The sequence below is a fragment of the Opisthocomus hoazin genome, chromosome 1, assembly GCF_030867145.1.
Source record: "Opisthocomus hoazin isolate bOpiHoa1 chromosome 1, bOpiHoa1.hap1, whole genome shotgun sequence".
NCBI classification, from domain to species: Eukaryota; Metazoa; Chordata; class Aves; order Opisthocomiformes; family Opisthocomidae; genus Opisthocomus; species Opisthocomus hoazin.
Genome location: NC_134414.1, coordinates 116270807 through 116414985, shown reverse-complemented (window position 1 = coordinate 116414985; position 144179 = coordinate 116270807). Strand labels below are relative to the sequence as shown.

At 42.9% G+C, this 144179-nt stretch overlaps 1 protein-coding gene across 6 annotated transcripts; it reads right to left on the bottom strand.

The window, feature by feature from the left end:
• Positions 1–59550: 59550 nt before the first annotated feature.
• Positions 59551–139724, bottom strand: NRIP1 (nuclear receptor interacting protein 1). 6 transcript variants are annotated; one of them, XM_075433744.1, is made up of 4 exons: positions 139646–139724; positions 132336–132420; positions 84716–84764; positions 59551–68567 (listed from the first exon to the last, which is right to left on the bottom strand). In XM_075433744.1, exon 4 carries the CDS (start codon positions 68197–68199, stop codon positions 64702–64704), a length of 3498 nt encoding a protein of 1165 aa, XP_075289859.1. In that variant the 5' UTR covers positions 68200–68567; positions 84716–84764; positions 132336–132420; positions 139646–139724; the 3' UTR covers positions 59551–64701. The 6 variants fall into 6 exon arrangements, with proteins under 6 accessions (XP_075289859.1, XP_075289867.1, XP_075289848.1 ...); XM_075433752.1 differs by lacking the exon at positions 139646–139724 and adding an exon at positions 139414–139485; XM_075433733.1 differs by lacking the exon at positions 139646–139724 and adding an exon at positions 139214–139317.
• Positions 139725–144179: the final 4455 nt, after the last annotated feature.

The following is a 144179-nucleotide window of genomic DNA, read 5'->3' as shown; positions in this document are numbered from 1 at the left end:
CATCACTCCTAGTTGTACTAAGGGGTCAGTACTAAGGCAGAGCTGGGGAAAGGCAGGGACTTCTTGAGCTGAGGCTATGTTTGTGAAGCTACACCTTAAACATCAACAGATCAATGTCGGTCAAAAAAACCTGGTCAAGAAAGGACTTCAGCTAACAGGTGTCAGCTCAGATTTAAAAGGCAACTAAAATAGGGCCCAATCTAAAACTTGAACCTTGCAGATGTTGGCAGCAGGCCCTTGGACTCCATACATGGAAGCAGGGCACATTCAAGCAAGAAACATTCCTAAAAATGCACAGGGACTTTGGCACCCTGCCCTATACCTTTTCAGGGAATGCTCCCCAGTCCTACTTGTGCTGCTCAGAAGAGTAGGAATTAGTCCTTATTTCTTTTCCCCTCAGTGAACTCGACTGGAATACATCTCTGAGATGTGGGAAACCCCTGTTCAAATCTTGTCTCTGACTGGAGTGGGGACTGTAACCTCGATGATCTCTCTGAAGATGACATCACCACTGACCTTCACTTATTTTTAGACAGATTGTTGTCAATCTCACTTGTCCTTTCGGTACAGAATACTCAAATATTTCCAGAGCCAAGGACAGAGTTTGGTTTACACAGTCACCGGGCAGCTCTGAATACCAGTCCCTGCCCAGTGTTTGCCTCAGACAGGAAAGTCCCTCTTGAAGTCAAGCCTAACATGGCATAGACTGTTAGCTAACTGTTTCTGTAGCTTGAAGCACATGTTTTGCTGCCAACCACAAACGCCTACTCCATGAAAATTCCCTGGCTTGGGAGTACTGTTGAAGAATCTTCTAATCTTTACTTTGATTTCGTACTTGGCTGAAGATTAATCATTACCCAATGATTAGATTGAGATAGGTAGCAATCCAAAATTTAGACAGATTTCTGTATCATACCCTTACCAATCAAAACAGGATAGCAAGCCAGATCTGGAACAGACCGGAGTCACACATTAGATTTGAATAAATCTGTACTTTGGTGAGATACTTAAACAGCTTGTCTTACCGTTATCATTACTCATGAATAAAAGCCTGCATAAAAGTGATGTAAATAAGCAGAACCTACTCTTATTTCTGTAGAGGGATAAAAAATTATCAGTTGGTGTCAATAGCAGTGCAAGAATACCCGACTCAGTTCAGAGTTACCTGCTCTCACATCTAGGCATGTACAGTTGCTCTTGCATTTGCTGTGTCTCCAGCGAACATCAGCAAGAAGGAATGGGCAGGGGTCTGACTTCAGTTCATGCTGTCTGACTAATATATTTGAACCAGGACAAAGTACAATATAATTGGCTGAAGATACAGGTAAGAAGCACCACAGAAACAAGAGAGGGAATTAAAAAAAAAAAAAGCCTAGAGTCATACCTTAGAGTCAGCTCCCAGAAATCACTACTCTACAAGGCTGCTCCTATGGGAGGATGATGCAATTTGGGGTTCAGGACAAAGGTATTACGTTAGGTTGTTGTCCCTTCTGTAGCATAGGAGAGCCTTTCAGGCCACCTGCTTCAGTTTTCTTCTAGTTATCCTGGTAACTCCCAAACTTTCAGCTGAACTTGAACTGAACAGGCTGCCCAGGGAAGTGGTGGAGTCACCATACCAGGAGGTGTTCAAAAAATGTGTAGATCATAGAATCATAGAATCATAGAAAGTTTTGGGTCGGAAGAGACCCCTAGAGGTCATCTAGTCCAACCTCCCCACAGCAAGCAGGGACACCACTAACTAGATCAGGTTGCTCAGAGCCCTGTCCAACCTGGTCTTGAATGTATCCAGGGATGGGGCCTCCACTACCTCTCTGGGCAACCCGTTCCATGTTTCACCACCCTCATTGTAAAGAATTTCTTCCTTATATCCAGCCTAAACCTACCCTGTTTTAGTTTAAAACCATTACCCCTCGTCCTGTCACTGCTGCCTCTACTAAAAAGATTGTCCCCATCTTTCCTATAGGCTCCCTTTAAGTACTGAAAGGCTGCAATCAGGTCTCCCCGCAGCCTTCTCTTCTCCAGGCTGAACAAGCCCAACTCTCTCAGCCTGTCCTCATAGGAGAGGTGCTCCAGCCCTCGGATCATATTTGTAGCCCTCCTTTGGACCCGCTCCAACAGGTCCATGCCCTTCTTGTGCTGAGGGCTCCAGAGCTGAACGCAGATATGGCACTTCAGGACACGGTTTAGCAGGCATGGTGGTGTTGGGTTGACGGTTGGACTTGATGATCTTAGAGGTCTTTTCCAACCTTAATGATTCTACAAGTCTATGAATTAGTCCTCCAGCTCTAGCGTGAAGATCTCTGTCTCCTCACACCCTTTCAAGTCACTGAAGTACAAACTCCGGTGTCTCCCATTCCTCCCTAACAAAGCACATCGTGTGTATCCCTCATTTGTAATGTCTGTCCCAGCTCTTCCTTTCTAGCAGCTATCAATACTTATGAAGTCTATATATTTTGGTCTTCTGCTAATTCTAAAGTAAGTACAAAACAGCAGTTCAGAGGAAATTTCTACCTACTCCTCTTTATAGCTTCTTTGCCCTGGGAAGCGGATACAAAAGGATCATCCTGATTTGTCTTCCCAGTGCTCTGTCCTAAATGTCTGGTTTCTCTCCTACTGTCTCCGCCAAAGCTGTTTCTTAAGTCCTTCTTTATTTTGCTGTCCTTCTCTGGAGAGTCTTTGAAGGTCTCTCATACTCATTATTGCTTCTGACTCTTTCTCCTTTTCTCTTTGGAAAGAGATAGTACAATTCTCCTTCTGGAACTATGTTTCACCCATGACAGACTTCCCCTTGGAGCCATGCCATGTCAGTTCTTCCACTTGCTGAGCATTAGAGCCATACAACTCAATTCCCCATGACTGCTAGCCATCTTTTCAGTGCTTTCTTTTAAAGAGGCCACAACGTGGACTCTCTGCCACAGACCCTAGAGGCTCTAAAGAAAATCCCATGAAGAGACATGACTGGCAACTTAGGCAGGGTCTACTCATTTAAATTAGTCACCTAGACTCAGTTAAAATTAACAGAGCAGAGAAAAGCGATTCAGCAGCAATTCATCTCTTCCAGAAATAGATACTTAAATATGATTAAGTGATTTGCACCCTGAAAGCTCTTATTTACCACTCAAAAAAGGCACTGTACAGTGACTAGCTTAGATTAATTCCTCAATACTACAGGCATCTAAACAGGTACGAAAAGAATGGCATCCAAAGTAACCCTAAGAGAAGAGCAGCTCTACCCCTGTTGTCAGCATCTTCTCTTTTAGATGACTGATGAACTTATTTCATATTATTTCTTCTTTCAGCTTTGCATATACTTGCAGACATGACAGAAACATCTGAAACGTCTTAATTTTTCAGGGAGAACAGGGACACATTTTTCATAATTGTTTTTGGCCTTCTTTTCAACTAGCTCTGTACACTACTGTATATGCAACACTGGTTGAGTACTTGTAAACACATTCACTGCTTTATTTTATGTCTTTATAACAATCTTTATTCACCAGCAGATGTTATGTCATGTGAGTATACTAGATATCCATCTGTCCCACGTACGTTTCTAAAACACAGGAGTCAAAGGCTGAGTGCTCCCACCAGTGTGAGTATACAAGGTCATTGCTAAGAAGTGCAATTGTTATTTTTTAAGCAAACACATTTAGACATAAAAGCCAATTACAAGGCACTTATGTAAAAATGCCTATATTAAGTCTAGATGCTTTGCAAATACAAGATTTTTACAGTGCAGATATAACTCAGCTCCCAAAGTCAGTGGGAGTTTCACCAAACACATCTTGAATGATCAGAAGCCTGAAAAAGCCTTGAGAGAGTATAGGAAGAACGGGGATTATTTAGTCTAAAGAATTGAAGACCAAGAGGTGACATGATAACAGCTTTCAAACATGTAAAAGGTTGCTACAAAAAACCCGAAGGAAATAAACTGCTCTTCTTGTCCTTTGTGGAGAGGACAAAAAAATAATGGGCTTAAATAGTACCAAGGAAATTTCAGTTTAACACTAGGAAAAGCTTTTCTAGGTGTAAAGACAGATTACCTGGGCTGGCCATAGAGTCCTCATGCTGGTAGTTTCTAAGAACAGGTTTGACAAACATCTGTCAGGACAGTTTAGGTAGGACTAATTCAGTGTCAGGACAGGGGCAATGACCCTTCAAGATCCTTTCCAGCTCTGTTTTCTATCGATTTATAACTCAGAGCTGCTGTCCCTGAGAACATACAAAATTCTCAGATATTATTATGAGATCCCCTTCTATAAAATCTATGTGATGCTCCATCTGCATCTTTTTGCTCTCCAAACATCCATCGTCATTTCCGTAGCAAATTTCCCTGAAACTGAAGGCAAATATATAGCACAAAACTGACTATTTACACTTATATGAATATCCGTTTGTAGCGTTCTTTTGTTCTGTAGACATCTCTGGTTTTATAATGGTGAATTTGAAGGGTAAGATAAAAACTCTTTATGCCAGGCACAGCAAAGCGCTCTGAATTTAGAGTGAAAATATTCTACTGTGTCTTTTCTTAAGAAATGGATCACGTGCAACTCAGTGACAGAAATACTGTTTCTTAACCTAATTTTATAATGCAATCAGACTGACCTCTCCTACACACAGTAACTCAAAAAAAAGAAGAGCCTCCAACAGACTAAACAGAAGCTACCCTAGTTTTTAATCAATAGTCCTATTCCCACTGGCTATGTATTTCAGTTCAGAACATAGTAATTAAATATAGCAATGAGCTGCATTTCTTTATGAATGAAACATCTTGCTCTCATATATATATTCAAAAAATACACTATGAAGTATTTGATGATAAAATCCAATCATGATGATTTTAAAAAAAATAGAAACGTAAGAAGTCTTCAATTGTGAAGGAGAAAATCTCTAATTCTGCCAATGAAATACTTTTCATTTTTGTTCTTTTTGGCAGTTTCAGAATACTGGAAAGATATTTAATAGTAGCATTGTTCACACAAAATGTTACATATCATAAAAATATTAAATGCCACTTAAAATGAAATGTCATATTCAACCAAATGATCCCACTGATTTCCTATAGATCTATGCACAAGATCAATGTGAATGGGGTTTCAGTCCTACACAGGTTTTTTGAACTTCTTTTCCTTTTAAATAAGTAGGTTTAAAATAATTCGTAAGAATGTTCAAGTCCAAACAGTAATAATGGGAAGTTCACATACAGCCTAGCATTTTGCCCATAGGCAGTTTATGAAATTGTAATTAGTCCTACTATTGCTTAGCAATCACACACACAGAAGTACTAAAAGATTTAGGAAACATAATGGCATTTCTAATAAAGCTTCACTGTTTTGTGTTAATAGATGAAATTATGATTTCTTCTTAGAAGTAGGAGAAAAAAAATCCTTGTAATTTTGCTATTTAAAAAAGGCTAAAAAGCCATAGAAAGGTGCTATGAGGACAGGAATGTCCTCATTCTAATCCTTAGTGATTAGTAGCATATCTACAGTGATTCTGCTTTGCATAAGAATATCCTTTTGCCCTTGACTTTATCGCAGGCTAAAGTTAATGGGCCAAATGCATCCGTTGACTAAAATGGTCTTACTCCAAGGATAAGTTTGGCTTACCATACAGAAACACGGTTGAGAGCAGCCCAGAGAAATGCAATCATAAGAAATAAACCTACATCCTGGCACCACCTCCTAAGAATGTTGCTTGCCTTAGATACATATTCAAGGTCAAATGTACAAATTAGAAGGAACAAATGTTGTTTTCAAATTATTACTTCTTGGTTTAGTAAGCAATATATTGATTTACTTAATTTTTCAGCTCTAAGGCTCTTAGAGACAAGTATTTCTTACTAAGGGATCAATTCTTTAAGTATTACATGCACAGAAACATTGTATAGATTCACATGCACAGATACATTGCAGAAAGGAAATTAAATGGATAGCTTTTCCCCAAATTAGACACATTGTGGTCTGGCTTCTGCCACACCTAGTATCACTTTAATAACAGTGCCAATTATATAGCAGCTTTTGCCAGATGTCTGTCCCATGAGATAATTTATTTAGCCAAATCTGCCTTTGTGCCCACAGGTATCTCTACTGAAAAATCTTCAGTAGACGGTCACAATGGAAAGCTCAAAACACAGAAAGTGATGCCAGTACCAGCTGCTTGTACTTCAGAAAAGAGAAGGAAAGTGTATAGAATTTTGGTTTTCCCACTCTAGTCATAACAAAGAAACCAATGGATATTAGACTGCTTGTTCAAGAATAATGCAGCATTTAAGTGGATATCTAACTTAGCACACAGAAGCCTCCGTTGGTTACTTGTGAGTCAGCTGAAGATTTTGTATGAAAGATGGGAAGTTCAGAAGGAAGTGTTTTCTTTTTTAAAAGAAAGAGAAGAAGATTCTGAATTGTAAAGTCTTTGACACGGTCCCCCACAACATCCTTCTCTCTAAATTGGAGAGCCATGGATTTGATGGGTGGACCATTCGGTGGATAAGGAATTGTTTAGATGGTCGCAGCCAAAGGGTAGTGGTCAATGGCTCAATGTCCAGATGGAGACCAGTGATGAGTGGAGTCCCTCAGGGGTCCGTACTAGGACCGGTGCTGTTCAATATATTTATCAATGCCATGGACAGCGACATCGAGTGTACCCTCAGCAAGTTTGCAGATGACACCAAGCTGAGTGGTACGCTTGATACACCAGAAGGACAGGATGCCATCCAGAGGGACCTGCACAAGCTGGAGAGGTGGGGCTGTGTGAAATTCATGAGGTTCAACAACGCCAAGTGAAAAGTCCTACACCTGGGTCGGGGTAATCCCTGGTATCAATATAGGCTGGGGGATGAAAGGATCGAGAGCAGCCCTGCTGAGAGGGACCTGGGGGTACGGACAGACGAAAGGCTGGACATGAGCCGGCAATGTGCGCTGGCAGCCCAGAGGGCCAACCGTGTCCTGGGCTGCATCAGGAGAAGCGTGGCTAGCAGGTCGAGAGAGGTGATTCTGCCCCTCTACTCTGCTCTGGTGAGACTTCACCTGCAGTACTGCGTTCAGCTCTGGAGCCCTCAGCACAAGAAGGGCATGGACCTGTTGGAGCGGGTCCAAAGGAGGGCTACAAATATGATCCGAGGGCTGGAGCACCTCTCCTATGAGGACAGGCTGAGAGAGTTGGGCTTGTTCAGCCTGGAGAAGAGAAGGCTGCGGGGAGACCTGATTGCAGCCTTTCAGTACTTAAAGGGAGCCTATAGGAAAGATGGGGACAATCTTTTTAGTAGAGGCAGCAGTGACAGGACGAGGGGTAATGGTTTTAAACTAAAACAGGGTAGGTTTAGGCTGGATATAAGGAAGAAATTCTTTACAATGAGGGTGATGAAACACTGGAACGGGTTGCCCAGAGAGGTAGTGGAAGCCCCATCCCTGGAAACATTCAAGACCAGGTTGGACAGGGCTCTGAGCAACCTGATCTAGTTAGTGGTGTCCCTGCTTGCTGTGGGGGGGTTGGACTAGATGACCTCTAGGGGTCCCTTCCGACCCAAAACTTTCTATGATTCTATGATTCTAAGAATGCATTACAGGTAAAAGCACGACGAAGGACAATCCTTTGCTCAAAATGCAAGGCCTTGAGGGTTCAGTTGTAACACAGAAATATGCTATGTATCTCAGAGGGCAAATGGATATAGGGTATCACCTTGTGGAAGTATCAGCTTAGCTGAAGGTACAACCAGCAGACTTTTCTAGGCGTCTCTCAGATCTGGAAAATCAAACCACCGGAGTCTGTGCTGTGCCATAATAATGCAAATTACATCTACAGCTCTCTTTGCAAAAACAGGTTTATCTCAAACAACAGTAACATACCAAATCTCTTGGCAAAAGAACAAGTGACCTACCACAACATTATTTCTCTTGATAAATATATATATAGTTTATTAACTATATACAGTTTGCTTACTACAGAAAAAAAAATTTGTTAAACTACTAGCCAGTAATTCAGTTCTTGAGTGAGAGGAACAAGAAATAAAAGTCACACATAGCCCTTAGAGATGCTACACCGTGGTTGCATCTCTTAAACGTTTTGGCTCACAGTGCAACCTGCTCTCCTTGGAAAATAAGACTTATACAATCTTCAGATGCACCTAAGAGAGGCTGTCAGCAGGAGCAGGGCTTAATAAACGTACCTTGGTGAACCACACCAATGAGATATATTCCAGGGTGCTTACATACAGGTCCAATGCTTACATTTTAAAGCCAGAACACAGAAAGTAGAGAAAAAAAATATATGAGGGAAAGAAAAGATGCCTTCACTGAGAGACAATTTAATGTATTTTTCTTATCCAAAATATCAGGAGCTGATTTAATTGCAGTTAAAATCACTTTACTGAGGAGAAGGTACCTGTAGCTTCGGGGCTGGCAAATATAGCAAAGTCATAACAACAAAAACAAAAGTTGCGATGTGCAGCCTAACTAATTCCAGTTAGGAATAAAGTACATACTGTTAAAAGTGATAACAGTCAGCACTCTGTGCAGGGTGATGGTAGATTCTCCTTCTGATGCCCTTGGGAAAATACTGGTTGACCATATGGAAGTTATTCTTCATTTAATAGAAAATATTGGGCTTGCAGAGGAAAGCACTGTGTGGCTCAAGCCAGACAACAGCATTGGCGTGAATGTGCCTAGACTTGTTCAGCTACCTTAAAACCTAAAAAAACCTCAAAATCCCCAAGTATTATTAAAATATAAAAATTCGAACAATTAACTTTTCAGACAGAGAAAACTCTGAGCCACTGAGAAGGGTATTAGCAGGGTTTACTAAGTGCTCCCTCTTCTGCCTGTACTATCCTTGCAGGCAGGTCTGGCTTTCAGTCTTGGTTACAGTTACTCAGTGATTTTCTGAGTGGTGCAAACGCTGTGCAGCCCTGTTGCTTCATGGAAAAAAATCTATTCCTCTGAGGAGAGCTCAGTGGATGCTCCCTCTCCAGCCAACCTCCCTGGGACCCTCTGCCCTTAGCAGGTTCAGCTGCTCATACCACCAAGAGCAAGCATACTTTTTCCCCCAGGGTTTCAGTCCAGACAATTAAAGGAATATCATTCACCTTTTAACAAAGTGTATGTATGTACATACATATATATGTATACACTCTCACACACACATGTATATGTATGTTAGACTACTTGTACAGTTCATATACTACTATACATACATATATGTGTGTGTGTATGTATGTGTGTGTCTATGCATATCCACATGCAAGCACATACCCCCTTGATCATCAAGAGATAAACCAGATGAAACACATCACTCAGGTCAGACTAAATGGTCTAAGGGCTTCTTCTGGCTTCTGTTGTTGAACTCTGTTGTAAATTTCTTCCCTACCCCTCAAAACTTTGTGGAAATTGTTGCAGCTTAAGTGAGGAAAGAGAAGCTTTTCTGCTAATAAAAAGTTTTTAAAACCCCAATTTCCCCAGACATCTTTTCTTGAAAACAAGGGCTCCAATTATTATTGCATATTGTTACATGAGACTGCTGTGGCAGATCTGCCAGCATTTGAGCAGACAAATCTGAATAATTCCCATGTCATCAGACATTGCTTAAGGCATGAGCAGGCTTCACCATGCCTTCTTATCATCTATTTTAAATCCACAAATAAACACAGATAGTCCCTACTTCATAAGTACCAACCACAGGAGGAGGAGGTAGGTCATCTGAACACTGCTGCTTATGAAGTGAATTTAAAAAACCCCTCCTCTAGCGAACAGCAGTAGTATGCAGTCATTCCTCAGTGGAACAACCACTAAAGGAAAATGTTATGCACACTTAGCAGGGCTATTATCATAATAATATATCTAAATTTGTATACAACTATCCACTCTGGAACCCTGAACTATTTTTGTTCCCTTGTCTGGCCAGAGCATGCTGCCTCTTCTGCTTACTTCCCCATCGGAAGATGGCATTTCCACTGAACCATGAACCTGCTTTGGCATAACAAATGTTCCTGGATGTTTCTCAAAACGTGTCACAAAGTGAACATCCTTTGTCTACTCCAATTATATCAGCATTGTTCCCTTCTTCTAGCTGTCATTTGAATATCTTCTGTTTTCAGCCTTTCTTCTAAGCATGAAGGCCTTTCTTCCTGAACCATTACATTCGTGTCTGATCATAGAAAAGAGTCACCAGGCTGCATGATGAAGTATGGGGAGGTTGCCATTTTGTTGCCCTTTGTTATGTCTTTTACCCGGAGAGAGGATCTGATCCTGCATTACTAATGGATCAAAGGTTTTCCATTTACTTCAGTCAGAATTTTTAAGTCTAAAAATGAATACAGGCTGAGACCATAAAGCTGCCTATTCATTTTGAATCAGCTGTGCAGAGTTCGACATTCGAGATACTTGTTGGAAGAATATTTTCCTGTAGTACTAACAAGAGGGGACTTGGAATAATGCAAGATTTCTGTGTGACAACGGAGTCTTGTTTACACATCCATTTCAGCCTCATTTACACTGAATTAATTCTGTTGCCTCTGTTTCCAGAATTAATTGCGTAATTCAAAGGGCAGGCCTAACTGCCACAGTACTGATCAGGACGAAAGGCTGTGCAACTGCAATGCTATGACTATTTCATTTTGTCGAGGAGTCACCTATATTGCTGACACAGGGCTGAGGAGTACAGGAGATGGTCTGGGTATCACAGCAATCATTTTCCTGTATAGAGGATACGGAAGCTAATTGTATTTTTTCTTTTCTCCCCCTCTACGTGCATGCATTTGAACAACAGCTCTGAGACGACTCGAGAGTATTATTGTATTTTTCACCGTAATGGTTAGTTAGCACACACTACTTCAGCGTACTAACACCAGCCCCTGAAACTCCCTGCTGTGGGGATAACGGCAGTCCTCCTGGCAGAAGGGCTGCTGCAGCTTGCAGGCTCACAGAGCTCTGCAGATCTACGCGACCAAGGAGAGAGGAGCAGGAGTAACCCTTCCATACATTCTCATAATCCACATTCCTAACACGAGGAAGGCTGAACAGCACGCTGCGTGTTAGAGTCATCCCACACAGCTGGGTCCTGTGGCCTAGGAGGTGCTGTCTTCACTGTGTGGAAAGATCTTTTTCCCTGATCCTGAGATTCTAAAGTGAGACGAGACCACTGGTTTTGGGCAGGGCACAAGCGCCACACAGGAATGCCCAACCACCCTCATAGGCTGCAGGATGACCTGTGTACCCCTGTACACCACAGAGAAAGAGCTTTTCCTGCTCCAGCCATGGGGAACGTCTTAAAACCCAACATGTGGCAACGCACGCTTCCTGAGCATCTGCGTGGACCTCCCAGGGTCTCTCAGTACACACACCACAGGCACTTGCACCCCTCCTCTGCACCGCTGCTACCCTCAGGCTGCAGGCTCGTGCTCTCTGCTGCACCCCGACACAAGACAGACCTGCAGCAAAACAATGGGAAGGTTTACTTGACCTGGTTTGAAGCCAAAGTTCAGAGGTAGGTGTGCAAGGGTTGGAAACAAAAAGGAAAAACAAACTACAATCATGCTTGCAACACTTCCTACTCATTAAGGATATTCACCCAGAACATAATCCTCGGACTGCTGATCACTAATTTCCATATGCTTCCCCCATTCTCATCTCCTACTCTGGATTATTTCTTTCTGTGCCTTTTTTGACAGCTTTTCCTGGAGACTTGCACTTCAGAGACCCCCTCGCATTCTTTCCCTTCTTTCTTTATTTCAGATTAAGTGCCCTCCTGCAGGCTCACATGACTCATACGCATCCAGAAGAACCTTTGAGCTCAAAAGCATCCCGTATACCACTTACTAGGAACTGTATGTATTGTCCCTGTATTTTGTCAAACAATCCCAGACATAAGAACTAGAGTCTTAATGAGACATATCTCAAAGCAGGCGGCTCCCTACAGCTCTAATTTCCTGTTAGTTTTTGGAGATATCTAGAGAAACGGAGTAGGTAGTAGGTATTGCATAAGCTCAGTTCTGTCTGTTTGAAATAAAACTACCTGCTTTAGACAGCATGTATTTAATAATACTTCAAGCTTTAAATTGTTTCAATTGCTAATTTGTCTCATTTGCAGTTCCTGTATTCAGACAGCTTCCCCGTGCAGCTATGAGTTTATTTCCTTGTTTTTTAAAACATCTCAAGCATCTGTTGTATTTAATTAAAATAAAAGGCATAAGTTAACAGCTCCGCTGTGTGACATATTTCTCTAACATCCTACTTAAAAATGGAAAAGTAATGGCATACTCAATAAAAGACCTTTTATTACCCAGTTTTGGAGATTTGCATTGTATACTCTGTAAAACACTTGCTAAGGAAAGGAGGAGAAAATGAAATCTCCATAGTGTTAAAGGTATTTTTATTTATTACATAAAAGGCTTTCTAGAAAATGAGTTATTTCCTGAAGCTGCAGGCTTAAAAAAAGGCCCTTTTCACCAAAAGATTTAGATGTCAGTACAGCAAACCCTGCGTCGCATTTCCTGTGCTGCAAAGGTTATGATACAGCAGATAGAATCAACATAGAGTCAAACTGCAAATTAGATTACAGAGCTGAAAGTAATTAAGCAATAACGACAGAGGAACAGGGTATTTCCTGGGGCTTAATGACCTGCTGGGAGGAGCTGAGGTCTTTAATGTTACTTTCAGCTAAACATCAGGAAAAGAAGTGCTCCAGTATATTTTTCCCTGGCCCTTGCATGTACAAAGGGCAATGCCACTTTGTTGCTACTCCCAGAGAATTAATGTTCACAGCGCTACTCAATCAGATTTATTTATTTGCCACCCAACACAGTCTGGAGCACTGCAGGTCCCTGTCTATGGCAAAGTAATTGGAGACAAGACAACAGAAAGATGACTGTCTTGGCCAGCTTCTCTTGTATAGGCGCAGAGGGATTAAATCAGCTGTCCACTGAAAGCTTTCCTTGCTACACAACGTGGGTGACCCCAAAAAAGTCCCACCGTCCCTTCCCCAGGCACCTCATCTGACCTCTCAAACCCGAACTCTCCAGAAAACTTCTAATTCCTCCCATTTGTCCTCCCAGCTAGCTCCATCCCTCTCCCCCGTGCCATTCTCATACCCCCCCCCCTCCCCCTGCAAGTCGGCAGTTCCCTGCTCGGTGTCCCACCAGGGCAAGGCAGAGAGGGCTTCCCAGTCCCCCTTGCCTCTTGCCGCCTCTCCCGGCAGGCTCCCTGTGCTGCTTACCTGGGCTTGGCTCTCTCTTTGCACCTCCTCTGCGAGGTGCTCAGGTGAGCATATCCCCTCGATGCTAATCCATACCCAGTCTTCCCAGCTCAGGGGGGAAGCAGTGAGCCAAATGGACCCAATTCCTTTCTTGTGTTTGCAGCAGAACTGTATCTGTATTTTCAGCAGAGAATGGTACTACAGAGGAAGACAGAGAAAAGATATGATATTTATTATCTTGTCTGATTTTATTGTCATTGTCTTATGGTTATTTCTATAGAATGGCTAGAAAGCAGATAAAACGCATAATTTTTTTTTTCTTAAGTAAACAATGTCTATTCCAGCTCCTGTTAATGTCAGTGGAAAAAACCACCTAGCATGCAAACAAGAACAAGACTCCACCCAAATACTATTTTTTTTTATCCCTGATCAAAATAGAGTTATTCTGCAGACTTAATGAGCTACAGCCATCTCTTGTGCAACCATGCTGGAGTCAAGGGAGTCACACTGGGAATGGATTTGGCCCCTTCTGTGGAAAACAGAACTCAAAGGTCAGGGTGACCTGATTTGCAGCAAGAATGTAAATACAAGTGATAGAGTATTTTTTATTTTAATCACCGAGCTGCAGAATAGTAATCTAATTTCTAGACCTGGGGTTTTGTTCAGTGAGGCTCAGTAACATGAGCCCAAGATTTTCTGCATATTGTATAACAATGCAACAGTAAATCACACATCAAAACATGGTTCATAATCCCTTTTTACCAAATTATTATTATAAGATCAATATTAGTAAGTACTTTTTACACACCTGGATCTACAAAGTGATTCACAAACTGGTTGAGCAAACTGTAGAGCAGAAATCTCATTGCCTATTCCTAAAATGCAGCTACTTTTGTAAAGAAAACCAGCAGCTGTTAACACTACACAGCTGTACCAGACAAAAGCTTGGGGCATAAAATGAAGATGATGACTCTACTTATCCAAAATTGCAAGTGAAGTGTAAGTAGGTAGAAAGCATGGTAATAATCCAAACACAGAGAGTAATACACTGCCACTCTCTTGCCAGAAGCAGGAGATTGTACTTAGAAGGACATCAGCAATACCCAAAATCCCTGCAGATCTTCGCCCAGTAATGTCAAAGGCAGCCTTCTGCTCTGCGCTGCTGTAAAGGGAAGGTCACAGTATCCAACCTGCCAACTGCATCTGCTCTTTAGAGCACCTCAAACTTTTCCCAAGCAGACCTCCTAAATCTGGTCTCTTTAACCTGTGAGGTCTCACAATTCAGCGCTGCAGCAGATCACAAAAATTTTGCCTCTGACGAACAAAAAGTGTTTCCCATCTCCCTCTTAACCACAGCCTCTTCGTTCGTCGGTTAATGTGGATGCTTAATGGAGATGTGACTGATGGAGACACCTTTTCGTACTCCCCAAGCCCTCCTCCTTCCAAAGGAAAATGAATTGCTCAGCAACAGTGACAGCATAAAGATGGAATCTGCCATCTTTCTTCCTCATTAAACCAGTTATCTTAAAGTAATATAGCTAGAGATTGCATTAAATATTTGCATTTATGTTAGCATGTATGGACTCTAAATGACCAATAAACACACAGTGCTTCATCTCCCAGCCGAGACTTGCAGGCCCTACTTCTGATATCGCTGGTGTCACATGAGAAAAGAGGATTCTCCGGTAATTTCAACACTTTTAGATTAATTTTTTTGAACAAAAAATGCAAAAAGAAGTCTTTTTCAGCCTCAGATGTAATAGCAGCCTGCTGTATGATCGACTCCAGTTTGCATTCGGCACGTGCCATCTCCAGATGAAAATTACGTAACATGGTATTTTTCTTGGCTCTCTGCAGATCACAGTTGTCATGAAATGCTTTCAATAGGCTCACAAGAGGAGAAAATACAAAAGCCCAGTAATGTTTTCATCATCAGGGGTGCAAGCTGCCTAGGCGTTCCTGCAATGTACAGTATTCCTTTAAGCTCCCTTTTCTCCCCTCTCCAGCGGCCCCGAAGCCTCCGGAGAGACCCCATCCTCTCTCCGGCATCCCCGCAGTGGAGGGTACCCAGACATTAAGCAGCCTGTTAAAAAAAGTCTGCTTGCAATGACAGCAACAAGAAGAAAAGGAAAATTTGCCTAAGATCCACGCAATGGATGAAAATGTCCTTGGGTCTGTCAGGCTGCAATGAAGAAAATGCCCTGCAGCAAAAAAAGAGAGAAGGAGGGAGCAAGAATGCCGCACCAGCAGGTGAGAGCAAAGGCTGTTTGCTTCTTGTCTCCCAGGGACAGCAAGGAAAGAGATACATTTCTCTACGGGTTTTGTTCCCCCTTCCCTTGTTTATGCACCTCCAGCTGACCTGATTATGTCAATGCCTCCTGAAACTCGTTAAAACAGCTTCTCCCCACTGCAGTGACACTTCTTGATGAAAGCAACGTTGAGCTGACCCAGGGACCGGCGGCAGATTCCTGGAACTGGCTGCGGCTCCTGTGCCACCGTGAACTTTACAGATTGGGATTTGCTGCCCTAAAAGGAGAAACTGGCAGTATGCTTGAGGGGAGTGCGGTGCTGTGCCCTTCGCCACCGGGGAGAAAAGCCAGGCTCGGCGTGGTCCTAACAAATTTCTCACGCAGTGCTTTCTGCAGCCTTACTTTCTCCTTTCTTCCTTGCGGGGGGACTGTTTACACTAGGTATATCAATGTTAGAAATAAAACGTGAGTTTCTTATGACATTAAAATTAACCTTCTTCAGGGAGCAGGGTACTTGTAAACAAGAACATCTTGAGGCACAACACAAATGCATTCTGAAAACTGTAGTGCGTATCAGCTAATAAAGCAAGTATGTCAAATTTACGGCATTGACAAGCAACGATGAGAGGATATTTTTGCTTAGGTGGTAATCTGTTTTAAAAGGAGAGCAAATCTGCATTTCTTGGGGGGAAAGCTGAGGTACAGCCCGAATTCAAGCCAGATGATGACTCTTGGTGTTCTTTCACTGGGTCAGACTCCCAGCTCCACCTTTTGATTTTTGTTGGACTTTTGCTTGCTAAAATTTACTCAAACCGCAAGAAGTAAGGAAACTCACCAATCCTTTAATCTGCTTCTTGTCTGACTTCTTGGACAATATGTGATAGTGGACAAACATTAATTCATGACAAATGCAGACAATTTCTACAATATATTAAGGGTCCTTTATAAGGGGAGGTAAAGTGTAAATTCCTGAGCTACTAGCAATGATTTTTCAGGAGTGTGAAATCAGTATAATCTTTTCTGTACTACCTGTGATCACTAGCTTTATAGTATCTTCACCATGGTCACAGACAACTGTTCCTTTGCTTTGATCTGACTTCTGTGGCATGTCAAAAAATGAAGACTTAGGGATGAGAAACAAACATTCAAAATCCCATACATCCAAATAAATACAGTACCCAGTGGTTCTGATGGCCCTTTGGCCAGTAAAGTAGTATTTGAGGTTGAGGTTTTAGATCAACACAAGTTCTGGACTACTTCCAAAATATCATCCTGTACTCCTGATACCAAAAAAAACCCTTAAAAATATAAGCTATGTATTCATGTTATTTTTTACATATAATTTTTAGGTCTTTATTCTTATATTTCACACTAGGAATACCAAAGATATCCTATCTAACCTGTGCAATATTGTACAAGGCAAATGGAAAAGTTTTAAAGATAAATAATAGTAAAAGAGCATGTAATGTATCATGCATTAAAGAAAAAATACTCTCCTTTCTCGGTGGATAGACTGAAGTGTGTCAGAGGAAAAGTGCGTTATCTGATTAATTAGGCAATGCATTTATGCCTTAAACATCAGAAGTATTTTCTTTTATATTGATGAGACTGTGGAATAAAATAAAATTTTACAAAAACAAAAGTCTTCTCAGTTATGGTTCTGTCCTTTTCTATTTAATATCTTAATTTGAAGCCAGACCACTTCTTTTGCTATTTGTTTTCCTGCGTCACTAGCATCACTGATTTAAACTGGTATATTCTTCTAAAATAACAAGAAGTTACATGTTTTTGCCTCACAGCTCTTTGCCAAGGACCATAAGGAGCAATATATTTTATTATCAGGCTTTGGTTAGGCATCAGGCAGGAAAACACTTTGATCTTTTTTTCTGTGTGAGAAGTCTCACTGCTGAGAGTGAGAAGAATAAGCAACTAGTAAGCAATTTTGACATGAAGATGAGAAAGACTACTAGTTTGTCCCTCCTTTTGTATGTTTCTTATACTTATCCAGTGGAGAGTAATATGCTTTCCCTTCCTGGCAAGGGAGGAAGATTTCTCTTCAATAGCCATCTTAGCCAACAAGGTCTGAAATGTAATTGCTAACCTCATTGGGATGCTCTTCTGTTTAACTGCTGGAAATCCAACCACGGCACCAAAGAAGCAAACAGCAGAGAAGTCTACCACAGTGCTGGCTTATGAGAAGTTCAGCTTTACAGGATTAGCTTCAACTTAAGTTTAAACTTTCTGTTGATTTGTACGCAAGTACCTGCTCGGCCACTTCACAAACTTCAGGCACATCGCTCTTTACATCTGTAGCAATGGATCAGCCCCACAGAGTTATTTACACTGAAAAAAAACAAACCAAAACAAAACCTTTTTCCAACTCACCATAAAGAAAGAAGGCTTTGATGAACCTGCAGTCTGTTTTGCTAGTAAAACTGCTGCTCTGCCTACACCATTTTGTCTTGCCATCCTTCACTATCAAGTGTGAAATTTGACTGCAAGCAGTTTTCAGCAGAGACCATATCTTCTTCACCCTTGTGGACACTTAGATTTCTTCTCTGCAGAGTCATAAAGTAATAATAAAAAACAGACGCACACCTCTGTCAGTTAACCTGGCATAAGTAGAAGTCACTACAGACAAATCTTGGCATGTTATTTGACTTCTGTATAATCTAAGAGAGCAACAACTGAGAAACAAAAATGAGTCCAAGGTGAGAATTTTCAAGCTTGCTTTTGAGAAAAAAAATGAGGGCATGAACACACACCTTCAGAGAAGCCTGATTTCAGGCTGGCAAGGAATCACTTTCATAGAATCACTTGCTGGATCCCCAGAATGGCTCCTTTTTCTTGGCAGAGCTTTCTCCTTGCACTCCTCCTTGCAACCTCTCCTCCCGTCTGGCACTTTAAATCAGGGTCTTCTAAGGCCACATGATCCATTTGGTGTGAGGGGTGAAGCTGATGAAACTGCCCATCAGCAAGAAAGTGCTGCAGGGAAAGTCTTAATATGATCCAGTTCCACCTACAGGCATGGTGTTTGGCTCTTAACTCGTCGGTCAGATGCTCGCAGCCATGCTCAGACCAGCCAAGGGCCGCTGCAGGCAGGGCAGAACCGTGTGATGGGAGGATGGATGCGTTCACTGCCAGTTTTTACCACTGTTACTATTACCCTGACTAACAGTACATGTTTGGCCTTTCCCTTTAGCTGTAGTAAGTCGGGTGCTATCCCCCCTAAATGCCCAAGCAAGGACTGTAATTCAGTTATATCTCCTCTCTGTCTCTCACCCTGACCAGAATTTAAGCTGCAAGTATCCCTTTGCAAGGTGGAACAGGTTTTTAAAACCTCTTCCTTCCTTCCATGCAATGCATTTCAGCCTTGATCATTTGGCTTCGAAGGACTCAAGGGCAGAGTGTGTGGGATGTGACATTTACCTGGATTCCTCTTTTATCCTTCTTTCAGTGTGCAGGGCCAGGTGAGAATTTTGCTTTCCAATTTTTATAAACTCTATCCATCACACATCCACGTGGAAAGCAGGGAAAAGAAAAGCTACGTGCCTTCAGTATGAGAGAAGGGTAATGATATATGGGCTGGGTGCAGGACTGAGAACAAGGCTTTGACTTTCTAAACGATATCCTGACATGGTTTCATCCTGAAGTCCAGATAAACCATTTAACTTTTGCTCTCCATCTATATACAGAAGATAATAATTACTGGGTTTATATTTTATGTATTTCTATAATACCTGTATACTCCATCCAGGAAAAAATACAGTGCAGTTTTTTCCCAACAATATTTTCCTATGTCATATAGTTACTTCCTGAAGAGCCCTATATGAGTGCTAAGTGTCTCTATGACTAGGTTTTTCCTGCTTGCATCTCCATCTCCGCTAAAAGCTGAATGTATTCTCCATGCTCAGGAGGCAAGTCTGCAAAAACAGATGAGACACCTCTCTGTTCTGAGGGACAGCAAAGGTAGGTCAGCAGAGCTGAAGGTCTTGCCACAGAGAACAGCCGGTGTCGGTTCACCAATGCTGAAGCCCAAGCGAAAGCAGAAGTTCAGTGCTTCCACAGGCACAGTGGTGCTCAAGGACAGATGAGTTTGCAACGGCCTGATAGAGGAAGGCACCCCCAGTGTCTAAGCACGTGTCTAATTGCCTTCCTTAACCCATGCCTCGGGACAGGCTCTGGTACTTGCTTTCTCACATGAGTAGCTCTGCAGTACACAAACCCACGTGCATGTTGACACCTTCCATCCATCCACACGCTCACATGCATAGACACTCACGCTGACTTTACATATTCTGGCTCTGTGTATGAACTGTGAGAATGCAGGAGGGGCTGGTAGCGAGGTTTCCCAACGCTTGTTACAATAAACACCCTGCTATCAATTGCCTGTAACTTTGCCAACCTTCTTCTGTCTAGCTCCAGCTGAAACTTTCTGTGCCAACTACGTACCACACACTGAATGTTTTTTGGAAAACCTCTGCACTAAAACAGTTCAGACAGTTCAGTGACCTGGATTATGGACAAATGCACTGTTGTGTCTATGCTGAAAAAAAAATCTGGATAACCTGCTGGTAGAGATGCTCTTACTAATCCCATACTATGCAGCAGGAATTTAAGCTTCTCTGGAGGACTTGGCTCTTTATTCCAAGAGTGCTTTTTGCCATCCACATGAAAAATTGTGCACTTTGGCCTAGTTACCAGACTTTGAAGCCTCCTACCTTGCATCTGAAAATCTGGAAAATCTTCAGAGGTAAAAGTTGCAAAGGGCGCAGGGGAAACTCTGCCCAGCCTCCAGATTGCTCGGTGCCCCTGGTGCAGCAGGGGATGAAGAAGCTCAGCCCAAGCATGAGACTTTGCCATGGTTTTCGTGCTCCCCTCTGAGGCCAGGGCATAATGAAAGGATTCACCCTGCTCTGACGGTGGAGCAGAAGGAAGGTGGCTTTCATAAGCATATCCGTCCCTCTCTTTCATGGTGCCTTCAAGAGGAGGCAACATCCCCATCCAGGAGGAAGGCACCTGGCTGGCCAAGGCTTAACAAGACCCACTCCTCAGCTGCAAGCCTCACATACGAAAAATCATGTTTAAATCTACATTTGAGAAAAAAGAAATTTTATTAATTTTCTTATATGTAGCAACTCAAGTGTTCTTCCCTCTGCTATGGTTTTTGACTAATAGCAGTCTACTCATAATTTCACTTTTCCAGCATATAAACAGTAGCCTTAGTTCTTCTCTGAGTCAGGACTTCGTAGACACAGAGCAACACTTCTTTCAGATGCAGTACAGCGTTGTTAATTCAGACTCGCTGTGACAGTCCTACCCCAGGCAGGAAATACTGGACACCTCCATGGAGGCTTAACAGCAACCGCTTCCAGCCACTGGGCCCACGCGGTCGTTCAGCATCCCTCTGCTTACGGTTTTAGCCCCCACACATCCCAGCGTGGGTCGCTGTGAAAGCTACTGAGGGGCACAGATGATGGCCCCAGCTGGCAGTAGCAAAAGATTAATATTAAACAGCCTCTAATTATTCAGTTTACACACTGACCCTTATAGGTGCACCTGTGGAAGGAGGGCTATGGGGTGGCTCCTTCCTAGCCACTGGTTCCTACCGTGGGTTTCCCAGTGACGCCCACTCCTCCACCCCCTGCCACGGGCATAGTCCAGCCCACGCATGTTGTGTGCTCATCCTGTGCCTGCGTCACCAGGATGGACTGCAAGGACGCTTTCAGTGTGGTACGTGATCGAGCCATGGCAGCCGTGCGGTGCCACTCCTGCTACGTGTTTCAATGGCACCAGGTGCATCTGCAGAAGCGTTTCACTCCGGAACAGGTTGGAAGTGAAGCCCTTCATCACCTCCACTTCTTGCACTCTCTTCACACTGTTGGACAGTCACAGAGCACACAAAATACATTCCTCCAGCTTAAAAATAGACCAGAAAATGAAAAATCGTAGTAGTCATGATGTGCTCCTGCCACTACGGGTGTTCAGCTCATGGCATTAGACCAGAGCTAGTCTGAAATACACCCTCCACATGCATACAGTGTGAATATCAGGTCCTACCACACTAACTGTTTCGCTCTACAGATCTACTTGAATTGCATCACAGTACCTGGTAATATAGCCAACATCTTTAGGTTGTAGAAAAGCAGTGAAAACCAACAGAAAAACCAGGCTAATCTGGTGCTGTTCCAAGCAAAGGTACATTGTTGCCAAAACCTGTAAGACTTGTGTCTTCCACAGTCCTTTTCACCAGGACATAAGGGATGATCCCCTAAATAACTATTTGATTTGTGTATTTGCTTTAAAAGGTTGGGGTGTTTCTTTCAGTGTTCAGCCTGGCTTTAATCAAGAGGTTTGAGAAATCTTCCAAATTCAAAACTTTCAAGATGACTGCATCCATACTTACCAGAACATCTAGCCAGCCTCAAAATTTTTTGCTAATCTTCTAATAATCCTAATGCAGCAATTTCATGCTCTAGCACTTCTGCTTCCGAAAGACATTTTGCGTTTTGTTCTGATTGTATTTCTGCACCTAAAGAATACTGAACGAATTATTACAATTCCCATTGAAGACTGCTGAGTTCCTACTGGAGAAGACAAATGATTGCTATGGTTTGGAACACCATGATATGCAAGAAGCATTTAGGGAATCATAAGACATAAATGGACTTGTGTTCTTTTTCTTATGGTGAAAAAAGTCAAGAGAATACCAGCGATAGAGATTTTGCCCCAGAAACTTACAGCTTTTACTTATGGGCAATATTTTCATTGAACATTCTTTGTGTTTTTTTCAGCTAAGTTCTTTTATCTCCAACTACATGGATTCAAGATAATTCTATTTTACACCCCAATAACACTGATGCTAGGAGGTTTAAACGGAGCTTTTACTGCTTCCCACGTTGCTCCCCAGACTAGTTCATAGTAAATAGTATCCCTGAAAAATGACTGATCACAGATAATCATAGTCTTGCTGAGACAAGAAAAAAAGGTTGGGTTTTTTTTCGTTTAGGTTGTAGCCACGAGAAAGCATAATTTATCTGCTCAAATACAGAATTCACAATGTTACTTGTGTGATTATTTCCTAGTCAATAAATGCATAATGTCCCAGGTTGCTGAGTATCACTATGTTTAATGCTTGAGGAAGTAAAGCCCAGTTGAATAAAGAGATAAAATCTATCCAGTCTGTAAGGAAAACTTTGCTAAAAGGCAAGCCTAAAATATTGGTGTATGTCCCAAAGGTAAAACCCAACACAGTCTGAATTACAAACACTGCTGCAGTGTCTGACAGATTCATGGCTGTTTCTCCCTTTTCCTTGCCTACTGTACTTGCCAGTTCTTGGAAAATAGTTGTCCTGTCCCCCTTCAGTTTTAACTGCTACACAAATAGAAGTATGACATAAAGGACAAAGGATAATTTTGGCCTGCTGACATTTTTTGTGTCTGTGGGTATAAAGAAAGTTAATAAGAGAGTTTACTGTGTGTACCACTTGCACACTAAAAACGTTCCTCAAGAGGTTAAAAGTTCAAAGTTGAGTCAAAGTCTGCACTGCCTCCGCTCTTCCCTTTTAATTATCTGAGGTCAGGAAGTTAATAATACCAGAAATCCCCAGTAGAGACCTCTTGCTCAGTGTATGAACTTTAAACTTGTTCAGTTTTTTTCAAAGGGTAAAAAGTTCAGTGAAAACACAGTGGATTTTCCCTCTGGTCTCCACCAATTCAACCTCAAGGGTTAAAAGTTTAACTGTAAAAGAGGAACCTTTGTTCTCAGAGCTACATTTACAGAGTTCACTTATTAAAAGGTACAGATTTCAAACAGCAGCTAAAGTCCAAAGTGATTCTTTTCCACAGTGATGAAAATATCGCAATAAACTACAGTCCTTTGATCTCTTATCACTTCCCTCAGAAGTGACTGTCAAAACTTATTTTTTCTTTTAATTTTGAACTTTGGACGAGTAATGGAGCCACATGGGTCCCTAAGGCCACATATATCTGTTACACAGCAACATGATGCATTTGTGAATTTTTCCTACATTTTTCAGCCAGACTGTATTTTTTCTCTGCTTAAACATTTACGGCAGATGTTTCTCCACCAGGACTTTTTGCACAGTTTTTTTCACACAGGCTCAGATTCACCATTTCTGTCGATAGTGAACGTGCCAAGTAGAGGTGTTTTCCTATCTCCTTTCTCTAAAGCTGAAGATCCCCATGCTGACCTTTTAGCAACTATGCTGCTAGAAAAGATACAAAACAGTTAATCGAAAATATATCTGGTTTTATACAACACAGTACAAATTTGTGCTATGGGAGTTTGCTGAAGGGTACTCAATAGGCGCAAAGAGACTGATACTAATTGGTGTGGGTCAAAAGGTTTCCAAAAAAAGGAAAAGCCAATAAAAATGTTACTTTCAGTTTTAGTCTTAGTCTGGTGTCTAATGGTCAGGACAAGCTTTTATGAAACTGAAATAGGAAATGCCCTTGGCTTGGAAGATAATAAATTGCTATGCATGAATTTGGGATAACTGGAGTGTTGAAAAACAACAAATTCTAATTTGGGCTGTCCTTAGGGAATTTCTCATAATGTGAGTTTTCGATTGCTGTGGTGTGAGTGGTCTTTTTATTAAAGATCAGCTCGCTAAAATTCATCTATTCCCAGAACAGTTCAGTCCTGCTTCATTTATAAAGAGGATGAAGCTCAGCATTGCAGTCTTGCTGTATTCGCAAGCAAAAATCTCACAGTGTGCCTGAAAGTGTTGCTCTCACCGATACCTGTGACTGCTTTGATACAAACCTCAGCAAAATCAATACAAGCTCTCACTTCAGCATGCTTTAGATCTGACCATCCCACTCTCAGAACATAACTGAAGATTTTTTTTCCTTATCCTGCTCCACCTGACCCATGCTTTGGAGGATGATTCAGTTTTGAGAAATGAAGCTTTAAATCTAACTCAGCTCTTTATTTTCTTTCGCTTGAACGTAACTCATACTTTCAATTTCCAGGCCTTTCTCATGGAATAATGATCAGTACTGTGTCTATAAAATAAGATGTACTTCACTGTGGACTTGCAAATCTGCGCTGTTAGGAAGCTTGTCCTAAATTACCCTTTTGATTTTCAGTTCTCCTATAGACTTTCCATGACCCATTATTCCATTTAACCTAGCATTCAGCAAGTATTTCTACAAGGATCTCTCCTTTATCGTTTTGGTCACTTGTTCACGCTGTCAGATGAAGACTAGCGCAAAGATAATGTTTCCTTAAATATTCTGAGAAATATTTTCTCTGCTTTATGCGGTCAGCAATTGATTCTAACACATGAGCCATTTCAAGTTCAGTTCAGTAGGAAAGGTTTATGATTTCGGCAGAACTAGTTTACTAGGCCCAGAGGTCCCAAAGTTCAGCTAATGATGGTGACCTTATGAGCAGGTCTAGTTGGGCCAGCCCAGCCGTATTTACACCAGTCTCTCCGGAGAGGGTGCTTGGCACTAACTCTGCATGACCTTCTCAGCAAGATCCATTCAAACCCCAAACTCACAAATTAACAACAGATTCTGTAGGTTACAGGCCATCCAGATAGAGGAAAGAATGACTGAATTTGATTATGAAACCACTTACGAGACTTACAATAGGTAGCATAGCATAATTTTTTACTGGAAAAGGTCCCTTTCGGACATAATTGTCATTTTACTCCACTAATTATAATTATGCTTAATACCAAAAGAAAGGCAGACTGTTCAATACAGCTGACGCTGACAATATTTGTGCATAGCATGACTGTTTCGCAAATATAGCCTGAGTTCAAGTGATTCCAGCACTAAATTGAATATCTGGCAATCAGACCTCCATAAATTATCATTTTAAATGGAGCGTACTTTTTCAGCCTCTGTGAGACACGAACTATTTGAGTTCACTTTTGCTTCTCTGTCGGTCTCCACAGATGCCCTTTTGCCTTTAACTATAGCTGTTCCATGTCTCAGCTCCGCCTGTAGGCTAACTCAAAGAGGTTTTTGCTGTGTTTTAACCTTCAGGCTAAAAAATTGTTATTTTTCTTTATAGTAACATAAATTTAATGGGCAAAGTAGCTTACTCTCTTGAAGCTGAGTTGTTGGGGTTTTCTTTTTGATAGTGCAAATTTAACCACAGAGTTCAAAACCAGTACTTCAGAGAGTTCCTTTACTCAGCTCTGCTATCATCTCATCCCCTTCACACACACGCATCTACACAAAAGCACTTCTGAGTGTAAAATTCAGCCTCTGAACACCAGGATGGGAGAAGTGCTTTCTAAAACAGGAGCTCTGACCCACGAGCACCATCAAGTTGCACAGGGAAAAGAGGATTACGCTTCCCACCTGCCTTCCTGGCCGGCGAAAGAGTCAAGTGTTTCTGCTCTCCTGTTGTCTCATGCTACAGCCCTGTGTATTAATGTACTGCGCAGCGGTTTAAATTAAAACAAATCAGCCACGAGATGTGGTAGCTTATATGCAATCACACAATCAGATCTGTTGCCTCTGCATCGAGGGTGATGACCTCCCACTGAGGAATGGAGAAGGGTGCTAACCTTTGAAATTGCACCCAAATGAGTCACTGGCACTTGGGAGAAGAGCTCTGAATGGCACACTGTACTGGGGGACGGTGAGGGGCGGTTATTGGATGTTTTAATCATCTCTGAACTTTGTCACCACTCTACAGTTTCTTACATTTGCAATTCCTTCTTTTAATTCTCTGCTAAGTCATTCTGCACCACTTGTGCCCTTTTATTGTAAACCTAACTGACAAAGCTCTGTCCCTTGCCCTGCAGGAACGTACTGCCATGGTAGATAATAGGAAAAATCAAAGTAATTTGAATGTCTTTCCCACGGAGAAAGCTTTTCTGGAGGAGCTGCTCCTCATGACATATTCTGTATGAGAAGAGGAGAGAGCATAGATTCAACCACCATATGCTACAAAGAGCCACCCACAGATAGCACATAATCTGATGTTATAGCCCCTAAGTTTAGACGTAACGGGTCCCTATGAACAAAGGAATCTTTCCTCATAATGTTGTCCCTGCTCGTCTAAAATGGAAACAACCAAGAAAAATAGCTGGATGCCAGCTGCCTACAGTACATTTCACATGAAACTTGTAAAAAATCAGTCACAAGGTAGTGAATAGCAGACTTCTATATACAGCGCTCTAACAAACATTTTGGGTTTTTATTATTCTTTTATTGTAGAATTTTCGTGGCTATTATTTTACTAGACTGGACCCACTTCATAAAAGGATAATGTCTCTTGCGAGTGGATGATCAGATTATCGATTTGACAGGAGCAGACAAAGGTGATGTGAAAATGGAAAGAGCCTCCTCTGCATCCAGTCCCTTCTACAGGTGATTCATTTGCAATCTCTGCAGCCACAAACAACAGGTCTTATGGGAAGGGTAGGATTAAGTTAATGTTAATTTAATTATTTACTATTCAGAGGAGAGAAAATCTCTTCTTCCCTTATGAGTGCAAATTCTCTTCTCTGCTCAGAATCCAGTGTGCTGACCCTCATTAAGCCCGCGGTTATACTTGCCAAAATTATGTCCCATGCAACTAAGAGGAATGAAAGGTCATAAAATCAGAGTTTTCAAATAATCCCTCAAGAGCCAGAGGCCTGAAGTACTGAGCCTTTTGTCCTTTCAAGAGCAGTAACAAACAGAAATTCTTCAGGGTGTGAAAAATGTCTGAAGCAAGCTCTGCAAATGAAAACACATGGCATGTCCCTTTTACCCCATGCAGGGAGCACACATGTAGGGAACAACTTTGTCCGGTTTGGAATGTACTGGCCATTGAAACACAGTTTCCTCTAAAGACATAGCTGAGTTAAAAGAATAGATGTCAACTAAAGCAGAAGGAATAGCACAGAACAATACAAAAATGGCTACCTACTCTCATTGGAACCACTTGTGAGCTGAGTAGTCCTAGAACAATGAAGTCTTTCAAAAAAAAAAACCCACAAATTAACTTACACACACAGCTTTTGCAACCAACTTGTGTTTTAGCCTTCTTATTCCTTTTACAGACAAAGAACATTGAAGGTCATTACAGCAATGAGCTCCAGGCAGATTTCTCAAACAAGTTCACAGTGCCTTATGAAGACAATTTACTTCCCTAAGTTATTGGGTGAGAACTGGTACGAACATTGAAAAGATCTGGGCAGTACCCAGTGGAAAAAAAAAATCTGCTTTGAACTATCCAAAAATATGAGCAAGCCATGTAGAAATAATTAATCATATACAACTCATTACAATTAAAAGTGTATTCTTAAATAGCTTCTTGATTGAGAACAAATGCCTCATTAATCTGGAACATATCGACTTAGGAACACAAGAAGTGTCAGGCAGAGAACGATGACCGACATGACACGGGACTCCACATGCTGCATGCGCTCCATCTCAACGGCTCACAGAGAACAGTCAGTGCAAAGGTCAGTGGATGTGGTGAGTTGGAAAAAAAATCCAATGACATTTGATTTTTTTTTAAAGTCATATTATTTCTTTGTAGACCACTAAACATTCTAGGAGTTATAAACTGGTTGCGTTATCATCCCATTTGCTATTGTTTCCAGACACGCCTTCTACCCCAGTATTTGTCTGGGAACATTTCTACTGCTCTCATGTTTTTTAAAAAATTGTATTGTTTCAGTCGGATCTTACTCTATGTCCACATAACACTTTCTAGTTAAATGTGAGCTTGCTCTGTCCATGATACAAATGAATTAAGTGGGGGGTGCAACCACACTGGAACGACGCCAAACCTGATCCAATAAATCTTACATCTCAGCAGGGTTTACTGTCCTGGGCTTGGTACCACATTATTCAGTTGGCAAGTATGTTGTTTCACACAAGGCAAGCTTTCGGAAAGGTCCTTTCTGGATTGAAACACACGCTTCTAAAAGGCTTTGCCACTCAATTTTATAAATGTTCATTGCAGATTTTCAAAGGCCACAGTCTAACATAAAAATCTTTCACTGTTAAAACACTGTAGTTTAGACAGGAAATTTTCATTTCAACAATATTTTGCAATAAAATCTCTGGTGCAAATAACATAAGACTGTTTTTCATTAAACATTTAATTTTATCGGTAGATTTAACCCAGGGAGTCAGAACTGGCTATGATGGCAAAACCAATCTTTTCAGGTCTTAATGGCACTACCACCAGCAGGACTTGGCAGCAGAGCTGCATCAGTGGACCTCTTTCAGCTGTGAATTTGGCCTTAGACAATTAGGCCATTGGGTCTCAACACCAGTCTGAAATGAAGAGGGCTTGTGTAGCTGCTCTGCAGCTTTGAAAACTCAGCCACTACCACTTCTTTCCTGTAGTCTACATAACGAAGGCCCCAAAGTGTCCATTTTTGGCTTGCTCTGCCCCTATGTCTACATAGCCATTTTCCTTCCATGGCAAGATGTCACCTTTGACAAAAATGCTGATTCATCTCATGTTTCTAGTTTCTCAAAAGAATGGGATCTTTCTGTAAAAACCAAAAGCATGTATGGGGAAAATACAGATTTTGCGGCAAAGTTGGCTCCTGGTTCAGAAAAAACTCCACTGTACTGACATTCTCCCTCTGGCTGAACTGCAGCAATAGAGCACAGGAGTTCTCTAGTGAGCTGTTTAGGGGAGCTGGTGATGATCTGCCTCATGTCTTTCCTCTCCTTTATGTCCCAGACTGTATTTCCTATCATACAGAGTGAAGATCACGAGATTTGTTGGACCGGGATTAAACCTGCTACTATTTCAAAAAATCTTAAAATTTACTCCAATTCAATTTCTGTACAGTGTAAACTGTACACATACTTCTGCAATCATGTTTAAATTGCCTGAAAAGGAGGAGGTTTATAGGAAAAAAGAAAACAAAATTTTACAAGCATGAGGGAGTGTCTTGCCTGCACCAGCTGCCCAGTCGAGGATAATGCAATCCAGCATAATTTACCTTTCACACATAACCAACAGGACTTCAGAAACAAGTCTTAAAATCAAAATCTCACAGAAAGCTTGATTTAAATGAGAAACATTGAAGTAATGCTTTTTCAAACAATTCTGAACAATAAATGCATTAAAGGACGTTGCGGACTTCACAGAGCTACTCCGTGAACACAGAACAGCTACATTCATCAAATAAAGCACTAATTGCATCTAAGTCATTCTAACCTTTCTGCATATTGCAGCAGGAAGATTTTTCTTATCACTTTCATTTTTCAGTGACATAGTTAAAAATGTTTAGAAACATATTCTGAAAATAGTACTATAATTGGATCGTGCTGTTTATTTCACTGTAGCTCATCTAGTTGTCCCTTATGCTTTCCCAGCCTGGCAGCTCCCTTCGGGGAGAGGCTTAGCTCCCAGCCCTCGCTCACCATCGTAGAGGTTGCTGTGCTTTCACTGGTGATCTGAGAAATGGGAAAAATTTGTCAAGAATACTGTACTCTGAGAATGCCGGGTGTAAGCGAAAAGATTCTCAGAAAGAGTTGTGCAGTTCGATACTGTCAGGTGAAATATGGGACCACAACAGAGACTAGATAGCTATTACTTTATTGATCATGTACTCACACTCCAGTCGGTGCGAGGAGCCCCAGTAACCACACGGAGGGTTGCAGGGGAAAAGTGGATGACTGGGTCGAGCATCCAGTCGGGGCTCAACTCAGGGATGTCCCTGTCTCAACTTCTATATTTTTCTTTAGTAACAGCAGGTTACATACATCATGCCCACGCGGTGACACAGCAAACAACACGCCATTGCACTAAACAGAGGCTGGGGTCACCGTGACCTGATGATCGTCAGCAGTGGCAGGATGTTCGCTTTGTGAACCGGGATGAGATAGCGCATGCCGAGCTGTGTCCTTGACTCCTCGCCAATCTGCTGAGCCCTCCCCTCCCTTGCACTGGGTGCCACTGCAGAGGTTATTTTCAGAGGCAGGGTAGGAAAAGTGAGTGAAATCCCGTGACCTGTTCCATACACCTTTGTCTGCAACAATCCCCTCAGTGTGCTGGACCAAACTCTCTCGTATCCTTGCACTTCTCTCCTCGCAACCAACCTCCAAAAATTGTCTTTCATCTTACAGAACCGTACGATGCCCAGTGGATATGCCTGTTTTGGCTCCATCGGCTCACCAGCATGAACTGACCAATTATCTGGCACTGACTCCACTGAAATCTAGTAACATCTGTCAGTAATTTACATATGGAGGCGTATTATAAAAGAACACTTCATTTTCACACGTACAGCCTTTATAGGTTATATTAAGTGACAGTTCAAAATAAACCCTCAGATAATCTATTACTTCAATTAAATTTAACCCTTTAAATAAATTGCAGAAGATCAGAGGCAGAGGTGAGCAGGCTACTGAGGTAGAAGAAAGCCTACAGCGAGATAATATGCAAAGCAACGAGTAAGAAAAGCTTTCTCATGTACTACCCACGCGCGCTACCTGCACGGCTGTTGATTCAGGGTCTGGGGTTTTTTTCTTCTGCAACTTAGGTTTTAAGGAAACCATATCTGGCAGACTTCAGAAATGCTTTCTTCTCCGCACATAACGATCCACATCTGGTCATGCTGAACACGGTGCACAGCCCACACCTCTGCCAAGCCACGCGAGCTGCCCCTCCGGCAGCACGAACGTGTGCGCCCGCCTCACCAGAAAGGGTCGGGCTGGAGAATTTCTAGGAGAACAGTCTGGGCTTTTCAGCTGTAGTCAGAACCTTATCAGTTTCCTGACATGAATCTTAAGGGGCGACATTGATTTTTTTCGTATTGAACATCATCTTTTTGCCCTGAACTATCTTCTGTTGGTTGACACTGCTTAATAATTGGTCCAATCTTTATTAATGTCTTTGGTGTTCATCATGGTAATATTAATCATGAAGGCCTCATTTGGTATTAATCTAGACGTCATATACACATTCGTAGGAAGTCCATTGTAATCCAGTGTTAATTAGTTTACTGTTCCTGCCAATTCTGATTGAAAATTCAAGCACTACAGCACAATAATAATTCTGAGAATTGTTGAAATCTTTGGTACACTCTGCATACTCGGTAAGAAGTTTAATTACTATTGTTCCTGCTTTTATTATATTATTTGCTTAAAATGCATTTCAGCTGTCTCATAAACAAACATGAAAATGTTTACCATTACTTGCTTTGTAGTAACATAAGCACAAGAGCTGTCAATTGTGTAATGCTTACACTGCTTTGAACAGCAGTTTAAGTGAACCCAACTAACCTCGGACTGAGGCAATTTAGGAGAATTCATACCCCTTCCGAGGTACCTCTGCTCTTCTGAGTCGGCGTGGGGGGTGGCCGTGCGGTGGGCAGCAGCATCTTAAGCATGAACAGTTGTGTTTGCAGTCGTTGGCTGATCGCAACCTTAGGCTCCTAAGTACTCAATCTGATTTTAACACAGAGACTTCAGGTACCATTCCAGATATCTTTCAGCAAATAAAGATCTTAAGCACTGACTGGCTGAAAATGGTATTTACAATTTCTTACCTTTTCTCCCGTTCATACCTCACCCCTCCAAATATTAAGCCTGAGATACAATTAATGTTCTGCTTTAGCTGTCTCTGACCTATTGTCTGCTTTCAGCTTCTTGTTCCTTGCATTACGCAGCTGTTCATTGGACGCTCCAAATCTACTAATAACATTCTCCATAAATCCAGGAATAAAATGTATTTTAAAAAACTTATGGTACTGGTGTTATGGTGTCTCTCACTGCCTTTCATATGAATTTCTGACAGGCCTAAGGGAGAAGTTTTCTGTTTTCTAATTATGTTTCTTTCATAATGCCATTATATCAGTAACAAAACCCAGACAGCACATTATGACAGCATGACAGTGGAGTAAGGGAAGACGGATCCGTGGAGCAGGAGTCAGGAAAAACAGATCTCAGTTAGGCTTCTCATATGTTATTGATTCATTCAACCATACAGCCCTTTCCCATGTCACAGATTTTGCCATCTAAAATGAAGAAGAAATTACGTCGCACTCGTGGAGTTTCCATACACCTGTCAGAAAAGATGATCCAGCGTCTGCACCTAACAGAGTCCATAAAATTCAAGTGCAAGCTCATGTGGCACCTTGAAAGAAGCATGCTCAGCCTATGCTTTACTAATGCTTCTAAGATGTCACCCAAGCTTAAATAAGCCATGGTATTTCACATATCATCCCACTCAGGATAATAAAACTCAGCACTGCATAGAAACCACAGTGCAGCTTCCACCTTATAACTTCACAGCTCAGCTCTGGTGTCCTGAACTGTGCCATGTTCTAGTCTACAGGCACCACATTCTTAGTGTACATTAGGCTACTCAGATATACCAACCTGCTTGCTTTATTTCCAGAAATGTTGTGTAAGGATTTATACTTCCCATGTTTATTGAAAACTTAGTGAAACTCCCAGCTAGATAAATACAAACCCATACAGACATACCTACAACACTACAGAAGTAAGTAGGAGGGCTAATTACCAGCTACCTCCTAAGGCAGCAGGATTGCAAACTGCAACCTGTTTTGCACAGGACTTTGCAGTTTTGGGGTCTCAGCGCTGCACCAGGGCAGGCCATTATTGTTGCAGCGCCTTAGCTGAGGGACGTGGCACCGTGCCGTCCCTGGGAGCTGAAGGCACGTCAGCAGGCACGTGCCCCACCAGCAACCCAGAGCCTCATTCAAAGGCCAAACATGGAGTCAGGTCACACTGGACAACGGGCCACAGGGGTTATAGGCCCAGGGAGGGATTTGGGCAACATCACAACCTGCAAAGAAGGGTTTGAATTACTCACAACCGGCAAGAAAACTCTAAGACTGGAAGACATTTGAAGCACGTAATCTCCCATCATGTGGTATTATTCAGGAAGCTGCTTGAGCTTGGAGGTGACAGGGCTTATTCTCTTAGTCAGAGCTGGTGCGTTAGCAGGAGATTATTGGTGTGCATGTAACAGAAAAGGAAAAGGATTGCAGCGCTTGTGACGTAGGAGAGAAAGGAGGTTACGCAGCATGAGCCAGAGGAGGGGAAAGATCTATGGGCACGATGGAAGGAGCACATGAGGATCCCCGTGACTAATAATAACAGGGCCGGCAGCCTCTCTGGCAATAAAGATCAGTTGTTTGAAGTTGGAATCACAGTAACTGCATCTCGAAGCAAAAAGTCACTCAACATTCATCTAGAGAGGGGAAAAAAAAAAGTGTTGATCGTGAAATATATATTAGATTAGCAGCTTTGAGATTAGGCTAAGCATTCCTGTACAGTTCTGCCCAGCTTGCTGTGCAGAAATGATTCACCGGGATTATGCAAAAGCTGCTATGTGCACTTGATAGATGGCTGAAGTCCTCAAAAGCAAGCTGGGTAAGCTGACTCCGTTGCTCTCACTAGGGCTGAACCTGTGCCATCATTTTTCAGAATCAATACCTAGAGATGAATCCAAGGCATCACAATAACTTTTTGGCATTGTTACAAACAAGAAAGCACCCTCTTCAGATCCGCATGTGTGTGCTGCCTTGTGGGTAGACTTGAGCTTCCAAGTCTTTCATCCCTCTTACAGCAGCAAGAAAGAACAACTGTGCACTTCAGGCAACCAATGGGGCCAGGGAAGGCATTCAAGAAGGTCCACTGCAGTTTCAACACCCAATTTATGCTTATCCAAATGAGATAAAAAGCAATAAGGTTGCAAATCCCTCTAGTTAAGACTATCACATCACTGTATGCATTTAAGAGTAAGCAGATGGTAATTTAAGTCACTGATTTGCATTTACCAGACGTATGAAAAGCCAGAAATTTTTTCTAAAAAAATCAATATATGAATTAGTCAGGGTTTGGGGCACGTAGGCTCCTGTCATAGTCATTTCAAGTGCTCTTTTGTCATCTTGTCAGGTGGAAATCAACTAAAAAATGCTTATTATTCTTTTTTATTGGAAAAGGCAGCAACAGCAGTGGCAGGCCTGCTTCCTCTCTGGGGATTTTCCCACATATTTTCTATCCTTGATTTTCAGTCTTTGGCTTTTGCACCAGTCTCTCCTTGTAATTCTATTACGTTCTCTGCTTTATGTTCTCCTGAGTTCAGTAAGTGTTATGACACCCAGTCCACCTTTTTTTAAGGACTTGCAGAGTTTTTAATGCTGTAGGTAGGCTCCAAAACTTCATTATTGCTTCTTGACTGCACTGCACTTAAAAACCCAGACCGTAAGATTCATGTAAATCTGTTACCAAAAACTGTTTGACCTTTTGCCCTATATACTTCCATGCTCCGCTGCCTCTCTCTTGCAGAGATGCATTAACCTCATCGCAGTCTGAGACTGCTCCTGGTAGTTTCTCTGTCAGCCTTAGCTTTTACTGCTGCACGGCTGAAATATTTCCATAAAGCCACTCAGTGCCTGACTGCTGACCAGTTGGGTTTTCTTGGATGCCATGTCTAACCAGTCAACTCTGGTGCTATTTTGGAGGCTGGAAAGAAGAAGGTAGAGGGGCAGGAGAGCAGGGCACCGTAAGGATAAATAGGAGAAAATACGGAAGAGATACCTAACAGAGGAACTTCAGCTACTATAATTACCAGAGTCTCATTTTAACTGTGCTACACTGTTTTTTTGCAAAACGAGCTTCTTATCTATTAAAGATGAAGCTGAGAGCTTCAGTTCGTTGGCCTAGTTCCTTGCTAACGCTATCTCCAGAGATGCAGCCTTCCTGGTGACTTTAACAGCATCATTCCATCAGAGTCTCTTTAAACCTTGGATATTTCACTTCCTATTACCTCCATTATCAAGTTGCTTTGTTCAGCAGCTTTGAAATATTACATAACACCAATCTCTCTTCTCCCCCTGAATACCAAATATTACTACTAATCCTTTCGCAACTGTGAATCTAGGTTATATCACTTCTTCTGTAGACTTTGTCTAAAGTTGATAGAAAATGCAGCAAAGGTCTTTTCCTGATTGAAATTTTAGAACTTGTTCCAAACGTAAAACTACTCATTTGGCCTTTAGGCAGTATATCAGCCGAGGCAGACATATTTAAGCAAAACATTGGATGCACTGAAACTGATAAGGTGCTGATACAGTCTTCTAGGCATTTTCAAATCTGTAGGCCGAAATCATAACAGAATTTAGACATGCATTAAAAATATAAGGCTGAACTTTTTTTGTGATGAGAAGCTTGGGGGGTTTCTGTCATGGTTTTTCACAGATTCTAACTTCAGTGTTGTATCTCTTCTCTCAAATTAGTCAGAAGTTACTCAGGTAGCAAAAATATACATTCAGCCTTGTTGTCTCTAACACATGAATACACACTAAGCTTTTGTGAAATATTGTGAGGTAGTTGTAACTACGCTCTCTCCAATCACGTTAAGAAGCATCACAACCAAGCAATTAAACCAGTGATGATAAAATAAATTATATTCTTATTAAGGTTATGCATGTAAAATCTGTCAAATGAAAAATGACTTTGACAGTGGGCAAAGCTGCTAGAAGAATTTGAAGTTCTGTGGATAAAAAAAAATGAAATCTTATCTTTCTCTGTGCATTGAGTTTAATTCAGATACCTGTTCAGGTCTGAATAGACTCAGTGGGCATTCTCCATGTATCTTCAGTAAGCTACAGACCAAGCCCAGGAATCATGTTACAGCCAAAGAAGAGACAGTACTGTAGTGCCGTTGTCTCTGCTGATGTAGCAGGGTCCTGCAACTGAATAAGCTTCATTCCCAAAATTTCATAGACTCAGACTATAATAATTCTAATTTAATAACTGAGGAAAACGAAATGCAGGTAACTCCATTCTAGACATGGAAAACAAAGTGCCACAGCTTTTTTTTTTTTTTATTTTATTTTTCATTTTAAGGGATGTGTTGCGTGAAAACAAACCCAAACTTCCAAAGTTTAACAGTATAAGGGCTGTAAACATTAAGAAGATTTACATTAATTTTGGTTTTGTTTCTGTCATGCAGCTTAACCAATATTTTACCTGTTGTCCAACAGAACTGACAATCAGTTTGCCAGTCAGCTCTAGCTGTTTTCACTTTCATCATCTGTACCTACAATAATGTCAAAACAAGCCAGTTCGGGATGAACATATACGGTTACAGGCCAAATACACAAATTTTAGGTGACCAGAACATTACTATGGTTTCTCTTTAATTAGCCTTTCTTCTCTTCTGGCGAGTGGCTTGGCTGGGTGCTTCATCACAGAGACTGAGGCTCCATTCAAAAGACCCAATGGAGTTATCTGAATTCAAAGCCTTTTCCTGACACTCAGTGTCATCGATCTCACCAATGTGGCTGAAGATTTTCAAGGTGTCCCTTAAAGTTTCAAGTATCACCCTTGAGGTTATCCTCTTTATACTAAAAAGCTGTGGAAAAAGACAAGTTTGAGGATGCTGCAAGCCCAGAAGGGATCTTGCCGTGGCAGTTTTGATACATGGAAAGTTGCTGCAAGTTAGAAGGTCAGTGTTTGTTACAAAGCTATGCTAGCGCACATCCAAAATTTTGGCATTAGCAGCACTGATGGAATTGTTTGACTGCTGGATGTTTACTGTACACCATCCCAGAGCAGCACCTGTGGAAAAGAGCAGAAAGTAAACATCAGAGCTTCAGCAAAGCACTGGATACCTCCTTCATTCCAAATATGATTTTGCTGATGATCAAAATACGCTCTCTTCCCAAAAGCAAAGAGATGTTGCATCCTCAATTATTGTTGACCTGGAGACAGTGCTACCAAGGTAAACATGTCAACAACTTGAAACCTTGTTTCATCAGCTGTGGCTGTGAAAAAGCTGAATACCTGCCTTGGATCGGCTCGTACAATGACCTTTGTCTTCCATATACTAATAGTAAGACAAATGTCTTTGGATGACAGCAAGGCAGCTGAGGACAGCCTGATGACTTCCAGTGAACAGGCATGCAATCCTGCAATCATCAATGAATGAAGAGTTCTAGATGGTTCCTCCCTGGGCCGTGCTCTCAGTCTGCTGAGGTTAAGCTGGTGACCTTCAGTTCTCTAGCAAAAGTGCACTCCTTTGTCATGCTCTGGGAAGCATTACCAAGGACAGAAAAATTAATAGGCTAGGGGAAGTACACAGCCTTGTTTGACTCTACTGGGAGCAAGAAACTACTCTAAAATGGAGAATTATGGGCTTCTATATCATCATGAAAGGAGCAGACGAGGTTACAGAGTCTATCAGAACAGCCTGGATTGCTGAGGACTTGCAGACTGCTGAGTCTTGAACAAAAAAGTTGAAATTTAGTCCAATTAGTAACGCTTAGAGTATGAATTCTGATTCCAAGAAATACGAAGACTCTGATTGCTAGAAGCTGAGAGAATATACTGGGAGAAGTAGCAATGTATGCTTTCTCTAGTACAGTCACTCTTCAACACGCACTAATATCACTCCAAGCCAAAATACCGAACTAACGTGAATCTTTTATCTTATCTAGTACAGAAATCTTCCTAATCTGTCTGCTTTTCCCAGGTTTGCCTGTTCAAGCATAATTATCTCAGTGTTACCACACACAGTCCAGAAACTGACTGGTCATCAGGCATGACTATCAGAAGGATGAACTCATGTTGAGAACAACCTGAACTAATAATTTCCAGAGTATAAACCGGAAGAAGATGCCAGATAGCTCTCACATAATGGACAATCACATTTCTTTTTTTCCATAGCCGGGCAATTAAAGCACCCTTAAAGTCTTCCACCACTTCTCATTTTCCACTTTTTCAGGTGAATAGTGAAAGAGCAACACAAAATAGCCTTCTGCTTTCACACATAAGTAAGCTAGCAGCTATCCCATCATCCTTGGGGACATATCTTCTTGTAGCATCTAATATTATACATTAGATTTCCATTTGATCACATTAATCATTGCATGAAGGAGATGAGAGGTGGCTGACTAAAGACCTTATTCAACTGCCAAGATAACTTCTTTTTCAGGTAAACAATGATACTCCAAGATCTGTCAAAGGATTTAAAGCTACTAATGGTGGGACCCCATATAGAGATCTTTGCAGAAATGTATTTGGTGTTGCATGTATTAGTACAGGACCGCATGTCCTCAGCCTTGCCTTTCTACTACGCATCTTCCATTTCCCCAAGGTGTCGTGCTACACAAGGATTTATAATGTTCCTGCTTCTTGTGAAGTTTAATATGTGAGCTGTGCTAGACAGAAAGAGTCTGTGTGATCTCTTCATAATTTTAATTGGTCCGTCTTGATGTCTGCTTTTAATATAGACAGTTGGTGTTTTGCATAAGGCAAGTGAGGCATCTTTAAGATGCATTGGCTGTTTTTTCTACACTGCTGCTTTCTTGCAGCTGTGCTGCTTGAGATGGAATAGAAACTGTGTTCAGTGTCAGGCATGGGGGGGCTTCCCTCCGATGGCATGGAGCCAAGACGACCTGGGCACAGGCAGGGCCCTGCCACACAGAATTACACAGAATGGCTGAGGCTAGGGGGGACCTCTGGACGTCATCTGATCCAACCCCCCTCTCACTTAAGCCCCTCTAGAGCCAACTGCCCAGGACCACGTCCAGAAGACTTTTTAATATCGCCAAGGACGGAGGTGCTGTGTCACCCTCACAGCGAAAAAGCTTCTCTTTATGTTCAGGTGGAGCCTCCTGTGTTTCAGTTTGTGCCCGTTGCCTCTTGACCTGCTGTCGCGCAGCAGTAAAGACCCTGTCTCTGTCTCCTTTACATCCTCCCTTAAAAAGAAACACTCTTACAGGAAAAGTTTCAGAATTCGCTTTCTCTCTTAGGCTGAACAGTCTTCAAAGCACACAAAACACATGAGACAGCATGAAAAAATATCTGCCTCAGCTATAGTGCATATTCTGCTGAATAAGAAACCTTAACCTTTAGGCTTAGCAGCACGTATTGGTGTGTTGACACTGCACAACAAATGGGAAACAAGTATTTACCCCTACCACCTGTACAACACGGCTCACTACCCCACTGCCTGGGAATCATGAAGGTAATTCTGGCCTTTTGCTGCTGACCTTATTAAAATCCTCCATTTTCTAAGCTTTCACCTGTGATCCTGATAAATGAGATCTACTGGGTGCCTAGTAAGTCTGGTAAGATCTATGGCTAATCAGGGTAAGAGTAACCTGTAAACACTAAAAATCTCTTTTTTGTTGTGTTTTGTTTTTTTTTTTAAGAAAAAAATGAGATTGTATTTTCCCCTGGTATACAGGATAGTTGCTGGATATTTCACGCTGCTACCATCAGGCTCACTTGAGGTGTTTTGCTATGACCTTGCTTCTGATCGAATCTTTCAAATAGTGGCAAATCATTTTGTTCACTTGTTTGTTTTATTTTTTATCTAAAGTTTTTTTATTTTCACCCATATTGATAATGCCAAATGCCATCAATCAAATGGCAGGCAGCTAGAAGAAGAACAGCAAACACCGATGTTTGTGGAGATCTACAAAAAGTACCTTTGTGATTAAAGTATGAACCATGACTTTCCATAGCAGGAAGGTGTGACTGGAAGTATTTAGGCTAAGGCAGGCATTCCTCTCCTGAGAATTCAGTGTGAAACATAAGGAAAGTGATATACCAGGCTGAATTTTGAAACACCTATACAGAAGACATCCACAGAATAATGTGGGAGCCAACCAGCTGCTGTCTAATTTATACTGTGCAGCAGGTAACCAGTATCACCTGGTGTCAACAGGGAAATAAAACATTAATAAAACTCACTATAGCCAAGGATTACAAGAAAGAAACTTTCCTACCCTCCTCCATCAATGTAAATCTTGTTTATTTCAGCCCCTTTGCTTTACTGGAGATTTTACTACTGGTTATATCAAAATATGTATATTTGAACCTGTTGTAGAAATAAGAAGTCTAACACAATGTGAACTGAAATAAACAGCAAGCTGGCTCAACAGCAGTTACAGTAACTTGCCCACAATCATAATAACTTTCAGGAGATTATCTGAATACATGAAAGTAAATAAACTTAATAGCTTTCTCAGTTATGTGAAGATTTAACAATTTTGAGAGAAATGTGAGAACACATGTTGGAATTCCTCACTCTTGGTTGAAGCAGCGGGCTGCAATTAAAAGCACGGACCCTGGATAATAGGTATAAAACATAGCATGAAATACTTTCAACATCTATTTGTTGAAAAAGTAACATTTTGAAGAATCCCCATGGAAAGCAATTTTCTGGCATCCACAACCATCAGATATCATATCTCTTTGCTTATGAGGGTAGTTTCACACCAAGCTTTCCCATTTGCTGTGGTCGATTGCATCCAATGCAGCAATTTCCATTGACTTCTAAGAGCTCTGGAGAAGCGATCAGTGACCTAGTGTTTTCTACCTCTTCTGTTTCTCTGAAGTCAGAAACAGATATTTCAGTAGAACATCTTTCCTCTGTATACTTTCATTATATTCAAGGCAATAATACTTTACATTGAAAACAGATACAGATGTGATACTTCCAGAAACTATGGCATTCTGTTAACACAGACTTTCTATTTCATTAAAGACCTTATTAAAACTTATACTGACTTCTCAATGCTGGATGCTAAGCTGCGGTTATAAGGTAGTGTTCTCAGTTTTATTCCAGAAAATGTGCTTCTGCAAATAGAAAATGACTGGTTATTTTCCTATTATTAAACTTAAAACAGAGCACTACTAATTTCTGCAGACCTTGAACAAACTCAATAAAACAGCGCTTTTCATTTCTATCACTCGGGAGCCTATGTTGTCAACAGCAGGATAACTCTGAAAACAAGGTTCGATGATCTCTGGTTTAGGTATCTACTGACTGACAACAAAGATCATGGTCTTACACTTGCTAACTACTGATAATCTGAACTAAAGCAGACCAGCATTAGATAGCATTTGACCAGTGAATTCATATGACACATGCCATGATGCCCTCTACATAAGCTGAACTGATGTGCTCTGAGGATACAATTACACTTATGATCCTAAAATACATAACCTTGGAGAGAGTTCCTATGAAGGAAAACAAGAAAAACAAGTAATCAACAATTGCAGGGGAAAAATGTTCTCGCTTTAGTTTGCAGTCCCCGCCAAATATTCCCACAACCAGCTTTAGCAAGCTTTGGAGATTCATATACAAGACTAAAAAGCACCTTCTCTTTTTTCAAACGAACAGATCACATACATTTATTTTACCAGGTAATGACAAGCACTAGTACTATGTTCTTTGCAAAATCCAAATGTATTTATAGAACTGTGAAGCCCAAGTCTCTTTCTTTGGTCACAAGATTTGGGTTTTGTTTTTAACTGCTTATGGCTCAGTCTCAGGTTTGTATTCAGACATGGAACTGCAGAATTTACTTTTTGTTTAGTCTCTAGTGTGTAAAGGTGTACTTTGAACCAGCCACAAGAAAAGAGAACACACGGGTGGCTAGAAGTGGTGGTGAGTTTGATTGAGAGTGTTTTGCTGGAAACGGGGAAGAGGAGGAGATGGCACTGTTGTTTCCCATTCTGCAGCAGGTGACAAGCAACTGTTGAAAAGAGGTCTGTTAATAACTCATATCCTCCATGGAAAGCCCATGCACAGTGATTTTGGATGAAAACCGCATCAGGACTAAGCAGCACAGGACTCCTCCAGACTCACAGTCACGACTGGAAGGCCTCACTCAGCCACTTTCCGTCAACCGCAGTTGAAGCCTATGACCTGAAGAGCCCTTTCTCTCCTCCGCCCACCCCGGCAAGCAGCTGCCTCTAACTGGGTACTGACTCGGGATACACGATACAGCTCACCCATCTCTCAGCAGAGGTAATTTTGGGCAAGAAGTTAGTATCCCTGTATCCAACAGAAGCTGCAAATCTGGTGAAGTCACCCCAGGCATGCCTGCCTAAGACCCGCAAGATGATCTGGCATTTCCGTCGGGGGCTCTCAAATCACCCTGTAATCAGGGACGAAACCACTTCCCCAAAGCACCAGCTACCTATATGCTGAACTCTTATACTATACTGAATTTACTGATCCACACAGAATTGTGATACAGATAATAATCAGTGGAACACACCATTAAAATCCAGTTTATGCTACAGTACTGATCAGAGTCTGGAAAGCTTCCATCTCAGTTTCCAGCAAATTTCTCTCTTAACATTTGCACAGCAATATATTTTTCTGTCTGTGAACTGTCTCTCAGAATTTGTCTGCTTGTTCACTCTTTTCTGTTGAGAAATACATCTAAAATACTTAATCCAGACTTGACCCTTGTCAAATATAAATCCTAGTTTCCAAGTAGTGACAAACTTTAAAATGCTGATTTTTTGTTCCCACACTAAGACCAAATAAATTGCTCCTTCAATAGGGCTGTTCAGACCCAAAGTGTTTTTCAGAAACCTGAGGCAGTCTTTAGCAGGATTAAAAAACTATAATAGGATAACTCCTCAGAAATCAATAAACAAACATCTAATAATGTAATGCACACCACTCAACTTTTCTATATCAGGTGAAACATTTCTCAGTAATTGAATTTACCTCAGATCCTTTAGGAATGTTGATGATTCACACAGTTGCCTGGAATTAAAAATTGGAATATGATTCAAAGTAATTTTATTTAATACACAATAGAAATTTATCACCGAAAGACTTGTGTCAAAGGTTCTTCAGCATCTTATCTAAAAGGATTGTGATGAATTTTCACTTGATTCAGCAGCTGCCTATGTTTTTATTACTAAAGCCTCCAAAATACCTGGTGAAAGCATCACTGACAGGATGAAGTATCACACAGCGAAAGCGGTGCTGCATACTAAAAGAAACCCAGAGTAAGGTGTGTCCCCAGTGGAAAAATCTCAGGCCAGTTCTCTGCTGACCTACCACTGCTTTCACTGCACTTCAACACGGTACTGAAAAGGAGAACCCTGCTCCTTAATTCCTGCCCTTGCAGCTGGATTAGAGGTGAAAAGAAAGTAAAATGCTGTATTTTTTTGGTTTTTGATACTTCAAGGAATGTTAATGTTTTTCCCATGGAGTAATTACTTGGAGATAGGAAACCAAGCAATGAACCTGGTAGGACTGCACAATTAAGTGCTGTCCATTGAAATAAATTTCATAGAAAACACACTTTTACAAAAGCTCTCTTTTCACGCAGCATCAGCTTTTGGCTGGCTGCTGTATACGCCATACTTTCAGAAAACTCTGCTTTAGCGAAAAGGGGTATTATTGTAATCAACCTGCTAACTGAAAAGAGAGGCACCAGAGGTATCAATCAGCTGCTGTAAATCAGCAGAGTTGCACCAAAGGAAAGGTGGTGATGCCAGTCTACTAAGACTTTTATCCCAGTAAGTATGTTTGGTGACTGGGTGTACCTTTGGCAAACACAGAGCGAGCTGTTTAAGAGAGTTGTTCTGTGAAATTTGAAATGATTTTCGCTCGAGGCAGGAGGGGTAATAAACAACCACCCTTTCAGCCGCCAGAAAAGGAAGGGGCGGGCACCGCGCGGCGAGGAGCAGCAGCAAACCTGTGCAGCGTCTGACTGCCGCAGATACACTCTCAGGTTCGGCTCCCTACACGGGATGCACGTGACCGCCGTATTTCAACACGAGAGCTGAACAAAGCTAACAAGGAACAAAACCAAATCTGATGCTTTCAGAAATGAAGTCATGGCCTACTTTTACTTCCTGACCCCAGGCAAATGATTGACATTGGAGCAGACTGTGACCTGTTTAGACTGGTTTAGTGTGTCAACTGCCACCTGGTTTTATGTCACTGAACATGTAACGAGGCTCACTAAATAAGGCAGACCTAACCTAGAAAACTGCAGCAGTCTTCACTTATATTTTTACGTTGATTTCTTCTCAAATAAATTTAAATACCTACCTGAGTCATTCACTGTGAAAATCTGTACAAGCTTTCCTGGGCTATCAGGAGAGGTTTAGGATTCCAGCCAGCTATGCAGTGTCACTTTATTCCAGGTTGGGTTTTTTTCATTTTTTCTTCCTTTTTTTCTTTTTCTTCTTTTTTTTTTTTTTTGTTTTGTTTGTTTTTAGTTTTCGTAAACCAACTCTCTTGTTGTGGGCTGAAAACCTGCAAAGAATCAGAGTGCCAGAAGTTTCTGTCTTTCCAGGAGAGAAGAAATACCAACACAACAAGGGAGGTGTCACCTGCCAGCCCCAGTAATGGTCCGACGCCGCTGCTCTTCCCCAGTAAGAACTTAACATTAACTCTGTTCTTGTTACTGGCGCTGGAGCCATGTGAGGCAGCAGCCATCCTGCTGCGTGCTTTTCTAAGGGCGACTGGTACGGCTGTTTCTGACAGGACTGCCTCAGCCTGCCGTGTTTCGGGGTGTCCCGCTGGGATCCCGGAGAGGCATCGCCCCCGTGGCACTGACCCGCGCTGCCCTGCAGGGAAGCCGAGTCCCCGGTACCTCTCCTCCACGCTCTAACACTGCATCGGCCTCTTCCTGTGCAGGGAGGCTTCTGGCAGCCCTGGCTGCAGGGAGGCTCTGCCCCGGCACGAGGCAGCCGGTGGTGGGCAGGACAGTGGCACAGGGAAGCATGGTAGCACTGTACAGACCCCAAGGTGGGGCGTAACGGTGTGGCCCAAAGGCCAAAACCAGGCTTCATGTCTGGCTTGCTCTCACAGAGATGTATTCCTGTTGCTCTTCCTAGTAAGCTCATATGAGAAGTAGGGTGCACGTCAGCTGAAGCTTAACCCTTCTAAATTTTTTCCCTGACTGAACACTTCTTAAGAAAGGATGATAATTTAGTCTCCTTTTCTATGTTAGTGCAGCATTGGAAGGTCTTGGATCAGACTTTTGGATGTTCAGTCGACTTCTGGATCTGCTGCAAAGCAATGGCTTAAGGCAGTGCCTACGTTTTGAAAAATATGCAGATACTTTCTGCTAGTTGTTCAAACTGCAGTGCTAGGTCTAAACTCACTGACCTACTTTAACTTGCTTTTTGACTGGCTGAGTTTCACACTTATCTTCATTTTATCTGAACGTTAAATATTGCTTGGTTTTCAGAATTATTATGCATGGCTCCATCTGCAGTCAGTCTCTTCTCTAGGTAGGTGGTTTCCTGTCCTAAATTTCCATTACTAATTGTAGTCATTCCTAACGCACGCAAACAGCACTGTCGCAGGCTACAACATCACCAAAGCGTGCTCTCATCCCCGAGAAGCCTTCAGACATCTGGGGCATTATGCAGTTAAGCACTTCCACATCTGAGCATATTAAAACAAGCACATGCAAAAAAAAGAATAATTGCAAAGCGTTTGTTTGTTGCCTTAAAATCCCAGCAGTTGGCAGGTTACCAGAGCACCCAGCCAGTTTGCAGGAATGGAAACCAAGTGTATAGGGACAGGTTAGCTACCAGGAGCATTACAAGTGATGGGGCTGTCCAGCTGCAGAAGAGAGATGCACATCTTTGAATGCTCTGCATTCAAAGGCAGCTGCCCAAAACCTGTCAGTTTGTTTCAGTTGTTGGAAAACGTGGCCCCAGAGCTTCATTCCTGGTGGGCAGATGTTAATATTCCTGTGCGGTGCTCCCATTCACTTCCTGAGAGCTGTCTGTCGGCGTCTCTGGTCTGTGAAGAACGCCAACTGTTATCACAAGTTTTTCTCGCGAGGAATTTTCATGCTTCCCTGCAGACGTAGTTGTGCAGACTTGAGTTTCACCAATGAGAAAAAAGAACAGTGGTTTCAGACACAGAAACGTCCCTTCCCTTCACTGGGCACATTTCAGTCTCCGTCACTCACATGGCTTGTGGCTTGACTGCCGACATGCCTCCCTAGCTGGTGACAGTGACAACTGGCTGTATCGTCATTCCTTTACACCCAGCAGATCTTGCTCTCGGAGACAAAGGGGCTGTGAGACCCTCGGTCAGGAAGCCACGATCAGTTTGTGCACTGTCTCCTGTATTTCGCTAGTGTCTTACTCCAAATTTCTCCGTGGCAGCTCTAGCAGCCACCATGTTTCCTTAGGCTGCCTCGACTCTGTTAAGTAGCTCGCAGATCTGGGCACGGTGGAGATGCCATACTAGCCGCAGTATTCAACTCTGTCCTAGCAAGACCTACAGACACAGTGTCGGTGGCGATTCAGCTGGCTGCAAGCTTTTATCGAGTTGTCGGTGGAGGAGAGCTGCCATCAGCAGAACCACTCTCCACCAGCCCCGTCTTCCCCTTTCCGAGCAATCCCCAGGTGCCTCTGCGCGCTCGGGCCCCTGAAGCCCCCTGCTGCGGGGTGGCAGGGTGAGCCCCTCTCTTGCTCCCTGGATGGGAGCACTCGGGAGGCAATGGTGGCTGCCGAGCCCCCGTTTGGGTCGTGTGTCTGCATCGTGCCTGCCCTGGTCAGAGCAGCAGCACGACCCGGCCGGAGCAGTACCCGGCAAGCTCGGTGCCAGGACAAGAAGGAGTGGATGGGTTTGACGTGATCCGGACAAGCCCAAAATAATCTCAGCTCTTGGTCGAGCTAACAGAATACATATCGTGAGGCTTCAAGGTAGTCAGTGCTCGTCATGAGACACAACAGAGTTGCTGTGTTGTTCAAAAACACATTTGAAAGAAAGGTTTAAAAAGTTCCTCTTCTTCACCTTGGGGTTGGGTTTTTTTTGTGTTTGTTTTCTTTTTTATTCCCCTCCCTTTTGGGATTTACAAAAATACATCAGTGGATGGTGCACGTCTTGCAGGCAAACTCCATACGTCTTCCAGCGCTCTCAGATACCACCACCAACCGCGCTGCCTGGGCGCCTGCCCTCTGCTCCTCCTCAGCAAGGAGCAGTGCCTCGTCTGAGAGCGCGACAGACATTATTTCTCCCTGCTCCCGCCATGGCACCGGGCTGCTGGGGACATGGCCTGGGCCAGGCCCGTCCCACCGCCTCCGCAGGGAGCAGGGCTGGCCCGCAGGCAGCCCCAGCCCCCATGGCCACTGTGGGGCCGGCCGGGCCCTGCCGTGGGGGAGGCAGGGACAGTGATGGGCCCATCACGGGGGATGCAGGGACAAGGACGGGCCCACCGCAGGGGATGCAGGGACAGTGATGGGCCCGCCGTGGTGCCAGTGCCTGCTGCCCGGCCCGAGGGGGCCAGTGCCCGCAGGGTTGGCAGGGCCCTGCCCTCGCGGGTGCTGTGCCTGCCTCCCGGGAAGGGTCACCTACACCAGTGGCCCCGACTACACATATTTGTAAACAGACAACTTCACAGAAGAAAATACTGGAAATTTAGCATCAGCAAGGACTCAGCCAGGCACGTAACATGGTGGTCAAGACAAACGCGGTACAGCAACAGAGCCGACTCCTGTGCTTCAAGCTACGCCCGTGTGCTTGCAGAAGCAGCAGTTAATGAGTTTTCTTTACTTAAAATCCCCCTCCTGGTAAAACCCTTCACAGCTCCGGCGTGCCGGCCACCGAAAGCTCCTCAGAGCGTAGCTGCAAAGCCTTCCTGTGCAGCAGCCCCGATATTTTTGAAAAACAGGGGCATGAACAGAAGCTTCATCAACAAACCGCAAAGCTTTAAAACCGCGCACTTTTCGAACGCTCTCCCACCGCTCCCTGACAGCCGCTTTCCTGCCTGGGGCCAGGGGCTGGCTCTGGGCTCCACCCCGTGAGGAGACAGATCCCAGTGCTGGGCCTTCCTCTGGCTCTTTGCCTTCTGCACTGGAACCAACTGCTTGTCTATAATCAGATGATGGTCTGACTAAAACACGGCTGTTGTTCAAATTTTGGGGGAAAGTCCATGTGCTAGCGTAAGTACCGCTCGAGGGTGAGTTTCTCTCCCGTGGCAGATACCCAAAAAACAGAACAAGAGTATTTGTCCTGAAATTAACTTAGGCTGCTGGGTGCAAAACAAACCCAATCCCTTTTTAAAACCTGTGGCAGCATCTCCAAATCACAGTGACAGGAAACGTACAAACATAAAAAGAAATCTTACCCCTGCTTCGCAATGCTTGCATGCTCTCTACGTTCCCTAGTGCAGACGCTCTAAACATTGCTTGAAAATAATCCTCTCCCAAATGGTATACGACACAGATCCATTGGAAACATACTGGATTTAGATATGCAGATTCAAAAGCCCACAGTTTCTTTTGCAAGAGACCTTGGTGTCTCCCTGGAATGGAGATGTGGGCTCAGGCAGCTGCCTGGGCAAAGCCACACGCAAGCGCCAGGAGCTACTCACAAGCATGCCCCAGATCGAAATTTCGTAGACTTCATACTGGCAGCACGGCTGCATGCCTGACTTCTTTTAAGTCAGCAAGTATCAATCAATCACAATAGAGCTTATCAAATCATTTTTTGTTTGGAGCACCATAATTTACTTTTAGGTATAAAAATGTAAGACCCAGAAGCGTTTGCAAGTTTAATGCTAAGTGTGCTTTTCTCTGTTTAAGCTGGAGCTGTAACAACTTGCATTAAAATCTTAGTAGCAATTCAGAGTGACACTGTACCATTTAAAAAAACAACCCAAACCACGGGAATTATAAACGATGGGGCTGGCACTGGGAGCTGAGATTGAAATTCACAAGCACGACTGAATTTGGAGTTGTCATGGTACCAGTGCTACTACGTGTGAATCACAGTACCATGAGATCGCACTCGGAAAAGCAGCAGTTTTGCCTGCACACAAAGCCAGCAAAACCTTGGAACAAACTGTTCCGTACCTTCAAGGAACTCAGTGTTCACTCCCATCCAGCAGTCTGGATTCAAAGTTTCAAAAGCGGTGAGATTCTGGATAAATTAGTGATTTTCTGCAAGCCAGGCGTGGCTCCACACTGCCCTGGTTATTGCTGAGTCACAACTCTGCAACCTGCGGATGAAGACAGAAGCACCAGAAACACTGCAGCGCTTCTCACAGTGTTGGCCCTCACACAATGCTGAAGAAACACGTGGCTTGCTTAGGCAACTGCACCTTGTCCACAGCAATAGCAAAAAGCAGCAAAATCCCTGTCTGTAATCAACACTTTTATTACAATTAGCCCTTTTGTGCTCTGCAGAGAACCCTGCACATTGTAGCACTGATAATCCATCGTTACATTGTTAATCTTATTTTGCAAAATTTTACTTGAATGTGTAGGCTAAGGTTTGCTCCCTTTATTGCTATGCTCCTAATAATTGTGTGCAACCAAGTGCAAAAGATCTTCTGTCTTCTCAATTAACAGACAATTAAGCTTTCCCCTAAGAGTAATAAACTCCTGTAATGTGGCTGGGGCAGCAGTCCACAGACGCATTTTTTTTCCCAAAGTGCAAGTTTCTGTTTCCAGATCTGTGCGGGTTGTTCTAAACAGATTTTGCTGAGGAGACACACAGAAGGTACTTTCACACTCACTAACATGCTAAATAGGTGAAAAGTCATCTGCTATACAACTAAATCTAAAGTGTTTCAAAATATTTCTTTTATTTCATCAAGTATTCCTGCATCTTGTGGCACATGAATAATCTTTACAGACTGTCTCTCAACAGCAGAGATTTTTCTACTAGGGCCACTGGGACTCTAAGCATCCCTGGAAAAGGCAGCTACAAAAAGAAAACTTTTTGTCAGCATGGCTGAATTCACTGACGTGAAAGTGTCTGCACTGATACAAGCTAAATGCAGGAGGCCATAAATTCCAGAACCCCTGGTCCAAATCGAGGAGTTGAGGACTGCAGAAACTGAAGATAATGGCAAATCCCCCCAAATGCATAGTCAGATATCTGGGGAACAACACGTAGTTTACTTAAATTTATATCTAAATGCACTGTTGTTTAGTCTCAACATCAATGTTCTGCATAAAAAAGGTAAGCACGGTCAGTCTGCAGAGGTGAGGTGTTACCAACACTCATTAAGTTACATCGAAGGAGAGCCAAAGATCATACCCAAAAGAAGCAAGCCTGCTTTGCTTTCACAGTGGAGAAGCAAAGGCTAGGCCTTCATAGCTTAACAGATCCAAGGCCAGAAGATGCTCCCGAGTCATTTCAAAAAAGGACAGAGAATTTCTTCCTGACATTTATGATCTGAAGACTTGGAAGAAAGACCATCCGCCCCGTCTCTCCACAGTTTGCTGTAGAGAACAACCAGGCGTATCTGCTACCTGTAGCTGCTTGGCTCCACTGCACGTCTGCAGCCCCAGGGAGCACACAGCAATATTATGGAACAAGAGAAGGTGTGGCTAGGCTCTTTTACAATTTATAGAGCAGGTAAGGTCATCAAACTCTGTAAGAACCACGGCTGGTTTGAAACTCTCCCCATGGCTATGCTGCACCAGCCGTAATCTGTTATTTTCTTGTCCCTTGAAACCAGAAATCAGGAAAGTTCCCTAAAATTCACTGCTAGAAGTCCCATTATATTATTTCCAGCTTGCAGTGATGAGATGGTATTGCCAGCATTTACCTTTAACTCCGCAAAGACCAGCCTTGGGCTGCAGTGCGGGGACCACCCACCCACCTGACTGTACTTCTGTGCTAGTTAAAAGCCACCAAGTATGAACACCGGGAGCACCCAGGGACTTGGAGTCAGCTCTCTCCCCACAGCCTTTCCTGTTTTTACCTCACTGCTGCTCATTTTTCAGATCCAGATGACACTTGACTTCTTTGCTAAAATCCCAAGGCCGGCCTCACGCACAGACAGCCCCGAGAGCGTGTCTGCCTAGCCCGGCACTGCTCTGCCGCTGCGGCTGCGCGGACAGACCTACCTAGCTGCAAATGTGCTGGCGGGGGCACCAGCAGCGTTTCCAAGAATATCAGAGCCTACAGCCAAACACCTCTGTGCATATTTTAGATTTCTTCATAGATTAAAGAAGGTTTTTTGCACTTTTTTTTTCTCTCTGCACAATTTAATAAGTAACTTCTTTCTCGCACCACTTTTGATCTTCATTGTTTTCCATCATACTTATTCTTGGGTTCATGGAATTTTTTTACGGGATCACTGGGGATCTCCACAGTGACAGACCCCTTTCTTTTCCGATCACCTCCATGACACAGGCCATAGATAAATCATTCTTGCTTCAAGTTAAGAAACACCACACTCCCTCCCAAAATAAGTAATACCAATGCCTAGGTAGGGAGTTTATCAATTAAATAAATCTTTCTCCTCCTCTACTCTTGTTTTATTTACCATTTTTCTAAATTTCATGAGATATTGAATGCTCTGGCTTAACTGAACTCCTGAAAATCAGTACCATCTGTAACCAGTGTTTCTTGACAAGCTCCGAATCAAGCTCTGTTATTCTTTTGTAGTTCCATAGACCCAAACTCTTCCCTCTTTCCCTTCCCGCTCTCACCTTTCCCTCATTGCCTTCAAAAGTTGCCTTCAGGTCCCACCATAAAACCTTCCCCTCCAGTTCAACCTGCTTCCCTTTCCCCCTCCTCCCTCCGACAGCCTCTTCAAATGGGAAGTCATCTTTCCCCAGCGTCAAGGATAAAAACCACCCCACGCAGAGGAGCCGGTGCCAGGTCCACTTAGGTCTTTCAAAGAATTTCACCTCGGATGACTTTCCCCTCTCCTCCTCCTCCTCCTCCACACTTACTCCTTTCAACAATACTTTTCAACAATGACCTCAGCCAGATTCCTTCACTACTGCTAACTTGTACCAGCACTTAATGTACTTTATGTGCCTGCAGTGTTTTTTCTGAGTTTGTAATGGGCTGCAAATTCCTTGAAGCATGTCTCATTATATTTTTGTATAGTTCCACTCACTCTGTCTCTACTTAATAAATAATGGCTCCTCCACAAGAATGCTCACTATAGACCCCTACTGTTTTAAATATCCGGCCTTGCTTTGTCAGCTTTCTTAATTTCTCTGTGGTCTGCATGAGTCATTGTACCCATCTTCTGCATGTGTTTAGGTACACATACATGCTCACTCACATTTCTCTCCACAGAAACAAATGCTAAAATAATCCCCTGCACTAAAATTCCTTAATTTGCTCATAAACCAAAACATTTTGGATTAGCTGCAGACACAGTCAGCTTTAAACATTTTCCACTTTCTTATTCTTCCTAGAAAAGTTCCCCTTCCCTCCCAAAACCATAATCAGAGAGTATGAAAGCACTGCTTGTGTTTGTGTTCTTCAAGAAAAGCTATTTTTGAGGTGGGACCCCATGTTTAACTTGCCCTGCTGTTGCTAGAAGAAATACATGGCAGATGATAAACAAACAACACGCTAAAAATACACTGAAATCTTGAACATGGCAACTAAGCCTAAGTGAAAGAGCTTTATGTTGAGGAAAACACAGCGAGGTGTAGCCCGGCTGAGGAAAACCACTGTCATCATGATCCCACAAGCACAGTCGCAGTAAGGCGCTTTCACTGCTGCAAGGTCTTACGTACTCGTCCAAGCCTGTTAGGGGTTAGCCCTGCTATGCAGTCGGAAGGCCGGGGTCAGCTTTCACAGGTTTCAGGTACAAATCATAGCCGGCGCCCTGCTTCCACTTCACTTGCGCTCTGGCTTCAGAAACCTTTCTTCCATTTTATTCCTCCTCACTGGCTTTTAAATTCGCTCATTTAATGCACTGTAAGTGAGTTATATTTCCAAAATGTTTCTCTTGCAAGTACATTTTAACCTAGTTTTACTCAAAGGTCCCAGGTGAGATGACCAAAGCAGGGGCAGAGTCACAGAGTGTGATTTCAATACAGAGTGTGATTTAAAGAACCGATGCGGACAGGAAGCAAAAGAGACAGGAGTTGTGGAGTTTACCTTCTGCTTCGTGATCCGTCACTTGCAAAGCCATTTCTGACAGACAGGTTACCGGATCACAGCAGTTCCATCATCTCCAGGGGTGTTCCCATCTGATGGGAATCTTCACATTTAGGTGCTCTAAATAGGAAGGCCGAAACGCATGCTGTGCATTTTAACATGCCAAAACTTGATATAGGAAAAATTACACTCTCTTGTCTATCTATCTTGGATGTATCTGCAGTTGGTATTCCACTAGCATTGAAGTGTCCCTAAAACAAGAAGTCTTTTTTGGACAATTTAACAGAGAAATCCTGACATGCAGTATCGCCATATGCCCCACCTGAACCTCATGAAACCCCACAGTCAACCACAATGCAAACCTGGGGTTCCTCAATCATAGTCTGGGGACCATCCCTCTTCTCCTGGTGAGGGTGGTGGTAGGAAATACAACCAGTCAGGACAGGCTGCAGGCACCACCCGATAGTAACACAGATCTCATCTATGCTGTGTATTTCCAAATACTGTGGCAAGAGCAACCCTTGCACATGGCAGGAAGACTGCAGTGATTGCTGCTGAGCTTAACAGTGATGATGTAGCAGCTGCAGCTTCTGCTACATAAAAAGAAAACAGCGCAAACGGGAACTACTTCTTTTACAGCAGCCTTACCATTTTGGCTCTGTGACCTGGCCTTGTTTGCTCAGATGCTAAAGCCAGGCACCCTGGTACCACCTTACTCCTCCTGAGTTCCTTTTCTGTACCTCTCTCTTATCCTGGACTCTTTCATCAAGCCCAGCCCAGCCGTCACTCCCTCCAGGCTCAGGATGCTACCATCTACCCAGCGGGCCACTGGGTACCCCCATCCCATCGAGCAGCAGGAGCAGCAGGGCTCCATCATATTGCCCTTTTTTGGTACCCCTTTTAATCCCTGCCAGGTCCCAGGTAACTCCAGGAATCTGTGTACTAGATAGATAGAAAAGACATAGAGCACCTTTCTAAGCACTCCTCCTTTGATCAATCTACTACTGTAACTGTTCTCTGGGCCTTGACACCTCTCTGGACAGAGGTCTCTGTGTTTCACTGCCTTCTGATCTGTTTCCTCACTCCACGGACTGGATTTAGCCCCGCGAGTCGTGTTCTCATTCATCCGATTCTTCCCCTCCTGGTTCCCCAGTCCGGAAAAAGACATGCAAAAGAGTGCAAAACAAGCAGAGAAGGAGAGCAAACTCCAAGCACCCAGCACAGCTCCTCAAAAAAAAAGGAGCTCCACGCTGCCCTGTTTCTACAGCTGTCGAGAGTTTGCTGTCATACGCTGAATCCTCTACTTCCCTGCAAAACATGGGGCTCCACGCCACAGGCTGCCACGTTTCGCACCAGAACGGGCTGCAGCACCTCGGTTCCAGTATAACCGCTGGGCACACGCTCAACGGGCGGCACTGGCACAGCTGCACCGCTAATGCCGGGTAACACGGCCGCAGAGGATGCTCCTGCAGCCCACGCTCTGTGGACTGCCAAAACGTCCGTATCCCCTTGACCCAAACTAGGAGATACAAAAATGGAGCTAGGCAGAAATTCGTACAGTGCTCAGTATCTCCTCTCGCTACCGTCACCGCTCGCCACCCCAGGCACCCTAGCAGAGAGGAAAAACAGTTAGCCTGGGTCAGAGGAGACTTCTGCTCTGTGCAGGAGGTTCCTGGTACTGTCAGGAGATGTTCTGCAGGCAGAACTGTACTGTGTTACAGGCACAGTTTGAAATCAAACAAGGGATAGCAAGCCATATTGTTCTAGTGTAAGCACAACATAAATGTTTATGCAAAATGAGAGACAAAGATGACAGGAAAACTGGAATAGCACCTTAGCGAAGTGAACCAAGTTTTCAAGTGCTAAGCAGATGTGGAAAGACAAGAAAAAATCTGTTGAAGCCACTGGATATTTAAAAAAAATCCTTTTTTATGTAACTAGCTTTATCCTCAGACCTCCTATGCAAGTTTTAAAGTATTCAGTACAATAGCTGCTGTCTGTTTCTAGGCAATTATTCCTTCCGCTTCTAAATTAATAAGGGTAAATCTATGCCATGCAAAAATACAGGATGACTCTTCGGGCTGTTGACATTTTCAGCGGGGGACTTCAGGGCCTTCTCTTCCTCTATCAGCAGCTGCCACTGCTTTGTCAGCGGAGAGAGCAGCCGCCACCAGCCCCCAGCTCCCTGCGTCAGAGCTCACGCAACGGCAGTATTTGGCCCGCTGGGAAGCAACCGCTGCCTGCACCGGCGCTGTGCCTTCCCTCTGGGAAACGGGTGAGGGGACAGAACGGGAGCAGGCAACGGGCTACCAGCTGGGCCACATTGAGGACGCTTACAAAAAGTGAAATTCCCCCTCTATCGTTTTCCTTCTCTTACTCTGTCCTTGGGCTTGCACTTTCTATTCTGTGTCACTTTTAAAAACTCTTAAATAGCTTTTTTTTTTTGGGAAAAAAGGCTTTGTGACATACACTGTGCTTCTTTTTACCATAGCAAACAGCATTCTAAAATAAAGAGATACTGCGGGTAGGTGCTGCTAGACATCACCTCTCTTCTCAGTGTGCAGGTGATCACCTCTCTTCTCAGTGTGCAGGTGCTGTGCAACGCCTTGGGTGAATGCTTTCAGCAGGAGAGACCGAGATACAGCATTCAATACAGTCAACGCATAACGTAGCACCTTAGGCAAATACTTACTTCAAAGGAGTTTTTTGTCTAAGAATGTATACTGTTTTTTTGCCTGCTCTGCCCTTCAGGGGTGATGAGTGGGCTCCCCTGTAGTTTAAAAAAAGAGATGAAAGGACTCAAAACAACAGGGAAGAGGAAGGGGGAAAACAGCATGAGTTAACAGTTGCTTGCGCAAAGGATGAACACATTGCTAATATGCTAGGGTGAGCTGCACTAACTCCTTTCAGATCTTCAAGCATGTTTACAGGCCGACCAACCAGCCATTGGTACTTCTCCATAACGAAGTGTAAGGCTTCTTTTGATTGTGGACGAGAACTAAGTAAACTCGCATCAGTACTACGCTGAGATTTAAGCAGCGACACTGAACTAGAGTTAGTATATTACCTATGGCATGAATCGCTGCATGAGGTTTTTGTTTCCTGGATGCATCTACTTCTGGCTGCAGATCTACTGAAGACTTGCTCCGTGTGACCATGCTGAACAGAGGAAAATAAGATGGGATTAGAAAGTAAAGGGCGCTTGAGAATAACATCCTTGTGGCTTGCTACCTTACGATTCTCCTTCCTTCTTTCTTCCTCCTCGCCTTAAATTAATTGTGGCCCAGGAGGTGAGGAACACCCCCGAGCTGCTGGTTTGCCACGGCAAACACAAAGGACAGGCACGCAGGCGCATGCAAGCACCGGGGCAGCGTGCAGCAACTGAAGGGATGCAGGGTGCCTGCATGACCGAAGGTGAATCACATGCTGCGCCGTTTCTAAGGCATGTGAGAGTCACTTGGGTTTCTTTAAAAAAAACAGAGGTTTCTTTCAGAGTCAAATGTGAATAACACATCTCGAAAAAAATTGCACAATTCTAACAGTGCTATTAAAGGAACTTCCTTCCATCTCCCACAGAACCCCTAGTAAAGCTTTTCCCAAGTCATGGCACACAGGAGACTGAGCGCCAGGGCATCCAACTCCAAAACATGCTTGAATTTCATCTCTTTCTCTTGGCACCAGCGATGAGATGTGGGCATGGATTCTAGGCAGGCAGAACTTGGAAAATGATGACATTTTGCTGGAGTTGCAAAGGTGCAGACAGGCAAAAACTAAGAGGTAACAGCAACAGACTGGATGCGTCCATGTCCCAGTGGCCACCCCCAACTCATTTGCCAAAGTCACCTTTGAGGTCTGGACTGAAATTTTCAAAAGAATTTCTGGGAATGCAGAGGGGTGTGACTTTAAAAGTCTATCCCAGCTTCAATACAGACTGGGGCCAGAGAGCCCCCACTAACTTACACAACAGCCCAGTTTGCCTCCCATTTTGCCAGGCAGTATCCCCACCTCACCCAACTAGACTGGGCAAAGCGACTCAAGACCATCTAATGTGGTGAAGGGGGACACAGTTGCTTCTCCCTCTCTCCCCAGCACACTGAAGGCACATGCCGAGCTTAATTGCGAAGGTAGGCATCAAGCTTATCTAACTGGCACAGTCGCAAGTCGATAATGTTCGTTTTGCATTCAGTTAAATTCTGACTAGTTTAATCAGAAAAGTAATCTGGAAATAGTGACAAATCTCTTTATTCCTTAAGAGCAAGCAGTCCTTAAAAAGCCAAATCGAAGTGGGCTGCTGTGAGCTCGGATCAGCACATGCTCTTTCATTAGCAGCATTGATATTTACCAGCAGAGGACTTCCATGCCCTGAGTTTGCGCCGTGCTCCCTTTGAGTCATTCTGACAATCATAGGGAAATAAAAATATTATCAGCAACTATTACCTGCATGTCCTAGCCACTGCTTGAGGCTCCTGTCAAGTCCCTACAGACATCCCCATGGGTGCATTACACACTTCTAATGTGCCGACCTACGTCATACAGAAAAATAGCATTGTGTTCTTCAGTTTCAAAATCATCTTTTTCTTGACAAAGTCAATGAAGAATAATTTGCTCTACTTTTCTTACATGTAGACGTGTTTGTATTACTGCAACAAGTTTTTCTACTGATAAATTCTTCCACAATGCATAGGCCTGCAAATCATCTATCAGAGTCCACATCTGTTCCCAATGCCCAGAATGCCAGGATCAGCTTCACTGAGGAGCATAAGACTGCGCTGCCACGTCCTGTGCACGCAATTGCTATTTTTTCCCCCCACATTTCGAAATCTCTGCAACAAAAACTTTAATTTCTTTATCCAGTGGCTGTTTTGTGAAAAATCGTGAACATGGCACGCATCTTTCATTCTGAGGAACAAACTGAAGATCAACCAGGTCTACATGACCACGGGTCTGTCTGTAAAGAGTTCACTGGCAGTTTGAGGCATTTTTGAGTGAGTATCTTACAAACCACTACGAAAATGTTGTTAATGTAGTCGGAGTAAAATGCCTCTCAGAATATTGACACCCGTTCAACATCCTCGTCACTCCACAGCCTGTTTAGCGTAGCCTACGCTCAACTCCACAGGCCTGTTTGTTCTGGTAGACACAAAGCAGGTTTTACTTCGTGTTACAGCACAATACATTGAGTAAGTCTACTGAAGTGACGAGAGCCTGAACCCCAGAGAAATAAAACAAAACTCAGTAGCATTCAGGTGCTCCAAGGAACTGCCCTTGGGCATCATGCCTTGAGAAATACAGGCATACCATTGGTTTTGCTTGGTTGCTAGAATCAAAAACCAAAGAACCAAGTCAGTGAGAAAGCATGTTATTTCAGCGACTGTTTCCAGGCTGCACTGCCACTGTAAGACTAGATTGGCTCCTTTGGTGTATTGCTTTTTCATGTGGCTGTATTTTGGCTTAGCCATTCATTCCTCAAATCAGGGGCAAGCCTATTTACACAGAGAAGGGTCTATGCAGAAGCTGTGTCCAGGTTCTCTTCCCTCTGGAGCACAGCCAAGTATGACTGGTGGCATTATATACACACTTTAAGACAACACATCCAAAGAGATAGCCAAAGACACACAGTATCCCAGTTCTATTCCATTTAGGATACCAAAAAATCAAAATGCTCAGCTAGGTACTTCACGAAGCCCTAGCTGAGACCGATGGACTTGGAGCTATTGTTTCTAAACTAACTTTATGGATTATAGTTTATGCTTTCCAGAAAGCTTCCAAAAGAACCTCATGCATGTATATTTATTGCTAACAGATCAGAAGACACAGGCTGATTCATGACAATAGCTGTTACTGTCACCCAAGACAGTCATGACCCACCTGCTCGCTTGCAACTGTACAGCTCCGGACACGGTGCACCTGTACATCTTGGAACAACTACTCTCTGAAGAAACAGCACTTGCACTGATGCTGAAATCCACCATTTGCACTGATGTCATAAGCTAACTTAGAAGCTGTGAAATATAATGCAAGTGCACTGTTAACATTCAGTCTTCTCGGGCAAGTTGTGTTCACTTATCTACGCGTTCTCTTAAGAACTTTAATTGAATACAAGGACAAAGTCTTCTCTGGGATATGGACCAAAGCAGAATTCAGTGGGAAAACACACCTTTCTGGCCCTGCACAGGGGACCTGAAAAAAGTTTCAACATTTGCTTAAAATGATTTTCGCAGGAAAATTCCCATTTAGACATTTCCACCTTATGGTCACTGATTTCAAGTTAATGAGCAGAAGAGTGCTTGAATAAAACATAATACAGTACTTTGTAAAGTAAACCTGCTAATCTGATTTAGATTGCTTCACCTCCAGCTCCATGACTCCCCGCTTCCAGTCAGTGGCCTTGATGAAGGCTATGCGTGTCCCTAAGTTCCTTGACATATTTTTGTGGTCAGAAAGTTATATTAACAGCACTGATGCAAAAAGCTCACTAACACTCCAATAATAGAAAACACACATGAAATAAAGCAGATGTAAAAACCATCAAGACAATGCATTTTTTTCATTTATTCAAATCTTCTGCAGGAAGTAAACACTGAAAGATTTAAAAAAACTTCACACTGCAGTATGTACAGTTTTGTGACATCACATGAGGAAATTAATTTCTAATAAAAAAATGAGACCAGTTAGATAAATTACTGAAGACACATCACAATAAAATTGGTTGCCGTAAAATCCCGAATTCTTACGTATGGCAATGAAAATCAATATTCCTTTGTTTTACAGGGATGGAATAGTCCTGGTACAATATTTCACTTACGTAAAATGGAGTCCTGAACTTACATGACTGATTATAGTTGTATGAGTACTTGGTGTTTTAAAAGTAGTTTTGCGGTTTTTTTCCCAGACCCTTTTGATTTGAAGCACATTCTTTCACAAAGCTAAAATACCACAGCAGAAGTCATGTCCAGAAGTGGAATACTGTTGTGTTTTGAACTGACCTGACTTATTAAGACATTTTTTTTTTGCCAACGCACAGATGCACAGGGTCCCCCATGCACTTCTCATGCAGCAGGTAATCACAACTTTAAATAAAAGTATTTTCCTATACATTCTTCCAGACTTGCAACTGTATACATACATGCAAAAGTTTTTAAACCTATGCGATCATATTTACACTTGTACATAGAATATACATAACAAAAAAGATTAAAAGGTTTTTTTCCTTTGCATTAGAACAATACAAAATATGTATTTTTCATTAAGGAAACCACTATTTACATCACCTTTTAAAAACCAATTTCAACATATTATAGGTGTAACAAGTCAATATATTTACATTATATATAAATATATATAATATATACTTACCAGTTTACTCCTCTGTAAGATGTGGCAGAGAACAAACTGGTAATATCATGTCACTGACGTCAATGAGAGCTGTGTTACTTTCACTAACACTTAACAGGGAAAATTGAAACCGTTCATTTCTTTCTTTTAAAAACACTTGTAAATTAAAAATTTAAAAACATTACTAAGAGTACATGGCTAAGAAAAGTGAAAGTTATGGCTGAATTCCCTTTTGATCTTGTAATGTTCATGAACTCCTCAGACTGAGCCACCTGGATACGTGGCATCAGCAGAGAAGCCCTCCAGCAACGCAGCCTTGAGTCTGTGGTCGCGTGCTACCCCCCATCGTTCCCTCAAACTTTAGCAGAGGAGACACTAGAAACCTGGTTCTCTCGGCCCCACACACTCTCCTCTGGAAAGAAAAGGCATACCTGCATGGCAATTACAAGTCAACCCCCAGATCTAGCTAGCTTGAGAGCTACACCACCACAGCGGGTGCAGCAGCACGAGCCTGCAGATGCCCCCTCGAGCAGGCATTGGGCTCTCGGCAACCAGACTGCTGCTGCTGCAACTGCTCTGAGCTAAGTGAGGTTAAAGTTAATTCAGGCAGAAGTCCCAAGGGGCTGCAACTACAGCTTTAAGTGTGGTATAGACACATGCCTAACTCGCTGCTTCACTGCTCCATGAGGTAGAGGCAGTTTTCCCCCAGCAGTCTGACCCAGCAACAATTGGGATGTGATCTCCTCCCGTCCCTCCCTACTCCTCTGATCGCGGGATCAGACAACAGCACCCATCAGTCCTGCACCTCTTTGCCTACGCAGCTACTGCTGGCGTCACCTGACGAGGCCTCGCTTTCCTTCAAACCTACAGTCTAAAGGCCTAGCTGAAATTTCAGCCTCCCGAGTTTGCAGAGCTACCTGTGAAGCTTCCACTCCCACAGACCAAGGAAGTATACTGGGGACAGCTGAAATCCATATCCAGGTAGTGAATGTCCATTGAACCAAGGAGACGGGAGTTGCTGAGAATGCCAAGCGTTACTCAACGCATGACCTTGGTTTCTCATTCATCTACAAGGACTGGTGCAAATCAAGGATCTTCCAGGTGCTTGGGAAAACATCCTCCTGCTGGTGCAGCAACGCCAGCTCCTGCACCTCCCTTTTCTGATGGAACAACTGAGAGGGAAAAGACCCCAAGGAGAATGATGGCGACTTCTTTTTATTCACCCATGCTACAAGACAAATGACAAAAAAGCCTCAGGTCCTCGGGTTTAAAGGCTGCAAATACAGATGGCGTAGACTTTAAAGACAATCTCTCTTCCCTAGGTACGGGTAACATCAGTGATACTGGAGAATTTCACATGGAGGACTGCTGCCCTCTTAGCAGCTGTCTGAAGTGCATTCAGTTGGCATGCCCTGCCCTCTCTGAAGGGTCTCATCCTTACGTCACGTGCTGCCTGAGATTGCAATGTCTACAAGAGGTCCATGAAGACCATGTCCTAAACTTAGATTCTTGTGTATTACAGTTTACTGACGTCTGTGAGAATGGTAATACCCTTTCGTTACCATCACCTAAAAAGAAAGCTAAATCATTAAAATGTTAACAGTTTGACCAGTTAACTTAAGTGTTTTATAAAACTTTAAAAACTAATATTCAAAAGTATATATTATAGCAATAGACTACCATAGAATAAATACATAGGTAAGCACACTCCTAGACTCCAATATTACTTTTTGTTAGGGTTAGTCTCTCCTCTCTACTTTTCATCTCAACTTTGTTTGATTAAGTTTTTCCAACCAGATTATTTCACATCCATTCAAGCTGCATTTTTGCTTGGAGCCCTTCAAGTAAATTGTAGCCCTGTATTTACTCTGGGGACCATCTATCATTCTACATTGTATATATCTCCTAGCTATATACATGTTGTTTCAAGAAAAATAATCAATTAAGACTTTAAGAGACACTTAATGGATGGAACAAATACCATCTTTTTAATATTTCTGCTGGGTTGACTCATATAAAAAGAATTCAGTTCCACTGTCAATCCAAAATATATTTTATCTCCTTAATGATTATTCTATGAGACATCTGAATTGTCATTGGGCCACTTATAAATGCAATATTAAAGACAAACAGAATTTTATTTTTATATTATACTCCAGACAATGACATTTAAAGTGATACTAGATTTGTGTGAAGGTCTTAAAATATAAATCTTCTTTGTACAGCCCATTAATATATTACGCTTCACCCAAATAACATAAAAATATATATTTAGATTGCTCTGTTATTTCTCATATAAACCAGGGGGAATGTTTTATATCGGACACTGCCAAATACGTGTGTTCCCTAAAAGGAGGTATCCCCCAGGGGAGTAAAACACAATAGTGGTGTATTTTCCAGCTGGCGGACAGGAGAAGTCCCTTGCGGTAGGGACTGCACTGGAAAGAAGGGAAACTGATCCCAGGCGAGGGGCAGAGGATGAGAGGGGGACAACAGCTCGCTCCGTCTCGGCAAGCCAGCAGTCTGGGAAAAGGATCTCTGAGACCAAACCAGAAAGGAGAAGAGCAAAACGCCCTATCACTCATCCCTGCTATGCAAACACGAGATGGACAGAAACAGCGGTTTTGTCATGTCATCGGCCCTCAGTGGTGAAAACGGTCAAAATTAAAACCAAGTGTAGCTTTCACTATCCGTGCAAGCCAACTACTTAGCTGTTTGCTGATAGCACAGGGGATTATCAGTGAAATCAGAAGCTACAGAGAACGTTTTTTTTTCAGGGGAGTAAAAAGTTCAGCAAAACTTATGGTTGCCAATAATGCATCTAATTTAGAGGACCTGGATTTTGTCCTCCTGCTCCCACGTGAGGAATCAGGGCTGCAAATGGAGTTACCACTGACAGTGTTAACAGGAAAGCAGAGCCGCATGGCTCTTTCCCAGCCAGCAATTCTTTTAAGGTGTCTCAGCTCTGACCGCAATTTTCAGTCACTCCCATCCCAGGCTGATATTGCCAGATGTTACAAATCACAGCACAGGTGGGGATTGAGGGAAAGGGCAGAGGAGGATTTCTCAGACATGTCCCACTATCCATTACAGAACATGACAAAACCGTAATTTCATCCTCAGCGAAACCTGAAAAATTATTCTAAAACCAGGTTTTCTGCACTGAAGGGGTAGTGCATTAAACCATGCATCAGCCTTTCAGAGAGTAATAAATATTGGCAGAATATGGATTCTTTTCCCTGGCTGTAGGAAGAGGCCAACACATTTTTCATTAAAATCCTGCCCCGTTTTTGAGTGGAAGTCTGACGTGCTGCTTCAGTGCAGTTGGTGCTCTTCTGCTGGGGAAGCGGGATGGCGCTGAACTGACAATTCCGCTCAGCCGCTGTTCACAAACTTTCCACCATTTTCTTCATTAAATAGATGTACTACGCTTTCTTAGTCGCAGTACTCCAAGAGGCATTTTGGCTTTTCCCTTTTAAGCCGTGAAGGGACAGGAACGCGCCAATAAAGAGACTCATGCAGTACTTCCACAGACGATGAAAATCTGCCTTTTGTATAAAAAACTTGAAAAAACCCTTAATCGTTAACTAGTAACTCATAACTATGGCTAAGGACTCTGAGGAAGGCATTTATCAAGAGCAGGGCAAGGAAGAAAAACAGATTTTACACCACTATTCTGGCAGGACCACAAACAAGATTCAAAAATAACAATAAAAATTTTGGAAGCACTAAAAAATACATTTCAGTGCATTTCAATTATTAACACTGACACAGGTTTTCCAATATGACGAGCTAATACCTTGGACGGACCGCTCCATTTCTTAAAAGTTATTTTTAAAATTTCACTAAACATATTAAACATTCAAAAAAAAAAAAAAAAGTACACTGTCTCTATGCTCAGGCTTCCAAAAAAATAAGGATTATTTTACAGGGAGGGAGGAAACGCAGCATTACCACCACCTAGGCTGTACGCTTACACTTTATGCTATACCAAAAACTTGCAGATCCTGATCAGACTCTGATCAAAGAGTACTCATAACTTAATCTGATGCATACAGAAATGTCTTGTACAAGTTACAACCTTTCTAGTTTCCTTGTGACAATCTATTGTAAAGCAAATTTTATCTACACGTATTTTAAATAACATCACCAGAAAAATAAAAAGTTTATCAAATGAAAACGTTTCAATTAGACCATGCTTTTCTAAAATCATGCTCAATTTATACAGTAGTCAAGTTCGTACTCATTTTTATTTTTTCTTTTACTTTTTTTTTTTTTTTTTTTTAAACAAAGATTCAAAACCACTGATTGTAAACTCATTGAGGAGGCTGTAGTTTATTCTGGCTCTTTTTTGATTGTTAGCACTTTCTCCAGAAGTCCATGCACTTCTCCATTCACACCATGTTGATGAGAGGTCTTACTCCCCATATGGCTGTTGTAAGGGCTTCTTAAGTTACTAAAAGGAGTTTTAAGCTCTGCATCGGATGTCAACTCCTCTTTGATTGTAACATGAGTTGAACTATCACTAAAGGAAGGTTCATTCCAGATTTCTTTGTCGTGTGCTTCTTGGCCACTAACAGAGTTGCCGCCTTTCTGTAACATGTAGTACAATATCGGATTGGTTTTGGTCAGTCTCGGAGAGTCTTTTTCGTAACCATTCTTGTCCATACCTGTGATCACCCATCTGATGGGCCCTTTTTCACTGGGCATGGGACACACGCTAAACTGGTCGGACTCGAGCCTAGACATTGTGCTCCCCAACTCCCTGTACTCGGGGAAGGGGGAACCGGCAGGACTTTTTACTGCTAGAGGATACTGAAATGTTCTATGATCTACACAACTGTTCTGTTGCGCAGGGCTTCCCATTAACGCACCTACTGAAGAAATGCTGAATTCAGGTTTATTAATTGTTGCACTGGTTTTGTTTCCTTTTTTCCTGCCCTCCGTTAGTACGTTATTCCTATGTTGTGACAGATCTCTCTCACAGTTTTCCGAGAGAAGCAGCTGTTTCAACACATTAAAGCCTTTACTATCTCTAGACCAACTCCTATTTTCACTCTCGTTATTTGAACCATGACTTACAGCATATTTAAATTCAGCATCACTTCTGCTGAATTTCAGCTCTTGCTGGTTAAGCAAAGGCCCGTACAGGGCCTCGGTAGGAGAAGCACGATTGTTTGCAGCATCAGACACATTACTTTTCATCTTTTTTAGCGGACTTTCCAAAGGCTCAGCATGAAGCTTCCTCTTCTTCGGTACTGTGCACAGGCTCTTTGATTCAAGGTGTGTCAGCTCGCTGTTTCGGTGGTGACTTCTGTCCAGCTCATCCGCAGGGTAACTGTCTTGACTCTGCCTCAGCAACCTACTTAGCAGGCCGTTCTTGGAAAAAGAGAAATCTTGAGGTGAAAGAGGCTCAGATTTCAACTCCTCGGACGCTGGAGAAGCAGCTGTGTTTCTCTGCAGCGAATGAGCAAATCCTTGGAATTTGTTACCCTTGCACTCTCTTACTTGTTGTGCATTTGAATTACAAGGAACATTTGATTCTTCAGATGGCTCAGTTTTTATTTTCACCGTCAATATTTGCTCATTCAAAGTCTTATCTGCCTGTTCTTGAGAACTTTCATCTCTTGAAAGCATCCTCTCTTTCTTTTCACTTTTACCTTTATTGGGAGTTCCCAGAAGCAGCTGAAGGACAGTGCGCCTTTCAAGGAGATTTTCTATTTCCGAACCTGGAAGTCCTTGTTCAGCGGGTGCAGGCTGACAACTGAATATTTTGTTACTTTCTTCATGCGTACTCAATTTATTCGTAAGCAGAGGGCTGTTCAATCTGTCAATCAAGCCAACAGGTTTATCCGTGTTGCCTGCGAGCAGCTGTTTGCTAGCTCTTTGTTCTTCACTTGACATGGAAGTCTGCATGCCGCACTGAGCCAGGTTCTGCAGGAGCTTGCTGGCACTGAACGCCGAAGAGTTCTGGGGACTGTCATTTCTGCTCAGCTTGGCTCCTTGCATTTCTTTGCTTTTAGAAAGGTCTATCAAATGTTTGGATGCGGGATTCACCAGCCTGTCCGGCTGGATGCTGCAGGCATACGGTGGCGAGCTACGCTTGATGGCTAACGACTGGTGCGAGAGATTTATAGGAGAGTCTGCTTTTGCAGAAGCCAGCAAAGGCGGAGTGCTTAACGGAGTCATGCGATTTGCACTGGGACTGTCAGTAACAGGAGTCCTTTTACCAGTCTGTACAGTGAATTTTGCCACATCAGCTGCACTGTGTGGTCCCTGAGGGTCACTACTCTTGTCTACCTTTTCTTCACTCTTATGCCCAAGTAACAGCTGCAGTAGTGTTACTTTCTGATGGGGATTCAGCTTAGAGGCCTTTGGAGTGTCTTTGTCTTCCTTGTTCTCTGGACAGGAAACTTTTGGATCCCAGTTATGAAGCAAGGACTGAGTCAGGTTATCCAGTGATGCAGACGGAGTTGCATCTGGCTTATCTGTCCTCTGCTTAAAGGATAGGTCTATAGGAAGACAGTTAGAATGCGAGCTTTCATCATCACTGCTGTCATCTTCTGTAAAACTAGGATTGTTGTCTGAATACTCATCGATAGTTGTTGGTGTGCTGCTGTCTTCAAAAATGCTGGCTCTCTCACTCTGTTCGTGCCCTTTTACATGTTTGGTGGTGTTCTGGCTTTTCAGTAGGTGCAAGAGCAAACTGTTGCTGGGAGAGGTTTTCAGGTTACTCCTTTCCAAAGTACTTTTGTATCCTGCAGTTTTGGGAGGCGAATGCATGATTCCCGCTGAACTCTGAAATGGTGCCACATTGCTTTTGCTAGATACAGTTTTGGTTGATGATCCTGTCTGACCATTGAGATGGCTTGTCATTCCTTTTGCTAAACCAAATTGGCCAATATCCTTCTGAGTGCTTTCTTGTAACCTGGCCATAGCTGCAAGTCTCTCACTTGCTATCTGATTGGCGTTTTGTGCTTTTAAAGCATGTTCCCTGGAGTACTGCTGCAAGTGAGCTTCACTCGAAAGGAGTAAAGCTAGCTGGCTGCATGCTACGCTGGGCTTCGGTGAAGCAGCAGGACTAGACCGTTTCTCTACCATGCTTGCAACAGCTTGTAATCTTGCAGCACATGACAGTGGCTCATTTATCACTTTAGGTCCGCTCTGCACGGCATGAGGCGATTCTATAAACCTCTCTTTGGGAAGGTTCTTTGTTATATCAGGCAGGCTGTTGTCCAGCTTCTGATCTTTTGCTTTGCTCTTCTTTAGCAGAGTCTTCAGGTGACTGGACGCAACGCCATAGCACCTTAAATCTTTCTCCACTTGCAGAGAATCATGGCTAAGGGAATACCCTTGCTCCTTAAGGCTCTGCCTAATCTGCTGTGACAGAGCAACACTCTGTAGCCTAGAGCTGAATGACTGAAGCAAAGAGGCAAGTAATGTGCTATCCTGTTTGCCTTTAGGCACATTTTCAACCATGCCAGCTAACAAAGCTTCCTTTTTTCCATCTAAATCCACAATGGAATCAGACAAGCGCCTTCTCTTTGCTGCATTCCAGTCTTCAGAAGACTGCAACAGTCTTGCTTTTTTGAGGTGTAGCATGCCAGATCCCCGATATGTATTTGTGTTAAGAACTGGACCATTACTTTGACAGCTGGGAAATACGTTTCCAGAAATCTTAAAGTTTTGATCCTCTCCACTATGCCCAGCAGACTTTTTGTCAACTGCAGTACCTGAGCCTCCTGCTGCTTGATGCATTAGTAATCCCTCTAGGTAAGTTAGAACAACAGAATCCTGGTGCATCTCAGAGCCAAGCTCTTCTCCATGAGTCATGTTCAATAGAAGTTTCCAAAAAGGCTCTGGTTCTATTCACTTCAAAGACTAGTTTTGCTGTAGCTGAATCAAGATGCAGAGTTAAGAAATAATCGGTAGATGTCTATAGTGTTTTCTCACAGACTTTCAGAAACAATATAAAATGACATATTCCAGGCAGGCTTCTTCCAGTGTATACTGTTTGATGAGCCAGGTGTCCGATCGTATCAATCTGCTGATATCTAGAATATTTATGAAAGATATCTAGGAGGAGCACTCAAAACATGGTTCCACAGTAACAAAGTTCCATTAAGTATCTGCCGCCTTCTTTCTCCAGGAAGCCAGCTTGTTTTTCATCTTTTTCCATCTCCACCAAGCACATAAAATTCCTAAGTGAAAAAAAACAAAACAAAAAAACAAAACACAGAAAGAAAATATTTAGGATAAGATCTAATTGTGTAAGACTTTTTAAAACACATTGACTTAGACAGACATTCAGGATATATAAGCAATAACCACATTTCAGAAGAAATTAAAAATCAAGTAATGGACAAAGTAAATGGTAACTAATTTAAACAACTTTATGAAAACAATTCCGAGACAGAAAGTTTTACAGAAACACTGAGCTTAACTATCATAAGTATAGCTACAAGTGTTCACCGATTTTCTCTATCCTACAGCTGAAAATAAGGAATAGCCAACATGAAAGGAAAATCTTAAATCACTCTAAATATAGTTTTAAAAAAAATTACATCAGATTTTACTTCACAGTTACACCAACCTTTCTTCTTACTATGTAAATGCACACAACATGCAGACTATCACTCTAAAGGAGAATTAACAGGAAAAAGCATGCCTAAAGTCAACGCTTAGGTTCATGTTGAACCTGTTTTCAAATAACAGAATAGGCAGCATCATGTATGTAAGTACATTTTTGGTGTGCAAGTACATGATACTGCTGAAAGTAGAAACCAAGCTGTCACTGCTACCCAGGACTATCTAGTAATGCAAAATCTGGTATGACAGCACAACAGGGAGGAAATCTGTTGTTCTTGCACCTCCCAACTACCACAAGTCATTAGAAGAATCACGTGACAGAAGTGGTGATATAACATAAATCCTGATATCAAAATCCTCCCTTTGCTGGAGGATTTTTACCTTTACATTCTTTCCACTTATTAAACATACAATGGTAAAAAACCCCCAGGTCTTCCTCGAAGTCCTGTTATTTTCCAAGAGTGTAGAACATCTCTACTCAATACTTTCTTGGATAAGGCAGTATGCTACAAAATGCTGTTTTAAAACAAAAAGCACAACAATGCCGCATATGCCAGATGCATGTCTTCAGTTTTAGTTATATTACTGGTCAATGATAGCACGAACAGTTCAGGCAGTTACAACAGTTCAATACTGAGATCATTACACCACGCACAAAATCATAGACCAGTTTGGATTGGAAGGGACCTGAAAGACCATCCAGTTCCAACCCCCCTGCCATGGCCAGGGACACCTTCCACCAGACCAGGTTGCTCAAAGCCCCCTCCAACCTGGCCTTGCCACTGCCAGGGAGGGGGCAGCCACAGCTTCCCCAGGCAGCCTGTTCCAGTGCCTCGCCACCCTCACCATAAAGAACTTCTTCCTTATATCTAATCTACATCTATCCTCTTACAGTTGAAAACCATTACCCCTTGTCTTGTAACTACAGGCCCTGCTAAAATGTCTGTCTCCAGCTTTCTTATAAACTTCCTTCAGGCACTGGAAGGCTGCAGTAAGGTCTCCCCTCAGCCTTCTCTTCTCCGAGCTGAACAGCCCCAACTCCCTCAACCGTTCCTCATAGGAGAGGTGTTCCAGCCCTGGGATCATTTTTGTGGCCCTCCTCTGGACCTGCTCCAACAGCTCCATGTCTTTCCAGTGCGAGGGCTCCAGAGTTGGACGCAGGACTCCAGGTGGGGTCTCAACAGAGTGGAGTAGAGGGACAGAATCCCCTCTCTCCACCCGCTGGCCATGCTGCTGGGGATGCAGCCCAGGCCTTCTGGGCTGTGAGCGCACATGCGTACTGATTCACTCACTCAGTTCTAAACTGGCATAAGTATTCAACACGAGCAAAGCTAAGCGTCTTTCCACATATCAAACTCTGCAGTTTGCTTTCATACACTAAAAGCCCATTGAAAACCTGTATTCACAAGTTTAAGAAGGATGTGCGCAGATAATATCATTGCCTCCTTAAAGGGAATGAATATTTTATGATCGATTTCCCAGAGGCTATTTTTTAAATCAATAGCTACAGGCAACTAGAAGTCAGAAAAATATCAGATCTGAAAAGAGTAAAGAATTGGAAGAAGAACTAAATAGCCATGATGTTAACAATCCTTATATCCCCCTGGGCAAACAGTCCCTTACTAGAGTTTAATTCATTTAGAGAAACTCTAAACATTGAGCTATCTCAAAAAAAAAAAAAAAAATTAAAACACCAGCAATGCATTGTTGTCTAAGTGTGTATACCCATGTATCTAAATATCAAATGAAAAGTTGGTAGTTATTGCTGAGGTCTAAGTACTTCTCTCAGAAATACAAGTCTACATTAACCAGCATTTACATAATTACCTGTAGAAGACACAGTGTTTGTTCAAACATATAACTACGACTTAAATGTGGATTAATCTAATTAAAAACTACCAATCATCTTGGTTTTCCTTCAAAAACCTGTGTACCTCTGGGTGGGCTTTTCTAGAATTCCAACCCAAAATACACTAATATCAGAAATACGAAATCCTTGAAAAAAATCAAGGTTTCCAATGAATAAGTCAAGTATCCAGCAACTGCCACATCAACACAGCTAAACTTACTTCCTCCAATGTATGGGAATGCACTTAATCCAGAAAATATTTACCCAACTTCCAAAAATAAACTGTTTATCTGCAGCCACATTTTCATATTTCAAAGGGAATTTAGCTGACAGCCTGCTGTTCTTAAAAAGGAGAAGCACTCAATACCCTGTGTTTTGTGTTTAAGTGAGTAACACTGAAATTTTTTCAAGATTTCTTACTATCTGATAATAGCAAGCCTTGCAAGTCATCTTTAAGATAAAGTCCTAAACAAATGCACCATTAAGCCAATATTCAGTAAAACTTTACTCACTACAGCTCTGGGTAATTAAAAAAAGACAATGCATTTACGCAAATGCCTTGGGTACTCAAAAAGCCTGTTTCAGATGACACTTGTAGCCAGTACAGTTTACATATGATAACTAGAAAAAAAGAAGTGTTTTGCCACCCCCCCTTTTTTTTTTTAAATTACTTATAGCTAAGGAAATACTGATAATTTTACAGAAATTGGGTTGATGCAAAGGAGCCTTCATTAAAGAGAACGAAATCTGAAAAGCACTTGACACATAAGGAATGGGACATCAGCGATCCTTCTGAAGATCTCGTGCCGCAACAGGTATTACAGCATTACAAAACCTTACATGACCTAATGTACAACACACAAATGTGATGAAGTCTTCTGTCAAGAACTGAAATTACGTTTTTTAAAAAAAATGTCTCTAAACCTACACTCATTTGTGATGAAAAACCAGGTAGTAAGTTTCAGGGATTGAAGGCAATCTCGTAACTAAACATTCCCAGCAAGTCTTGAACCGAGCACACTTTTCTTCCACCATCTGAAGCGCGGTCATGTGAAAATCGAACCAGCTTTGGAAATTAAAGTTTAGCTGGACACTACGGCAACCATTTAGTAACTTTTTAAAAACATATACACTGTACTAAAGAATTTTCCTGGATCCTCTGAAATGTTAATAATTTTTCTCGCTATTCAGTATTATTCCAGAAATTATCAGAACCAAAAAAACCCCAAACAAACAAAAAAACCACACACCACACAATATGAAGAAATAAGACGGAAGAGAAAGAAAAAGCCATACAGCAACAGATCTCGTGTTTCCCAGTAAGGGCTGAAGTAAACTTCTTGCAATTAACTTCTAATATCAACCTCTAATATCTATGAAACTCTAGACCTAAAAATTATATTTAACTATTGTGATAAACTGATAAAGTTGACGTGCTTTCTCGACCACATAAATGCTGTATGTGCACTCTGTTTTGTTCTTTTGACTGTCTTCTCCCAGACTTCTGTATCCTAACAAAGAAATGAAAGACTTGTTTTGCAGAGACTGTTTTCAGAACTTCCAAAAGCACGCATCGATCACAGCTCACTAAGCCATGTTTACCTAGACAGAACTAAAGCCACAGCAGGAATCGCAGCACAAATGCTGTAACCTGGGGAGACACTCCCCAAGTGGAGCATACCATGTCAAATCAGTCCTACGGCCTTCTAAAACGTGTCTGGGGAGAAACAGTGAGCAGAATAGGGAAGACAAAAGAACATTAGAATGTACACTAAACTATAAATACTGTGTATGTCCAGAATGTTACTTCTACTTTTGCAGTTGTTGGGAGTTCTCCTTTGTTTGCAAACTTCAGAGACACTTCACTGTCATAGATTTTACAAGAACGGTAACAATAAACTTTAAGATCCTTTGGTTACCATAAAGTATTACTGTCACAAAAGGTAATTAAATTTGAGAACACAAATTCTAATAGGTTAAAACCACAACAACATTTAAGCCAATGGCTTTTTACTCCTGAATAGGTATTTATTTGTTTTTAAAGAATTCTTTGAATTAACGAATACCTCCAACTGTAAAACCTAATTGGTGACTCTAAATAAACAGCAGCCTCCTAGTTAACCCAACAGATATTCAGCTGCTGCCACTTAAGAAATTAAGAACAGCTCATAATTTAAACTAGCAAAATGGCATCCATAAGACATTTTTCCAACATCCCAGACTAGTATTTCTTGTTAAATCCCTTTGCTAAATGGAACAGAATGACAGTAAATTAACAACACTGGTTTAGTAGTCCTCCTACTGGAATAATACACAAGCTAATGGAGATAACTCATAAAACTTCACATTGTGAAGGTGTCATCTTCTGTAATCTTAACTAAAGATCTTATGGAAAAATCTTACAGAAATTATTAAGGTATTTGTTTAGGAAATTGGCAATGGCTAGCAGATTGCCCACACGAAGACTTCTTAAAAGGGAGATTATCCAAACTCATGCACATTGTTAGAATGATTAATAGAGGTTGAGATGTGTATACATATGCACAGATAAAACATTTTTGTTAACTGCATTTCAGAGTTCTTTTAACGACTATTAAATTCCTGTAGTAATTTCATGTTCCATTTTTAAGCTGAGTCAAAACTGGTCTGTGAAACTAAAATCTCTAGTTATTAAATAAATTCAGTGTCGTAATGGTTCAAAACTACTGGAAGAGCCAGAAAGTCTCTCACTAGCTGACTGCCTTCCCGTTCTCATACTCCCAAATGTAAAGGCTACAGCCCACCACATCAACCAGCAGCTGAGACAGTCATTTTAATTATTACAGATTTGAGGAATGCAGTACGGCAATTACAGTGGCAGCTTGGGATCCAGGGGTCCAATTACTCGCTGTGCTGCCGACAGGCTGTCTGACTTCTGGTTTTACTTTTCTGCACCCTGTTTTCCCAGATCGGGTAATAATAGATGGAAACTTCAGAAAGATAATTTGGGATAAATATATTAAAGGCTGTGTGTTGCTCAACAGCTCTAGAAATAGCACTAAGTACCTGAAACACAGAATTTTAAATGATTCCCCATCCTTATAGCTATAGTCTGTGGTGAAATGCTGCAGAGCACAACGAAATAAAGGTCTCCAGAAAAAATTCCTAGATGCACTGGGAATTGCAGCAGAATCTTACAGTGAAGTAACGATGAGCATGGAAAATAGCTGTCCCAGGATTCTTTTGTTGCTAAACTCAATTTGTACCTCTTTGGTTTCAGCAGGCAGGAAGGATGTACTCAGAGCGCTGGTGTAAGCACTTCAGCCGGCTCTGTTTACTGAGGTTATAAGCAGTGCAACGGCCCCGATTCAACAACCCCTGGTACCAAACCCACAGAGCTGCCAAAACGTGCAGGTCCTTCAGCGGCACTCAACACGTGCTTTAAGAGAATCAAGTATATAACTGCTTTGCTAAATCCTCGCTTTATGTCAGAAATCTATTGAGCTGAATGGAGCAGCTGAGACCTCTTCACAGTTTTGATTCAGGCTGTCAAGACATTTTTGAAGGTTCCTTTTGCAAATGTAATTTAAAAGAAGGAAGAAAAAAACCCAACCCACAGAAGTGATCAGACTGTGGAGCAAATTTCAGCAATAAACAGGTGAATTCTTCCATGGTTGCACTCAGAAGAACTTGGGAATCAACAAGCCTTTTTCACAATTAATTCATTAAAAAAAAGAAAAAACCAACAACAAAAAAAATCAAGCTCCTCTCCTACAATCGTCAGGTACCACTTTGAGAGAGCAGAAACAGGCTTCCTCCCCGGAGCTTGGCACGTTATCCACTCCCTCGCTAGGCCTGCTGACTGACTCCGACAGACATTTCAAACGCGGCAAGGACAGCCTGCCACTTCTAAACCAGCAGGGCCAGGGGAGGGCACAGGGGGAGTCGTGCTGCAGCCCCACCAGCAGCCCTGAGGGGTGCCAGGCCTTCTGGGGGGCTCCACAGGCCCCTCCTGGGGGCCGGCGTCCCCACCGCGAGCAGGGCCGCTCCCGCAGGCCCCGACCCTCCCGGGCAGGGCCGCTCCCTCAGGCCTGACCCACGCCGGGCAGGGCCGCTCCCTCAGACCCCGACTCCCTTCCCCCCCCCCCCCCCCCGCCTCGCCGGGCAGGGCCTCCCTCTGCAGGCTGGGGGGCCGCGCTGCCCCCCGCAGCACTCTGCAGTACCGGCGTTGGGTCACGGCAGGGTCAGCAACCGAACCCCGCGCCACCGGAACGCGGGGTGCCTGCGGCCGGGAGCAGCCCTGCCCTCGCCGCCTTCTCCTGAGGGAGGTTTCGGGCACCAGCCAGGGCCGCTGCTGGTTCTTCGGTGTCGGAGAGGGAGAAGGGGGCGAGTGGACGGGAACAGAGCCACACCAGCCCAGTCAAAACCTCCTGATGATTTTAGCAGCGCAGGTGGGGGAATTTTGAAAAACGCCGCAGAAAACCAACCCCGTTAACGGCTGACGCAGCAGATCAAAGAGATGCCAAGTCTACCACTTTATGAAAGCACACAAACCCTGAGTAACCGAGAAGCCCTACGTCACACAAAACTGTCACAGGCACAGAACCAGCAGCACAGGAGATACAAGAAAGGACTTTTCCTGTGAGAGCAAGACGCGACAGACCGCTGGACTGGAATGCTAGCGAGGCAACAACCGAGCGGGGAAAACACCCCCCCAACTCTTCCGGCTGTAGAGGCTGTTCAGATTCTCTCTGGCTTTTAAGAGACTGTTAAAATGCAAATGCCACTTACTGCCCTTGTTGACTGCAGTCCCAGAGGCACGTAAGGAAGGAGAGGCTGTTCCTTCGTGGTGTGTTCCCTCTGGGGTGTGGAAAGGGGGATTCAGACACCTCATCTCAGCGTCCCGCTGCTCCTCAGGTTTCACAGGGGGATTCTCCACAGTCCGGGAATCTGTGACTCACCCAGACCAGGCAATACCACCGCACGGCAACCAGGAGCTTTGGGACGATACGTCATATATCAAGGGGGAATATAGTATTTCCACTGTCCACTTAAATGAGGTGTGGAAATGTCAATGAGATTTTCATATTCACGCAGAGCGCCTTTCGGGGAGGCGGCAAGGCAGGCTGCGCCTGCGCAAGGAGAGCCGCAGAAGTCACAACGCCTCGAACTGGGCGGGCAAAGCATCTTCACATGGGAGAGCAGCAGCCTGAGCAGCGGTGGCCACATCGCAGCTTCCACCCGACCCCGGGGGCCCGCCCAGCCCCGATCCATGCCTCTCCCCCGAGAGCACACAGGGCAGCAACCCGAGCGCGGCGGTGCTCGGAGAAGGAGGCATGTCAGAAGAAGGCGGCATGTCAGAAGGCGGCATGTCTGCGCCGCAGGCCGACCCGTGCAGGAGGGAGCCAAGACAGCTCGGGTGCCGGGGTAAGCCGAGCCCGGCGTCAGGGCACCCCATGGAGTGTAGCCTGCCCCAAGGAGCAGGGCATTGCGACATGGCGCTGGTCTGCCGCGACCCGTCCGATGCTGGCACTCAACCCACCTCCTCTACCTCATCCAGAAAGCAGCGCACACCATACACAAGGTCACAGGCACACATTTCTGCCTGAGGTGAAGCAAGACTCATGGTTTTGAAGCTTACGTCACACAACCACCAGTAAGGAGGGCAAAAATAAAAAAATCAAACAAGAAAAAAACCCCACCCAAACAACAACAAATCCCTCATGCAACAACACTCCCCAAACAAGAGAAGCCCCAAAACAACTGAAGTAAGTACATGGGGAGGGAGGTATGGTGGACAGACACAACTGCCATAAAAGCTGAGTTTGTGAAAGCCTTAGTAGCAGCCCTTAAGGTTTACAAGTACACTCCAGCACTGCACACAGCTGAATCCAAATCTGGCCTGCAAGTCAAAACCTCGTGGTAAGAAGTTCTGCTAAGTTCAGAGATGAATCACACGTGTGGCCATTTTTCATGCTTTTGGCACTCTTCAAACAATAGCCAGTATCAGCCTACCTTAAAGTAGTAAAAGAATTGAGCATCACTGAAATAATCACTCTTACATGTGGAAAACCCCACCCTGTCCATACAACTTCTGATTTCCCCCTGTAACTGAGTGGTTCACGCAACTTTCAGTTAACTCCTTAGCACAGACCCACGCACATATATTTGTTCTCATAAATACTACTGGAGGAACATTTCTGCTTTGTTCTGTAACGGCACCGTAAAGAGTGTCTTCGAGTTCATTTCTTGATCAGGATCTGCTAACACTCAGACACGAACTTAGTAACACAATCTCTGCCAACTCTTTGCTAGTTGTAGTATGAAGAGCAATAGACCTTCAACCTACAAATGGTTTTCTTTCACACCTGTGAAAGAATCGAGGATTTGACATCTAAAACTGCCCCGTGAGTCACAGCTCAATGATCTTCCGCTACTGAAGACAAAGAGGGCAGAAACTAAATGGTAAGGTAGAAAAGTTACACCCCACCCCATCTCCAACAAGGACAGGAATCCAGAAATAGCACATATCACTAAATCTCAACTAACTTGGGTAATGTGTTGATCAAAGCTTAGAAGTACAGTAAACAGAAAGGCTTTTGGTTAATCGAGTCTTCTTATTCAAAAGACCAAGAGCAAACAGGCACAAAACCATATACAAAGACCTCTTTTCAGGATGAAAGGGTGGATAATGTACAACAGAATAGACAGAGGATGCACCTTTCCAATCTTTGTAAACCACTTGCCTATAAATAAGCAATTAAAAGGAAGCTAACAACCAGATTCCCCTTCCCTCTGACACCTACAAAAACAAATCACTGATTATGCATTTACCTCTATGTCAACTCGCCAAGAATGAAACTTGATTAATATACAGTGAAGAAATCAATGTCCTCTTCTGGACAATCATGCTTTTGAGTTACGATCAATGCCAAAGCACGCAGATAATGCATTTCCACACAGCTCTGACCTTCTGCTTGTTGGAGGGATCTGAAGATACAGGCATTTATCGACAGCACTACAACAACTGTGTATTTCTTGGATTTGTTGGAATAACTGCACGTTAGGTGATTTGTCATATGATAAGTCACTTTATGTTACTTTAACCAAGAATTGGTTTCACAGAGGCCAAACAGCAACAAAGCACTAAAAAGTAATGCACAGCTTTTACTGACAGTAGGAGTTGTGATCTGCTTGGGACCAAGTGTCTCATGGTTCATTATGAGAGCCACTTGCTAGACTTTTCAACAGAACAGGTTTCAGCTAACCGAACACAAATACACAGTAATTCCACAGCAAGGTAAAGTATAGGATCACAGTCGCAGTTTATATATAAAACACCATTTTGGGCTTGGTTTTTTTGGTGATTTTTTTTTTTTGTTTGGGGTTATTGGGGTGTTTTTGAGTAGAAGGGCAATATAATTTCTATTGGGAGATTTCAGCTTATTGTAGGTGATGTTTCTAAAGGCTACACACACAGAAAAGGCTCCCATAGTTTCGGTGAAGTAGGAAAGGAAAAATCTGCATTAGCAAGAAGGTGTCTACTAGTTCAATTACAATTTAAAAAATTATTTTTTTCCTCTCCAAAGCAGCAATAAAACCAAGCAGAATTAAAGACACTATGTAAGAACCAAGTTCTGCAAAACCTGGGGGGAAGAGGCTAACAACATCCTGTAAAGAATGTCACAGACAGTCCTTATCTCACTATACTGGAGTTACTCTGAAAATATTCGTAACATAAATCCCTAAGCAAAACACTGGAAGACTTAAGTCATACGGATGTATATAGAGATGATCAGTTAGTTAATAATACCCTCAAAGGAACTGGGCTGCAACTCAACCTTAGTCAGTATTGTTCTGATTTGACTCATGGCTGCGCTCAAAACCAATGAAAACTATTCACTGCCGCAAAGCCATAGTATGGACAGCAGATGGCTGGCAAGGGGAAGTGTTTAACTACCCCTCAATATAAGGGTATACGGTTTGAAGTAATTTCTCAAATTTTATGTTGATAAAAATGACAAGCATTTTAAGAAAAAAGATAATATGCCATCACAAAGGTGTAGAAAAGAGCTCTTACCAATACATTTTGTATGTCTTATGAGTGCCACATGAAGGAAATAATTGCAAAATAGCAAGAAAAACTATTTAATGTTGCTGCTTGTTCCATTAATGTCATGAAAGTTGAAACAGGTGCTCATACCCATTTAAAAATGGTATAAAACAACACAACACAGATGTGTGATTGATTTCTGAAGAAAGTGTGTGATTTTCTACATATAGCACATTACCCTAAAAATAAAAGACCTATTAAAAATTACTCTATTGCTCCATACTTGCACCTAAGTATTAGCGAATTTGGGACCATCTTTCACAGTGCCTGTCCAACCAACAGCCTCACTAAGCCTTTATAAAGCCTTATGTCCAATGTGTCAGTTGCACCAACCAACTTCACTGCCGTGTTAGTGTATGTCTAAAATTAAGCCCATGCTCCAGAGCCTTGCGGAACGCAAGCAGCACCAGCGCATCAGAGCCTGACGGGCTGCGAGTGAGCCCCATCTCGATCTCTAGTAAAAAAAGGCCATCTCATTCACCATGAACAACAACACTAGTAGCAAGTAAAATAAACTAGTTCAGAAGCTGCATATTTAAATAGATACAAAAGGGTGGTTCTGCAAGAATTTTTGTCTGATCTATGTGCGAAACTGCTACCAAAATGCATAGCCTTGTCTTGGTCTGCAGATCTACAGCCGCCTGTGCCTGCCACCTTCCCAGCCCTGACACAAGTGTTCCTATAGAAAGCTCCTCCAAGGCCAGTCAGACTACAGACCTTATGGCCATCGAAAGCAACCCCAGAGGCGCTGCTGAGTGGTTGCTTCACCGCTCCCCGTGTGGGAGCGCAGGACTACCGAGAGCGGCATGAGGAAGGACAGAGCGCAGGGACTACTCCTTTCGGTGCCGAACCGCACTTATGCCAAATGAAAGCACTGCCACCAGTGAGATTATCCAGGAGGCAACCCCACCTCCAGGCAGAATATTTGTGCTGAATTTAGAAGAGTTCACTGGTGAGATAAAGATCCCTTTTTAAGAAGCAATCTCCTGAACAGAATTTTAAAAAAGTCAATGTATTCAAGCCCTCTGAAATATGAAAAGATGACTGGAAATAGAATAATGGATTCAAATATTTTGATTTTTATATTTTACTGAGGCATCCTGTAAAGCTGGAGTATAAATCCTATTAAACTGAATTTAGTTTGTCCATCCCTAAAATAGACTTGACATACAAACACAAACACAAGGTCAAGGTCACAGATCAGCAAGAAAGATTACAAAGAGGACTGATGTAAGAGCTGGCATTTGATCAAAGCTCCTGGATTATATTTTTTTTAGTACACTTACCAGAAATACCACTACATTTTCTTCACATTGGTACATTACATGTTTTAAGTATTCCCTACCTTTAAGAGCAGCTGCCCTGTGCTTGTTTATTTTGACAAGAGATGTTAGGCAGCGTATTGAGCAAACTAAGGAGGAACTCTTGGGTCAAATGAAAAGGAAGGGGAAGACACTTTTTCCCAGCCTTTTCACTCTATTCAGCTATGTGCCAATACATATTGAATCACAAATCCAAAAGGAGAACTCACTTACAAACATAGGATGTGACAGTAAGACCACTGCTAGAGAATCAGGATCTCAGTTTATAACTTCATGCAGTCTGAGTTACTTATCTTAATATAACGATTGTATATTTGGATGTGCCCTTCCAAACACAACACTTGCTTATCTACCCTAATTATCTGTGTGCACAGCATATATTTCTCAATTAAAAAAAAAAAGAACTCTTAACACAAGGTCTGTGCAGAACACAATCAAACTAACCTCTTCTGTAATCAGGACAACATTTACCTCCTAGAAAGCTTCTTTAATGCTGAACGCTGAGTAAGTGAGCAGATTAAACACAGCAGCAACAGTCGAGAGACTCATTAAAACTCAGCTGCTGAAAATAGTTAGCAATGAAAGTCATTTACTGATCTATCCATCCATCCACCCACTGATACATTCTCCCAGCTTTAAACACCTGCTGAAGAATATTCAGCTTACAGGTCACGTCCACCAGACGTACCTTAACACTTACACAAGAGGAAGAGAAGGTGTCTTGGGTGACAGAACATCATAGGACATTCAAAGGTGTACCACTGCCGCAAAGTTTAGATGCTCATTGTAATAAGCAGTAATTTAAAGAATAGTGTGCCTTGTACTCTTCCTTCTGAATCCCCACTTTCAACACCAGCACAGCTCTGATCTTAGTCTAGACATGACTGGGAGCAGTTTATATTTAGACAGAAAGCTATGTCTATAAATAGGACCATTCCTGTTGGTATAAAGCTTTTATTGGAACTCATTTGGGGTGACCTGCGTAACTCACTTGTACATGGACATCTCAGACATTGTCAGTAAAACCTTCACGCCATCACACACCCTCCTGCATCTTGGTTCAGCTGTGCTTCACCATTTCTTTACTGATTTTTCTCCATTTAATTTTTGTATTGGTATTACATTTGCAGCACTCTATCTGTGTGATTGGGTTGGCTCAACTACTAACGAAGAGGCCTTAAATGAAAAAGAAAAAAAAAAAAAAAAAAGGCAAGTTTTAAAAAGTTGTCTCCTTCTTGAAAACATCCATCACAAGAATTAGACTGTCACCCTTTCAAGCTACAGTATTGCCTGAGCTACTAGAGCCAAATACAAATCACTCCTGAAGCCTGGGATGCAAGCCTCAGCACACGGTATAGGTGTTTTTAGCCCTGACAGCGATTCATCAGACCTTAAAACAGTCACTGGTTTAAGATCAAACTGAGTTAAGCTGTAGACCTTGGGGCAATACAACCCTGTTCTTCTTTAGTCCCTCCTTTTCTAACCCTTTCAGCAAAATGGGAGGAAAGGGGTGGTTTGGGTATTTTTCCCCAAAGTAGAATTTCTATCCTTCCTACTTTGTGAAAGGCTGATAAAGCTTCTTACTGCACTGAAGTGTTAGTAAGGAAAATAAATAAATAAGAACAATCACGGGATGATTATGATTCAAGATTAAAACAACAGAAGTTCATTCAACATCCGCAAACAAATTAGCAACTTACTCTGCAAACCAAGCACATATGAAAACGCGTATATAAGACATCTCACAACCAAAAACATTCTAGGAAACACGTTAGTTTATCAGCAGTACAGCTACCCAACACTTCAAACTCTAAAGCAAGTATATTTGGGGTCATATAGCTTATTTCAGTACACTAACACAAGAAAATGTGAATATGTGAAAAAGCTTTTACATTAATTGAGCTATGTTACAGTGAAAAACTGTTCATTCAGTATCATGTTAGGTCTTCTCTCATGCTTACACTATAAAAAAAAACCCAACAACTTTCTTTAATCATCATAACCAAACTTTTAATAAAACAAGTCAGCAGCAGCTGGGGTTTTTTCCTGTTAAATACAAATTCACACTCTTTACAGACATAATCTGCAGGAGAAGGGGCTCTCTGCTAGTTCTGAATTTTGGATCAAATCCCCCGCTTTTCAAGCGGCAGGGATGCGGTAGGCTGCTATCAGCAGGCAGTGGCGGTTTTGGTCCCTTTCTTACTGTGACACCATGGAGAAAACATCTGAAACCCAATTCTATTCCATTCCTCTTTGGAGAGCTGGAACAGGCAGAGCGAAAGCTTTCAGCACAGGGAGCCTAACATAAACCATTCCAAGTGTGCTGTCTTTCGAAAGGGGGTAATGACAAACTGCAATAAATGGCTAGCCAATATAGCAAAAAAAAATGAATGACAGCTAGCACAAAGAAGAGAGGCCTTCCAGTTCAATTTAGCAGTCAAGTAGTCCACAACAATGGATGACCTGGTAGCACTGGATGGCTGCCAATGGCCAATTCTGTAAAGGTACTATTTTATTTCATTTTTTTAAAAAGGAAAAAAAAATAGTCTGTGGTTATATTTACATGTGTGAAATGTCAAATGAAGTTTTTAAAAGTGTTAAAATACCATATTGATGAATAGTTTAATAGTAAGTCCTTTAACTTTGTACTTTCTTTTTACTTATTTTTACTAACATAAGTAGACCTATGGATTTTAATAGGACAACAAAATAATGGCAAGATTACGCACACATGTAGATTTGTCCATGACAGGCATCTAACTGATGCAACACAGATTAATGTTAGCCACATGACAGATGGACATCTACCACACTGGAAAACAGTAATACATCACCAGTTTAAGCACCATGACTATTAAAAGCAAACTGGTCCACATTCAAAATGTGAATAGTCTTCCTAATATAGAATCATAGAATAGTTTAGGTTGGAAGGGACCTTAAAGATCATCTGGTTCCAACCCCGCTGCCATGAGCGGGGACATCTTCCACTAGACCAGGCCGCTCAGAGCTCCATCCAACCTGGACTTGAACACTTCCAGGGAGGGGGCATCCACAGCTTCTCTGGGCAGCCTGTTCCAGTGTTAGCCATAATTCAGGACACAGCATAGGATTTCCTTTTCCAAATAAGATGCGCAAGATCAGTTATTCCAGCTTTCGTATTCCTCACACACACACCAACCATAGCAGGTGATCTGGTTTCCCACATGCGTGAAGTTTGATACCAATTCATCATCTAACAAAACTGGCTGGTAGTAACAATGAAAGGCAGTGGGAGGTAGGTGGGGAATTTCCCTCTGTAAATCTTGTCTCAGCTTTGGAGGTAAAAAAGACCCACAGAAATATCTCAAAGCTGTAACTACAGTTTTAACCTGTTTGTTTAATATCTACTGATGAAGTATGGAGAGAAAGAAATCGTCATAAAACAAAAAGACCTGAAGTCATGAATCTAGCAAATAAACACGTGAAACCCCACCAAAGTAGCTTAAACTATGCATCATGTAGTACAAAGCCATCATCTAATAGTTATTATCCCTAACCACAACTCTTATCAATTCAGCTGATCAGGCTAGGTATTATTTCCAGCTTAATCTGCCGCGGTAGAGATCTGAGCATGGCTGACAGGTCACAACCCATGTCCTTTGTGTTATATAAAGCCTCCTTTCCTTGATGTATCTGGAAGAGTCATTTCCCAGCTCAATATACCATCAATAAGTAACTTCAGCATTTTCCGAATCAATATATAGTAAAGCATTGTCAATGACCTGAAAATAAGTTTCACTGACTGCCTGTATTCTTACTGAACTACACTTTTGCTGGTTTCTTCTCTTTTTTAGAGTCTTTATAAGAATCCTGTCATTGAGCTAAAGAAGGTGGTTTTCATTCAACCTCTGCTGATGAATTTCATCAGTGAACAATACCAAAAGAACTTCACTGAAGACTACATTAATGTGATTTCATTCAACAGCAGTTCAGGCTCATACGTACGCGCGGAATCTTACAGACCTACAAGAGGAGACTCACAAATACTGAATTAACGCAGCAGTGAATCACGCTGGACAGGGAGGTACAAACCAAACAGGGCAGCAAAGGAAGACCAGAGGGGAAAAAAAAAAACCCACAACAAAAACCCCACCCACAACAACAACAACAAACCATACTCTACTCTTCTTAAAGAGACTTTATGCTCTAAAAGCGTACCATTTAAAGCCTATTTGTTGAGAAAAGGCCAGAAATTCCAGTGGGCAGCTGATCATGTCTTCAGCTTCCCAAGAAACTTTTAGCAGAATGCTAGCTTGGCACCCTAGTTAGCAATCTCAGGAGAAAGAGATCAAAGGCTATCTGGGGATATGAAACAAACCACCCTCTGCCTCGCAATCCTTAAGAGGGTTAAGGACCAAAACTAGTGGGAATTAGATACAGGTAGCAGTCCATGCCTAGGGTGAGAAAAAAATACAGGTTAACAAACTTTGTCTCAAGTTTAGGGGCAGAAACTCATACCTTTCAAGTGTCAGTGCTGGATCTTTGTGAATCTGCTTTTCACTCCACCCTGCCAAAAATAAACATATTATAATCAGGATGCAGAAATGTATGGTGGAAAACATTTTTATTTCTACTGTAACAGGAAAGTCACTTTGTTAATTCAGTATTAACTCATGAAAGGAACCCTTACTTCTTAGCAAGGTATCAACAAGACTAAAATAGAGTTTTCCCCTGAAGTTGGCTATACTTTTGTTCAGTTTGTGACAGTATCAGAGCTTGACCAGTGAAACTGAGCTGAACAAGCTGGTAAACGTAACGTGCCTGGAGAGAAGGGATAGGTCTCCTTACCCAGTTCATATTACCCACTTTGTCAAAAGTTGTCATCAGGAGATAATCTCTACTCTGACACTCCCACTATCCATTTACTCATGACTTAAAAAAAAATAAACAACAAAGCAGCACCACACAACACACCCGTGACACTGCAGTCCTCTTTTCTAAAACCTAACCCGTCTTCTCTCGCAATTATCCTTAAGTTACCCTCATTTAGTCTTTTCTCAGCTCCCTACTTCTCCAAGCCACACTTCTGTACCATTACCGGCACCCAGCAACCCTTCCACATTACACAAAACACAGCTGTTACGGTAATCCTTCCCCTCAACACACTCTGACCACATAACCCTTTACTTGAAGTTTTCAATTGTTTTTCTCTTGCTCTAGATTGTTTAAAAAGTCTCATCTGAGTCCTACAGACATTAATAACTCCTTCATTTCTACTCACACAGCCTCATCACTTACTGTGTCCTTCTTCCTTACGCTTTTGTCTCCACGAACACTTGTTTTTACTGTAATCCTCGGGCACTTCTCACACAGGAAATTCCATTATGTTTCTGCACTGCTCCCCCAGCAAAGATCATCTACAGGCTGGAGGCTACTTCTTCCTCTCGTCCAACAGTAAATCACCAGAGCAAAAATTAATCCAAATCCACCAAAATGCCTCCTGCAAAACCACATGCCAAAACACAAATAGTGTACATCGCTTGCCTTTCCTCACAGATTCACCCTGTACTGTTTGTTCCCTTTCCCTCATCATAGCCTACATGAAGTTTAAAGTACATACCTCTGCACCTGTGAGATGCTGAGGACATATACAATGCTAGTTCAGCTGGACAACAATTAAATGAAGCCCTAGAACAACACTGGCCTCCAGGATGTTTTCCCTTCCTCTTACAAAAAAACCAACCAAACAAAAAAAAGCACATTTATAGTTTTTCCAGTACAACAAAAGACATGTTGCTGTAATAACACAGTTTTCACCCAGTACCCTTCTTTTGCTACATATGATTGGAGGCGAAGGGAAAAGCGATAAACATCAAAAAATCAACAGAACACAAAGATTAATGATATAGAGAAAAGGGTACAGAAGGGCTAAAATAGAACGCAGAAGGGCTGAAATATAGCATCAAAGGGCTCCCCTTCTTTTGAGCTGCTGCTATTAAAAATCTGCTGAAAGCTCTTTCCCTGCCTTGGCTGGTACAGCAACAACATCCCTACCCTGCTGCAACCGGTTTTCACTTCAGACGGTGCAGAGGGATGAAAGGCCAGAAAGACCAGCGAAGGAAAGGCAACACTGCTGTGAGGAAAACTTATTTTCAGAGTGACAACACTTATTTATTTTTAATCATGACAGCAAAAGGTGCCAAAGCTGACATGAACAAGGAAGCTTTTGAGGAGGAAGGCGAAGGCAGAGCAAGTACCTGTCCCAGGGACTGGTTAAACATAAACCCAGACCTCTTTCAGTGAAACAAAGGATGCTTTCTCCATCTCAGCTGCCTTAATAGGATAATCTGAGCCCAAACAGCAGACTTAATTCTGCGAGTTCTCTACTTTTTGGAACATAATTTCTCCTCCCACTCTTCAGATAAGAGCGATTGGATTTACTGGGCCTGCCTCCAATTTCAGTTTCATTGCAAATAAAACTTAACCTGACTTCCTTTCAAAGCCCCTTTGCTACTTCTCTACTAAATCATGCAACCCAGAGCTTGCTTGCAGCACTTTCGAAGGTGAACAGTTTGGCTTACCAATAACAACCTACTGGTATACAAATTCCACTTGCCGCCTTTATATTCTGCCAGGTTTATGACAGCAAATCTGTCTGCGCTTGACATTTGCTGGGAAACACTGCATGGCGTAATTACTGCCGTAAACCATTTTATATTCCAGTAAATTCAGACTACAACCTCAAAGTGCTTACAAACTAAAGACAAGACACAGGGATAACTAGGCAGAAGGGAAGGGTTGTAGAGAAAAAGTAGGTTTCAGGAAGAAAAGCGTCAATGGCAGGTGAAGGCATTTAGGCTATCCAAGCTGCCTGGGACACTGTCTCACAGCACGAAGTCTTGAAGAGTAAGAGAAAGAGAAGCAGGAACAAGTTTATGTAGGATACTGCACGTTGTAAAAGGATACAAGCAACCTGGTTCATTAAAATATAAAGCCAGAGGTGATTTTCTAGATAGCGTGGTTCCTAAAACATCAGCTGTATTTCTCCACCACTGTAGGAAATATTTCCACTGAACTGCAGCAAACATCATGTTACAATGCATATGGATGGGAAGTCAAAAATCTTCAGGGGGTCACATTATTTGTATTGTGATCTTGACCAATGGAACAAGAGGGCGGACTGAAGATCTAAAAAATCCTGACTCTATAATCAGCTGCTAAGAAAGAGGCGGGAGGGTGGGAAGGATAAAAATCAGTAAACTACTCCCTGTGCATCACCACTCAGACCAAAAGCTCCACTTGTATTGGGGGGTGGGGAGGGAAGATTCCAAAATGAAAATCAATAGTCTAAACTATTCTTGTAATTCACTTCTACATATGAGAAGCAAAGTGTGCACTGAATGCAAAATTATTTTTGTCAGTTGCCTGATAAGACATGAATGACTAAAGAACACAGAATAACAGCAGCCTCCTTTTTGCTAATACATTTGAACACATTACCGAAAGCACCTTTCTCGAGTTTTCCATGAACTCTTGTATTCACCTTTAATTATCCCACTTTAAAGCAAATGGATATTTTCCATGAACAAGCATGACCCATATCCCTCACAGATACCAATCACGAGAAAGGTAACAGTATTTATGACAGTTTTCCTAATGCACATCCAAAAAACCCAGACTATTTGATAGGGATATGTAAGCAAAATCTTTGCCGCTCTAGGCACTGCCACAAAAACCTCTCTTGCTAAACATTCCTCTTTGTTCAATTAGCAAATCTGATTATAAGTTTAATTTTTGCACAGCAAAGCTCATCCAGCCATTTTTCATTTCAAACTGGTTTGCAGTCCATCATGACTAGCCAAATGCTACAGAAACCTCTGACACAGCAGCCTCGTAAATCGCGGAGAACAGACCAAATGCTCAGGAGCAGGGAACTGTTGATAAGAGACTTTTTCCTCTGTTGGCTGTACCTGTCAGCTACAACTACGTGCAAGAGCCCACACTTGCAAACTACACAAAACATGCATCTGAACTACCCTTCCATGAAATTATTTTCTTTGTTAAAATGATAGCCACAGGTAGAAAAGCTGAGAAGAAAGTGTCTGAAGTTGACCGAGCATCCTGGTTTTCTTTGATGCAACGTACAATCATAATTTTAAAACTCCATAATTAAAAAAAAAAAAAAATTATGTACTCCACCACCAAGCTGCAGACAGTAGGCAACATTCCTAACTATAGAAGGGATTTTCATGGACTACACGAGTCTGGAAAAGAAAATCCCAAACTATTTCAGACTTCAGTGAACTGAAGAATTCAGTTCCATGTTACTTATACACAAAGTGAGGTCATAGCCCCCTCCGCCCCCCAAATAATTACAAGTAAAAGGCATTCCAGTTACCAGAGATCTGTTTCAATCTGACACCCACATACCTGATGTTAGAGGGCTGCTGCTCTTTACAGACTGATCACAGTAATTTCACTCCTCCGCTGTTCACCAGGACCTCTCATTTTGTGCACTGTGAGAGCCTAAACCACACTGGAGGCTATAGGGCACTCTCAAAATTGCAAGAAAAAAAGTTACTCCGTCTCTGAACAAAACAGAACATCTTACAAACATCACTGGATGTACCACAGCAGTCCTTTGGAGTACTCCCACTTTACACACAAGGAACAGTGAGCACAAGGGAAGATTAAGCAACATGCCCACAGTCACAGACACGATGTCCATATCCATAGCAAAGAAAGAAAGATTTTCTAAATCTCAGTTTGGCCCTTTAATTACAAGATATTGTGTCTCTACAGTTTGTGGGTGTTGGTTTTGGTGTTTGTTGTTTGTTTTTTTTTTTCCATACTGGTGAAACAGAACGATTGAGTACACTAAACTTGAGGAAACAATGGGGATTACTAAAGGAACAGGACCTGCACAGCACAGTAAATTCCACAGCACAGTAAATTCGAAAATAAGAAAAATTACCAGCACTGCTATCACCCTTAGTGGGTGATGTGTGTCAGTCAAGCACAGACACTACAGGTTTCCCACTACACCTGCTGAAACAAAGTTCTCCACAACAAAACAACTGTGTCAGTACTGAACTGAAGAGATGAATGATGGCATTAGGATCAAAGACATAATTCCAGCAACAACGTTTCCTATTTCTCAGAGATCTGACATGCTGCAACAGTCCTAACGAGCTGGGCAAGCACTCTTTAGTTCTTCAGTTGACTGGAGCTGGAAGGACCACTGCACAGCAGTAGGAGATAGCTCTGCAGCAGCGGCTCTTCTGAACCACTGCCCACTTTCAGTTTCTTTCCTACCCAAGAACAATAAAGTCCTTTTCATCCCGATGCAAGGATTTTGCACAGTGAAGTCTGTATGGACGCATATACACATATCTCAGCACTTCCTTCCCAAACAGGCTCATTTTTATTTCATTGCTTTAGAAAGCGATCAGAATCTGCTTTTTACCAGTCTAATTCATTTGCAGTACATTCATAGCACTGGACTTCTCAGATGCACTAGGAAACATGGGGTGGGTTCATCCACATATACACCAGTGTACAAACAAAACTCCAGCAGTCCATGCCAGAAACAGAGCTATGCAGGAAAGGTGACTGAAGCTGCAGCAGCAAGTGAATCCAGTCAGGCGGCTTTTCAGCGTGTGCTGAACTGCTCCGTGCTGCCCAGGCTCTCAAACCCTGAATTCCACCAAGCCTGACTGAGAATCTTTGGCAAGTCACACCAGTAACTAGAACTAAGGCTACAGAAACGCGTTTGCCTCCCATTTAAACCGGGTCGAGAAGCATAGGAAGAATATTCATCCCTTAATAATCGATATTAACATTATTCCTAATGAGTTCTCACAAACTCAAATTCTAGCTTCAGAAGCTGGAAGTTTCCAAGTCGACCAAACTCACTAAATAACTTAATTCCTATACTCATTCATTTTTAAAACTTGCAGATACCTGCCACATGTACTCTTTGCCAGAGAGAGAGAAAATAGACCAACTGGCTGCCATTGGCTTTACAAAACATGTAAGTTTGGGAAGAGTGGAAGTATCCCAAACCCTGGAACTGCTAATAGTCAGTGCCACCTACAGTTGATGTTGCAGAAGCAACGATCCAGACAAAAGGGAAAAAAAGGTGTTTGGAACTTTTAGCAAGCTCCAGGTTTTTCAGATGCCTTCACGAGAATCGATTAGACAAAGATGATGAATAATCTTGTCTACTCTGGATCATTTAACACAACTGCAATACGCAATCATGCTAGTCCCAACAACAGGTCCCAATTCTTGCTACGGTTTTACAGCGGGAACATCTTAAAATCACACAAAAACTTTCAAGTGCAGCTTTCCACTTTTTTCTTACCACACTCGCCCCCTCAAGTAAGACTGATCACGTTTTTATTAACAGCTCCATTTCAATCATTCAACCCGATTCTGCTGCTGTGGATGCTTTGTCCAGTGGTTAGGAAAAAGGAGCCACAGCTTATTTCATCAGGCCTTGTAAAATCCTCCCCCATCACCCCGACGGAGTACCAGCAACACTTTTAATTTTCAGGGAAAGTTAACCAACACAATAGACAAAATAATTCCCCCTCGAGGTTTTGCAGCAGTCTCAGTTCAGTACACAAGGCCATTAATTACACAACTGCCTTTAGCATTAGCAGGAATCTGGTAGCTACAGCACTGGTTGAGTTAATGCTGCCTTCAATATCTGCACAAAAAAACCCCCTCTATGTACTCAGAGAAGTTATGTAACACCTTAGCTTCCTCTTTTCTTTACTATGGTAAAGGATGGTAACAGAAGGAAAGGGGGTGGGGATGGCAAACAGGCATTTCACAACCTCAAGCAGGGCACAGCTACCTTTCAAAAACATATCTAAACTGGAATTTGCCTCTGAAATCTGCCCAATGTGATGATACGCCCAAGCACCAACTCGCTTAAAATTTGATAAAGTATTTCCGGAGGAAAGGCGGTGTTACACAGTTAGCCAATGCTGGAATCAACCGCATGCCTCCAGTGCAAGGGAAGAATGTTTTTCAAATCTGACTAATTTTATCTGAGGTTTTATTTGCTTGTATTTTTTTGTTTATTTGTTGGGGGATTTTCTGCCCTCCAAATACAGCAGTCCCGTCTGTCCAGGCAAAGTCGTATTCCAAAATTCACATCAAGATTTTAGTGCTATCAGGCATGCTCATCCAGTAAAGTTGGCAGTAGAAGTTTTAATTCTGCAAACTTCCTTCTGCTTTTACTTAAAAAAAAAAACCACCACAGAAACACCCCCAAAAAACAAACAGGAAAATCACATGCTACCCAAGCTGATACATTCCACGGCACTAGAAAAACTGAGGTATCAAAAACACGCACTCATCAGTCCTCTTTTAACTGTTATCTAAAGAATCTACCTCCTATCTCTATTGATACAGTAATAATTGACAAAAAAACCCAAACCAAAACAAAACCCCCACAATTCCTAGAACTGGCTCTACTCAAAAGAGGAATTAAAAGAAGTCTCAAGGCAGTCACAGCATTTCTTGACTGGTAAAATGTTTTCAAGGACTTGGATTTAATCACATGTCATTTTCTTTTCCGCTAATCACTTATTTAAAGTCATAGGTTGAATTATTTATGAACAAAAGTTCATAAATACACACTGAAATGCAGTATTGCCCTGTATTTATCTAACACCTTCTTCTTGTGTCTCTCAACTGCCTGCCACTAACTGGTTAAAATCTACAAAAAGTCAACACAGAATTTAAGATAAGATTGAAGCACTTCTGCAGTATTCACCGCAATTAACTTCCAAAATCTTGTTAAACATGGTAAAGACCCTTGATCTTGCAATCTGCTGTGAAAATTGTGCAACTGTTTTTACCGACTTTTGTTATCATTACATATATGTACTTATATATGCATGTGTTTATATTTCAAAAAAAATCCAGGGGAAAGAATAGCTCACAAAATATTTGCTTTGAATAAATAAGTTTTGACTAATTAGTTGTAATTAAAGTCATCATTATTTGAGTACAAACAATCACATCACAGAGCCTCCCTATCTGGGGCTCTTCGAAATTTTCTTCGCTGTCAAGGGATCTCAAAGATCGACGACTAGCATGTATTAAGGCTGCACTCACACTCTTTGCAAGGTGTAAAATGTAAGCTCAAGGGTACGCTCATATAAATATACTGCACATCTATAAAGTGTTAATCTTAAGTCGCCAAGGCCATATGATGGAAGTAACTACTACAATGCACGACGGCTCTCCAGCACACAGCGTTTTCCAAGTCCCTCGTGTTCTTAAAGCAACTCATCTACGTGTCACCTGCCAGGACAAAGAGTAGACAGGGGATTTTGCAAACACCTCTGCGGCTTGTGCATGGTGATAACACACCAGGAAAGATGGATTTTCATTTTGTCATCAAGTTAGCAGATTAGGTTTACATGCAGATTTAAATGCCCAGGACAAGTCTGCCACCTGTCCTAAACTTAATTAGTTGGGAATGTCGGCATGACAAGAGCAGATACTTCCCATGTTTCGGAGTGACCGCAAGCAAACATCCAAATAATCACCAACACAACTTCAGTGATGCCAAGAATGAAGCACTAAGTACAGCTCTCTGTGAAACAGCCTGAATTTTATTAATGGAGTGCTTAGTACTTCCCATCAACCACACAACTGGCATCAGCTGAGCATCTGTAAAACCAGAGAATCAACTGTGTACAGTCGGCAGCTGAGCTAAGGAAACGAAGATCACCAGCTTTCTCATTAAAATATAGGTGCATATTTACCTACTATTGGGGGGGGGGGCAGAGATGAAGGCTCAAATCCTGTAAGACTTTTCCTCAGCTTTGTTCTTGTTCTGTTTATCATAGCAGCACATCTAAGATTTTAGTATTTTTATACCTCCCCTCACATACAGCCCCCCCCCCCCCCCCGCCCCCACAGGGCCAGTGCAGCAGATCAAAAGCTAGGAAAAAAACACCACATTTTCATTTAAAGAGGCAAACACACCCATGTTCAAGTATATTTCACATTTACCATCTTGCTAAAAGCTAAACCAAAACCTCCTTAAAACGTTAATTAGAATTTTATCTGTGTAGATACGTAGCAACTACTGACACAGACGTGAGTAACTGAATACAATACAGAGAATTCAGTTATCCATCTCCTTACGTTGCCATTGGCACATACAATAAATTTGTCTCATTAGCAGGGGCTACTTAGTTGGCTGTAGTAAACAAAGCTGCCGATACGACAGCCTCGCATACTTCTCATTCATTCACATATTTTTCTTTACTCAGACTTCTAGCATGTGCCACACAAGAGCTGAATGTTAAACATTCCTGGAGTGTCACAATATGTAATACAATAAAACAGATTACAACCATACCTTTCTTTCACAGCAGTGGTGCCAAGCACAGGTACACTGTAGCAATCAATTTGTTCTGCAGACAGTAAGGCTTTCATAGAATACTAATGCAAAATCTCTTTTCTTTCTCCTTCAACTTGACTCCCCAATGCCCGGGTCCCGACCAATACAAGGAGGAGGGCGGAATGTCTTCTGCTGAGATAACCACAACTACTAATCAAGTATACGTGTACAAGGGCACAGGATTAAACCTCCGCCAGGCTTGACTCGGGCACCGGGAGCAGCTAAACACAGGCACAGCAAGGTCAGAATTAAACACACACACACACACACGCGCGCACGCACGCGCATCTACTTGAGCGAACTAATTTATCACACTTTACCACTGACGGCTTTTTACCTCGGGGGAGTAAAATTACATCCTGGTGAAGTGACGAGGTTCAGACACAACAGCTCCCAACAGCAAATCGGATCTCTCGGAAATGGGGGCCGTGCTCCTCTCCCGGCTTAGAAGGCTGCTTCAGAGGCTCGGCGCACGCCGCACACGCATGTCTGTACGTGTGTGCATGTGTCCATGCATGCAGGCACGTGTGTGCACATACGCACGCATGCGAGACACACCACTAGGCACTGCCTGAAACGGAATGACACCGCTAAAGTTCAAAAAACGGCAGCAACTCCCTTCGAGAGTTTTCTTTTTGATTGTATTTATCTTTACCTCTTAACATAATCAATCTATCAAGTCTAATTACTCCAGAAGAAAGCTTTTTATTATTGTCTAACATAGCAAATGCCAAACAAGCTGTTCATTTACCTTGAAGTTTATTAGCATAGAAATGCAACACGAAGATGCTCTCAAAATACTGTCACTTGCATTCACAACGTTTCCGAAAACCCACTTGGCAGGTTTTTATCGCCTAGCATAGCTGGGTACTCTGTTAGTTCTTAAAATAAGCAAGGCATTATCTTAACTGTATCGCCCTTGAGCTAATGTAAGACTTTTTCTTTAAACGTTCAATTTATACTTCACTTTTCTCTTCGGTTCTTTTTATTTAAACATGTCTCCCGCATTCCAGTCAGCCGTACGTATGTGGACACACGCGTTTTCATAAAGGTTCATACATGTGCATTTCGAGTAGGGGCGAAAAGTGAAACGCTGAAATTTAAAAGCAGGGATTTTTCGCCCCTTCTTCAGTTCTGCCCTGTCATGCATCCTTCCTGGTATTTTCCTTGCAGTGCACGCAGACGTACACTCTACCAAAAACATCGAGATGAACCCTGTAACTTCTCACCGGCGGGGCTTTAACACCACTCCTTTTGCACGTGACCTGCACTGGGAAGAACACTGCACAAAAACTCCCCAAAATAACCCCCACAATAACGTGTGGCACTTTACCTAGAACAAATTAGCAAAACACTTCTGCAATACCAGTGGCTTCGCAGAGACACCAGGAAAAAGCAGCATTAATCAATACTGATGAGTTTGTCCTTGACATACTGACCATGTCACCGGGCTATTGTCATGTGATATCATGTCATTTCCCCACCTGGCTCATGACCTTGTCCTTTAAATGACCCAAAGCTTCCCTCAAGTAGCAGGAGGCCCCTCCCCGCTGCCTCAGCAAGGTCGAACGGGTCAGCGTGTCCTCATCTATAATCCAGCACCATTTGTCAGCAGGGAGGCTGGAGGAGGCAGGCTTGCTACAAGGGGAGAATGCCCAATTAGGCAGCTGTCACACAAAGCATAGGCTGCAAAATTATCCCCTGTCAAAAGAAAGAGCAGCTGCGGGTGCCAATTACAGCAACCTTTCAACCCTTTAGGTACTGGAAACTACACAGAAGTAAATGAAGTACAATTAGTGATAACAAATCGATGAATTAGGACAGTAAATTAGAAATTACTAGCAGGTGAGCCTAGGTCTCCCATAATATTAAGGGCACGGCACACCCCAGGCAAGGGCAGGAAAGTACAGATTTCACAGACCACGTCGCTTTCGTCCTATCCTTCTTTCTTGCGTGGAGCACCTTTTCCTCCATTGTTTCCTTCTCCAGAGCCTTATCCGAGCCGGACAGCGCAGGGAAAGGGAAAAAGGCAACCCAAAGAGGCAAGAAGCTGTAGCGCCTGATCTTCCCTGTTTATCCTGGCAAACGCATTTTCCCCCCTTTCTCGCAAGGAGGTACTCGGAGCCAGCACAGTCTCTCTCTAGTAAGCATACTCCATTTCAGCCTGACATTTGACATTTGCTGCACCTCATGTTCCAGCTGAACAAGATTCACCCCAGGAAAAAAAAAAAACAACAAACCAAAAACAAACACAAAAACCAAAACAACAACAAGTGATAAACTCTCAGTAAGTTTTATGTCTTTTACACCTGAAACACTTAAATCTCTGTTAAGTGCTAGACTTTTGGCTACAGGGGGAAGACTTTTTTCTCCACATTTCAGTACTCTGATGCATCATGCAATGTTGCCTGTGAGCACACGCACAGCCCTAAGTTTGCCAGCAAAATTTCTACTCATGGCTTTTTTTGCCATTTGTTCCCTTGGTGAACAACTTCCAGATATCCTCCCCCCTCACTATTTTCTTAATCAGCCAGCCTGGGGAGTTACCGTGTGCTGGTACCGAGAGGCAGGTCTTTCAGACAGCAGTACACCTGCGGGTCAGCCCCTTCAGCAGGGGTGGGCACTGCCCGCCAGCTGCCACTGCTGCCACAGAAGGGCACTCAGCCCACCGGCCCCCGGGCTTTCACAGAACAAGAAGTCCAAATAAGAAAAACAAAAAATAATAGGAGGATAAGATTAAAAGGGTGAATAATTAACATACAACCCCCTCAAACCATGGTTAAGACAGCTGTACCGATGCCTTTATACTTAGGTGCTTTGAGTCAAAGACACAAATCTGCAGAACAGAATTCAAATCCCAAGATGCCTCCTACAATTAGTCTTTCCAGCCAGCTCACAGTAATTTCAAACTAAGTGAAGTTGCCATTTATCTTGTCAATTCTCTCATTCCCCATTCCCCAATCTGAAATCCACCTTCTTTACATCCTTATGCCTCTCAACCACATTGAGCACTGAGGACAGTAGTCCAGAAGTCTTCCAGCAGCAGCTCTGAAACAATACCTGTATACTTGCACCGCAATTCATACACGTACACACATACACATATATTTATGCTAATACATTCACCAAAATACAAAATGTGGTAGAAATTAAGCCACTGGTCTCCAGGAAGCAATTTCCTACGGCTACCTCTTGATCTCTAGCCAGCTCAGAGTATTTCACTGTTAAAAAAATAAGTAATAGTCAAATCTTGCTTTCATAACTCTGATAAGAGAAAGCATAATACAACCCTAACTATAAATAGATGTAAAAATGTTCATTTAACAGCAGTTGCAGTAATGCTGATCAAGTTTGACATTCGCTTTTGAGTAGCATATGGAAACCATAGAGTACTGAAAGGGTTAATGTGTTTAGAATTCAGTTTCCATCATACTTGGGTGACTATCTCTTTAAATAATTTAAATCCTCTCCATCAACTACAAAGCTGTTTTGAAGCCATTTAGCTTTGTTCTTTACATGTGTTCTAATTAAGAAATGACCTTGTCATCACACACACCAGAAATCCAGGATTATTTCCTGCAGCAAAAATCTACGAAGCCAAAAAAAAAAAAAAAAAAAGACGACAGAAAGAAAAAAAAAAATAAATACACTTCTTCCTTTAGTGAGGAACTGAGGAAGTTGTTGGTTGGCTGAATGCTGAAGCAGTTCCACCGCATAATTTTTTGTGTGTGCGCTGCTGAATGTCACAGGGCGGGTTAGCGTGACCTTGAGCTGCATCGGCAGCACAGCAAGGGTCGGGATGCCTGCAGGCGCCCTTGTACTGGATTTGCAAGACAAAAACCTTCAAACTGGCTGAAGGACATCTTAAATCTCTTCAAAGGTTTTCCGAACTAATCTGGGCTGCTCTTAGCCGGATCTGTGCCAGGGCGAGAGGCAAAATTAAAAACAAGGTCTGCGACAGGATGCTGCCTCCTCTTAACCCTCGCCGCGCAGGAGGCAGCGCATGGCTGCCCTGCCGGAGGGACGCTCCCGCCAGCCACGGAGCGCAGCGCCCTGCGGCCAGCAGCGCCCTGCCCTAACGGAATTACGCCAGCGAACGTTTAATGGGAATCGTGCTGCTACCAGTGCCGGACACCAGCAGCCACCCCGACCCCTCTCCTCGCCCCACACTGCAGCCATCACCTCCCGCTGGCAGGGACGGACCCCGGGAACGGGCAGGCCGCGGCCGAGGGCTCGAGAGGAGCCCTCCAAGGGGCAGGCCGCAGCGCCCGCCACGCCACGCCGTGCGCTCAGGCCAGGCGGGCAGGAGGATGAGGGGGTCGGCAACACGCAGAGGGTTGCTCTGGTGGGCATCGGGCATGTTTTACGAGAAGAAATTAAAAGAGCGCCCATTCCTCATCTTAACCTGCGAGTTCCTTCTCAGCCATCCCGAGCCAGGGAGGGTGTCAGTACGCAACAGGCCTACCAAGAGTTCGAGTGCATGACGGCACGTGCTGGGGAGACAAAAATAAATAAATAAATTGCCCAGCCTGCCTGCTCATCATCTGGCAAGTGACACAGAGGCTTTCCAAAAACTTGAGCAAGCGCACAGAGACGACCTCTAGGAAAGGCCCCAGGAACACCTGGTCACCCTCTGAAACGACAAGTTTGCCCAACAGATTTGGCAGCGCTACTCGAATGCAACTATCAACACGTCGAAGGGTTAGACGCTTTCTTCAGAAACATATCTGCACACAGAACCTCCAATTCCAACTTCAGTAAGAGTTTGCCAACTAGGAAGTAACATGGATTCCCATACCTTAGAGTGCAGAAAAACCATCACTGCCTTCTCCTCGTCTGTTTTAGTGGTGGTGTTACCAGACAGATTAAGCTATCAAACTTCTGCAGGAAAAAATAAATGCAAATGGGTTAAAGTAACCTCCGCTTAGTCAAGAGGAGCCAGCGCCGTGCTTCAGAACTGTCTTTTACTCTTTCTGGGACATCTGGCAAGGCCAGTCGGTGAGGAGGAGGAGGAAGGAGCCGGCACTGGTGCCAGCAGAGGGTGGTGTGATTCTTCTCCGGCTGAGCACCAAGGGCTTCCTTCAGGCTGGTGCTGCTCTGCAGTCTGTTTCTGAGCACTACAGTCTATTAGATGGCAACAAAACACATTTAAGATTAGGGAAGAAGGACACAGCTTCGGCAGTTATGTCACCACTGTTATGACACTACCCTCCACCTACCACTAAAATAGATTCACTCCGTCACTCCAGAGAACGGCGGCTCTTCTCACAAAACACCCTCCTTGTTAGAAGGCTTTAACAATTTTAAGCGTTAAGTTTTCAGTAGTATCAGTGGCAGTGCCTTCTGCATCAGCGGATGAGGAACTCAAACCACGCAGAGGCTTTTCCACAGGGCAACCAAGGTTTTCACAGCGTTTGTTACGCCTGGACGGAGGGCCATGGCGTTCCCCCAGCGCCTGGATGTCAGAACAGCCCCACGATTGCTCGGGACGGTCTCAAGGCTTGCTATGCCCCGGGGAACCAGCCGGCCTCTGCTCCGCAGCCCCAGAGCAGGGGAGGGGAGGCTGGAGGTGGCACCCAGCCACCCATGCCTTCTTCACCGCCCCAGGGCCTGGGGCAAACTGAGATTGAGCAGACCCATGCATGTGGTTCATCGATCTTTCTGCACAAGTGTGTCCTTTTTGTGGCCTCTGAATGACAGGATGCCATACAGGCTAACTGGGGTTTAAAAAAAAAAAAAAAAAAACAACAAATGAAAAACTTTGGTCACTTCACCTATTACACAATTATTGCAGTACTGGGTCCTACACCACGCTTCCTAGAAAACTTTCCAGTTTACCCCAGGGTTACCAGGAAAAGGGATTAGGACAGACTAGTTTAAGTAGTTCACATGTTACATGTTAGCCTAGCAGAAAATACCAAGAAGTATTTTCAGGGTATGCGCAGCTAACCAAGCAACATCTGCAATTTCATAAGTTACTCCCACATGTAACAAGACAAAAATATATTACGGGTTTTCCAAACATCAAGTGTTGTGAAAACCACCAAAACAACAGCAAAGAACTCGTGTTGCAATGTTCCAGCTGAGCAGGGTGATTTAAAGACGCAACAAAAGCTTTCAAGCCAGGTAGTCATCGCTGCCAAGAACGGGACACATTGTGTGGCCCTGCCAAAAGCAGAAGCCAAAACCCAAAAATACAAATTAGCAGCTTTCTTCCAGGGCCACAACAGTCCATCGAAAACTTTCCAAATCAGGCTGCCCTAAGTACATCAGACAGCAGAGGCGAGTACGGCATGCAGCACCTAGCCACGACTCAACGCCTACCGCAACCTGCGTGCCCATACACACAACCATCGTGACACCCTGTATAAAGTCAGTCATTCACTGCTAACCATCTGATAAAAACGGCGTTTGTGGCTGCAATTTCTCACGGCCGGCAAGCACACAGGCAGGCTGCTCTCCGCCTGCTCGGCTCCCCGTGCAGGAGTGCTCGCACAAGCACACGCAAGCCCGGTAATGGACAGGGCGAGCCTTCGACAGCCCATCCAAGTACAGGCTGCCTACGCAACCTTAATTCGGATGTTTCCTAACTGCTGATTCTGACTATGCAATGGCAGTGTTCTTTAAGCATAAGGCAGTTATTTCATACGCAGCGTACAAAAGGGATAAAGATGGTGGAATTTTATATAATGTATTCTCTTCCCACCTGGACCCCATTACTAAATGAAACCGCATCTGCTAAAGCGAAGATGCTACTGACAAAAACATTCTCTGGCGAGCAAATGCAGATACTCCCACCTGTACTGGTATTAACAAGGAACAGTCGAAAAAATGTCCTGAGACCACATCACCCAACGTTGCTGACCTAACTTCCCAGCAGCATCCAAAGCAGCCCCTGGTCTAGCACCACATAGGAGAATTTTCTAGAGTCAAGAGTTGTAAATTATGATTCTCATTATTGTATGTTCTGTTACAGTGTTTACGAGATAGCTACAGCATAAAGCAATGACGACTATCTTTAAGTGCAAGTAAGATAAGGGAGAGCTACTTATTTTATGTAACTTGACTAAACAGAAAACTTTATAAATTGTTCTTTATAGTGCTAATATACTAATATATTAGTAATACTAATATAGTAAAAACAAGTGTGCTTCCACGAAATGTATCACCAGATACAAACCAAGTACTGAAATAACAGATGAAACGTTAGCACAGATACATCTTAGAACAGTTATAAAGAAAAGGAAAAACAGCTGAAAAATGAAGATGAATACTATTATGAAGCGTTAGGTACGTCTACTTAATTGTCTATATGAATTCTACCCATTTTAACTAGATGTGAAGCAGCAAAGGTAGAAAAGTCTCATTGTTAGCTTATGAGTTTGAAGCATACGCAATATACTAGTTATAGGACTATGTAAGAAATTAATATTATAATTACTGTTTAAAAGTAACAGTTAAGGGCAAGAAGTACTGAGCAATGTAGATTGAAGCGACCAAACACAGTGATTCTCTCCATATCCACGGGTGGGGGGGGGGGGGGGGGGAAGTCTGAATAGATTATTAGTGTTTATACGGTTACAAAGGAAATAACCTTGTTCTACCGAGATCTCAGGTAATACCCAGGCATCTTGCACACCTTGCAGGTAAAACCGAACATTTAATTTAGGTCTCCCAACAACACTCAAATACTCACAGCAACAATCTTCTGCAGATATTTTGCCAAAAGCAGTAAATTCCAAACCTGGGGACACCTCTCCACAAGATGCATCTCAAAACAGCGATGCTGACTACTTGCACAGACAGCACTACTCATCTCAGGGGGTTCATTTCCCGCTTCAGACATCTCAGATACCCATCTCAGCGCAGTATCAACTCTTCATATTACATACACTCATTAATACCACTTATTTTGGTATTCAGCTTCTGTCCTGATCAGGAATTACGTGACCATTCGCAGAAGAATAAGGGCTGTATCCACGTTTAAGTGTGTTTTGCTGAAGAATCAGGGCCCTGAACCTTAATGCAGGTTTTTCTCATTGCTGTGCCAGTTTATTTTATTCAGTACAAAGCCACCAACAACCTTTGAGTTCTTCTGCTCAAGGTCATTTTTAACATTCACAAGCACAGCTTTTTGGCTGTCTGCAGAGCAGAGAATTTTTTTTTTGAAGTGCATTTCAGAGCAAAGTGATGTCTGGAAACACCTTTAAATGGTGAAAAACATACTTTAAAGTTGCCTTAATCAGTTGTCTGTTAATAATTTTACTCGGCCACTTTTATTACCATAGGCTCTAATTTAACCTTCAATCTCTGCAGCCACCCATATCTGGAAGGTATAAACACGATGTAAAAATCAGTTTCAACTCTTGCAGTCTCAAAGTCTAAGCTACACCTCCCACTCGAAGCCTTTGAAGGCATCCAGTACAGAAACAGGTCCTTGAGCTCCTTCCCCTGCTCTGCCAGACACAACCTTTTCTACATTTGCACTTAAAGGGGGGGTGGGGATCTACCAACATTCAATGATAACTTGCAATATATATAAAAAAAAAAAATCCACAGGCTTGTTTATACTATGTTTCATAAAGTTAAAGAAGATTCCCTGTTCCCCAGCCCTCTTTCATCACCCCAACCAACCTGCCTAGGCTTCTGTATCACTTCTTCCTTCTCATAACAAGGATGTGGGATTGACGGGGAGAAAAACAAGTACTTATTTTACACTTTTGATTGTGCTGTACTATTATTAGTATTTTGTCAACACCTGATTGCTAAAGAATTATCACAAGCCTGGGGGGGAAAACCCACTGTGTTTTGTTTTTTAAACAAATACATTGGTCTCTGTATCATCACTGAAGCATTACATTGCCAGTGTTCACCCTCAAACACTCTTGTTTAAATACTCTTCTGCTGTCTTTGGAAATCTCAGGTATCATTACAAAGCAAGAAGCAGCATACTGATTACAGAAAATACGGCTAGTTATGACAAGTGAAAAACTGGAAGCGTCTGGCAGGCAACCATGTTTTGTACATACGCACTTTATTTCCACGTGTGTGTATATCTACGTTAGACATGCATACTCTATCCTGGTACCCCAGGCCATTTCGAGGAGAGAGTAAGAAGCTGACAACCAGAGAAGCCCAACAGAAGAATTAATTACTTGTACACTTCCAGCAGGGATCACACTGTAATACTGTTGCCATGTGTCCAACAGAATAGCTGCAGCCAAGAGCAGTCAGCAGTGATTCCCGGTTATCCAGGTCACTCCACTGCCAACTGCATTTCCTTCTCCCAAATATGGTTTGTTTTACCTTCAACGACATGAACTCCTAGGTCGTGCAGCAACTCAAACCCCTCCTGTTCTCCAGCTAGCAAGAGTGTCAGAAATCCATCTATCACACGTATTCTTACTATTTGTTATTTCACTTTACAACATTCTTAATCTAGGATTGCAGGTGCTTTGCCTTATACTCCAGCCAGGGATTCCCACTTTACTGCATACATCTAAATTTGCGATGAATTAGGCTCCTCCTTTTCTTTCTTCCAACCTCAGAAATGCAAATGTCTATGAATCTCCAATACCTTTGTAAGTTTTAGACCTCTTGAATATTTCTTATGGCACAACTCCGAAGTTGTATCAAATCTCACATTCAAGTCAATAGAAACTTTAGTAGGGGCAAGTGAGATTTATCCTGTTCCTAGCTAAAGCCAGCACCGTAAGTGTAGGTATGGACCGAGTCATCAGAACCAGTAATGTTTCTAAACAAAAAATAATACTAAAAATTATGAAAAATAATAAAAAGGGAAAGGAAAGAAAGCTATTAAGCAATTATCCTGAACTATTCTCTTCCCTCTCTTCCCTTTCTGAGAAACACTAGATAGACCCTCTTAGAAACAAAGCCTCTCATTTGTCTTACAGCAAATATAAACCCTCAAACCAAACACACTGCCTCAACAAAATGAACGTACAACAGCTCCACACTTCTAGTGATTTTTTAAACTACAGCAGATCTTGCCAAACTACTGGCTTAAGAAAATATGGGGCACACTAAAATTGTTCTGCTTTTTCAGATGACACATTAAGTTTGTATACCACAAGACATAACTCCAGCTTCTCAAAGCTTAAAATGGTCTGTGCAAGTTTGTCTAATTCTTAGTATTTTGCCAGTAGTACAACCACCCCCACTCCACCACCACCCCCCCAGGCTGATTGATTTAAAGAATCAGAAATATGAAGCTTTCATAAATTTTTTAAATGCACCCAAAGATTTCACATTTACAAGACCTTTGTTACTTTTCAATTATTTTCATTTATGGATGACTAACAATGTTTCTGTGCACCAACCACAGACACAAAACACACTCTTCAAGAGGCACAAATCTACATAAACCCACAGATTTTCTAAATTAAAATACTGTGAGAAGAATTTTTTTCCTCAGACAAAACCAAAAAGCAACTTAACATTAATTTTTTCAGCTTTCCAAACTTTCATTAACATCACCAAAAATGACTTGAGCTACTAGAAATCTACTAACGCCCATAATGATGAAAAACAATGCTATTCTATCATCTCATCTTTCCTTCTGTACAAATGAACTACTACTGAGAAATTATGGATAAGTAGAACATGCAATAATGGGAAAAAACACATTGAGTACTAATTTCAAAAAGAGAAAGGAAGTGGAATGTTTTGGTTACTACCCTAAGCATAACGTACATCCTTTATAAAATTGTTGCACGCATAAACTTCAGATGTCATCCTACAGGTTGTTTTAACTTTCAGTGGTTAATTGATCGGCCATCTTAGGGAGAGAACCAACACAAAACCCTAAAACCTTTCCTCCTTGCAATGTTTTGCATGTTAGCATTAAAAAGCATCAAACAAAGTATCACCAATCAACAAAGTCTTGACCACTGAAAAAATAAAGAGACCCAGTTTATTTGCTCACAAGACCAAAATTAACATTACGGTATCCCCCAAAAGCCTGAGACGACCCGCAAACCTAACAGCTGTACACAGAGTGCACCTACGCAGACGGCTCTACGTCGTGGATTCCAACGTTACCCAAAGGATCTCCCCTGCTCATGAAGCAGCCTTTTTCTCCGGTCTGTCACATTTACCATCAGAACATAAAGAACAGACAAGCAATGTCTGTGCGAAGAACCTCATGGAAAATTTCCTTCTCTTAATTCTCTTCCTGTGTATGAGGTTTCCCACAGCAGGAGCAATTTGGCTCTGGAATATTCATGCTCACTACCACCTGACATCAAGGTTCATTTCTCTGTGAAAGAGTCTCCAAAGAATAATAAAGCAAAAGCCTGAACACTTACAAGAAGCATGTAATAATGCAGAGAAGCAGTAAAGATTACTCCCGCCCTAAGCAAAGGGAATAAACAGATAATCACGGAAAACAAAACTACTAAGATCTTCCAAACGCCTTCTACTTAAGAACAGAAAAAGAATCTGGTCTTTAAACATAACAGTCATCAGCATCTAATGTACATGTCTTTCACTGCAAGCTAGGTCTGAAACGCATCTAAAACCTCTTCTTTTTTTGTAATCCAAACCCAAATGCTGAAGCTGCACCTTGTTGGCCAGATCCAACCACTGAAACAGTTTATCTGGCCAGCCGCCCACCCCCCGCTGCCCTCCCCAGTGGCTAACTAGATAAGAGAAGGGAGCAGGCACGGGCTAGAGGAATTACTCTCACGTCTCATTTCCTGACACTGGCTTCCCAAGAACCTGCCGCCTCTGCTCTATCCAAACACTGGGTGCAGATTATCACGCAGTAGCGACAGTGTTCACATAATTGTCACACGGAGCAAGACTCGCAGGCATTAGCAGGCATATCTGTTCGCACGACCAGCCCTGTGTCAGCGTGACTGTGTATTACCCAGCACTATACAACTCCCACACGGCTCCCCTCAACGCAGTCGTCCACACGGCGACAGACACCATCATCGGCGGTCCAGACGCTCCGTAACAAACGTTGCTCCCGGGAGAGGCTGGGCACTAGCTCTCCAAATCAACAGGTTTCCCATCAGCCCAGGCAACAAATGCTTTAAGTTGGGGTGAGCTTCTTCCTCTCCAGACAGGTACAGGTCACTGAGGAAGGCTCTCTGTGCTGGCTGAGTAACATCTGACTGTGAGCTGAGAGTGACTGCTAGCTGCCACCACGACTTGATCAGGGCGTGCATACTAATGCTCTTGGACTGCTGCCACATCATCCATATATGTTTTATTATAGCTCATCTCCTTAATGTGCAAGACATTTATCTTTGATTCTTTCAAAATGAGAAAGGAAAAAAAACAAAACCCACCTGATACCGTAGAACTGGTTTTAGCACAGTTCAGACTATTTAAACTGGGTCACTGTAAGCTCTTCAAGCAGATGTTTCTTTGTCATCAGATACAAGTAACAGCACTGAGTTATTTTTTTGCCTTATTAACAAACTTTTCAGAAATGTAAGGGCTAGAATTGCTAATAACAATCAGGTAAGCTTCTAGCCCCAGTCTCTCCACTTGTCAGCAGGAGGTTTCAAAATTAAAAATATAGAAAAAGAATTTTGCCTGCAGCATCCTCCCCTCTATTTTACTGAGCCTTACAACAAGCACAGGGTTTGGTAAGTACAAAGACAATAGTGACTGAACATGAACAGGAGACATCTAATCCCATGAATCAACCCACTGGCTTCAACACTAGTTAGTCATGAGGAGGAGACGATGGATGGATGACGGGACAAACACAAAACTTGCAAAACTGAGTCCATAAATTTAAAAGCAGATTAATCATCATGATGTGGGGTGGGGAATTTCAATCACCAATCTGCATCGGAAATACGAAGATCTTCCCATTGCTTAGGAAGACAGTAAAATCAAGGAATGCAAATGAGAAAAAGCATAATTTCAAGAACAATGAAGGCTCATTGATACGTGCTTTTGAAACAAAGCTGAATTGCATTCTGTTATTTACAAAAATAAAGCAAATCTCTTCCCAGTATGTTTCTTTGAGGATGAACTGTATCAGATGTCCCACAAGAACTTAATTCATTTAAGAAACCTGAGTATCAGTGATGTGAAAAAACCCCAACCAAAATGTACACTTAAATTAACTTGACCAATTACACAAAAATTTACCATCCCACATGGCAACAGGATTTACTAGTCTTTCGTAGTGGTAAAGAACACGTAGAAAATTCTTTAATCCACCCACCGAGAAAACAACTTTCCTCTTCTCAGTTGTTTTCTTTATTAGATTTATTTCCTGTTTCACTTTACATGTAAGCAACTTCTAAGGTCATACTTTCTTACAACCACTAACATGACATACAATGTCACACAATGTCATTCACCAACACAGAAACACTGATTGTGCGTTACATGCACTGCATACACCACACTACCTATTCCCACAAAAAAAATGGCAGGAAAGGACCAAAACCTCTGACCAGTTGTCTTCTGTACTTGCACAGCTGAGCTCCTCCATCTGAGTAGTTAGTGCTTCAGTTTCTAAGCAGTAGTTTGCACAGGTTCACTAAAAACATAGTACCAACCTGGTCATGGATTTGAACTCTGGTTTCTGGACTCACTCCGATGTGGTAGAAGTGGGTGAGCCCTTGTCCTCTATCAGCTGCACATGGCATTTACACTCTCTGTTCCTGCTCTCTCCCCCCTGATTTATTGCCAAAAAAAAGTACATTGGACAAAACATTTCCATGCTCTTTTTTAAAACTTTAAAAAAGTTTTTTAAAACTTTAAAAAAGTTCTAACAAGTAAGCCTTACAACCTGCTGAACTTGATAGTGTCCCCGTAAAAGATTTTTCCCCTTTAGTGAGACATAACACACCATAACTAGTTCGGAGGATGCAAACAAAAGCACTGAACAGGCTGTCTTCTGCTGCACACTCTCCAAATACAACTCATTTCAGAAAAAAAAAAACCCCAAAAAAAAAGGTCTTGGTAGTGCATAGCTTGATGTATACACAATGGCTGTATGCGGAGAAAGATGTGGAAGTCTTTGAGTTACTCCCCGGAGGGATGCTCTTTGCCCAGAACGCTCCTGCTCTCGGGGGTGATGCCTGCGACCGTGGCAGGGAGCGCACGAGGTCGAGCACTGCTGGTCCCCCGAGCCGGGCAGGAGTCGTTCCCCGGAGCGGGAAGCCCCGTGGGACGACGAAGCTGCCTCCTGCGGAGCCTGGCAGGCAAGAGGTGAGACCCAGTCTCTGCTGGCCCACCGCTCCAGAGCAGCCACCAGCACAGCCCGGCACCCGTGTTACTCCCGTCTCTGGTAGCCACCGAAGAGAAAAGCAGAAACCAAACGGCAGGGTTGCGGTTTTCCATCAAGTTCTGCCTTGCGTAGCACAATTTTGCAATGGGCACACACAGTTGCAAATCTTCCAGTGAAACTCCAGTTTTGCCATGTGAAACTTGGCTTTTCACCACCAGATCTTTCTTTTTTTATAAATTTCTGGAAAAACTTGTTCTCAAGAGAAGATGAGAGGGAGTATATTTTAAATAAATCGTCACTAAAAAAAATCTGAAGGATACAGCTGTTGCAAGCAAACAAGAGAAAAATTGTTGGTTCTTATTTTTGATCTAAAGAAGGATACAGATGTCAACAACAGACAAAAAAAAAGGTGATACATGACCTCAGACATTTGTAACAAAGAGGTTAAAGGATTCAGGTTGATTTCTCAGTAGGAAAGAAGACACTCTGAGACGATTTAGAGGTTTTCAAAGCTAGATAAAACAACCAATTGAAAATACAAGTAAACAGATAGGTCCTGCAACAGTATTTAACACTAAGGCTAGTGGAATAAACTACTACAGGTGGTGACTGAAGCAGAAAGCTTAAGTGAGCTCAAGAAAGACCAAAATTAGTTTCCAAGTTAACGATGGAGCAGCAGCTTCAGAAACAGTCACTTTGATTTTGTTCATGCAAGGTAATTCTTAATATTACATGCCATCATTTTAGTTCATCTTTTAGGTCTTTAATATTGCACACCATTTGCCTTTTTTAATAAAGTAGGCTGTACATCCATTTTATTAAAACACTGCAGTGACTAATCTTAAAACGGAAAAACTGACACCATACCAAACATGTAGCACTCATGCACGGATAGGAGCAGCTTTCCCAAAAATCACATTTTATACATACTCAGGCCACCCCAGGCCTCAGGTACAACTGAAAGGCACCCTGAAAAAGACGCTCCCTGGTACTACAGCTGCCCCACGCCAAAACCCACATACCCAACCAGGTCTGACGTCCTTCCCACCTCATTTTCCTTCCCACGGTTACACCAGGGGAATCATTACGCAGTCCAAGGCTGTGAGACTATTTCAGCTTTAATCTGTGCCTGCAAGATGACCTGAATACAGACCTCTGGGGCTATGATGAGCTTGGGTGCTGTCAAAAATTTGTCCTAAGCTCTCGAAACATTTGATGCTACTTCTATTATTTCCTAACTCAACGTAGACCTGTTTGAATATACCCTGAAAGAAATGCAGAGGATATACAGCAAAGTAAATGGTGTTTCAGGATACTGTTGGCCCAAGTAGTACAAATGGAGGCAGTTAAAAAAAAAACAACAAAAACACACAACAGAACAGATTTAAAAGAAAAGGCAAGAATTGAGGAGAAAAAAAAAAACCAGACAAAAGCCGCGAAGAACACACATCATCCCAAACAAAGAAAATAAGCAATAGCAAAATGAAAAGCAGGGAGATTAAAAACCAAAAAAGTAAATCAGATTTAATCCAGATACTGTCGCAACACAACTGTCACACTACTTGCTACATTTCAGTCACCACATACACACTCACCCAAACAGGTCTATCTTAATCTACATCAGTTTGGCTTTGCTACTCAGCTCTAGATTACATCCTCGTCTTTCCCAGGATTGAGAGACTTTACTAGGGTTTGGTCACATAGTCTGGCTCATCATCCCGTGCACTTTTCAGACCAACAGAGCCACTTTCTGTCAGACCTCTCTAACCTCCTCAGCAGCACCTTGTTCAGATACTTCCAAGCCAGTGCCTGGGTCACTCACAGCCCAGGTGCAAAAGCAATTCCTTAGTGAGGGTCAGAACACATACATGAGGATGGGGAGAAGATACAGGGAAGTGGCAGGAAAGGGGGAAAAAGAATAAGGGGGGCAGGGGGAAGTGGTGTTTCCAAATACGGAGTGCCTGTTAGAAAACGGGAACCACCACTTTAAAATATAGAACTTTAGGCTGTAAAATACATAGGTGAAGATTCAGCCTTACTAGTCAATTAGCTAGCTTTACTGAGTATGAAACCTGCTGCTAGTATTACCTGAGCTTTCTCCGCCCCCGTCCTCCCCCCATCAGTTTCATTGTGAAAGAATTTAATTATTATTTTCATTACCAGATGCATACATTGTAAAATGAGCCTGCACAGAGACAATGAACACTAAGAAAATAGGTGTTAAGGAGAACGATCTCTTTATGTTTTTTTGCAATAAAAATGACGTCACTCTCAACAACGCTACCTTTTAAAATGTACTTTAATAAAATAATTCATAATAGTCATAACACTAAATTTGACACCCCTCCTTTTCTTAAAAAGAGATTAGTCCAGTGCCTTGAATTTTAATACAATTTAAATCAAAACAGGCTTTTTTATTGACCTTCCTCTCAGAAATTTCCTGAAAAACTTTACTTCGGCACATTTCACAATAACAGAATACTAAACCTTTATTGTTTTGGGTTTTTTTTTTTAAAAATCAGTTCTAGAGACATCCATTATACTGCGTACCCAGAGAAACAACACTGCAGCCACCATGTGATATGCCAGTATTCTAAATAAACCGCAGGAAAAATCGAAAGGAAAAAAATTAAATGGAATTTGCAAGTAAAATAAAGATACGTGTATTTATTTATTTATGAGTTCTGCAGCACAAACAAAAATCTCAAAGCCCTAAAGTAATAAAAGTAAATTTGTATGGATATGACAGAAATGAGCGAGAGAACGGTAACATCTGCATATTACTTATAGTCCAAACAAAAGATAAAAATTACTTTTAGTAATAACAAAACATGAGTTCTTGTGTTTCATGTGGCCCTATTCAACAATACTGTGCCACACCTGAATTTCACCCAGGAACCAGCTTCAACAAATCACTTACTTTTCATGGCCCACCAAACATGTGCTAGGTGATTTGCAGTTAAGTACCAAGCCTGTCACCAGAACGCACACTCCGCTCTCCAGCGATCGCGTCCCTGTGGAGCTCACTGTCTGACCACTTGTCACATCTACGCATGCTCACCTGTAAATCAATCACTGCCAGCTGGGGGCAACTCAACAGGCTACTACTTCCAGCTCTCTGACGGTGCTTCCTGCTTCAGAGCTAGGGGAACCACACTTGTGCTCACTTCTTGCCAGCGATGCTGCAGGACCCAGCCCCACTGCTCAATCTGCCGCTGTGTCCATGTACGCTGACACAAGAGGAGCAAGGAGTCACAACGGGTTTGCTTCTGCTGCCCGTGAAGAGATGGCATAGGGGCGATGCCCTCGTGACGCTTCAGCATGAATCGTTAGCTCTACCTGGGCAGGCCTCTGGAGGCCCTGGAATGCCAACTTCCATCTTGAAAAGGTGTCAAGTCTTTACTCAGCTAGGATGGAGGGCATCTGACATTTAACCACAAGCCATAATAACAGAGCACCCTTGTCTTCCCATTCTTAGATGTGGATGCCAAGCCACAATTCACTTGACCAAATAAAGATGTTTACCATGTCGGTGTCTGTATCTGAACAGGTCATGTTCATCTCCCTTTGCAGCCCATGGGAAGAACTAGGCTCTTCTACTGAGCTCCTCCTTCAGCACATGTCTGAAGGAGGTCAAATGAATCACACCCTAGAAGTGCCTATTTGTCCCCTGCCTGGTAGGAGTTCTACAGGGTTCCTGTTTCTCTTTGCTGAATATGTATAGGGTCTTCCACTCAAGAGGCAGACCTCTGTAACACAGGTGAGATCAACCCCATGCTATGTCCTAGTACAGTCTTAACCCCCTCCCTTTCAGAATCAGTAACCAAATACTGATCTCGGAGCTTCTTCACTCATTACAGTGGATGCCTGCTGGTAACAGGGTAACTCCAGTCCTTCACATAACTGCTTTTCAGACACATAACACTGATTAGCGTGTTTATTTCAACATATTTGGCAGCTTGCACTTACTTACTCCTTCAGTACTTTTCCCCTCAGATGTCATAAGAATTGCCTCACTCCAGGTAGTAACTCTTCTCATTAGCATAGAAACTTCCTCTCTTCGTTACCAGTCTTCAGAAAAGACTTATCAAAAGCCCTTTCCCTTTAGATGTGACCTATATATTTTCTTCTAGTTTATTTCCTTTAAGTTTTCCATTTCTTAAGCCTTTTTGCTTTTGATCTACACTTTAAAAAAAAGTATTATTCAATATCTGCTGAAACCAGTGAATCTTCAGTTGACTTTTGATTCAAACCACCTGATTACGTTTATCATCTTTGGTACCTCTTATTTTTCCTCATAGAGTCCTCATTTTTACTGGATAGTCAAGAACTAAAATTATGAATATTCTCAAATTCTCTAATTCTGCTTCTGTTTTATTTGTTAACCTTTTCTCCTAAACCGTGTCCCCAAAGCTCTCCAGAAGCCAAACTGACTGGCAAAGGGTTAAAACACATTCAGGAAAGGGAAGTGGTTAGGCTTCTCCTGCCCTGTCCAAAGCAGACATGCAAGCTGAACTCACTTGGCCTGCAGGACCAGGCAGCCTCTCATCTGAGCAGAGGCACGATGTAGCTGTACGGTCAGAAATTGGTCCTGGCTTTAGATCAAATTTAGATCTTTAGATCTAAAATTTAGAGCTTTAGATCAAATCTGTCTCCCCTCTTACTCCCTCCTATTCTTCCATGACCACAGCCATCTCGGCTGGCTGTTTGGCATTTCCTAACAAACGTTCAGACACCTCCCAGTAGCTGTAAGAGCAGAGAGTTTCCCCAGGCCAAAGTGACGACTGTATCTATATTCCAACAGCTCACTCCGGCTTCGGTGCGCAGCTGTCACGCAGCACTCCAGACAAAACCCCTATTTCTCAAAATTACTTCTGCTCCTGAACATTCTTCCTCACTGAACGGACCAACCTCATCAGAAATGGCACGGCTAGGCAAAAAGCATCAAACACCTTCTCATGGGGCCAAGCAGGCCCTACTGCAGCCTAGTGAGCTGTGAGGTGTGGGGAAGGTACTTTCAGCTTAAAAGAACCTGGCGATGGTTTTAATGGTTTGACAAACCTCCTTTCCCAGCACGAAGGAAGCTTTCTGTGCCCGGCAGTGAACAGCAGAGTCTTCCACAAAGCCACTTCTCTAAATTTAACTTGCCATATTTTCAAACTGGTCTGTGTGAGGAAACATCTTCTGCTTTCATTTCATGCAAAACGTTCAATTAAATTCTCTTGGGAAAAAAGCCCTTTTATGTATAAAGGCACACATGCTATTTTTTCTTTAAAGCGTGTTTCACTTGTCTTCCCACGTGGCTCAAGTGGAAAATCTTAGTGCAGTGATTATAAACCCACATTAACCCGCCTTTCTTCAGGGGCAAAGGAGAACAGGAGAAGCACTGAACAATTCCTCATCTCCACAGGCAAAGAAATCAGATCGGCCTGGCACTGAGCCCGTGCAGCAAGCTGACTCCACCAGACCAGGCTGGGAGCACATTCCACAGCCCAAAGTCCTTCTCAAAGAACTTCCTGCCAATGGCTACCTGACATTAAAAGCCAGGATGATCTAGGTCAAGCATCCTGGTTGACATTAATTGCTATGTTGGATGAAAAAAGCAGGCAGCCTCTCAGCCGGGGCTCAAGTCACGTTAACACTTAAAAGCAACCTAGGCCAAAACCTTGAGTTGCACCCAGAAGCCAAAAGGAAGCCGGCACAGCTGCTGAAGAACTGCCCGAGCGCGTTCTTGCCGCCCGTGCCCTCCCGCAGACTGGCAGCTGCCCGCTTCGCGGCCTCAAGCTCCGCGGTGCCAGCCAAGCACGGCCTCGAGAGGTGGCTGGCCCAGAGGTCACAGTGCCCGAGGCTGCCGTCATGGCGGGGAACCCTCCCAAGCAGACTCCTCCGCGCCCTGACACAGACCACCGGCTGGCTGTACCTCAGAAAAACAGCACACTACAGAACGCCTAAATAAAGGGACAGATGAAACACTCCAGTTTCTAGCAAAGTAGTACTACCTGCCGTTAGTGCTATATCCCTGCTTGCTGCTACTTTCATCTCCACGCGCTCTGAAGGCAAAGCGTGTGCAATGTCCAACTGGAAAGATGACCTGGAAAAGCAAGTCATCTTTTTATTGGCAAGAGCACACGACTGGATGACACTGTTACCCAAAGGAGTCAATGACTGCTTAAAGACACCACGCATGAGAGTGTTGGCTGAAAACAGAATTTAAAAAAAAACAAACCCACCACAACACACCAACCCAAATCACACACTCCCAAAGAAAAAGACTGCCTTTTTTTGTTTTTCTGGGTTTTTCAAACAGAAAATGCATTTCTGTTGAACTATTACATGAAAGAAAAACGACTACAGGGTCATTTTTTTTAAGGCAAAGTAGGTAACAGTGCTGACAAAGAATCTGGAGGAAGAGAAGGCGGTATCAAGATGGATCAGCACTCCAAGGAGTCACAAAGAAACACAGAGCAGTTTTTGGGAGGGGACGGACAGACACCACACAGTAACAAGGCAGTCAAAACTATCACTGTTGATGAGGCAAAGAGCCAGAATAAAGGATTTCAAAAAATCTTAAACATTCATCTGACATCAAAGATCTCAGATGATTTTTTTTTTATTTTTTTTTAAGGAAAGATGATTGATTAGGAACAGTAGTAATTTTGAGAATGCACCTTACCAATGCAAACGAGAAAAATTAAAATTCTCATTTTCAGTCCCACAGTTATCACAGCCAATGCCAAGAAGGTCAGATTCTGGAACCACCGCTGATGCAGAGGAATATCTCCTTCCACATATTCTCTAATTATTTCCAAAATATTACTCACAGTAGACGAAGAAAATTTCAAGGTATATAATGAGTTCACATAAAGAAGAGAAGCAACTCTGTGAGCCCTTGCCATTAATATACTTGTCAAAGCTAGAGTTGGAACAGAAAAAAACCAGGAGCTCATATTACTCATCCATACAGCTTGAACAACACAGCCTTTATACAACAGAGATAAAAGGAACAGATTAATTTTTAAAGAGTAAAAGATGAAAATATACAGCTGCACTCCATAACTTCTAGCAGGTTTCCAAATTGTAATCAATATTTTCCTTTGCATTCAAGCATTGCTGAATCTTAATGCTTTTTAAATGTCCGAGTGCCAGAAAAAATAATTTTATTATAGATAACTGTATTAGAGTCTGACTGCAGTTTCTGAAGTTCCTTGCAAACCCAGTATGGGTTAAGTGCCCATCTGTATTGTTAGAAAACTTCTTCACAATGCTGCAATACAACAGCTCAAGAGACAAACCCTGAGCTAAGATATTTAGCATACAACTTGATAGCTGCATGTAGACCCAATCAACGCAGCTGAAAAAGCAAAAGTCTACAGCAAGTCCAACGATATTTGTATTATTTTGGTCAACAGTTTAAGAATATAGGTGTCAAAATATACTTTTCAAAGCAGGAACAATATCTGAAAGAAGCAATGTATCAAGCTAACTGTTCGGCAATCACAGCAGTACTGCAGACCACTGACAGCTCAGTGCAGTGACGAGTTTCCCCCCCTCAAAATACAAGCTCATTAGCCAGTAAAGACACCTAATGCTTTGTACAGATTTTCTGAATAACTTTAAATTTCACATTTGACCCAAAATTATTTGTGTCAAGGATCCTTTTCTAAAAATCTATCCAGTGCCATCAAAAAAAAAAAAAAAAAGAAAACCCCAAGCACAAACCCAAATGAAACAACAACAAAAACCCTAAAACATAACGCCTTAATTTTTTTTTTTTCTCCTGTTCTACACAGTGCATACTGTTCCAGACCCAGGTAAGGAATAAAATGTTCAAATATGGCAACTGTCTAAATTAACCCTAAAAGTACTTGTAATATGAAGTACAAAACAGTTAAAGCAAGCCAACAGGAATCGCCACAGTCTGCCTGTACTACAGGGAGAAAGCCTGGGGAATCTCCCAGTGATCACATTTTACAAACTAGAGCAGAACTTTCCCATACCCATTTGGACATTAGGGAAAGGTTCTTCACCGAGAGGGGGGTCGGTCACCGGAACAGGCTCCCCAGGGCAGCGGTCATGGCAGCAAGCCTGTCAGAGTTCAAGGAGCGTCTGGACGACGCTCTTAGTCATATAGTTTAGTTTTAGGTAGTCCTGTGAGGAGCAGGGAGTTGGACTCGAAGATCCTTATTGGGTCCCTTCCAACTGGAGATACTCTTTGATTCTGTACCTGCACTTTCAGTCAACAAAATGTTCGTGACCTACTAATACTTTTCAAGATTTTTTTTGATTTGGAAATATCCAATCATGCCTTTTCTGCTCTTTCATTCGTACAAAGACATCAACACTTCATGGTAGGTCTCCTACAGTCTTCAGAGCAAAGCTATGGAATGCTGCCTATCGAACAGGGATTACAGACACCGATTCCTAGCGCAGACGACAGCTGCACAGATTAAAGCTTGATGGCAGGAACCACGAATACCAACCAGCAAGTCCCAGTCCTGTGTTAAAGGAAAAATGCCCCTGCAGATCTCGGTGCCCTCTGCTCAAGCGCATTACATGTTGTAGCCAGCTACACCCCAGCAATCTATAGCAGAACAGGCCAAGGCTTCACCGGGCTCTGGCACAGCCCAGAACTGCCTTGCCGCATCAAGCAGCAAACCCAAACACTAGGACTACCCAGGCCCCCTCAAGACGGCTAAAAAGGAGAAGGGCAGAAAGGGCTCTTTCAGCTCAGTGCATTCGCACTGAACACGCCACGCAGTAGCGAAGCCACAGCACACACAACTCCGCATCTCCCTTTGCGACACCTCTTCGGAAGCGCCCGCTTCTGCTCACAGGTTTATCAGTTTAGCGCAATCTAATCCTAGAGCCCTCTGCCCCCATCTCTCTCCTACTGCCGTAAGTGATGCTTCTACACCATATGCACACAAAAACCAGGAGAAGAGCATTTAAGGGATATTTATCTCATTTTGAATCAGCAGTGTTACAATGAGTTGTTAATGATGTTATGGGGTCAAAAAACAAAATGCTTGTTTCTTCAGCAGCAGAGAAGCTACAGTCTTTCAAAGTACTTTCCTATGAACGCGCCATCAGCATTTCTAGAGAAATTTAACAAGTATGAATTAACTCCTATATACAAAACTTCATTACTGAAAAACAGGCACTGCATGTTTCTGCCCTACCTCCCTAAGAATATTACTTTAGTTAAAACAGCATCAATTGATACACTTCAATATTAGAAAAAAGTTGTGGTTGTTTTTTTTGTTTGTTTGTTTTTTTTAAACACAAAACCTATAAAGTGGTAAACTAAAGAGCGTATTTCCATTCTGCCTACTTACTCTTAATTCGGTTTGGCTATTAGCCAAAACTGTTTTCATGCTCCTCAATCGGAAAAGTCTCATGAACCTGAACTTAAGAAACTAGATCTGCTTCTTGTGATTGATGTCATCTTATCCAAATTATACTAACGTTTCCATGTACAGCTACTATTTCTGACTTCAGCGTACTTTTGGATGACAGAATGGCTTGTTTGTTGGAATGGCAATTTCTCAAGTTTGTTCCACTTCTTTATCCTGTAGGCAGACTTGTAAATAATTTAAGGTCTGCTGTTACAAAACTTACAGGAAATGAGTAGTCTTCCTAAATTCAATGTATGCTTTTTGTTTGGATGGGTTTTGGGTTTTTTTTTTTTTTGTTTAAATTAGATTACCCAATGCAGAGTACCCAAGTTACTGTGGTAATATGTGCCTTTTCATACAATATTAAGCTAGAATAGTCAGTTATTCACCATAGTACAGAACTGCACTTTATGATGAAAGAATGCAACACTTAAGAGTCAGGCTTCTGATTTAGTAACTTTTCCTTTAGCAAAACTAGAGTAGAGTATCTCATAAGCCTGACTCAAAAATGTGCTCTACGTAAATGCCCAATTATGTTTTTTCTTTGGAGAAGTGCTAAAAATAAATAAATAAAACTGGAAAAGGGAGACAAAATAAAGAGGGAAACAAAACCAGAAAGCTTCCAACGCTGATACAGTCTCTTGGAAAGGAACACTCTTCTTGGTCAGATAATCACCTAATATATGTAACTTGTATTTTCTTTACCCATCTCCTGCTGCTGTTCTTGATCATCTGCCCACAGGCTCAGGTGAGCCTACTGGGGGGGCAGTGAGAAAAGCAAAACAAAACAAAACAAAACAAATCACTTCCAGTCCCTCACTTTACTTTCGCTTGTGCCTTTGCACAAACTTTTCCCTAGATACCCTCCCACCTCCCCTCATCCCTTTGATTAGTAACAGCATGCTCTTTCCTGATCCCGCAGTAAGCTGGCTCAGGTAATGAAGACAGCACAGACATTTATATTTTTAATTGGACAAATAATTGCACCTCCTTGAACTGCTCCCAACAGGGTAATACCACTGTCTATGCCTGTACCAGCGAAGTGGCAGGACTGATGGGCCAGGGACAGGACTTCCCTGCTCAGTGAAACTGAGCTCTAACATCAGTCTGTGTACTTGGTCTTTATAGATAAAGATTTACTCTTGCTATTCTCTTGTATTTCCATATCTAATTAAGTGAATATGCCCAAGCTTTCCTTCACTTATGCAACATCACCCTTCTGTGCAAGCAAAGTCCCACATTATTTGACACCGGTTTAAAACGAAAATTGATTAGCAGAGTTGAATCCCAGCCGCATCGGCCACATGCACTGGTAACAGAGCATCTGCCTCTGTATTACGAGGTCAAGTAAGAGAAGTACGTCAATTCCTCAGAATAAAGCACAGGTCAGGTTCTTGTTGCCTTCTAATCTCTAAGTCTAGAGAAAAAAAGAAAACCAAAATAAGGGTATTTATTTGTTTCTGAATGAAGACTATGTCTGGTCTTAGTTTTGTCCTTGACTGATCCATAGGCTAGTCTAACACATCGCACTGCTTGGAAGATGTTGCCATTCTTGCTCGTTTTATACATGCATCTTTTCTTATATTGTTTTATTTTATTGCTAAACAATGCCTCCATGCAACTACAGCCGGGTGTTTCGTCAGTGCTAGACTGAACACCCACCCAGGATGGCTGGCATAAGCCAGCAGGGCTCTGGGCTGGGGCATACTCTTGCCACAGACCTTCCTTCTGGATGCTCAGGCCAACTTAAGCCCCCACATTTTAGCCCCTCACCTGTAAAATTTTAACAGTCCCATTCTTAGTCTGTTTTAGCGTGTGCATGTGGTTTTACGCTTCAAACACAGTGGAGGGCTACTTCTAGCTACAACTTCTGTGCTCCCGTATTACAAAACAACCATCAACATATGAAACAAAAAACACAGCTAGGTTTGGAGTGGGAGGAAATCCCTTTCTCCTTGGATATAATCTACTCCTTTCAGCAAAAGGAAACTACAATAACCAAACGACCAACTCACAGGAGACCCTACAGTTTCACCAGTTTTCATGCTGAGCTCCCCCTGGAATCAGTGCACAGTATGGTTAAGGGACTGACTGTCCTCCTTGGAAAAAGTACATTTACTGCAATATAGCTATTAAAAATAAGACCGAAAATAAATGTTAGCTAGCATATTAAAAAAAATGTTAACTGTTTGGTCACAAACTCAGCCTTTACCTCTAAAAGAGAGCTAACACCCTGCAGGCAGTAGGGCTATTCCCCCTAATTCTGGGTGTGTTCCACTTCAATGCGATGTTCTCTCACGCTCAGTATTGAAGCTTACAAGAGGAGCAGGAAGCAGTGAAAGCAAACCAAGACATGTCTTCCTCATAACAGGAATAAATATTTTTAAGCATCACAAAAGTGTAGTCTGGCACATTGAAAGCGATGCATACAGCTGTCCCTTTAAAAAGCCTCTTATAGGACCAAACTCTTTCACGTTCTCTTTCTCACAGGTATACGTTCACATGCTCTAATCTATTTTTAGAATGTCCTTCCTAGATTAATTTTTAAACTCTGGTCTGGATACTTTTTCCCCCCTCTCTCTGCCCAGATATCCCTGTTGAACCTGTCTGTTCCATTACTGGAAGCAGCAAGGACATGGAAGTCAGCAGGTTTGCATCCCATTCCTTTCCCACTAAGAGCAGAAAAAACAAAACAGGGAAAGAGTCACCCTCGTCTACAGGAACAGGGCATGGCACTTACAGGCCAAGACCGTAACTTCCTACAGCACGCATGCTGCTGTATGTACCTTCTGCACAGCAGGCGACAAAGACATCTAACTAAATGCTGCAAAGCTTAAAAGAAAAAAAACACACAACACCATACAGCACTGTTTCCCAAACTTTACAGAAAATATGTAAGCATAGCTGCTTTCATTCGCCAGGTAGGCAGCCCAGGCTTAGGTTTGACAGTATCTCGGTAACAGAATAAACCCACCACAGATATATAAACATATAAAGTATACAAACACATAACTAAACCTGGCAGTTTTCTTTTTACTAGATATAATTCAACTTCTACAGCTTTAGCTATGCCTGATACAGCTCAAAATTGTGACAATTTTAACCAAAGTCTGTTTATATACTTTTATTTAGAAGGGTCTTACACCTCAAAGCATGTACACAACACACTTCTTTTGAAAGGAAAGAAAGACTTCAGAGAACCAGTGGTGACAGTGTGAATTATTAAAGAAAGAAGTTACTTTAGACTAAGCCAGCTCTTCATTCCACCTGCAAAAGGGGGGGAGGGGGAGAGGGACAACACACAACACCACCCCCAACTGTAATACTGATTAAAGTGGGGTGGATTGAACCAGCTATTTACATCAGCTGACCAACAAGCAATATCTGCGGACCATAACTCAAGCAGCCACGGATGGATGTTAAAGCCCCTCCCCAGAGATGGGGGGTAAGGCATGGATTTGTTCCTTCATTTTGCTGCCTAGAAGTCCTACATACTTTTGGTTACACAGCACATTTTGCTGGTTTTCCACTTGTGAGAGTTCATGCCTTAGACTGGCTACCAGGCTCAGAGCAGTGACAGCACAATACATATTCATAATGTGTAAGAAAAAAATTTTAAAAAATTAAAAAAGTACAAAAAGGGGAGTGGGGGTGGCTCATGTGTGTGCAGAACAGACTCTAAGTCCTACGCGATAATGGTAGCACATGCCACAAGCCAGAACACCCGATTTTTCACCTTTTACCACACACCAGAGTTAAAGAACTTTCTCCCAGTGGCACACTCAGGTCCACAGAGCAGCACATTCTGCTGCTGGTCTCTAGCAGTCTGCGGTCTCTGGAGCCACAGCAAACCCCACGCTCAGAAGGGCACTGGCAGGCTTCATGAGCTACACTGTGCTCCTGCCAGCTCCTCTTCCTCACGAGACAGTCTCTGGGTGCTCCAGAAGCCTTGCATATGGTCCAACTGCTAAAGTGTGCTTCATACAGCACCTTCCCCTCTGCATCACTGCTCTTTCCTCTAAAGCATTTAACATACTGGAAAATTAAAGGATACTCCAGCTAGCCCAAACGTACTATTCAAAATCCCCATCATCCGCATACTGCTAACTAACATCTGTTCCATAGAGACCTTCCCCCTCACCCACAGAGACGGAGAACCAAGCAAATTACACAGAAGTTATTGTGGCAATAACCTTAATGCTCCAACAAACGGCAGTTCCAGTGACACAAGTATCAATGTCCTCCAAGTTCCAAACACTTTGGTCTAGTAAGTCTTAGCATCTCTAGCGCATTTCTATGTGTACCACATTAGGAAGCTTTCCCAGACACCAAAGATGCTTTTTTTTTTTCCCCCCTTCTTTTTTAACACATCTCTAAAGAATGCCCACTGCTAGACCCCACTCATTCATTCTCCAGCTTATCCATCCACACTCCCTTCTACATTCAGAGGACACAGACAAAAATACTGGGTTCTGCCACTGGACTACGACAACTCAAGGATCTTCTCCTCTATTTATTCTTCGGGCAGGCCAAATTTCACAGCTTTGCTTCTAATCAGTTTGCTGCACCAGTACGCCTACAGATGACGCCCAAAATCATTGTCATAGAATATATTAAAATATAAACTACCACATTTATCTCATACAGGGGGGACAGGAGGGAGGGGGGAAGAGGGCGGCATGCATGTTAGCGGGTATTATCACTTGGGCACAAAAAGACCTTTTTTCTTTTTTAAATAAAAAAATGCTTTCCAGTGTATTTAGAGCCTCTAATACTAAAATGTTTAAATAAAAGACATCCACCTTAAATTGACATCCTCAGGTAACTCAAAAAAATGTAGCTGAGATTAGTTCAGGACTTACATTACTTACGCATGTAGTCCCAAGGAGTGGCAAGCAGTACTTGTAAACTGAGAGGAAGCAATGCCCACAGACCTCAAAACATATCAAAATATCCAGTGCTGCTCAAATCCCATGGGAGACAAGCCTTCTGGTTGTACCATGGCCACTGAACAACTTACGTAAACCATTTACGCGTTTCCAGAAGGCATTTTATGCATGCATTACACATGAGCAATCTGCAAAGACTAAACAGCACACACAAGGTAGCCAAAGAGAGCTAATAAAAGTACATAGAAAATATTATACCTTTTTCTTCTCCTCTATGATCTCATTTTAGTAATTACCAGTTATTTCTGCATATCTTAAGTGACTCATTTGTAAATAACAAATACAAGAATACAGTGCTGGAGCACACCATTAGTGTCTGTATGGGGAGTCAGAATTCAGAAAAGTCAGTTTGTGAATATGCTTACATTTACACATTGGTTTATATAATCTAGTGATTTAAATCAAAAAAGAACATCATAGGGCTATCTGCCCCTACCTTAATTAGTACAACTATTTATGCAGGCTGGAAGGTAACTATGTGTTTGTTTCTCCAACTCATTTGTATTTATTGCATCTGAAGAGCATTATATTATTTGTACTCTTCAAACCACAAGAAGCCTCCAAACACCATTTTTGCAGAAATTATTTTAGAAGTGACACATTTAGAAATTTCACATTTGATCCATCCAAGTGGAACCTAGTTTACCCAGAAAGAGTAAGGTTCTCACCTGCCAAAGATACAAAAGCATACAAAATAATCATAACTTCTCCCCCCGACTTCTATCGCTGTATTTTTTTTTCCTAAAGTTTCTACAAATAAACTTCATCACTACAGTTTCAAATACGTCATAAGGTGGCCCTCTGCCGTAATTCTTCCTAACGAGAAGGTATGAGATCATTTGTTAAGAGGTTTTAAATATGGAATCTAATTTAGGATTAAAAAAATAGTAATAATAAAAACATCGAAAAAAAGTAACTACAAAAAACCAAACTTGAAATACACAACACTCATAAAGCTCACCCCACAACACTACGTGCTCCATCCCCAGGAGAGCACGACAGCTGTTCAAGAACTGAAGAATGGACCCCATCCATCAATTCCCTCCCAGTCTTAAGAGTACTTAGTGTTCCTAGTATCTCCAGCTCCAACACACCCATTGTCAGGTGCCCTTCCAATAGTCTTTCTCCTGCCTACGGTTTTGATACTGAAGCACACTAACTGCAACAGTCAGGAATATTTCACTATGTTATGTTACTTCTCTGAATTATTCAACCAACCACTGCTATTTGTACAATCCAGGGCATCTTAGAGTTCTCTGAATCCTGCAGATGATCACCAGAGGACGTGGGCAAGCGCTTTGTGGGTTTTTTTGTTTGTTTGCTTTTTACAAAAAAAGGTAAGTTTTCCACAGAAACAAGCTGTATGGTCCCCACGGAGCAGCTGCATTTCCAAGCAGCTCCCTTTGCTCAGCGAGGAGGAGGTGACACGCCCTGACTCCTGCCACCCCGCTCCAGGGAAGGGACCTTCTGCAGGAGAATGGAGCAGGTCACCAGGGTCAGCAGCACCGCTGTGGATAAACCTGACAAAGTCCACCTGCCACAGCACTAAGCAATAAGCTAACAAGAATTAGATCAGATAGCAGATCTACAAGTGTTTATAGCCCATGACTCAACTTTCCCTCCTGTACAGTGACCTTTAAGGAGGAAAGGAAAAGGAGACGAGCATGCTTATACGTGAAATTCATACAATCCATTATCCAAAGAGTAACCGATATCCAAGGCTCTAAATCTACTTATGTATCAGAACAGCAATGGCCTACAACATCCCCAAATGGCCGCAACAGAGGAAATTTGATTGTTTCTGTGCTCCCGGTATCTTGTGCAGCATGCACAGCTTTCCTCAAAAAATAACAACGGAATCACAAGGTAGGAGCCACAGAAATAGTGTGATCATCAGCACAAAGAGGGTATTTTAAGACCTGCTTAATAACGCTTAAGATCGGTTTTCCCCGAGGCAAAATACAGCTGGTATTTGCCTAGACAGGGCTCTGAAGACACCAGAGCTAAAAGAAACCATACGGCATTGTAACCCAAAATACCCACTGTTACCCAAGAAGTAGTGTCCAAATACTGCTTATCTCCCCTGCTGCACATTAGAATAGACTGAACACAAAACCAGAGCAGGGTAATACAAAAGTGAAATTGCCTGGAAAGCCTGAAGAGCACACTGAGTGAATCCTTTTTCCATTAGGAGAATTCACAGTAGAAAATGACTAATGATAAAACCTGAGGTCCAGAAGACAAAGTTTGGGAAAGTGACCTTTTAAGCACTTCAGATCAAAAACCAGCTCAGACGTATACATGCTGAGACAGCCTTGGGCACGTGACAGACTAACTTTGAAAAGAAAAAAATAAAAGTTTGTGAGCAAGCACTCAAGACTGTGTTGAAAAGCTACGTGCAAAAGACACTATGAAACTTTCATGTTTGATATTGCAATCCAAAGACAAACCAGAGTTCAGTAAACAGTAAATGTGATTCTGCACAACCTTGTTATCTTTTCATCTCAACAGTTAAACCTCTGTGAGGGAGTGCAAAGAGGTTACAAAATGCTATCAGCACAGTTTATTAAATGTTCCTTTTGCATTTATTTTGTAGCAGGATGAAACTTCAGGTAGCAAAGAATTAAACAACAGCAAGTTGAGAGGACCACGACTGAGTCTTGAGAAATCATTTTTGACCTCCAGCAGCAAGGGGAAATTGTTCTTCAGGAAATTTTGCACTCTCACGTGGCCACTGTAGAGCAGTTCGGAGCAGACTTCCTCTTGGTATGTTAGCTAAGCAAAAGCAAATGGCAAAGGTGCACAGATTCTTCCCTTATTTCCCATAAATAGGGCCTGAAGTAACAGATGAAGGACCTTTTTCAGCTGGTTTTGCCTTTCCACCCCATAACCATAGACCTCTATTATTCAGGGAGTTTGGGGACTTGAACATATCTTGGAATCCAGGTGAAATTCTGGCCTTACTGAAGCCAACAGCACCATTCCTCACAATTTCAAAGATGAAGGATTTCACACTTAGCCCTGGTGTTCCTCCTTCCCATCCCTTTTAGATCATTATATTCCAGTTTTTAACTTTAGCTTCTTATCCTCCTTGTCACATCTTACCCAAGAGAGGTTTTGCTTATCTTTCTTCTGAAAGCACCTTTAGATCACTTCCAGGTTACGACTGTTACCAGGAATTAAAGAAAAATGGAAGCTATTGTCCTAGCTGCGTGTTTAGGAAGCATAGACAAGAAACTGCAGCATTCAGCTCTTACAAAAATGGGAGGGGAAGGATGCTCCCAGATACACGTTACAGGGTATCTACACAGTTATAAGTAGTCAGATAAGACTATTCATTGAATTAATCAGCCTTTAAAGGACATTCTCATTGCTGCGTAATTAATTTAGCACATAAAATTCTAGTAAGCAGAAGAAAGTCAGCTACCTCAACAGTGAGGAGCCCAGGTACTACTCTTTGTTACAAGAGCAAGAAATGACAAAAGCAAGTACGCTGCGAAATAAGGCCACCATAGCCAGCAGCCCCTGTGGCCCAAATGGTTCCAGAAAGAGCTGTGCAAAAAGACTTGTTTCCCGATTCCACCCAGCTTTGTCCTTTGTCCTTCCCCACCACCTTCAGCCCAGTACAGGACTGACAGAATACACTGGCTTGGACACCACCACCCATCAGGGATGCCTGCTTCGCTGGCCGGGAGCTGCATCTCTGGAAAAACGGCCAGAAGCAGGACATGAAAAAGGTGTGGGAAAAGAGGTTTGTGGGGTTTGGTATGGGTTTTTTGGGGTTTGGTCAGGTTTTTGGTTTTTTTTTTCGGTTGGTGGTTTTTGTTTGGTTTGGGGTGGTTTGTTTTGTTTTTTCTTTTACATGACACTTCTCACGTACTCACCTTTTTGGTAACTACAAAGACTTGTGAGTAGAGAAAAACAACACTCAGGCAAGCATTTTTTTCCACAAACAAGCAGCAAGACAACTATACTCAAATGAAGTTGAGGGCTACAGACAAGAAAATGGGAGGCCGAGGCTCTGTTCTTTCTACTGCCTGAGAAATCAAGGCAGACACCACCACCTCGATGCTCTTCCCTGCTGTTTTACTCTGCTTCTTCACTTTATTTTGGCAGCAGTGGGCATAAAGACAAAAGAAGCACCAAAGAACAAAGCATGAATCTCATTCTGGCAAAAAGAGGGAGGGGGAACAAAAAGAGGTAAGTGGAAGTGGATGGACTACTTACAGCAATTATTGTCAAATATTTTTGCACTTCCTTCCTTAATGTGGCTCCTTTCCTACATAAACGCCTACAAATAGTTCTGGAGAGGTTCCCTTTATGGAACGAGTAAAAAGGAAAACTGTAATAAGACTACGTGATGAAGACAAATTTTCCCAATAATGCAAGCTACAGGAAACACATGGAGGTCAAATAAAACTCTTATTTGGCTTTTCAAACACTATTTTCTTCAGCTGCTAAACAGAAACATTATGAAGCCATTTTACACAATAAAATTTAACCTTATATTAACCTTCCATACTAAGTAAACAAACCTTTCTAGCCAATAAGCATCTCTGTGAACTCTCCAAGATGATAAGCAATACCTTAATTACATTCATTTACATGACTTTGAAATTGTTCCAGACCAAAGTCAACGACTACAAGGTCAAAGAGTATGGAAATCTAGAATAAGGGAAAAATCCATAGTCGGCCAGTTCACACAAGCACGGTGCAGCACCCTTTCTATCCAGCTTGTAATGAGGCAGGGATACCAACCCAATGCTCACCTTCTCATCAAGTGTATGAAAGAAGCAAATCCTCTGAAACACCAAAGACTGAGTGCATCTTCCTTTTCTCGAAGGCTGTATCAAAAAGCTGAAAACAACAGACACTTTAGAACTGCTTTTAACACCTAACGGCCATTCAAGCCATATAAATGCCTTATGTATGTATTTTATAACACTCTAATTGAAAGGCACAATAGAAAAGAACAGACATTACAAAAAAAAAAGATGCAGCAGAACCCCTGACTATTACAGAATACTTGGTATAAGGCCCTGTTACATTCAGTAATGCTAAACTGAATAGTTTTGCTGAAATTCACCCAATGATAGAAGCGGAACGGTAGAAGAGAAGCCACCCGACTGATTCCACGTTACCACACTTCATGAACTGCGCAGACCAAGAGAGGAGCCCAAGCCCAACAAAAGTCACTGTCTGGACTTCCACTCTCATCAACAAAGCTAGACTATATCCTAACGACAGAGGTAGAAAACATCCTGTGTTTATTCCTGAATGCAATCTTTATCATGCCACCTGGAAAACTATTATTCAACCTGTGATACACTTCGAGCAGAAAATGCTAATTACACTCAAGCAGCGATTATAAAGAAAGATTTTAACAACGACTGTTACAAGAAACTTGATAGAGTATGTTCTGCCCTGAAACAGCAGAAAAGCAGACACAGGATCCATTCCATTCCCAAGATACTAGATAATGGCTCAGGTATGATCAATAGCAATCAAATTAGCCAAAATATAACATACACGCACACTGCACTAATGGATTGTTTCAGGATTATAGTTTGGGTATCATAAGCATGAAAATATTACAGATATGCATATACAGAAACCTAAAGTACAGCTTTAGGATTTAGGCAATCGCATATCAATGCACTGCAGCTGACAACATTTTCTTAGTATTAAATTAGATAAATCTCCCCACACCCTCACTTTACTAGCCAAGCACTTTCTACACAACTCTCAAGCCAACAACCTTCTGCAATTTAAGTATGATTTAGTGCAACAGAAGCAATGAGTATTATAAAATTTATGCTTGTTCACCTTCTCTCCCCACAGAGAAGGGCAAGATGTTTTTTCATGTAAATATGTATTAGATCCAAATCATTTAAATAGATATTATTCCACAGAGAACATGATGCTGCATATGCCCATTTCAGCTCCATGTTACTAAATAAACTGCAAGATAGTGACGTTGCCTGGCTTATCCTAAAGGACACTGAAAATATTTCTAGGTATTTTAAACAGAAGTAAGAGACTTGCGCAAAAACAGAAGAAAAACTCAGGTGGCTCTTACAAAGCTAGATAAGGTGAAGACACATTGCTCATATATCACAAATTAGTAGATCTCTTCAAGGAACAGGCCACAGCTGTAACAGCAAAAGTATATCTCAGGCACATGGAGCAGTCTTCACAGTATGAATATCAAGTCATTGCTATCTTCAATTTTTATTTTTTTTTTCCTGAAATGGGGGAAAGAAAATCATGTTTGCAAGGAGAAAAACAACAAATTTTAGACAGGTGACTAATTTTACAGTTAATGTAGGAATGTTAAACGCAGGGTGTCCAGTGTTAATGTCATGCAGTTACTTCTCGGTTCTATGTAGCTACAAGTACGACTGCTTGAATGGAGAGGAAAGAGAGAATAGAGAAAACATCTTTTAAAAATGAGAGCTTTAAGCATTAACTTTAAGTAAGTACATGTATCTCACTGCTTTTCAGAAAACGTAAAGGAAGTTAATCAGTATGTTGCCACAAAATACATTTATAATTAAGAGTTTAATTTAAAATAATGTATTTACAGTGAGGAAGACTGTCCGTGAGATTGAAGCTTCACATATCATTTGCGCCACAGTCTGACCTCTGCTTAATTTTAAAATAAGATAATCACCTTCAACTACGTATGAACCTTGAACATTATCAAAAACAGTTTTACTGCATCAACGATTTATTAATAGTCTTACATTACTCATAACATAACTCTGACTTTACAAAGTCATAAAGATGACGAGAAACATAGTCAAGATCTACCGTGCTACCTATTTTAAGCTTACAAGTCAACCTCATGATACAATCAGAAAAAGCATCCAGAGAGTAATAGCTACAAAGGAAAAAACAACCGAATACGCAGGTATCATCCCAATTAAGCAATGGAATGGGAAGGACCCAGAGAGCATAATAAAGTTAAGACAAATATTGAAACCTTTCAAGTACTTAAACTCTTCTGTAGCCAACTGCACTTGGAACTGGAAAACTGCTCCAGCCGAGGATGGCAGCTTCTGGACAAGGACGTTAACAGGGACGGAGAGGTGCGAGCCTCACATCGGAGTGCGTTACACTGGATTCCCCTTCCAAGCAAAGCACTGCAAGACGCCCAAAGCCTACCGGCCCCCACTCAAAACAAACCTGACAAAGGAGGAGATGTTCCTCCCAGACTTTTCTGGTTCAAAACACTTGGGGCAGCAGCCCTGCCGCGTTCTTCATATTGCATCATCACTCTTATAGCCGTTAGCCCCATTACAACACAGTCCACAGTTTAAACAAAGAGCAACTAAGAAAGTACAATATTCTATAACTGGCATTTACAGCACCGGCCTTGGACTTCTAATCTTTACCAGACGGGCACACAAATCAATCTATCAGCTCATAAAGGTGTGCTTTTTTAACCTCTAAAACAGATGGGATTGGCCAGAAATGTCTGGCATGTCAAACTGCTAATCACTGCTGCCCTTTGCACAAAATAACCCACTTAAGTTGAGGCATGGTTGCACTAACAGACATTAGTCTGTGGGAAACCCATTTAACTGTCACATACTCCTGCCACTCCTGCTCTCCCTTAATTAAGCCTAATGCCTTATGCTTTGACCTTTTGTTCTAGCCTATTAACCCTATCTAGTACAAGTTCAAATATGTTAAACTTAAAAGTTTGCTGCACAACATTAAACGCCGAGCCACAGAAAGAACGAGGGACATCTCTCCACCCTGCAAGGTACCAACCCCTTTACCAAATTTCCTAAGCCGACAAAATGGAAGCACTGTTTTAGTTCCCAACGACAAAACACATCCAAACACTGATCGGTTACGCAGCAAAAAAGCGGCATTTCCTTCGCTGGCATGGCCTTCCTCTTTCTCTTCAGAGGAGAAGGCGGTGAGAGTGAAACTTCTGCTTGCAACTTCTTACCCTCAGGCTTTGGGGTTTTTATCCAACAAGAAAAGCACATACTATCAGCCACGATCATACTACGCTCATTTGCTGCTCTCTGAAACCTATCATTAAAAATAAGATGTAATTGTTTTACGGTGACCCATTCCTCCTCAACTAAAGGCTGCCCCTGCCAACCTCGCCCACACTGAGTCACCATCTTGCTCTTTTGACAGCGTAGTTACAATTACTATTAGTTTTTCATTCTCATCTGTATCTTTTAATGAGTTGCATCTTTTGAAGTTTCTTAGGCTTGCATAAGCTAAAAATAAGGATATAATTTATAAATCTTAGCTCAGTGGTACAGCTTTTTCTTTGATGTCAGCTCAGCTTTAGACAGCATGACTGCCTTCCCCTCTTGCGTCTCTTCATGAAGGGTTACACAGCACCAACAAGACCAACAGTTACATTTGCAAAGCTTTCTGGAGAAAGACCATCCTCATGGTCCAGTACTTCAACTGAAAACAAGAAATTGAATTCCAACGACAAAAACAAACCCCCAATCATGACAACTCTACTGCACTGCACATGAACGCGCGCGTATGCAATGCAAACTGATATACCAACACAGGTATTATACAACTAGTGCCTATAACCAATGAACAAACCTGTTCCCCTCATTCCCTCCCCCCCCCCAAAAGAAAATCAAGACGTAGCACATAAGTGGTTTATAACATTGGTTAGAAATGGAAGGAAAAAAAATGCAAACTGTGTCAGGATTACCAGCCAGGCATACACCAACACACACATTCTCTCAGATCTTTAGCTTAACCACCTTACTGACAAGCTGAATACTTAGTGCGAGATACTTATTTACAGCTTACACTTTCGCAACTCTGACTAAACAGAACTGCTTTTAACCAGACACGACAATCTTGAAACAAAGCTTTGAATTACTTTAACTGTTTCTGAAGATGTGTAAACATTTCAAAAAGCTTGCTGCCACAAAAGCTACTGTCTACTAAGCTCTGTTAAGGCTGTATAAGTGACCATCTGCTGCTGATCACAACAATTCAAGTTTTAAATAGCTAATTAATTAATTGTGTTTTAATTCCAAAGTGCCTATCTTACTGATTCTGAGACCAGCAAGTAACACAATTAACTTTCCTGTAAATACAGTTGCTCAGACAACTAAGCAGCGCTACAGCAACGCTAGACTTCTTTTTGAGAAGTCAACTAGGAAATGTTACAGGGGGCGGGGACTGATCCCTCATCTTGATTTTCCTTTATCTCCAAAACACCAATTCTGGATAAATCCAAACGTCCTCAATTTACAAAGCACCGATATTTTCTAATGATTTCATTTTGCTGTGCTCTATTGTGTTGGAGACGTTGAAATGCAGTACACAGACTGATGCTACATTCAAACGCAGTCAAGCAACACATTATTAAAAAAAGAAAAATATATCCTTGCATCTGCAATCTGTGTCATTACAATGGATATGCAAGTACTTTTGCAGGCTGGGATTTGGTACGACTGCCTCCAGCTTCTAGATCTTCCCTACTAATGCTCACAAAAGTTGCCACTGGAGGCAATGCAAATGAGTCCTAAGAGAGACCAGAAACAAAACAACAACTGCTTGTCAACCATTACATGCCCAAATTGTATCCTTTATGCTCATCAGCATTCTCAAGTTCTTAGGCATGCATGTAGGCCCACCGAGTACAGTGGGGCTACTCAAGTGGATAAAATTACTCACAAACCAAAGTGCGTACACATAAGCAATCACTGGACAACACTCAGGGAATTATTCCCCAGTATCAAAGAAAAATAGGATTTATGAAATGGGAACCAAGGGAGCAGATCCAAACAAAATGACAGTGGTGCTAAATGTCTACAAGCCATTGTAATGCAATATCTAATAATGATTTTACTGCGACAGTCCCTTGCCACAGAAGCTCAATTTGGATCTGTTTTATTTAAAAAATAAGACAGACTGTAACACAGTAAGTTTTATTTAATCTTCTCTTTCACTCTGAAATTACGCGTAAATCAGGTTCTTCTCTATTTAGCAGCTACTTCCCAAACAAACAGGCTAAATTTTCAGGACTTACAAATGAATTCCGTGCAAAATGTTCAAACACTACCAAAATATTTTTTACTGTGTGCTCATTAAAGAGAAAAAGTATTAATCCAAACAAATTATTTACCTTGAAAGTGGTCCCATCAGGAAAGCTCTTCCTTCAGGAGTCCAAGGATGCACTAGTTTTCTTCCTCAACAATTCCATGCTTGATCTGAAAAGAACAGCAGAAACCACCATATGAAAGTCCGCATACCAATTTTTCCTACCCAATATACCTCTATTTTCTCATTACTGGTGTAACAGAAAGCAATGCTTTATTTTTAACAGCAAGAACTGCAAATAACATTTCTATTTCAGAAGCAAAAAAATAGCTCCAAACGTCGGAAATCAAAATCTTCCAAACAGAACCATCAGTAAAACAAGTAGAAACAACTTGCATTGTCTACACTTTTTATTGACTAAGTGGACAGTATTTCTGCAAGAACAAAATCCACTTTCAACTCCGATTCAAAGCCACAGTCCTTTTTCCTCCTTTCATTCAAAAAACAGCTGTGACACAAAAGCCCTCCTTCCTATACAGGAATTATTACTTAACATATTCAACTTGCACCTATGCATGTCAAAATCATATTTTTTAAAGAGCCCCTATTAATTTAAATATATACATACAAAAGGAGAAGACAAGAGCGTAGTATAACTGGTGAATGTAAGAGTTGTAATGAGCAGAGATAATGCTCTGACATATTTAGGAATTAAATAGTATACAATATTATAGTTAGAAGATGTTACCCATCACAAGCCTTGTTCTTGTGACGAGCCTTATTAAAGGTTACGTTAAATCTCCTGTCACCAAGTTACCACCCAAGCAGTGTTTATTATGCATAAAGAGTCAAATTTAACTACAATAAAACACATTAAAAAAAAAAGAAAAATAGACTTTCTCCACTGTTTGGCTGTACTTTCTCCTCCTCTTGCTTGGCAAAGGGAGAGTTCTCTTCTTTGCCTCACCTTTAGCTTCCGGTCTCACAAAAACTACATGCAAAAGCCTTTAAAACACAGGATTTCTCCAGCACAGAGGACTGCACAGGTGGCTGAGGATGCGCAGGGTGGAGAGGAGCAGAGTGGGAAGCGTGGGCATTGGGGGTAGCTCATAGTGTTTCCCTCTTCCACAAAACCACTTAGGCTAAAGCCACCTTAAAGAAAACACCCAACTGACCACTGCAGTATGCTACCTGGGGGGAAGAAGAAAAAAAAAAAAAAAAAGATACAGGTGTTGACAGATGGGTCATCATCCAAAAAAAGACCTGTTCAAAGCTTTCAGCTATGTCAAAGATAACAGAAGCATGCTGGACTACCGCCAGAATCAAGAACCAACAAAAGCCATAGATCCAATTAAGCTGAAAAATAAGTAAATACCCTGAAATACTACATGCGGACACTATTTCAAATCTTTTCCCTATACATATCACAAAATAAAAAGCCAATCTGCACCATGGAACAGCAGCAACTCTCAACATTTGGATTCAATTAGGGAGGAGGGAAAAAAAAAAAAAAAAAGATAAAGCTACCACTGCCATCAAAAGCCATCAGAGAAATGACGGGTACAAAATTGACAAAGGTGGTAATGAACATAGTTCAAAGCCTTCCCAACCTCATTTTGCTAGAAGGACAAATAAGCTGGATGTGGAATATTTTGGGGGCATAGGAAAAATGGGACAAGAGGTCCCTTAGAGCAGAAGGAAGCAGCACTTAAAAAAAAAAAAAATATATATTCCCCTTTTCAAGTCACCTTAATTTGAGAAAAATAGTCAATTCCAGTATTTCTATTCTGTACCACAGATGCAGACAAAATGTGTTCCACTGCTCACAAGTGGTTGTATTTAAGTATTCCTGCTTCCAATAGAAGGCAGATTTCTATCGGGGGGCAGGGGGGAAAGAGGACAACACGACACAGACACCAAAAATCAACTAACACCCCACAACGTATTGCCATCAGGGTTCAATGTATAGACAGGATTTCCTTTGGGTCAGTACTAAACAGTCTTTTCTGCATTGTTCCAAGCGACTACAAAAGTTTTATAAGAGTTCGGAGAAAAGAGAACAAAAGAAATTGTTATTTCTAGGGAAAATTACTTATCCCTTTAATAATGTTTTGAAATTAAAATTAAAAAAACCCAAGCAAAAAAAACCAATGCCACCAAAACAAGTGAAAAAAACTTATGTAGAATAATACTTTATTCCCCAAAACTTCACAGCTGGATCACTTGGTTCGTACATCTCAGTTTTTCTGAATGTTAATTTGTTTCCTATTACATGTTTTTGAAAGTGGAACAGGTGATGACACAAACAGGACAATCTCCTGGGGCACAAATGATCATTTCTTTCTACCTCTGAGGAGAGCTCTGCTTTCCACATCACTGAAAACACCTTTTCAATCTCCTTTCCAACTCCATTTTCATAGTGGGGTGGGGCACGGAGAACAAACAGAGAGCCTGTAGCTGTGAATCTTACAGCTCACTGTAGAAAACAACAACATCAGCATCGGAGCAGCAGTACCAGCCTAGCAGCAACGAGAACAAAATACTGCACTTCTGCGAGCAAAATGTACTACTTAGACACAGTTCAACACAGAAATTCACTAAGCACTTCCGGGGGCAAATTAAGTACTCCCTTATTTATTTTTAACTGTTTCGGTGAAGACCAAAACACATTTCTGCATCTCACGCCTGATCTCTCACAACGACTCCTTCACGACTGCCTTTCCAAGGGGGAGGAAGGGCAGCCCACCAGAAGTCTTCCCCAACACCGAGCTGCTTTTCCACACGAAGCTCAACGTCTTCGAAACCAGTGACTAACAGAAAGGCTGTAGCTTCCGCTTTTAATCTGATACTGTCTATAAGCAAAATCGGTTTTCCTCTGCTGAAGATAATGACATCTAGAAATAAGCGGTACAAAAACAGAGTTTCTCCCAAGACAGGCAATTCAACAGGAGCAGTGAGCTCCACTAACAGTTTACATACAAGAAGACTGTGCCAGGACGGTTCGACCCAAACTAAGATGGCTAGCAACTACTTCTTCCCCTTTGTATGTCTGAATATTTATTTACAGGAGTCTTAGCTCCTATACTCCTTCTTCAACCATCGAGCCAAGTGAACCTGCAGCAGACAGTCAAATAAACCACCAAATTAATTCTTTCAAGTGCTAAATACGTCCGTTCGCTTTTCTAAGTATTTGAAATAGATAATCCAGAAACAGCGAAGTGCAGACATTCATCTTCACCAGAAGAATCCCTCCGCCCGCTTTCCCTGAGGCAGCTCTCCCCACCGGAGAACGCAAGAAAGCTTCCACGTGCTCACAGATGTCCACCCAAAGCTCCGCCTGCCAACCCTAACCACGTTGCTTTCTAATTCGGCATTTCCAAACGCAGCTAGCAAAACTCTTAACACCCTGATATCCAAAAGTAACACCGCAAGCCTTTGAAACCCTTCCTCAGACCACCTCTCGTACTTGCCACGGGCAGGCCAGCGCAGTCCAGCATCGCGGCTCCGCTCGCCTCAGCCTGCTGGCAGGAGGAACGAGCAAACCACCAATGCAGCCACCGCCAACCCCGCTGCCTCCAGCTTAACGCTCTTCGGGCAGACTGACGAGTTCATTGGTTTCATCTTGTTTTCGTACATTAGTGCATATTCTTCTGCACATTCTCCTCCTGTTCAGGTTCCATCCCCTACCTGTGCTATCTTTCCACTTGCCTGTCATTAGACCCCTGCTGAGCAGTAACGATTTATACCGCAAAATTTGTGCTTCTTGTCCCAAAAGGGCATTTACCCTTTTTTAATCCATAGGGTAGTTACCCATTTATCCAACCTATGGCTCGGTGCCCACCCCATCACTCACAGAGTGTCACCCAGCCTCCCCCACAGGCAGCCCAACCTCATCCACCCCCCACGTGGGAGGCCACCCACCGAGGCCACACTCGCCCCCACACCAGACCACCAGCGGGAAACCCCATGCTCTCCCTCTCCTGGGTCCCCCTCCGCTCCCTGTACATCCACACCCAGCGGAGAACCCCCCCAGCACATGGGTTCTGAGGTTCATGCAAGTTCCGAGGAGCTATTCTAAAATTAACCAAATATTACAGCCTTCTTCCAGCCTTCTCCGCGATAGCCCTGGGAGGAGGAGGAGGAGCAGGAGCAGGAGGTGTCAAGCGCAACCCTCGAGCAAGACAGCTGACTGTGGGAAATGCAACTCCCTGGCTTCGCCTTGGGCAAGCTTATACATGTGCTCGGCACAACGCAAAACATCGTTTATCTTTTAATATAGTAGTGCCCTGCACTGTCACTGATAAAATTAACAGTGGTCTCACTGCTAGCAATAATACAGCTGGCATTACAGAAACCTCTTGCCAGTGCTCAAAGCCAGAAAAACAAAGTTAGCTCTGAAAAGAAAAAGCAAGCAAGCCTTTGCCGGTTCTTTTAAACCAATCCCACTTTCAGGAAAACCTACAGGCAAATACGATCAGCATAAAGCTAATTCATGTTTGAGTTCTATAACCTTTACTGAGTCACTTTAAAAAAAAGAAATCACAGTTTTCCTCCATGCCTTTTACAGAACAGATCCACCCTAAACACAGCTACCAAAACACTGCAGGTGATACAGCCAGCGTTTAAATCACCCGTTTAAGTTTACAATAGAAAAACACTAGTTCACTTTTACTTCTTTACCAACACAGTTTTTACGACTATAGTAAATTTTGGTTATTTTCCTCCAATTTTGATTAGCACATCTATCACTTGTTTCTTTCGCTACAGTACAGAGAGCAGAGAGAAGGAGCACATTTTCATCTGGCAATTTCCTACCCCAAGACTAACAGGAAAAAAAAAAAAAAGCCCATCCATTACAGCTTGGCATTTGACAGCATCTTGTATTCTGTACACACAGGGTCTACGAAAACCTGAATGCCCCTGACAGCTCCTGCTCATCAGGTACCTCGGGACTGCAGGGCAGCCTGGCAGGAGGTCAGCTTTCACCCCCACTCCAAACACGCCACCGCTACCTGTTGGCTCCTCCACCCCGCCCAAGGGAAAACGCACAGCCCTACGTACGTGTTTCACCCACCACGGACGTGCTGTCTTGCTCTGGGGCCAACGCCAGCTCTACCTTCAGGGAACGCTGACAAAATAACAAGCGGGGCCTCCGGACCACAAGCCTGGGAAGACAGCCGCCCCGGACAGCAGAAGCCCCAAACGAGCCTGACCACCGCTCTGGATGAGAACTTTTGCTCTCTGAGATGTCAACTCTTATAGCAAGAATTACTCAGATGCTATTAAATCACATTTCAGTCACAAGATATCCTCCGCTCAGCAAGCTTTTTTCTGTCATATGGCATATTAACATGCCCCTTCCCAGTGCATTGTCAGCCCCAGAAGCAGTGAATCGCATTTGAGCACAAAAGTAAAAGGTTTCCCACCACCCGCCGAGGGACACACCGCCCTCTCCCCGCAAGTGACTGCTTCCTCCCCGCGGGTCCTCACAGGCTGGATCCGCGCTCTTCATTAAATAAAGCCTTACAGTATCTCTGAACATTTATAGTGCCATGACTCAGTCAAATTCTACCCAGCCCCGCGAGCTGTCAGACGCTGCAGGCAGGTCCTCTCAAAACTAAACACGGAATAACACGGTCTCCAGAGACACGAGGCACACGGGGACCACCTCAGCTTTCCCGACGCCAACAAGATCCCAAAGCCAGAAACCCCACCGATCTCCAAACCTCTTCAACGCGCGTCAAGCCTTTTAGCAGAATTCTAAGTTCAAACCCCAACAGAGCGTCGACACCAACAAGGCGGGAGGAGGAGAGGAGCGCAGGGACCAGCCTGCCGGCGCCTTACAAAGCCGCCCCTGGCTCCGCCGATGCCCCGGCACCGCGTTCCTTCGCCTTCCCCTACCACCAACTCCATCGCCGGCCGGCACTGGGAAGAGCAGCCTCTAACGCCGCCTCCCGCAGGGAGAAAGGGAAAAAGGAAAAAAAAAAAAAGACAAAAAAAAAAAAAAAGAAAAACCACCTTTGCAGCGCTTGAGGGACGCAACCCCACGCCTGGAACAGTCACCTTTAGCCTAGGAAGGAAACGGCGGCGTCCCCCAGGAGCCCCAGACGGCGACCAGCAGGCCCCTCAGGGGGGAGCCGGCAGCCCAGCGCCCGTCCCCAGGCGCCGGAGCAGCGGCCGGCGGCCCGCCCGCGGGTCGGGGCGGGGGCGAGCAGCCGGGGGAGGCGAGGAGGGGGCCGCGGGGCCTCGCCCGCAGCTGCCGCCAAGGCGGGCGAGGCCGCGGCCGGCGGGGCCGGGTCTCCCCGCACCTCCGGGCGGCCGCCGCAGCCGCTGCGCACCGGGCTTGCGGCCCTTTGAGTAATTCACAGGCGCAGCGGGAGGGTGCCCCTCCGACACAGGGGCCGGGGAACGCTCGCGGCTCCCGGACCAGTAACTTTTCCGTCCCTCCCGCCCCCCCGAGCCCACCCCGGCCAGGCAAACTTTCAGCTCGCACCGGGGGGGGGGGAGTGCCGGGGGGGGGGGGAAGTGGCCGCCACCGGAAACAGCCCCCGCCGCCGCGGCCGCCCCCGCGCCGGGCTCGCCCCGGCATTGTTCCCCGCCGCCGCCGCCTGCCCGCCCGGCCCCGGCCCGGCCCGCTCGGCCATTTCCCCCCCGCCAGCCAGCGCGGCTGCCGGCGGCGCAGCGCCGCGCTCACCCGCCCCGCGGCGGGCCCGCGCACCCCCCCACCGCGGCCGCTGCCCGCCGGCCTCGCCTCGCCTCGCCTCACCTCCGGGAGAGGCTCCGGCGGCGGCGGCCCCCGCCACACCGACCCTGCCCGGCGGCCAGTCCCGGCGCGGAGGTCCGGGGAGCGGCGGCGGCTCCCAAAGCCGCGGAGGGCGGCTGGGTCCCCCCGGCTGGAGGGCAGGACGCGCCGCCTCCTCCCCCCCCCCCCAACCCCGCGTCTGTCCGACCCCCCGCACGTACACGGCGAGCTCGGCCGGGCTCCTCTCCGCGCCCCTCCGCGGCTCGGGGCTCTGCTGCAATGCCTGCGAGGCTGACTTTCAAAGCCTAACCCGCAGCCGCGATCCTCCCCGCCTTCCCCCTCGCCCGCCGCGGCGCAGCCCGGCCCCTCCCCGCGCCGCGCCATTCATCGCCCCGGCCAAGTTTCTTAACCCTTTTCTCACCCCCGGCGGCGGGAGGGCCGGGCCGGGCGGGGGGGCTGCGCCCGGGGACGAGATCTGCGGGGCCGGCGGCCGTGGACGCGTCGCACCGCCCCCTGCCCCGCTGATTAACGTGACCGAACGGGAAACAAACTTGCGAGCGACGGCACCGGAGGACCCGTATTAAAAATAAAAATAACACCTTTCCCCCCTCCCCCCCTTCATCTCGCTTGGACTAGCGGGGAAGCGCGGTTACCATTTCTTGGCAGTTTAGAGCTTGTTATTTTCAGACTTTCCTCCGGAAAACGCACTAGAAGCTTATCCCCCCCCCCCCCCCCCCCCCCGAAAAGCCGGGAGGCTCCCGCCGGCGGCGGCTCCCGGGAGGGCCCGGCGGGCCCTGCCCCCCCCCCCTCCGGCCCTGCCGACCGGGCCGGCCCTGTCCTCCCCTCTCGGCGCCCAGCAGCTCCCCTCGGCCTCGGCCTGCCAGGCCGGGCGGGGCGGCGGCGGGCACCAAGCCGGGAGAGGGCAGGGAGGGAGCGGAGGGCCCCTCCCGGCTGGAGCCGGGGCACAGAGGGCTCCTCGGGCGCTGTCCCCGCCGAGAGCCGGGTTCCGGTGCGAGACCCGGGGACAGAACGGCTGCTGGAAGCCGGGCTGTTTGCCCGCCGGGCCACGAATCTGTGAGGAGAACGGGCCTTGGGCAGAGCCTCCAAGGAGAGCCGGCCCTCCACGTTGGAAGGCGGCATCCCCGCCCGTCTGGAGACAGCCTCGGCTGTCGGGAATCGCGACACGCGTCAAGTTGTTCCCCGGAGCTGACTCCCGCCAGGGAACTGAGTGTCCAGGGACGCGGGCCGAGCTCGGCGGCCTTGGTCACAGCCGCCGTGTGCCGGGGTTCGGGGAGCGCCCGGGCGCTCGGCGTGGTGGTCGCCAAGGGCTGGGTGGTGAGGCGCTTCACCACACCTCCCTTCTTCTAGAAGTCAGAGACTGAGGAAGGAGAAACAAGTCCGCTGACGGGTCGCTTACGAACTGTGCGGTAATACCGGCGTGAACACATGCCAACATTTTGGTTCTAGAGCTCAGGCAAAATGACCGTAAACGGTACAGTCAAGCATATTTTTAGTAAAAAAAAAAAAACTAATATTGTTAAAGAACACACAGATTTTCACCTTAAAGAAAGCAAAAGGGAGTCAACACTTGTGAAAAGCCAAATGTTTTAACGCAGAGTTCCCGTGAATGAAAGCAGACGTAGCAATGTGAAGCAAAATCTCTTTCACTCTGGAATGTACGGATTGTGTACGGGCTTACAGCGGAGCTAGTAATGTATTACTTGACCTATTTTTTTAAGCCAATGAAAGATTTAGGTTAACTTCATCATCGTGTGTTTTTAACCACTTTCTCCCAGAAACGCAGCAGCATTTTCTAAAGCTACTGCACGTTACGGTGCCTATACAACAGCCTCTTTTTTTGAGAGCAGAAGTCTCTTGATATAGCCTGATCGTGATTCCATTAAAACAAGAAGTTTTGCTCTTCATTCCCATAGTAGGCTCATTTAGCAAATTCTGATTGCAAATAAATGATGTTTAATTTTTTATTTCACGAAGAATCTTTATCTCATAAATGTTTCAATGCTAAGCACCCGAACTATCCAGGGAAAACGAAATTTTCTCATTACTGCAGCAATTTAGCTGCTATTTCAATCAAGAATGTCTGTAGTAGAGGCCTCTTTCATTCTTAACCTTAGGGAACGTATTGCGTAGACGAGAGACCTACAAAATGAGGAATCTTGAACAACCGACAGAAAAAATGTGCATGCGGAATATCTGTTAAAATTATTTTTGTTAGGTAACATATAGTTGGCTGAGGAAACAAGTTTCTGTACGATACAATCAGCAGAGATTGCACTGAACAGTAGAATGTATGTATTTAGCAGGTTATTTCCGACACTGAACATTCATATCACACTGAATTGTGCCACTTGCTCATGTTTACATGAACTATGAGAATTCAAACAATACACAAAATAAATTGTACTCTCTGCAAGCAAAGGAAGAATTCCAGCAGACAGTACAATCAGTCTCTCAAGAAGTATGAACGTACTGGTGTGTATTTGTTGGTTCTTCCCGCGCAGTCTTCAACCAAGCCTGAAGACGCCCTCACTCTCCAAGCCTAAAAGATGTCTGCCTACTGACATACCTACCTATCTGCCACCTGTGTGTGGTGTCTGTAACTTCACTTCATGGTAGACATTGCAAAAGGGGACATTTTTTTCTTTTTTTTTTCCTTCAAGGGGAATTTTTCACTATAAGATGCCTGTAAATGGAAGGTCAATTATGACAGGAAATCATATACTTTCAGATTCGTCTTGGAAGAGAAAAACACATTTGTAGAGGTTATATTAGAACTCATTCCCAGAATTGCAAGCACTTAGCAGAGAGCTGTTGGTACCATACTTTGCTAATATCAGTGAACCACTTCTTTTTACATTTATAAATATATATAATAACACACACTCTCTTTGCAATTGCTAACTAGAAATCTCAAGACAGAAAGGTATGTTTTTGACCTGGTAGGAATTCTATCAAGATCAAAATATCATTGTAATTCTGACATTCTTGAAGTACAAAATTAGTCTGTGTGACTGTTTAAAACATGGTTAAATAAACTGTTGACTTACCCCCAACTTTTTCTTTGATGGCTTTGACGGTTACAATAGTGCATTTAAAAATGATGAACGAAGCTTTGTCTTTATCTTGCTGAAGTAAAACTCATAGGTCTGTGCCATGCGGTAACAAGACACATACTGTTTTCAAAAAGAAAATGAAAATGCTGTTATATGATTTCCCAAACATTTTTAAGCTAATGCTAGCTATTTTTAAATCACATAAAGTGCTTTGAAGAGCTTGAGTGAACTACAGTTGCTCTTGTTTTGATTTTCCTTTACGGCTACTTCAGCCTCTCAAAAAACTAACAGCTCTGAAACTCTCTTTTTCAATCAAACTAATTAAGTGCTCGCTCTGTGGCATCCAGTCATGATAAGATAGGCTTAGGATGTGGTTGGGAAGCTAGCTGGCTTTACAGAATTTCGTTTCCAGGATAAATCTTACTCTGAAATGGTTTGTCAGCCTTACATAGACAAATAATGAAATTCCATCCTTAACTCAGCCTAGTCCTGTCCACGTAATATGTCAGATTACCCACTATTTCTAAGGTGCCTCCACAGAGGATGAAATCACCTGATATTTCTGAAATTGTGTAGGCACACAAAATAAATGAAACAAACAAACAAAAAGACAGAATCATTATGATCCTTATTTATTCAATAATTGCCTTCAGAGGAGCTTTGCCTAAACAGATCATAATAATCTAACTGTTCATACGTACATCTGAAGTAGCAAGGTGGAAAAGTCTGCCTTTCCTCTGGAGTGCGAGGTAGGACTCGCTGAATTCAGTGGGAAGCCTACGAGTGTCACAGAATCACAGAATCACAGAATGTTAGGGGTTGGAAGGGACCTCTGTGGGTCATCTAGTCCACCCCCCACCGACGCACGGTCAGCTGGTCCAGGGGAAGGGTTTCTGCAGGGTTCTACCACGGCGCGTGTCCTGCTTCACTCGTGACAGCAGTGAGCCTGCAACGGCTGGAGCTGGAGCTGAACTACACAGTAATGTGTAAAGGCAGGAGTAATAGACTCTCTATGCAACTGGCAGGTATCAAGAGTACGTACCGCTTGTTACTTTATCTACCTACATTTAAAACGACAAAGGCATTTGTGTGCTTACACGACTCATGTCGTTCCCCACTGGTGTTGTTTTCTGCTTCTTCTTTTTTTTTAATTACACAGTTTACTTGTATTTTTACAAGTACTTCGAAGCAGGTCATCTGAGAGAAATGTACCCTCAGCGCCTCAAGTTCCTTTTTTTCCTGCATTATTTAAAAGTAGACTTCAGATCACGACTATTTGATCTGAGAGTCATAAGCAAAGGACCAGATGCTAGAGTCTTTTCAATTATGAGCCATTTAAAGACAGCTGTACCGTATAAACTCTCATGGAGGAATCATATGCTTGCAGCATCTGGTGAGTTTAGGCCATGCCTTGAGCGCACCGTATCTGTTCTGAGGCATGAGCTGGGGTGCGTATGCGTTTTTGGGTTGGGGGTGTGCATTTTTTGACCACAGAGAGGAACTAACAGGTTGGGTCTTATATTTAGTGGCAGGAAATAAACACTACTTTCAGCCCCTGTAACATCTTTCATGGACGATTCAAAGTAATGTATGCTGAGTTGGTATGACTACTTTACATTAAGTGTTAATATTTTACCAGAATAAAATACTGGTGGTTTTAGCCAGAAGAACACATCCTGTACTTGTGAATTTTCTGCAATTTCATCCCACTCGCACAAACAAAGATGAAAAATATACTTCTGAGAACGTTGCTCTGATGAGTCACGTTCCTGGTAGTGTGAAGGCATGTCCAGAAAATAACCAGCCTGGATTTACTACTCCCAAACTGACACAAGAAAGTACCAACAGAGCGGGTACAACAGTATCAAAATACTGTTACCACCTGTGGGTCGATGACGATGCAGAGAGAACATTTGAGAAGGTCATATGCATGTAGCTGAAACTGTCCAGAACATGCATATTCCTTTCAGACTTCATGTTCTCCCCTTTTCTGTGACAAAGGTGTTCCCCGAGTCAGCAGTGACAGATTGAATAAGGACTGAAGAATCGTGCCCTCTCACAGTCTGCCTTTAGAAGTTGCTCTCAGTAACAATAATGCTTCACAGCCCCATTT

Excerpts from the sequence above, each read along its gene's own strand:
- NRIP1 (XM_075433744.1), bottom strand. The coding sequence starts at position 68,199 with ATGACTCATGGAGAAGAGCTTGGCTCTGAGATGCACCAGGATTCTGTT.